The sequence below is a fragment of the Camelina sativa genome, chromosome 3 (assembly GCF_030686135.1).
Source record: "Camelina sativa cultivar CO46 ecotype springtype chromosome 3, ASM3068613v1".
In the NCBI taxonomy this organism is placed as follows: domain Eukaryota; kingdom Viridiplantae; phylum Streptophyta; class Magnoliopsida; order Brassicales; family Brassicaceae; genus Camelina; species Camelina sativa.
Genome location: NC_141882.1, coordinates 23,880,683 through 23,987,738, shown reverse-complemented (window position 1 = coordinate 23,987,738; position 107,056 = coordinate 23,880,683). Strand labels below are relative to the sequence as shown.

The window sequence follows — 107,056 nt, the reverse complement described above, 5'->3', positions numbered from 1 at the left end:
CAACTAGTACAAACACATACTTTTCCAGCTAAGCTTTCCACTTGCATTGGTCCCATCAAATCCATGTGAATCAGATCCAGAACTGACTTTGATTGAACGTCTGGAACCTTTTTGTGCTGAATCTTGACTTGTTTTCCCTGATTACAAGGTCCACACACAATATTGTCCTCACTTTTAAGCTTGGGTACCCCTCGTATTATCTCTTTATTCACAAGAGTAGTAAGATTTCTTGTATTCATATGACCAAGTCGTTGATGCCAGAGATCTATACTGCCTTGAGCACTGTAGCATTTGATTGAATGTTTCTCCCACATGTAACAATTATTTCCAGATCTCACACCATATAACTTGATATTACCTGATTCATCCAATGCTTTGCAATCGACCTTTGTGAATAAGACTGACAATCCTTCGTCACAGAGTTGACTAATACTTATCATTTTTGCACGCAATCCTTGAACTAGATAGACATTCACAAGTTGTGGAAGTTCTGTATCACATGTTGTACCTTTGCCTTGTATGAACCCATGACTTCCATCTCCAAATGTTACTGTACCTCCCTTCAATTTCTTAATATTCTGTAAATTACTTTTGGTTCCAGTCATGTGTCTTGAGCAACCGTTATCGAAGAACCAAGGTTCCGTATCTTCTTGTTCTTCAGTAACATGGCCATATTGCATCTAAATCCTGATCCAGAAGCTACACTTGACCCTGACTGATATAGGTCAGCTTTCTTCATCCAAACCTGTCTTCTAACTCCATTCCAAAAGAATCTTCCTTGGCGCTTTAAGGTACAGACCTTCTGCCAATACTTATAACAAAATCGTTTGAAGTGACCGATTTTCCCACAAAAATGACAGCTTAAAGACCCATTAGAAATACTCGTAGATGTCTCCTTCTCAGATTGATATGCTTCAGCCGACACAAATTTAGTTGTCTGTGATTTAGCTCCCTTGTTCTCATTATAGCCTAATCCTCTATGAGTATACTCAGTTCTCACATAGCTCAAAATCTTGTCAAGTTGCTTTGTGCCTGCGAACATGTGAATCTTCCTATACTGTTGATCTAATTCAGATTGTAGTTCTGCGGTTTTTTTCTTTTCATTAAGCAGCTCTTCTTCAAACTTGTCTGCTTTTTCTGATAGAACCAACTTCTCTTTCATCAAATCAAGCGAATCCTTAGCAATCCGTTTTTCATTCATCAATTCATCTTGCAAGGACATAACAAGTGCTTCTAGACGAAATTTTTCTTTCACCAACCCTTGATTTTCCTTTCCAATAGTAATAAGTGTGTTTCGCACTTCTTTGTAACTCTGAACAATGTCAAGAACTTCTTCTCCTTCTGAGTCTGAATCAGTTACCTCTTCTCCATTCTCAAATTCAGTGATTCCTACCATAGCCACTAAATTAATGAGCTCTTCTTCACTGCTGCTGTCATTGTCTGATTCATCCTCAATGCTAATCATAGATTTTTCTTTCTTAGCATTAGGGTTAGTCACACACTCTTCATGTGTATGTCCTGTACCTTTGCAAATTGTGCACTTGGCATCTCGCAACTTGATTGTCGGACACTCTCGAAGAAAATGACCATATCTCTTACATTCATGACACTGCATATCAGCCTTTTTGTCCTCACTTGTCTTTTTGAATGAGTTACCTTTCCATTGACCTTGACCTCGTTCTATTCTTCTTAAAGCTCGATCAAACCTTCTTACCAACAGGCTCACAGCATCTTCTTCTCCTTGGTCAGTTACGTCTTTGCTAACTACTAGAGCTATTCCTCTTGGTTTCTTAATTCCATTAAGTTCCATCTCTTGTGCCTGTAGCATTCCAACCACTTCACCATAACTGAGATTGTCTAAGTCTTGAGAGACAGTTAAGGCTGTCTTGTATCCCATGAATCTTGATGGAAGACATCTTAAAAACTTTTTGACTTACTTCTGATCCTTATAAGTTTTCCCAAGAGTTAAGGCTTCTTGTGCTAGAGCACTCAACTTTGAACTAAAGTCTGAAATTGATTCATGCTCCTCTATCCTTAGATTCTCAAATCTAGAGGCCAACATATATTTTCTCGAACTCTGTCCAGTCTGATTCAGTGTTGAACTTTGATCTCTTTTGTTCTTCATCGGTCCAGTCTGATCCAGGTTTGGGAATTTTCTTGCCTGATTCATCTTTGATTGTCGGTTCCTCCCACTTTTCCGGAACAGTCTTCCAAGCAAGATGATCAATACCTCTGATGATAGATTTGATCCTCGACTTCCAGAACCCATAGTTTCCGTCATCCAAGACAACCTTGTTGTTGTTGATCAGATCTCTGTAGCTCTCCATCTTGTCCACAGAATCTCACCTGTAATAATCTGAACAAGCCCCGCTCTGATACCAATTGAAAGTGCGAGAACTTTAAGATCTGAACAATTTGAATAACGATTTCTTTAAACACTTTTTGATTGATAGAAAATCTATTTTCAAGTTTGTTCTAAACAATTTTCTAATCTCTCAAAACTCTCTTAAAGAACTCTCTTGCTATCCCTAAGTTCTTAGCTCTTTTTCTTTTAGACTAAAACTTAGTAGCTAGATAAACTTTTTTTTGTTTGTGCTAAAGCTCAACCTAGCTATAGCACCCCTATTTATAGATCCAGGTATTAGCTATTTAATTAGCAAACTACCTAATCTAATCCTAATAGGAATTGGACAATTTCCTTTTTCTTTATAGTTTAGGAAATTTCCCACTTTCTTCATGTTTACATTCCAATTGTAAACATGAAGCTCTTCGACCTTCTAGAAGCTTCTCTTGCCTTCTAATCCTGTATGAGTCTTGATAATCGCCGCCATAGATCACTCGATACTCTGTTCTTGTATTAGTGTTGTGTCCTTCTGAAGTAGTTCAAACACTTGTTCAAATGTTGCATCTTCAACACACAATATATTGAGTAGTCTAGTTTTAGTTTACTGATCTCTTCACGATAGAGACTTTGGAGATAATCACTTTAAAACAGGATAAGAGGGCATAGCTCGAGAAGGTTTAGTTAAGAACAGAGCATGCATTATTGTTACCATTTTTGTGTCGGTTCTCGCCACAACCTGATTGGTATTTGTTTGGCCTAAAATGCTGGCACATCAACTAACATTAATGTTTGGCTCCACCGTTCTTTGAAAGTTTTGTAAAGTCATAACTTTCATGATCGATGAGATTTGACCACCTACAAAAAAAATTATCTTTTTGGCCTGTGTTCGGTACCAAATAAAAGTGATACGTATTTTCTACTGCACATTTTGTATTATAACTATTTCGATGGTTTCTGACCACAAAGAAGAATAATTTAAACACAGCACGAGTAATGCTTCGTGCAATGCACACACAATATAAGAGTTTTTTTTTTAAGTACAAGCGGCCCCGTCAATTCCTTTGAGTTTCACCTCTCAATGCTCTAACGCTCACACCGGATATGGACCAAACTGTCTCACGACGTTCGCCTCTCGTTTGACCGATTTCTCAGAGTTGGAAGAAAAACCTTCTTCTACTTTTGAATTATCCAAACAAGAACTTTATGTAATAAGTATAACAAGAGAATCCATAAATAAAGCTAGAAAAGTGTTTCTTATTTTGTGCCGAAGCTATTTATAAACCACAGGCTGAAACAGGTGAAATCAAAAGGCATTATTTAACAGTCGAATCAGCATATTTTTTGAAGCCCCATAACTCTTCCTCAGCCAGGCTTTGCTGTAATCAAAGAAGCAATACCAAATACTCCTCTAGAAAGATCAGAGGTTCTAACCAGGGAGCACGCAGATCCCAAAAACGCATTAGCTCTCCCTGAAAAGGAGGTGATCCAAACGCATTACCGCGTACGATGTAAAGCGTACACTAGGGTGCACCTGTTTCGCACACCACCACTGGTTTACCTCCTTGCTTCTATGGTACAATCCTCTTCCCGCTGAGCCTTCTTTCTTCTTGGTAAGTGATCTCTCCACAGAGACTAGCCCTCGGCATTCGGGTTCGAGTTTTCGGATTTTCGAGTTTTCGGGCTTTTGGGGTTTCGGGTTTAGATATATAGAACCCGTTCGGGTTTTTTATACTATCGGGTTGGGTTCAGGTTTTACCCGTTCGGGTTTGGATAATTCGGGTATACCCGAACTCAATTAAACTATGAACAAAACAGATTTTTTTTTTATCTTTTAATATATTTTAAAACAAAGACATATATATAAATATTTAACATTTTATGTTAAGACAAAGAAACTAAGACGGCATAGTGGTTTAAGATGCACTATTAAATGCTCAAGGTATAGGGTTTGAATCCTTTAAAATGTATTTTTACATTTAATTCGGATTAGTTTGGGTCTTACTTCGGGTTCGGGTATCCGAATTTCAGAAGTACTAAACAAAATCTTAAACTTGCCCAAAAATATTACATAACTAGGTTTTATCTCGTGGTACACCACGGGTCTATTATTTTGTTGATATGATATTGTAATAGTTTAGTGGTGCTTGTAGTCGATGGTGAATTGCATATATATATATATATATATATATATATATATATATATATATATATTCTGTTAACGGTTGTAGATAAGTTTTGTATAAACTCTTGATTCGCAAGTTAAGAATATACATTTTATGATTTGGTTAGTTATGCTTTAGGAATGAATGATATGACATATTCTTATTTTGATTCTCAATTGATATTATTGGATTAATAATGTACATTTAAAGCTAATAAGAACTTAGCAAATATTTAATCGATTATTAAACGGAAATTAGATATTTCCTAAGATGTATTCATCTTGAATTAGTTGCTATATTATAGGGATGTGATTACAGAATTTGTGTTATCAATTCTTTTTGTCAAACTCAGCCCTAAAAATTCGACATGTAAATTAGATCTTTCCTAAGATACAATGGACATTAATTGGCATTAATTGGATGTAAATAAGTACGTTATGGATTAAAAACCGGCCCAAAATATTCGATAATCTTAAGGAGAATCCGGATAATTGTATCGGTTATAATTTTAGTTAAAAATCTGACCCGAAGTTGGCAAAAAGCCAAAAAATGATTGCACCCTATTGTACTTTAAAAATATATTTCGAGCTCTATATGTGGATATACTTGTTTGGTTATAAATATCCTAAGAAAAATTTTAAAATTTATATCTGTTTATAAAAATTCAAATCACATCATATGCAGAAAAAAAATCTAAAATTTTATTAACTTTATGTATTAAATAGTAATTAAAATAATTAAATATAAGATTAAATAAAAGTGCAAGGAGAATTATATTTTAGTATAACATATTGATTTAAATTAGGTAGATAGTTTTTAGGAGATTAATATTATCAAATAAGGAAATGATTGTGTTTAGTTGTAAGGATTGTAGAGAATTTAGTTGAGACTTGTTTGGATACAAAGATAAGAGAGGATGTCACAAAAATGTACTTCAAAATTGTTAAGATAGATATCCCAAAAAGAGAGTGATGATTAGATTGATATCATACTCAAATCTTTACAAGATCATTTACAAGAGTTTGCATATAAATTATTTTAAAATTATGAAAACAGATTAAAAAATATTAAATGATAAAGTCGCAACTCTGTAAGATGTTTAATCATGAGACTTTTGAGTTCCACAAACAACTCGAACACTCTATCTTTTCTCTACCACAAACAGAAAAAAAAAAAAAAAAAAAAAAAAAAAACCAATATTCAATCTCTCAAAAATCCTTCATATCAATCGGAAAGATGATCTTCGCAAAAGTTTCTGATTTATGTTCGGGAAGAGCCGATTGGAGGATACAAGCAAAGGTATTGAGTAATTGGTTTTCACACAAACTTTTCGCGAAAAGGGTTGTTATTTTGGCAGATGAAGAGGTAAAAATCATAACTTTCTTTATACTTCATACACAACTTATACCGAAATTATCATTTCTTTTTCTGATTTCAAAAAAAAAAACTTATACAATTTTAAAATTGGACATGCAAGGGTGACACCATTGAAGCAACTATTGTTGAAACTTCAACAATGGAACAAATTCCAAGATTTATCAACAACGGTGAATGGTATGACATTTATAACTTTAAGGTCATCAACCCTACGCTCAAAGAGAGAAACACACCACATCTTTAGCAGATCAAATTTTGGGAGGATACGGAAATGATGAGACTTGCAGATTTGAGTCCAAAAAAATTCTTTCGTTTCAAAGACTTTGAATACATAAATAATGAAAGATCGATTGACGGCTCATCTTTTGGTTAGTTCTTTTTCATTAACGAGTTGTTGGAATCGTTTCAGAATTACTTTTAAATTATTTCTCAATATCATTTTAAAGAAAATTTTTGTTTATTGCAAAATAGATGTATTTGGCTGTGTAATTGATGTTGTGGACAAAACAAGCTGTGGGATTGCCAATGCCGAAATTGGGATGATCAATGATGATGAGGAAGAAGTAGTTTTCACTCTCTTAAATGACAGGTAATAAATTTTAGCTGATCTTATATTTCTCCCGTATGAATCTCTAAAATGCATCAACGACACTTAGTATAATTAGATAAAAATCATAATTTAGTTTTCTTAACTAATATAGGAATGAGACACTTAAGTGTTGTGCAAAAAGAGATTATGCTTCAAAGTTCATGTTTTATTGGAGATTAAACGGATACCATCTAACATATAAATCCGAGCCAGTGTTCTGTGTTTTATGATTTTGGAAATTTGGTGATAGTGAAGGTATGTTTCTTTTCTTACACTTTATAATGAATTATAATCTCTTATCAAAATTAAACGAACATATTACTACTTGTCTGATAAAATACTTATAGGTACATCATGTATTGTGAATTGTCAGTTTGAAAAGAAACATACCTTCACATTAACAGTTTGAAAAATCACAAAGCAAAGTAAGTTTAAATATAGTTTCGAATTTGTTAATGTACTAATCTATAACAAATATCCTCATACTCGGATAACTCAATGAAGACATTGACTATATGTTCAGCTGTGAATTCGCTGGCCGTTATTATATAAAGTATGTGATGAAAGATCACGATGACTCTTGAGGAACATGGGCGTAAGGCAAGCAAGATTGAAGACGTATTTTGTATGTGAAATCGATGCTACTCTTTAATGTATAACATTTAATTCTAAGGTCTGGTTATGTGTAATCTATGCAACTTTTTAATGTCTTTACTCATGTGTAATATATTTTATTTGAATTTTATGTATTGATTATCTTTTGAGTTTGAAGCATGATTAGCTAGGTTACTAATATGGAAAACATATATTTAAGAACGAAAATATGTTCAGTCTCTCTACCAAATTCTCTCATCTCTTTGTAATTGCATCCTAAATTCACTATCTATTTAGACTGGTGTTGAAATGACCCGATCCAATTTTTTTTAATAATAATAATAATAATAATAATAATAATAATAATAATAATAATAATAATAATAATAATAATAATAATAATAATAATAATAATAATAATAATAATAATAGTAATATTAATGATCTAAGCTAGTGGTCTCATACCCACTAACCACTTAAACACAAACAAACCAAACAGCGGAAAATAAACAACAATTACCAATATCCAATAAATATCCAATAATAGATCATAGCAATTATCCAATAACCAAACAACATGAAACAAGGAACCAACAACCTAGCAATGTTCTATTTTCTCAACTTTAGCAACCTAGCAAAGCCAGACAACAACCAATCGAGTTACTAGAACATCCTCCTCTTCATTGCCTTGATTCCACGATCACACTTTGCCTTTACCTGCACCACAAATACAAATTGAGATGCATGAGTATTTTATAAACACTCAGTGAGGCAATCCTCCCCTCTACTGGGCTATACACACAAACAACTGAGATACCAATGTCAAACACAATCAACAAACAACACTTACAAACCAGGGAACAAGTATCGTCTTCACTGGAAGGGAGGTGTCGACCGACACCAGCCAAGTGTCGACCGACACTACCCCACTGTAAGTGTTGTTTGTTCCTTGTTGCAGGTGAAAAAAGAGAAGGTGAATGTTGATGTATTTCTAAGTATTTTTTATAGATAATTAATAAATCAATGTTGATATGGCGAAAAAAAAAGAGAGAAAATATAATTTTATATATATAGATAACATATAATTTTTAAATTTTATACAAATCACTTAAAATATTAGATTTAATACACTTCTAGTTACAGTTTTGTAATGCTAACTGGCTCTAGGCTTCAAGCCTCCAAGTAAAACCGGACATTTTACATGAACAATTACAATTTACAAGAAATATGAAAACGTAACAAATCTTTTTTATTCAAATAATTTATATATATTTTTTTCCAACGTACTGCTACCATGACCATGAGTTGATGTACACGACTAGAATTTGATTCGGAAAACGTAGAAGAATAAAAAAGAAAATTAATCAAATATAGAACGCCAGCTAAAATTATTTTTGAAAACATAAATACATATTTTAGATAAGATTTAATATTTAATTTGTAAAAGTTCCATTCAACTTGGACGTCCAAAGCTCGAATTATAAAACCTTAAAACAGATAAACTCATATACTTAATACGTGCAAAATAAACTTTATAGTACTTGTCAAATCCCCAAGTGTAATAAGGACTAGAAAAAACAGATAAACTCAAATACTTAATACAACGTGCACACGACTTCTATAATCGAGAACGTTCGTTACCAGCATCGCTTCATTACGCCGTTGACCTAGACTCATGAATTTTTTTAAAGCCCTTAAGAAGACCAAGAAGAGGTAAGATGGTCTAAGTCTTCCCCCCTGTCCTATAAAAAGCTGATCCAAACCATAATGTATTTATTCTTCATTCACTCACCACAAAAAAGGTCTTATCAAACAAAGTTTAGGAGAAGAAAAGAGCAGTGTAAACAATGGCCGGGGAAGGAGAAGTGATTACTTTCCACTCATACGATGCCTGGAACGAGAAGGTCAAAGAGGCCAACGAATCCAAGAAACTGGTACTTTTCTCTTCTCCTCTCCCTCTCTAGGGTTTCTTCAATTTGATTAGGGTTTTTTTCTTGATTAGTGGTTAAGTGAATGACGTTCAAGACTTTGATCATGTACGTTTTTATCCCATATCTTGATTTGGTCTGAAATTGATAGATAGATAGATAGATAGATACTGGTACTATCTCTTGTCCTGTCTAGGGCTTCTCCAATTTGATTTGGTTACGTTACTTAGGTGTTTATTGGTCTAAAATTGATAGAAACTAGTAGTACAGCTTTCTCTTCTCCTCTTTTAATTAGGGTATCTTCAATTTGTCTTGATTAGTTAGCTTATAGTGAGGAATGATATTTTCTTTATGATTTGTTCTGAAATTTTGATTGAAACAGATTGTGATAGACTTCACAGCTTCATGGTGTCCACCTTGCCGTTTCATGGGGCCAGTCTTTGCGGAGATGGCTAAGAAGTTCACCAATGTTTTCTTCTTCAAGATTGATGTTGATGAGTTGCAATTGGTTGCTCAGGAATTCAAAGTTGAGGCAATGCCCACTTTTGTTTTCATGAAAGAAGGTGAAATCGTTGATCGTGTTGTCGGTGCTGCCAAAGATGAGATTCATGAGACGCTTTTGAAGCATGGTGGTCTTGTTGCTTCTGCTTGATCTTGATTTCATATTTCTAAAATCTTTGTATACTAATCACTACAACTTTTAAAGTTTATTTTATCTTTGGTGTGAAATAAAAGTGATGCATTTCTACTACACATTTGTTTATAACTATGAAGAATTTTGGTTTCTGATCACAAAGAGGGATAATTTAAACACAGCACGAGTAATGCTTTGAGTAACACACACACAATATAAAAGTTCTTTAAAGTTAGTTTACTGATCTCTTCACAACAGAGACTCTGGAAACGTCTCCACCAAGTTCTTCAAAGAGTACTAACAAGTTCCCTCGTGGCTTCAACCACGAACGCGGAACATGATACCTACAAAGAAAAAGACTCATCTTAATACGAGAAGAGAGCTTTTAGCTTCAAAAGGTTTAAGTTAAGAAAGAAGAAAGCATTATTGTTACCATCTTTGTGTTGGCTCGCCACAACCAGATTGGCATTTGTTTTGCCTGTATGTTCCAGCGTAGTGACAAGTCCCACATTTTCCTTTGGCATAAGCCATCCAGTATCTCCCTAGGCTTTGCCCGTTTATCCAAGCTTGCCCTTTTCCCATACTCTTCAGATCCAAAGCCAGTGGTTCGTTTCCTCTAGGCGCGTCAAAGTAGGCCTGTGGATGTTATAAGCAAAGATATAGTGGGTCTACTTGAACATGTCTTAGGTCAAGCCTTAGCTATAGTTCTACATATGAATTATTAGGTTTCATTGGGAGATAAAGTAGTAATAAGTTTGGTTCAGGATGAGTTAGGAGCAGCTTGGATAAGTTAGAGTTTCTTATTTACCTTGTACCATGTCAAAGGTTGTTTGTTTTGCTTAGCCAATGAGCCTTTGATCCAATCAACAGAGGACTCTTCTGTAGGAGAGATCAAGTTCATAGCTTCCCCTTGCAGACCAGCCTGTTTCATTTACCGAGAAAGATGGAAATGTTATTAGATTTTCAATTGTAAACCGAGTCAATCCATGAGAGTTTCTTCTTCTTTTTTATGAACTCTATCTATCTCACCTGATATGTCCACTTCTGCCAACTCAAGTCTTTGTTACCCTCGTCAAGGCCGTGAAGCACCACAGACCCAACGATTCCAGTGGCCCAGGTCTCAAAGTGTAGTCCAACATTCTTCAAAACCACAAAAAATGAACACTATTTATCAGTCTGCTACAAGAAACTTAAAGTCAAAAGTAGAGTACTTTCATGTTTTTAAACTGACCGGTAAACCAACTGCTACGCTCAGAAGCGCGATTCTGTTAGCTCCACCTCGAAGATTGACTGGTGCGCTGAACGAAACTTTTCTGTTTTCTCTTGTCCCAAAGGCAGATCCTACATCGTTCAAAATCACAAATTATATGATGAAACAACTCTTTCCAAAGGAGTTAGTCAGCAAAAGAATCATTCTTACCGTACAAGTGTCCATTGACAAACACATGCACAGCATGTCCTGCAGAATCCACTGTAAGAGTCGGCCATTTTCCTCCACGCAAGAATGACTCTGATGCCTTAATATCCACACTAGAAACCCCGGAAGTACAAATTCATTTTTCCAAGAACAAATCATGTTTGACATGTAAAAAAGATAGTGTTACTACTATTGAGTATTTTCAAAATGTACCTGGTTGTGTACCACAGGTAATCAGTTGTATCTCGTGTAACATTAACTTGCTCCAACAATCCACGGGCTGTGATTGTCCCACGGTCTCCATAAGTAGCAATATTTTCATCGTATCTAGCAACTGAATACAAGATGGAACCAGATGGCACCATTTGCACATGTGTTGTCTTTGCAGCAACCTGTCCAGTGACCTCATATTAGCTTCTCAATGATGTAACTAAAGGATTTTACAACAAAACAGCAACTACTCTATTACATACCGTCGCAGTGTTGTAAACAACGTTTCTGCAATCTGGAAGTATGCTGATGGACCATGCGGGAAGAGTATAGTGCCGTTTATTGAACATTACTTTAGCAGGTGCATTCATGTGATAGTTGGTTAGGAAAGCTACACAACTTCCTTTGCCGGCAGTGAACACATGAGCCTCCTCGTAGTTTCCTAGTTTAGTAACATGTGGATCAGAAGAAACTAAGGCAGCTTCACATTGCTTAATTGCAAGATGAAGTTGCTTAAGATGGCTGTACTTGGGTTCTTGGACCAACCCTGCATCATTAAAAAGCCATGTTTTGGTAAAAATGTAGAGGAGAAACAAACATTTTACAGAGCTGAGACTGTAAGAGAATTGTACCGTATTCATCAATGGGAGCATCATAGTCATAACTAGTGGTGATAAACGGACCTCCTGCTGTGCGTCCAAAGTTTGTACCTCCATGGTACTGTCACATAACACACAACAAGCATCAGGACAAAACTGAAACCGAAACAATTTCTTTCGTAGCATTTGTGCAAGGACTAATTACCATGTAGTAATTTATATACGATCCACCCTTTTGTATGAAACGGGCTACTCCAAATGCTAGATCCTCTACAGGTCGTTTTGGAATGGTTCCACCAAACTCTGAAAACCTTTTCGCCATCATAGTGGACAACAACAACAACACACATTTAACACAATCAGTAAACATATTTGTTGTGTCTCTTACAGTCTCACAAGCAAAGAAAGTATATGTTTTTACCAGCCACTCCATGCCTCTGTCCACATAGTTGGCTTATATGGCTTGTTGGGAGTAAAATAATCGCAGTAGAATCCATTGCAAGCATTTATCTACAAAACAAGAATACCACAAGAGATTAAAGAAGGAACATCAATCTTTATGAATGAGAAAAGATTAGAAGATTGGTCGGTCATACGATTGGGTCAGGTGCATCATCTTCCTTACACATCACCCATGGAACTCCAGTGTTTAAACCAACAGCCATTTTCGCAGCCCAGTTGACGTAAGAGTGACCAGCCGGCCCAAGCGCTTTAAGCTCTGGTCCAAACTCATTCTCAATCTATATACATTATAAAAGATCAAACCTTTTAACCATCTACACATTAATTCTTATAAAAACAAACAAGGTTTGAAAAATTTGTATAATAGTACCTGAGATAAGATGATGGGTCCACCTTGTGAGGCAAAGAATCTATGTTCTTTCATCATCTCGACAATCTTCTCTGTGAAACCTTGCATTGCAGCCTTAACAGTGGACACCGACACAGATAATGTTACATTAATGATATCCAAAACTGAACATTAAACAAAACATCAAACAGAAGCAAGCAACATTTATTACCTTGAAGGGTCCATTGTCTGTTCTGAAACTAATCCCATCTACATACTTCAACCAAACAGGAAACCCTCTACAAAAGTCAAACAAGAAAAAAACAAAAAAAAAAAAGCACAATTTTTCAAAATTCAAAAAGATTTGATTTTTTTTTTTTTTTTTTTTTTTTTTTGTGATTTTGGAATTGATTGAAAACGTTACCCAAAATTCCATTCTGCACAAACATAAGGACCAATTCTGAGATGAACATAAAGACCCACTTCCTGAATCGTCTTAATGAATCGTACCAAATCGTATCTCCCTTCGAAATTGTACTGCAACAACACAAACACAGGGAAGTGACAAATTCTACTCAAATTCAAATCTAAGTTTCATAAAGTTCGCAACTTTAAATTTCAAAAAGAAGAAGAAGAAGCATACAGTTCCAGGAGAAGGTTCATGACCATTCCAGAAAACATAAGTATCAATAACATCCAAGCCTCCATCTTTAGCTTTCTTTATAAGATCTTCCCACATCTACAAAACCCAAAAATTTAAAATTTAAACAAAAGAAACAAAACCCCATTTGTGTTTCTTTAATAAAGATTCGTTTTTTGGTTACCTCAGGGGTACTTCTTGGGTAATGAATTGAACCGGAGAGGAGGATTCTACGGTGGCCATTAACGATGATTGCTTTCTTATCATAAGTCACACTAGTACACTGAATCAAACCGGATCCAATCAGCATTGTTGTTAGCAAGAAAGATAGGATCTTGGACAGAACCAAGATCTTTGTTGTTCCCATTTTTGTGTGTGTTTGGAACAAATGTGAATGAATTTTGAGAGGGAAATTGAATCTTTCAAACAAAAAAAAAAAAAAAAAATGAAAGAAAGATCAGAGAGAGAGGAGGAAGCAAAGTTTAAGTAAAAGGGTCGTTGGTTTGATATTTTTGGTTTCGCTGCCTACTCTCTCAATTTATTTTGTATGTATAATTTGGTATAGTGAATTAGTTGAGATATTAAAATAAAATTAATGTATTAACTTTACATATACAAACAAAATGTTTGTTTTAATGATGAAAAACAAATATTGTCTTTATATAGATGTTGTAGATAATTTTAAAAAAAAATATTTGAATGTTTGTTGAGAATGAAGAGTTTGTTGATTTATGTGTTTTGGTTTATTTGGAAATGGAATTATGATTATGTGTTATTAAATTATCTTTTTTTTTGTGTTAGGTTGAAATGGTTAATAATTTGTTATTATTAGTTGACATTATGTGTTAGTATTTGATTTAGATATATATATATATATATATATCTTATGTTTAGTCATTAAGCTAATTCAGAGTTTTAATATTTTATTTTACTTTAGACTGAATTTAGAATATAAAATATTTAAGAAATAGATAAACTCAAGATAAAAAAAAAAAAAGAACTCTCTTTATTAGCTTTTGAAAAATAAAAAGCTTCTCTCAATCTCAATCTCAATCTCTCAAATTCTTAAACTCATAAAATTCTCTCTACAATGCCACATCTCAACATCTCTATTTATAAGCTTAGAATCTAACAATTTCTTTATTCTCATTAAAGGATAATTTTCTTTTCTCTAAGTTTTCCTAATCAATTTAGGATTGCTTGTTGTTATTCAAGCTTATCTCAACAGAATATTTAATTTCAAACACATTTTTCATAATACTGACTGGTTTAATCTTGTTTAAAGAATTTCATTAACTGATTTGTCTAGACTGATAGTTGTAACTTAATGATTACGATTAGTGTTATAATCAGATCATGACTGGAATAAATTTTATGATTGATGTATCAGTGTATGATGTTTGTAAGAGTTATAAAAAGATTTTATATACTTACTAATTGTGTTGCACAAAAAAAAAAAAAAAAAAAAAACTTACTAGTTGTGTTGTTAAATTTTTAATCATTTTTAAGGAAAGAAAACAAGGGACAAAAGTTAAAAAGGTGGGAAATGGGATCACATGGAAAGCCCAAGTCAAAAAAAGCATCAACGTCGCATCAACAATTTATTCGTTTTTAAAAAATTGGGCAGTATACAGTTTGTAAAATTACAACATTAAAGCTTTTGCGAAAGGGACAAGCGATAATAAAATCTAAACTGGTGAAAAGTTTTTCAGATTTTATACATGTACGGTAGTGAATGGGAATAGTTTTTTTTTTCTTGTTTTTTTCTTTTTCTTTTGACATACCTAATCTACCAAAGATTAATCCACCAACGCATATAATTAAGTTGGGGACCTATACTAATAACGTTATGTTTTCTGGAAAACAAATATCTATAACAACTATAGTACTACTATACCATTACCAACTATATTGGTTTAAACTAGATTCGTGAAATCAATCTTTTGGGATCACGATAATACCATACCAACTTAACGAAACGTGTTGATAAATGAATTGGTTAAACGTACTAATTGGTTAGTAGTATTAGGCAGTTTAACCTACTAATATTAATCTGGAAATACGTTTACAAAATTACCACTATATTTTATATCAACTGTTATTGATAATTAATTTTAAAAAAAAATCAATAATCAAAGGTCCATTTCTGATAACCAAAGAAGTTTTAGAAATCTTCTACTACGTTTTCTTTATAGCCAAACAACTCTCTTTTTTTTCTTTTGACATCACCAAACAACTGTTATCTATCCAAAGAAGTCTTAATATATTTGAGGTTTGGGAGTAAATTAACAGCTCGAGTATCATAATGCATCTAAATAATTGAGTTTTTGCTTTATTTAAGATCAACAGGAAGGTATTGAGGGCAATCAAACTAGATTTTTGTAGTTGTAGAGGCATTCTGGTTGAGTAGGGTTGGGAGGGGTTTTGTCGTTTTGAAAGTTCTTGGAAGAATCTCGTGTTTATGCATATGAAGAGAACATTGAGCGACATACTTTCGGAAAAATACTTTTTAATAGCGGAGATTATGGGATGACATTAAACGACATGTTTATTAACATTAAATTTGTGAAAGTTGCTATAAAGGAATAACATCACTGATTTTTTTTCTCTAATTTTTTCCGAGAAATGCATATATATTAATCTCATATGAGAAAACGTGATTTATAGTGCTCACGAGTCACAAAAAATTTTCAGATCGTTCATTAAAAAAAAAAAGCTATTTGGCTAAGTTATCTTTAAAAGTATATGGTATACCCTACCCTCTAAAAATACATAGAAAAAAAAAGTGACACACGTATAGACCAAATTAAACTGGCAATACTCACACCGACTAATTGATTTAAAGTTGATGAGATAATGAATTAGGTTTGATGTTGAAATTACATGATTATAATAGCGTAATAAGAAACCGGACATAGAAACATGTGCGATGACGACAAAAGAAGAAGAAGAAGCAACACGGTGATGGGTTTGCAGCTGGGCTCCATTTGCATGTGACTGTGATCCAGATTACCAATTCTTTGATTTTTATCCTTTGCATTATTATTTAGAGATGCACATATGAATACTTCCATAACCATAAAATAAAATAAAATTGTTCATCCGCATTCATTAGTACATCCCAAAATTTTTTGTTTTTGGGTCGTGGACGACAGTATACTTTGGTCTCAATCCATGTCCATATATACTTTGGTTTCACTCCACATCCATATCCAATAATGATTAAAACTTAGCTTCCACGAGGAATTTGAACATATGCATGTGCCCATCATCTTCTCTTTTTTTTTTTTTTTTTTTTTTTTGGACAAAAGCCCATCATCTTCTCATAACCTTCTTTTTATGAATATATTTGGACCGATGATTTGTGACTTGTGCCACCTCTTGTTTTATCTTTTAGAAAAAGTGATGTCACACTAGTTAATTTATGTAATTTCACTATTAGATTAGCTATAACGAATTTTCAGGGTTTTATTTTGTTTACGCTAATAATTTATGTTTACTTTTACTTATTAAAATAATACTCCATAAGTTTACGGCAACAAATTATATATTAGTTTGGTATCTATAAGCTATTTTATCAATTCCATGATTGCTAAATTAACATTATAGATATTTGATCTCAACAAATAGTGGAGTATGGTAACTTATGCTATTGTTATATAAAATCGTTTCAACAATGATAAACTATTATATATAGACCTAAGTATTCTATATTTCTAAACGTCTAGTTGGGAATTTTATATATATTTTAACTGAGAAAATTTGAAAACGTATTGAAAAAAACAACGTTCAAAAAGATTTAGATTGGATTCTCCAAACCTCAAAAATACTCAAATCCACTATAAATATATTATGCAGTTTCTACGGAGTCACTTAATCAGATTGACTTGGTATCAAACCAGACATTTGATTCGACATTACCAGTTTCTAGTATTTTAAGAGTGTTGTTCACTGAACAACATGTTACAACACATGAACACACGAGTTCTTGATCTCTGGAGCATACATGCTCCGATGCTCGTTAGTACAACCAAAATCTAAAATTCAAAAATCAAAAATTTATAATTATAAAATCTATTCAAAACTCATAGCTTTAATTTTTTTTTATTCGAACAATTATAGTGGATGCCAAAAAATAAGAAAATAAAAGATTGTTAACGGATGGGTAAAATAAAGGCTAAAATAAATTTGACATAGTTAAGCCTATTATTAGAAAACAAATACTACTATACTAAGAAATTGACATGTGCTCTCCTCGGAGATTTGCGATTGGATTTTAAAATGATTTAAGGATTGATTTCATGATTACGTAGCAATTTACAAAGTTAATTAAAATAAGATTAAAAAAGATGCGCACTGCAAGTCACAGTGGAGCTTTTGATTAGTTTTGTTAATAACGAGGCAGGAGGAATGAGATGCCGTTTAAGCGCCGTTTGTCACTCTTCATTGAAAATTATGATACACGCAAACGCCGCTAGATCTCCGTTCCGTTTACGTCGGTGCCTGTCTGATCCAGACGAAACGACATTACGTGTTTTGTGTTTCACAATTCCTTTTTTTTTTCTTCTAATTTTATCCAAGTTCCAACCTGTCTTATTTTTTTTTTAATGATTTAATTAAAACTGTGATTAACATTCAAATAAAATATCGTTCAGAGTTTTTTTGTTTTATTTTTCTGAAAATTAATCCAAAATGTAGAATATTAAGCGTACATCTATAACAACAAATACAATGATAGTCTGATAACTAAATGATTTCTTTGTGACGAGGAGGGAATGCGCAGACAGGATAGCTCAGGAGACAACCTCTTTTCAGAGAAATGAGATCCGATTTTATTCTAATGCACCGCATTGGCTAGAGTATCTAGTGGCAACAGAACTTGTATCACATAACATTGGTGAATAATAAAGTTGTTGTTGAGTTAAAAAAAAAAAAAAAAAATGATTTCTTTGTGTATTTTATGATTAAAAAAAAAAAGAAATACCAATACACTAGTTTCATTTTCACTTCATCGTATGAGAAAAAAGATGAATAAATAAAAATATGGAGTCTATGGTTATGGGTTTGCTTTCTTAACATATCAAATATCTTATCTTCCTACAAAAGAGAGAGACCCATATAAAGACTGAAAAACAAAATTTGATTTCTTGAACACCAAGAACCTAGACAAGAGAGTTACTAAATTTTTTTTGAAGGAACTAATTCTTACTATACTCTAAATCCACCAAAGTCAAGCTCCAAAGCTCAATTGAGATTTGGGATCATAATAGAACCATTTTACCAAATCTCATTTACTCTCATTAGCTTCATCTTCAACATGAGTCTCCTTCCCAAATTTCTTCAATGCAAACGAATATACCTCTTTCTTTCTCATTTCGTCACCATTTTCACCCTGTGATAAAGTTTGAAAACATGTCTATAATCAAATCATGTGTGTTTTGTAAGTTTTAAGCTTAGTTAAGGGAAAGTTCTCAAATCAATAACAAAGATAAGAGATTATAACAATCCAAAAATTTGATAATAGTCTCTCAAGATAAAACCATTCGATCATAAAAATACCAAGCCACCATCTATCCAATATTACAAATCTTGTGCAGAACTTGGAAGCTCGTACCTCGTACCACTCCCCAATGTAATGTTGATAGTTAAAAAAATGGATTAAATAAAATAGAAAAACCAAAGTGAATGAAAAAAAAAAGCATAAGCCTTATATTGGATGTCTCGGAGTTAGGTGACCGACATGTCTAAATAAACTTCATAAATGATCAAACAAAATATTAGTAATTTGGTAATAATGACGAGTGGAACTGGAACTTGTTTTTTTAATGGTTATATTTTATTTTTTATATAATTTAAACAATTGGTTTTTTAAAAATTCTTTAATTAGAATCAGCCGTCTACATAGTCATTCTTTGGCTTGATTCTTTCGTAATCTGAAAAAAAACCCATCAGAGTTGTTGTTGTTCATAGGATTTTTGTCATCATTAAAATGTCGTTGAAGCTTTGTGAATGTATCATCATATTCAGCTCACAATCATGGTGAGAGTGTATGGACATCTCACGATCTTGAACATTATGAAAGCTACAATTTTCCTTATCATGTTCCAATGTCCTTTCTAACATATCCAGCCTCCTTTTTGGGATAACTAAAGGAGGAAGAAGTTTTTGACCATTTTCACAATCTTGGGTTTTCAAGCTGCAAATTTTTCATGGTTTAGATAAACAGTCATCTGTAACTCATTCTTCATCCTTTGATTGATACCGAGAGGAACACTCTTCTCATGAATTATTTATGGAAGAACAAATCGGTTGTTAAATATTCTCCAAAAATATATACATCATAATATCCATTTCTAAAGTTTTAATCAAACCAAATAAAAAAAACTATCAAAATGAAAAAAAAAAAGTCCAAAGGCCTAAAAATCAACAAATAAACCCATCAATATGTGATTAAACTATATCAATGCCTCGGATTTCGTGTTCACTATACTACAAACCTTCTTTTTTTCTTTCTACATCATATCAGTCCATTTACTAAGCTACCAATTTTTCCTACAAATATTTCATTATATATGTTGTGATTATCTACATCCTTTCTAACCAAAATTTAGAGTTTTAATTCCGTTTTTAACAGATTTCTTTCCAATTTTAACATATTTCATTCCATTTCATCTTTAGTACTTAATTCTTATTGTAAAATTCTTTAATTTACTATTACAAATATCATAGATTTTTAAAAAATATTTATTAATGAATTATGCAATTACTCGAACTTAAGATATGTGGGATTCAACTACATATGCAAATCACTCGACTCAGCTTAAATCCTACTATAGTAGAGATGTATATATAAATATTAGATCCGATTTTCCGACTAGATTCTCTATTACCGTTTTTAAAACAAAAATCCTAGTATAAATAAATGTTTTTGAAAACGCTGTTAACGAATAAGTTAATTTCTACCTTCTCCAATATACGAACTTGCAATTTTTTAATTAGAAAATTACAATGTCAATGACTCAATTAAACTATGGGATCGATCCCATTAAACTATCATACTTATAAATATGTAGTAGGCCAATACCAGTCTATCAATCTCATGTTTAACTTTTACTTTTCTCCGTTTGCTAGGCATTATTAATTAAGCGGTTTTACAACTCCTTCCAACCTGTCTTATTATGTTTTTTTCTTTTTTTTTTAATTGCAAAATATATACTCTCTTTTTAGGCTTTTTGAAAATTTCACAAATAAAAACTTGATTGCATTCAATACATAAATGGGCATGTCTCTGTAAACAAAAAAAAAAACATACTCTAGGGATAACAGAAAAAAATATATGGAGTTTATGGTTATGGGTTTGCTTTCTTTAACAGATCCAAATTCTTTTCCTACAAAACAGAGAGGCCCATATGAAAACTGGGAAACAAGCTTTGATCACTTGAGATCCAAAGACCTAAACAAGTGAGTTACTTCAAAAAAATTTCAAGGAACTAACTCTTAGTATACTCTACATCCACCAAAGTCAAGCTAATGAGAATTGGGATCATAAACAGAATCCATTTAACGCAACAAAATAAATGGCAATGACGTCTCATTTACTCTCATCAGCTTCATCTTCTACATGAATCTGCTTACCAATACCAAATTTCTTCAATGCCAGCGAATATACCTCTTTCTTTCTCATTGATGTTCTTTCCGCCACCATTTTCACCGCCTGATAAAGTTTGAAAACATGTCTATAAACAAAATCCTGTGTGTTTTGTAAGTTTTAAGCTTAGTTAAAGGAAAGTTCTCAAATCAAAATGGTTTACCGTGGAAAGGCTATGTCCATCAGAGATCAGCCCTCTTAACTCTTCTTCAAGTTGAGAATCCGTTGGATTTTCAGCTTTGGTTTCTTCTTCGCCTTCAATCAAAAGCGTGATTTCTCCTTTTGGTTGGCGACTCAGAAACTCTTGCTTGGCTTCCCCTATCGAACCCCTCCAAAACTATTAATAGGAGGTATCTCTCATCAGTGAGTTATATTACAAAACGGTTTATTATGCACATATAGAGTGATAAAAGATGTTACCTCTTCATGCAGCTTTGTAATCTCCCGAGCTATTACACATTGCCTGCACCACAAAATACATTTCAGGACCAGGCATAGGACTGGCTCCTAACTCCTAACAGTAGCAGATGAAAAAATATCGCCTCATTTCCTTGGTGATCGATAATTGTATTGAGAGAGTCTTATATCATTAGGTATCAATCAACAATAAAGACTAAGGAAAAAGAGAGAAAACAAAGTGGATACGCATTGGTATCAATTCATTCAGCAGATGTTACAATAACTTTCTTGAAATATACAACAAACCTTGATTCGCCAAAATAAGGGGTTGTTTCTTCAAGAAACTGTGACAACTTATGAGGTGGAACATAAAAGATCTGTGTTCTTGTCTCATTTGATGAAACTACCAGCCTCTCCTTCCTTGTTCCAGAATGCTTCGGAAGAAATCCAACTGTAAAAACCAAGTTGTTCGAAAATTAAAAACTTTATATCAGCTTGACCAAGATGGCTGAGACTGAGAGGAATAAGATGGGAGAATTTACCGAATGTGAACTCATCTGTCTCCAAACCAGAGGCAGAAAGAGCAGAAACTACAGCACAAGCCCCAGGGATTGGTATCACATCAATATTTTCTTTCACACATATTTTTGCCTGAGAAAAGATGATAACAAATGTTTTCTCATATTTTCCATTTAAATGAAAGATCAATAGACACTAGTTTATTAATCCAGCAAGCTGACTACATATAGAGAGAAAATGAAGGACACTCACAAGTTGAGTACCAGGATCACTAATGCCAGGTGTCCCTGCATCGCTGATAAGAGCAACAATCTCACCTTGTTTCAACCGTGTCAACACTGCTTGCTCTCTTTGGGCCTCGTTGAACTTGTGATAACTAAGCTACAAGCCTAAACCTCATAAATTCAATAAACATCACATTGATAAAAACAAAAAGAGACAGACTACTTCCATATATATAGAAGAAGCAACTTACAAGCTGAGCTTTAATATTGTAATACTGAAGCAACTTCCCAGAGTGTCTCGTGTCCTCAGAGAGAATCACATCCGCAGATCTCAATACACGAATCGCACTAAACCATTGTCCCAAACAAATTGATTCAAGAATTAGAAATCTCTCATTTTACAAATAATGCAAAAGCCTTAGAAATTGAAAGAGTACCGTAAAGTGATATCTTCGAGGTTTCCGATTGGAGTTCCGACGAGGTAAAGCCCAGGTTTGAGAGGACCCTGAAAGGAAAGCAGATAGATTTATAGTCAGAAAATGGAATAACTCCAAAAAAGCCCTAATTGAATTTGATCAAGAAACAAAGAGATGAGTGAACTTACGCGTTTTGAATCATCCTTGGCTACAGAGTCGGCGAACTCCGACGAAGAACAAAATGAAATTGCGGCGGTTCTGGAGAGAACCGGTGAACGGAAGAGAAGTGAAAGAGGAGAATAGAAACGAAGGGAAGCACAAGGAAGACAAAGTCTCGCCATTCCCGCTCACAGTTTGGTGTTACCTTCTTCTTTCTCTTGTTTATCTTCCAAAAAGTTAAAAATGGTGTTTTTAGCTTCTCTGTTCTCAAAAAAAAAAAAAAAAAACATAACATTCTCTGTTCTCTTAAACCCTAACCAAACCGAACCAAAGTGAAAAGGTTTGGTTGTCAAAAAAAAAAAAAAAAAAGGTTTGGTTATGTTTAAATCCTCAAACCCACATGGTTAGCATTTTTGACAATTTTATCGGTTAATTTGGTTAAATTTAGCGGTTCTCTGGAGAACATAAATATTTTTTCTTCTAAACCATTTTTTAGTTTTGGAATTAGGCAAAAACTAACCAAAAAAATAATAATATTAACTAAGTATTCTAACCATAAACCTATAAAATTCCTCACATAAACTATAGTATATCATTTTTACGTTAATAATATTATTTTTTCTTATAAATATTCTTAATATATATAGAAACGCATAGATATATATATATATATATATTTTTTTTTTCTCAGGGTCAAAATATATATTGAGTAATAAAATAAATTTTATGGAAAAGAATATGTTGAGTACTATGATACAGTATTTGTATTCTCTGATATGAGAAAAATATTATATTTTAGTGTATCGTTTTTTTTCTTTATAAAATTACGGTAATTGTAGTTGAAATGTAGTAGATAGATAACATATTATAGATCTATCACTGAAACCTAATATTTGTCTATAATTCTACTGTCAATTTCTAATATTTGTAAACCTATTTTGTATTGTCAAATCTAATTAGAGTGTTGTTGATTAGTAATCTGATTAGCAGTAAGCAAAACCCGTCAACCTTGACAAAAAGAAATCCAAACTTTTTAGATGATAATTTTCCTAAAATCCAGTTGAATTGTTGTCTAGTCTCTTTTACTCATCACTCCATGTAGTGTATAAGAACATAATGTATACTCTTAAGAAACTCTAAAAAAACAAAATGAACACTAACTTAAGCAAAATAACTAGGCTGTTTGGGAGCTATATAGAGGCAAAGTACTTCCAAAATCGTTGGATCAAATCTTTTTTAGGTCATGAATTTAACCAGAAACATTAATGACGACAATGGGATCCACACAATTGATTCCGATCCCAAGTTCCCAACTAACATACCACCAATAATGTCGGCCTATTAACATCGCTCAAACCTTTTTATTCCTCTCCATCACTATTGTCAACATAAGCAATATAGGTCTTGAATTGGGGAAAAAAAAAAAGAAAGAGATCAAGAATGGACGAAGAACTAGTAAGAGCTATTAAGATAATAGTATTTGGAGTAATCTCATGGGGTGTGGCCTTTGTTCTCACCCGGAGAATCTTCTCAAGCTACTCCTTCAACTTCAGCAACCGTCTTCTCTCGACGGCTCACGCCACAATCGCTGTCACATTAGCAACACTCTCTGTTCAAGATTGGTCTTGCCCTGTTTGTCCCCGAGCATCTAAGCCATCTCTCAAACAGGTTCCTTCTTAACCACGTAATCAGTTCTCTCTTGACTCTTTTTTGCAAATTTAATTTGTAACCAAGCTGAGATGGAAAACCACAAGCAGATAGACGTGATGGCGTTTTCATTGTCATATATGATCTACGATCTCATATGTTGTCAGTTCGATCAAGTGATCAGCATTGATAACGCGGTTCATCATTTTGTTAGCATTTTTGGTTTTATAGCTGGACTTGCCTACCAAAAGGTATTATTAATTCTCTAATTTAATGGTTACACTAAGATATATATATATATATATATATATATATGAGATCTTGGGTTATTAAATGTTGGTACCATTTCTTGTTTCGAAGTCTGGATCTGAGATCATCGCTACACTGTGGATAGCAGAGGTATCGAGTCCTTTCTTCCACCTTAGGGAGATTCTCAAAGAGATTGGATACAGAGACACCAGCCTCAATCTAGGCGCCGATGTGAGTGTATCAATAAAAAAGTTCATAAAATCATATATATAAATTTACAAAGTATAAATCAATTTTTCTTTTGAAAGCTCTCAAGACTAAAACACGTTAATTTCGATTTGTAGTTTACTAAACAAAAAGATTGTATTCTTTTAGAAAATCAAATACATATAGATGTAACTTCTACACCATCTAGAAATATTAAGTAAACTAGTTCAAATTGTGGGGGTCATTTTTTGTTTCTTTAGTGTTCATAAGTACCTACACTAATATTTTATTGAATAGTATTTTTGTCACTTAAAACGTTTATAGTGGTCTTATTTGTTTATGGTTTAATTTCATTGAATTAGCAATTGGCATTGAACATTTCTTATAGTTACGGTCCTCCTGTAAAACCCAAACCTACTTCTCTTTAGCATTATTGTCTTTTGTTTGTTTTAGCAATATATTTTATTAAAATAAAAATTAGATTTATTTTATTTAGTATAGACCTGCTAAAAAACCTAAGCACCAAGCTGTTTTACATTAACTGATGATAGGTATGTTTTGCCACTATATTCACATTGGCGAGAATTGTGTGCGGACCATTTCTCGTTTACGTCAGTCTGTCAGCTGATAATCCCATCTTCATCAAGGTATTTTATATTTTTCCCAACTACCAACAAACAGGTTTTAATTATATTCGTCAACAATATAATACTTTTAAACAAAAAAAAAATTATTAAACAACAAAATCAATATAACTTTATATTTTTGGATCACCATATTTCGTTTTGGTCTTTGCTTTTAATACATATTTTGATATTCACCATTTTCTCCTTTTAGAAAAAATAAAAGTAAAATGTGAATTTTTTTTAAACACAACTTGTGTATTGATTTCATCGATTTCTCCCTTTTTTTTTTTCTAACACAACAATAATCTCTCAGTACGTCATAATTGTAATGTGAATATTGTTTTCTTTTCTTACAGGCAATGGGATCAGGATTACAACTCGTGAGCATATTTTGGTTCTATAAGATTTTCGGGATGATGAGATATAAACTTTTTAAGAAGCCAAAGTCAAACAAAAAGTCTACTTAGTTAGAGATATACTAAATCTGATTTAATTCAGTTATTTTTGTTTTTTTCTTTCTTAAACATTTATAGTCATTTATCTATAAATGTTATAAAAATGTATTCAAAAATAAAAAAGAAATATATATGTGTCAATAAGATCCAATTTGTATGTGTACTGTGTAGGCATTTTACCGAACCGTACAAACCAAACCAAAGTTTACATACAACTCATTTGGTTAAGCTTTTTTTTAACCAGAACTGTTTGGTTCAGTTTAGTTTGGTAAGCTTTTTCAACCCGAATGAAACTGAATCTAACCAATAAGAAATTATAGTATGTTTAGGTAAAATGTAAAATGTTCAACATGAAGTAAAATACAAGAATTATAATGAAAAAAAGGTCCAATAAGACTAGAGACTACTATAAGTCCTGTGATTCACACTATTCATCTGATTCCATCCGCTAAGACCATCTCCAAATATTTTTCCTATTTTTACCTTTACAATAGAGAAACTCTATAATATAGGTAACTTTTGCTCCAATGGATACCTCTATTTTTTCCTCTAAAAAAGAATATTCTGAAGAGATTATTTTTTTACTTTACTATTAATACTTTTTACTTATAAAAGTTGCAAACTAACCCATTTATTTTAGTATTTGTGAAACATTCATAAAATTATGATATTATTTAAATTTTTAACATTCATAAATATTATTTAAATATCACATTTATTAAAAGAAATACATTGCATCATATAAAATAATAAAAAATAGTAAATTTTCTTTTGCAAATGATAGTCTCAAATTTTAAAAATGTTTTTCTATACAAAAACTTTTAAAAATTTTCTATACGAAAACCTTTACAAATTTTAAACCAAAATATTAAAATTAGTCAAATTTAACTTTATAATCAATTATCCTATTAATATACAAATTAAATTATTATTAAAATATTTAAATTATTATTAAACTATTTAAATATATATTTTATTTATGGGTTTTGTTAGTTTCCAAGGATCCAAGTGACTGATCCAATCGCAAGATACTTCGGACTAAAACGTGGGCAGGTCGTGAATATTTAAATTATTACTAAACTATTTAAATATATATATATATATATATATTTATTTATTTTGATCGTAAATATAAAAGTGTTAAAAGTTCAAGGACTATTTTATAAATAAAAAAGTTTAATTCTATTAAAGAGAAAAAAAATAGAGTCCCTCTATACATAGAGGAAAAAATAGAGATCTCTGTTATAGAGGTAGAAATAGAGATGGGTTGGAGTAGATTTTACTCTAAAATATAAAAAGCAAATATAGAGGTGAGTTGGAGATGTCCTTAGGGAGACGTTGTTGTTATGCGGAAGTGCTGGACGGACCAGCTCCGTAATTTAATGTTCGCTCAACAGTAACACCATCTGTTCTAATGTCTTTGCGTTTTTTAGCACAAGTTCCACGAATGAAGTCACGTGCTTTAACTCTACATCCCAACGGTTCTCGTTCCAGAAGACTCCATCTTTTGATTTCCAGCATTGATCCGGATTCAAGCCTTGCGTAGTTAGGTAGCCGTCAAAGCCCTGCTCAACAAAAAGAAAAACACAAAAATGATAGTTAGTTAGAAGAGAGGCCAAGCAGGAAAATAAAAGAGTACGTTGACGGTAACCATACCGGTAATGTGTTGCTGTCCCATGCGCGTAAGGTGAGCTTCTTTAAACAAGGTGAGTTTTGTAACAGCCTTTCTATACCAGGAATAACATACTGAAAGATCACTGTCTCGAGAGTCAAATATTTGACCTTTAACATCGGAAAAGGAACACCACAAAGCTCCGCAAGAGATAAAATCTAACAACAAGCACAAAAAGATCGATATTGAATTGAGTACAACCATGCATATATATAACATAGATTTAAACATTCCTAAACCTGTAAATCAAAAAGTGGTGCAACCAGCTGCTTAATCAAAAGATACCTGAAGAAAGTTTCCGCCCAATGTAAGCTTTTCCGCGTTCTGTATCTTTTCAAGCATCTTTAGCACCATTACTTGAAGAAACTCAGCATTCACCGTTCTTTGCGCGTGGTTGAATCCAATTTCCATTTTCGCTTCGGTTAAAGAAGAGACATCAACTAAAGTACACGGTAACAGAGAGTTTCTCAATGTGAGACTATGGAGATGTGGTGCCAGGATCTGCGTTGGCCCGGGGACCCAAATGTTGCGTCTTATTTCTAATGTTGTCAGACGCAATGAGTCTCTGAGATCAAGAACCATCAGTTTATCGCAAAAATACAATGTTAAGCTTTCAAGAACTGGACAACCAGACAGAATCTTCGCAATGGATTCGTCAGACACTTTACAACAACCCAAGTACAACTTCTTCAGTGATGTCCAGAGCACAGAGTCTTTGGGAGTTAAATCAGCGAAGCATAGCTCAAAGGTGAGTTGCTTGACAGAGGAATTGATGAAGAAGAAATCAGGAATAGGTAAGTTGCCACATTGGTCGACTTCCAAGGAAAGATTCTCCACGTTGCGGGAGATGGCGAACTTGATCCACTTGTCTACGTGGAGTTTGCTGCTGGTACGTTTGTGGAAGTTTATTATCTTGGGAGCAGTGTGGTAATTACTTAGGGTTTCGTATATGGATTCATCATCACGATCACATATGTAATCAACGAAGTAGAGAGAAGGTATATCGCACCATACATGCCTCCATCGTTTTGATAGAAGAGATGTTCTGATGGCGAATTTTGTTGGAATAAAGGTGAGGATATGTTGGAGGATCACATCAGGTAAAGAGCTGATTACGTCTTCTACTGCTCCTTCTCCTCTTAAAGCGGCGGTCCAGCTCTTGCCGGCCATCTTAATTTATGAACTATTTGCGATTTTCTTAGGGTTTGTTTTTTTTAGTACAGCAAAAGGCCAAAGGGGGCTTTCTCGACGTTACTTAAATAGGTATCTTATTATTATACTTAAATAGGTAATCTTATTATTATACGTATAAAGGTTAAAGATTGGTTTTTGGGCCAGACCTGTTTAACATTCACGACGAGCGAATCTTATTCTTCTACAATATTTTCTCCCTGCACGGCTGCACCACGTTTATAGTGAACAGTTTTCACGTGTATCACAAGATCATGTTAAACGGATTTACCTACCGGCGCCATGCATGTTGAATGACGATGAATGGACTTTGGGGTTTTACAAATAATCCTTTCAAAGCAAAATAGAACTCGTGGCGCCGAAAGATTAATCAAACTGACTCTTGACTTTCTGAACCATATTTAAAGATATAGGAGGCATAAACATATAAAATTACTGTCATTACTAAAGCAAGAACTTTTGTATACTAAAAACCTCGAAACAAAAACATTCAGAAACTGAAACAGAATCATTAGCTTGTTTTTCAAAGTGAACAGCAGCAGAGTTTTTCACTGCCACCCTTAGGCTCTGTCTTCTTCTCTGAGCTTCTTCTTTTCTTACTCTTTCCCGAAATCTGCGTTGTAGTGAGAGCTCGACTCAAGTTTCTTGGCCTCGCTCAGCTTTCTCACCGCCTGTACGACCGACAAATTTGATAAGCAGAAAAGTTTGGGTACGAATAAATATGTAACAAATGCAGAGTATTTATTTTTGTATCTACCTTCATGAAGTCTTCATGGATTACATAATCGCGCTCTGCTCTGATTGCAAACATTCCAGCTTCAGTGCATATGTTACGCAGATCGGCACCATTGAAACCCTATGGATTTTGATTTAGAGCAACAATCAGTGGGATTCGTTATCTATAGCCAATGCAAAACTACACCGCAGTGAGCATATAAGAAACAGAAACAAACCTCTCCAAGTTTCACAATAGCCTCATAATCTATTTCTCCATGCTTGGCAATACCAGATGCGTGGATCTTGAGGATTTCCATTCTTGATTGTTCATTTGGCAATGGGATCTCAATCTTTCTATCTAACCTACCCGGACGGAGAAGTGCTGGATCAAGAACATCCGGCCTGTTGGTGGCCATTATCATTTTCACCTAATAATATTATTTCCCAAGTATCAGAGGATATTCCATTGAACAAAGAATATTGGGAGGCAAGTAAATTTCACAATGGTAACTAATACTCGCGATGATTTCATATTATAACCACTTGTGTGAAACCTAAGTTAGAAAGACAAAACACTTTGAACTATAGGTACCCCAACAAGTTTCACATCTCAGCTCGTGAAATAACTTAACCACACAGATTTATGCACGTGTAGTAATCTAAAACTATAGGTCATACCTTTCCAAGTTGGTCAAACCCATCAAGCTGGTTGAGTAACTCCATAAGTGTTCTTTGAATTTCACGATCAGCACTAGTTCCTTCGCTAAATCGGCGCCCACCAATAGCATCTATTTCATCCATGAAAATGATACAAGGCTAGCCCCGAAGAAGGAGAGTTAATAAAAGAAATTCATGAACTTCAATATAAAGTATATCAAGGTATAAGACAAGAGGAATAAGATGGTATTCTACCTGGTGTTCACGAGCATAGTTAAACATTTCTCGAATCAACCTAGCACTTTCTCCAATGTATTTGTCTATGATTGCACTTGATACAACCTGAACATGAAGGCAGAAAAAAAGAGAGTTTATTTAGAGCAGATAAGGCATAATAAGATTGAACACCAAACCACTTCAACAACCAAATCAAACCTTCAAGAAGTTGGCATCGATGTTGCTGGCAATAGCCCTTGCTAATAGAGTTTTTCCAGTACCCGGAGGTCCATACAGAAGGACACCCTGGAATGAGAGAAAAGCAAATTAGCCTCAATGGAATTTGAAGTGAGTTTCAATTCTTTTAGCCATAAGCATGGGATAGTTTGTGATAGCTAAAGAAAGGAGTGGAGAGAGAATTAAGTACCTTAGGAGGTTTAATCCCTACTCTGAGGAAAAGTTCAGGATTCATGAGCGGCAACTCAATAGACTCCCTAAGTTCCCTGATCTGATCACCTAAACCACCCACAGCCGAGTAACTAATGTTGCCTGGATCTTCATGCAACATGTTATAAACAACAGGATCGACCTATCATCAAAAAGGATAGCACAATGTTAAAGCCAGTACAAAACACACTCTTTTAAAAGAATAAGAAACAAGCAATTCCAAAAATCAAGCATACTTCACGGGGAAGGGCTCGCATAATCGTTAGCGTAGTCATATCCAGAACAACTCGAGTTCCTGAAGTCAGTTTTTCCTTGTCCACCTTGCTACGACAACCCACCACATAACGAGGGCCACTACTTGCCTTAACAATCACTAAAATTACACAAAGAAAACGTAGAAAAAATCCCACCTTTAGTTATTAAAAGCAAAAAGAAACACTTAGTATTCGAATCAAAAGCCATAGGTAGAGAGAGAGAGAGAGACAGGAAATTACATCGCTCATTATCAAGAGGACGTAGTACTTCTCCGATAATCTGGCCAACGCTTTGAAGAGACTTCAAATCATCCTCGGTTTTGTTGAATTCCTTTTTAGCTCCTCTTAAATTCTCCCTTGCTGCATACCCACAAGCAAAACCCAGTTTATAGAATCTCAACTGAACTATCAAAAAGTTCAATTAAGCTTTGAGATCGACTTCAAATTCACAAAATCAAGTGTAGAAACGGTGGAATCAATTCAATTCGGAACTCCAAAACCCCTAAAATCTCGTTTCAAGCAGACTAAATTCCCAAGGGTTCTAATGAGAACAAAGAGTAGGAGCGAACCCTAGATTCGATTTTGACTCAAGAGCTCAGGGAAACAAAAGAAGAGAGAGAGAGAGAGAGAATGAGGAAGATTTAGGTGGAAATCGAACCTGTGCGGACACGGGATTCGAGCTCTTTGTGATGAAGGAGCTTCTTCCGGTACTCAGTCACCGCAGCGGTACGGCGTCTAGCAGCGTCGTCTCCGTCGCTCATCTTCTTCTACAGATCTCAAAGTTCGACGACGACACAGGGCTATTTAATTTATCAATTGTTTTTTTTTTCTTTCTAATTTCTTCTTATAAAAAAGTGTTTTCTTGAGCAATGGGTTTTGTTAGATATCAAATAGGGGCTTTTGGGACCATAGACTATATGTATTTCTGGTCTAAATATTATTCTTCCGTTTTTTTTTTTTTGCCGTTAATAGAAAAGTTTTTTTAACATAATCGATCCCATAAGAGTTTTCAACTACTCATTAAGGGCATGGGAAGATATATTTTTAGAGTTGTAAAATTTTTTAATTAATATAATTTGTATTTTTGGTTGAATAAGAACTTTGGGTATTATAATTAAAATGTACCCCTCCAATGGTAGGTTCTAATATTGAGTCTCTAAATTTGAATTTTTTTTTTTTGAAAATAAAAAAATAAAGTACAATATGAAATTAAAATTATTGCATGTATCATGTTTCAGCAAATCCATATAGAGAAACAACAACAATCAAAACCAAAATCTCAAACTTCACTTATGAACTGTGTTGATGATAGATACAAAACCTTAAGCGTCTGAGTTGTCTTCATCATTCTTCAAACCATCTCTGATCTGCACATACAGAATTAGAAGAAACCATCATTAATTATGAATTAAAACAGCAACACCAATGAAAACCATGAACAAACCTTAACGCCTTTTACTTCTGTTGATGATAGTGGTGTCCACAATTTTGGACAGCTTCCAAATAGGTTGGCTGCAATGAATTAAAAAAGAAGAAGATTATTATTGGTTGAATAAACTTGAAACAGAACAAAGTAAAGAAAGGAAAAGAGGATACTGAGATTACTTACGGAGCAAGAAGAGAGAATTTTCCATCGGAGGAAAGGGAACCATATAATATCTCCATCTAGCGAAGCTAGCAGCAACAAAAACCATAATAGAATAAAATATATCAGTATCTCTATCTGATCTAAATTGTGTAACAAAGAATAAACTTTAAAAAGGGGAATAAGACTCACACTTATGGATGGAGAATTCGAAGTGGACAAGGAAGACGTATTGTATTGAGTCAAAGACCATCAATCACTAGAAGAAGTCTGATGTTGTTATCGTGAGCATTCTCATCGGCCAAGTTTTTATTATGAAACTGAATTCATACTTTAAAGTTCAAACCATATCTCTTTGAACTGCACATTGAATCAGAAGAACCATCGTTAATTTTTGAAGTCTGCAATAACAGCCTAAGTTCAAAGCCTAAATCGCAAGTGTTTAATTATTAAAATCCAAGTGAAAAGAAGCTTCATAATACCTGCTTAGTCAGACACTTCTTTTGTTAAAGCAATTGCAGATGTCTCTATGTATGCTGGCTGGTTACTAAGCCCTCCCTTGCCAATGTTTAAAGATGAAAGTCTTGCAAGAGAAAGAAAAGATAATAAGTTCCAGGTAGATTAACAAAACAAATTCATTAAGCTATGATCAGTCTGTTCTAAAGTGATGAAGACTAGAAAAAGGCATCATCATCGTCGGTAATAATGGCAAGAAAGAGAGCCTTGCATATATCATCTTCCATCTAATCCATATAGAGAAACAACAACAAACAATTGTGGTGTTGATGATAGAAATATCACAGTCTACACTTATGGATTGTGGTGTTAATGATAGAAATATCACATTCTACACTTATGGATTGTGGTGTTGATGATAGAAACAAAACCTAAGCAGTCAGAGTCTTCTTCTTCATCGTTATTCAAACTAATATGCAAATAGAGAATTAGAAGAAACCATCGTTAGTTATCAAGTCTGAATCAAAAACAGCAACATCAATGAGAAAACCAGAAAAGTGGGGAATTTGACCTTCTCCTTTGATCCAAGTTCTAGTAACGGCAATGATATTCCAATAAAATGCAAATCGAAGAACCCTAATTTGCGAACAGAACTCAACAACCCTAATCCGTTTAACTAATCACAAATTCATACTATTAAAAAGACAAACTTACCAGCCGATTCCAATTCTTCAATCTCATCCGAATCAATCGACTCCAAAATCAAATCTCAACCAATTTAATCTCGGAGTCGATTCAGTATCCTCCGAATGGCCTCCGCAGGTTCAATATCCTCATCATCGGATCTCCTCTAAACCCAATCTCCTAGCAAGAGATGATATATTCGATCCGAAAAAAAAAAAACCTACTTCTATTATTCTCTTTAGTGAACAGAAGGGTGACACGTACAGTCTCTTATTCCACAAAAGATGTTGTTAAATAAGAGGCTCTCTTATAATTTTTTGTTTTCTTTGATTTTTTTTTTTTGTTAGTATTGCACTAAAGCTGCGTTACAACCCCCGTTGGGGAAGACCTAAGACACAAACAAAACAAAACACTTCTACTACTAGTCTACTAGCCATTACCCTACTCATACTCAATTGTTATTAACTATACTTCTTTGTCACCAATAAGCTGGATCAGACCTCTCTCTGAAATTTCCGGCAGAACCCAGGGACCCATTTATAGTAATCCAAAAAGAGAATGCAACAAGTTGTAAAGAAAATGAAACCACCCGAAGCTAGAGTCCATCTGCCAAATTACTAGATACAGACTGAAGAGGAGGAATAACTTTCTAGTAACAAAAACAGCAGCTTGCGGGCTTGTCTATTATCTCTCAGTCGAGGACTTTTGAATCCAAGAATACGATCCTCCATATCTTGGATATGATTAATTAGACGGACCAGACCATCCTCACCCCATGTTAGATTTATAGCAATATGAACCAAATTAAGAACTCTGTTATACATCTAAGTCAAAACCCATGCCCCATGGCTTGGAAACCATCAAGTCACATCCAACCACCTTCTTCTATTTTTAAATTCTTTCTTGATTCAATCGAAAATTGTTTTGTAAAACAGTACAAAGTTGTCAAACAAAAACATCATGTGATTCCAACAAACCAAAAAAAAATGGTTCCTTCAAGAATCAAAATTGTAATTTTAGCTTCAAAAATTGTAGGATTACATGTGGTACATTATGTACCTTTAATGTCAAAAGATTATTGAAAAGAAGTTCTGGAAAAAGATTTACTTATAGGGAATGCGAGATCATCTTAATGATATATATTTTCTTAAATTGTAACAGTTGCCTAATCTACTCAAATTATGGCTATAACCTCAACAAATTTCATTTGCGTAAATCCCAATGGGAGTAATTACCGTGTTGGTAGCTAGCTTTGTGTTCAAAGTTTGGGCACTCACAATATTGATAATGTTAGGTTAATGTCAAATGGTATAGGCATGGATTGCAGCTTCCGACCTAAATCTATACTAGTATTTTTGCAGCAATTTTTGCTCAAAAATGTTTTTTTGGAAAGTTTTTACATTTAATACTATTTAATGCATATATTCATATCCAAATAAGTTTAGCTAACTTTCTCTACTATCCTTATAACCAAACACAACTAAAATATTTTAAATATCCATATATATATATATAATGTTCTATAATTAATATAGATGTTTAGAAGATTTATTCCAGATTAAAAAATAATATTCTCCAATCATACCTTTTTGATTTTAAAATTTAAATGTAGTGAATCATCATATAATACATAAATTTAATAAAAGATGTATTTCTCCTGCATATATTGTGATTTAAATTTTTTAAAACAAACATATATTACTCAATTAATATAAAAATTGTGTGTTCAACATACGTATATAGTAAATTATAAAATTTTAAGAAGTTTATAATTTATAACTAATATATCTAAACTTAATAAAAAATTAAAACTATAAATATTTAAACATATTAAATTTTCAAAATTACAGAACCGAGTTATATTACATGACGGGTTATATAACATTACAGGATTAAACTAATAATACTAAAAAATAAACTATCAGTAATATGATATTTCAATACGGGCTAAATCCTCATTTTAATGTTTTAACAACACCAACATAAAATATGTCAAATCAAATGATTTAATTAAGATTGTAGTAAAGAAAAATTATTGTGCGGTATACCACGGTTTATATATTAAATCACTAAAATTAATAAAAGAGTATATTAGCAAAATTAGTATTAAAATAATACATTAACAAAAAAATTTTTAAAAAAAACTTGGTCCGCACTGTACCGCGGGTCATAATCTAGTTCTATGTTATTTTACGAGTAGTATTAGAGACATCCACTCTCTTGGAAAATATCAAGATTTTTTACATGTTTGTTTGTTTCTTTAAAGATGAATCGAGCATCTTATTAACTTGAGAGGAAAAATAAAATAAGATGTATTTCTCATTCATCAAAAACTATGAAAAGTAGAATCTTTCTGACTACAAAATATAAATACTGAGGTTCAGATCAAATCTTAAAAAATCGCTAAAAATTGTACTCCCTCCGTTTATTTTTATTTGTCGTTATGGAGCTTTGCATATAAATTAAAAAAATAGATTAATGTTCTATTATACCCTTGTTTGACTATTAGAATTCTAAAGAATTTCTTTTTTTATTTATTTAATAAGGGGCAAATGAGATAATATTTTACTAAAAATGACATTGGAAAACGAGAACGACAATGAAACAAAAAATTAGGCCTAGAATAACAAGTATTTTAAAATGGAGGGAGTATAATTATTACTTAGAATTAATAGACATCTTTAATTTTTAATTAGCGTATAGATTTAAGAAGTAAGTCCCTAATGGCATGCAATTTGTGAGATTTAGGTAGAATCTTATTAAACGAGAAAAGAATGATTTTTAGTAAATAAAGAAATTTAATATTCTGAATTTATATTTTACGACTATATAGATGAACCTGAGCTTCTATTTATAATAATTAACGTTAATATATGTAGCCATCGAATTTATTATTGTTTTCATATCCACCCAAAACTCATTAAACCTCTTTCTTGATCTGAAATCGACAATCATGAGTCTCTAATAATGAGTCAAGATGTGATCACCAAAATTCTTTGACATTGTTTGGTGTAGGTACGTAATTCAATTGTAATAGAGAGCGTATAAGATTATGTGCTTTTCCATTTCAAATTAGGAAGAACCAATTTTGTATTGGACTATTTTGTATTTGACTATATTTGAAGTAAAGTATGATGAATAAATAAATTTCTCTTTTTCACATTTATGTTTGACAGGGTAAATTGCGCAAAAAAAACTTCATATATCACTTGATTTTCTACTTACATAAAGAGTTAAAGATTGAAGCTTGTAAATTGTGATGTAGAATGTTATTTTGTACCGGTGTTTTTCCCTGGTTAATGGTATGTTTGATATGGTCCTCCCAAGGAACCGGCACCTTCGAGTTGGTTGATAGAGACACCATGATTCTAAAGATAATGAAGCTTTGAGAATAAGGATGGTGGAAAGAATGGTTGCACAAGAGTTGCGGAAAGACTCTTGATATACAGGTTTGATCTTTCAGCCTCGCACCAAAAAGATCGGATCTCTCAGCCTCGCACCAAGCAGATCGGGGTTTTGACTATTGGAATCACACCAAGTAGTCGGTTTTGATTGATGGAATCACACCAAGCAATCGGTTTTGTTCACAAAGAACAGAAGAGAATCACTCTAAAAAAGAAAAAGTTTTGCTAAAAAGTTGGATGATTATTTTATTGATCTTACATGAGTTTATATAGGAAAGAAAACTTGGTAACAAAGCCAAGTACTTATTATTCTTAAAGACTAAAAACATTAAAGATAGATAGTTGAATGAAGACTAAAAACATTAAAGATAGATAGTTATTATTCTTAAAGACTAAAAACATTAAAGATAGATAGTTGAATGAAGATTCAACTTTTGGTGCATGTATTCCTTCCCAAGGTGACTCTTGAACTTATTTTCGTCACTTTTCTTGGACCACAAAATAAAGGGATTATTGTGGGCTTTCTTGGACTTGAATTACGCTCAAAGTGGGCTGGACTTGATATGTATCATCCCCAAAATAATTTTCCATGCTCTCTTTTGCCATAAGCTCTTGTATTAGCCCATTAAGTATCTCCTTGATCTTTTAACTCTCTTTGACTCCTTGATCCAATTTGCTGATGAGAAACAGCATGGGCTGTATCATTTCTTCATCTTGGGCTTAGTAGAAAACAACTCCTGGTTGCCAAAACCAATTGGACCTAAAACTCTTCAAGTGTAGAACTAGATCGAACCTTATTACCTCCTTTGGAAAATGGGGCCTTACCTTGTAGTTTGTTGGGAAAATATTGTGTTCTTGGGATTTTTGGAAACCTAAGAGATCCATTGACATCCTCCAAGTGGTTTCGTGTCGAAATTGTTGCTGAGTTGATCTGTGTGACACGATCTTTGGCTCATATGCGAAACTGGGACTAGGACAGATCCACTGACTTGAAATATCCATATCTTTCACATATGAAATGATCTTAATGTGATTCCAATTCTCAGTGATTCCATGATGGATCAAGATTCCAGAACGGTTTGTTTCATAGTTTGAATACTTCTGGATTGATCGGAATCCTCCTTTCCATGCTCGTAGGTTGAAGTCGCGTAGTCATGAATTCACCGGAGTTGTAAAATGAATAACTCTTTCATCTGAACTCTGATTGGACTGATTCCACCTCGAGATATGCTCTAGATGAGGTAAGAATGTATCCCAAATAGTGTTTTGGCTGGAATAGTTGATATGTGACTTCGTTTGTGTTGAGCAAGACTCAAGGGTCGTCTTGGATGGTCTCATGATCATATCAATGTTCACACTGTATAAAAATAAGATATTTAATTTCTATATGTCATTTTTACTAAACTATACTCCCCTATGTTTTAACCTGAACATGTCTTTGAGATGAACCAAGTACCAAGACATGTTCATCGAGGTTCTTTCTCATTCTTCTTTATGATAAGTATTGAGAGAAAGGATCTTGATGTTGAGCTGGCAGCAGAAAGGAAGAGAAGGAGAAGTTAGTTAGCAGATCATGAGGATCACTATAAATAGAAGAGAGAGTGTTTAGTAAAGATCATCCTGCGTCATCTGATTGTGAGAGTTTGTTAGAGAGCCTGCGTGCTCTGTTCATGGTGATAGGAGAGGAGCACTGTAACTCCTATCTTATCAGTTAGGGTTCATCGTTGTATTAGAGATTGAGAAGAGATAAGAGAGAAGAGATCACACCTTCAAACTTATCAAATGGTGCTTTCGTGGTCACAGATCGAAACAATCGCCATGGATCTCGTTGCAATTCCAATTTTCATAGGTGCGAGATCTGATTTGCGTCCTTGGCTTGATTGGATGGAGAATCGTTTTGTGTTGGGAGATTACACAGATTTTGAGAGATTACACTTTGCACATGGCTTCATCGAAGGCGACGCAGACGAGTTTGTTCGTGATGTTGAATCGGGAAGGCCTTACCAGAGTTGGCACGCGATGAAGGGATCATTATTGTGTGCTTTTGGTACCTATGACGATCCTGAGCAAATCGCCTCTGAATTGGAGCGAGAACGAAGTTGGGAGGAGTTCCAATGCTCGTTTCAGACGAAGCGATCGTATCAACAATGATCTTCTGCGAAACTACACATAGCAAAGACTGTTGCGGAGAAACCGATTGAAGTCTTGGAGAAGAAGAAAGAAACATATAGCGACGTGGATTTGTGTTTTGAAAGGCAATCGCTGGACGGGGAACACACTGCAATTGCAAACACGATTTTGTCATCACCGCAGGTAAACGTTTCTGATTCAGGGCTCAACATATCATTGGAACATCAGAAAGATAATTTAATTTTGAGGAAGGGGGAATCAACGTTGATGATAAGCTATGGAGATGGTTTGATCAAGCCAGCCGAAATACCTATTTTCAATGGATTTTATCCGTGTATTTGGATTTCAAAGGTTGAAAGATTCTTTCGTTTTTCTCAAAATAATGACGTGGAGAAGATACGTTTGGTGTCGTCGCACTTGGAAGGAGATGCTTTGAGTTGGTTTAAGCATGTATCTTTCACAAATTGGAAAGATTTCAAGTCACAATTGTATGTTCGGTTTGGAAACATCAATCCTCGAGGCCCTCCGATACAAACTTCTGCTTATGAAGTGGTTTTGGTAAAATATTCAATGCAAGAGTCAAATTCAGCTAAGAAAGAGAATAACTTCCCTGAAGAGAAACCTTTGACTGAGAAAGAGGAATCTGTTTGTGTGAAGAAATTGTCTCATCAACAAGCTTCAGACTTGGAAGTAGCTGGCAAAAGATTTCGGGAAAACATTAAGATGGCTTCGGTAAAAGAAAAAGAACGACTGAAATCAGAGAAGAAGAGGAGATTTTTGAAAGCTTGGAGGTTTAAATTCAAAGATAACAAGTCAGAGTCAAGAAAATTGATCAAACATCAACTCTTTTCTAGTGAAGATGGTAAGTCCATTGGTTTTTTTTTACATGCTACAGTTAGATTAGTGCAGAGGAGGAGAAGGTTTCAGAGCCTTAAAAGGCGGAAGCAAGCTGCCATGTCATTGGTGATGTCCAACTTGAGGATGATGCAAGTTTCAAAAGGGCTGAAACAGCTTATTTATGGGGATATGCAGCCATTGCAACATGCCATTGGCGGAGTAAATCAGCATTTGGTTCTAGATGAAGCCGGATCACAAGAGCATGCTATTACAAAAGTTGATTCTGTTTTGGTAAATTCAACTAGTGTTAATGTGAAGATTGTTGATAAGGCACAAGAAGATAGAGTGTGTTTAGTAGGTGACTGGAATTCTTTCTTTTCGGTTTGGCATCGTTGGCGAAACATGGACTTGTATCAAATTTGCTGGCTGAATCAGCAATCTCTACAACAAATTAAGGAGAAGACTTCAATCCAGAATGACGGAGGTACTCATGAGGAATCGATTACACAATTATCTCACCAGTTTGTGGCGCTTTCACATCTTCAGGTACCAATCTCTACTTTGGAACCTAGCCATAGAAATCGAAGTGCCTATCTAGGTGTTCTTGAGCGTTTTCCATCTGCTAGTATGAGGAAAACTAGTGCTTAGTCACTATATGGTCTTGAATGTGTCAATGGCAAGCAACATACATACCATGTGTTTGATGGATTGTGTGTGAGAAGAAAAAGATTAAATCACCAGAGGAAGCTGAGTTTGTCTCCCAAAACCTGGATGTTTAAGTTCAAAACAAGAAATCTGGAGCAAAATACGAGAATGGGACAGAGGAACAAGTCACATAAGCCAAGGTTGCGGTTCACAAGGATGTTAAGATGGGACTCAAGAAGCATGCCACATCTTCTTAGCGTGTATATGCAGCTCATGAACAAGAAACATGAAAGAGAGCATGGAAACAAAATGTTCCCTATACACCAAACTTTCCAAGCTCTAGTTGAAATGGCAGTTCTTCATACGGAGGGACAGCAACAGGTATTGGAACAGTTTGGTGACACACTTGGTGAAAAGGATAGACTAGTGTTGCACTCTAATCTTAGAGATGAGGTCTTACAATCAGTTAAATGGAGGAACGAGTGTGACCTGCAAGCTAGGACAGCACCATCGTTGGTTTTTGGATATGGGTTTGCTGTCATACAAAGAGCGATGCAATGGATTTTTAAGAAACATAAGTTTCGTAAGAGCTGGAACTTCAAGTACAAATAGCAGGAATACAAGCGAGGCAAGTCCAACAGCTTGAGGACAAGCTGCATTTCAAAGGGGGAGAAACTAAGAGTTTGAGAAAGACAGTTGTTTGTGAGCTACTAAGCAGCTTGTGGGCAAGCTGTTTAAAACGGGGGAATATTGATAAGTATTGAGAGAAAGGAGCTTGATGTTGAGCTGACAGCAGAAAGGAAGAGAAGGAGAAGTTAGTTAGCAGATCATGAGGATCACTATAAATAGAAGAGAGAGTGTTTAGTAAAAATCATCCTACGTGATCAGATTGTGAGATTTTGTTCGAGAGCCTGCGTGCTCTGTTCATGGTGATAGGAGAGGAGCATTGTAACTCTTATCTTATCAGTTAGGGTTCATCGTTGTATTAGGGATTGAGAAGAGATAAGAGAGAAGAGATCACACCTTCAAATTTATCACTTTATCGGTTGTCAAAAAATTCAGACTCCTGAACAAAGAATAAAACAAGAGAACATACACTTGTTCGTTTCTCAAACTCAATCTCTAAAGAACCAATTCCATTTCTGGTTACTCGAGTACTCTTGAGGACTAACTCAACACTCCCCTTTTGTCAAAGCGGCTTTTGGAAACAAACCTGAAGGAAGGACTGAAGTTTCGCTCGATTTTTTACCCCGGGGAAGGGTAAAGATTGAAGTTTGTGATGCAAGTCATGAGATCTTGATTTGTATTAATGATCGTCCGGTTAATGATCTCTAAACTTGACAAGCTACGAAGGAAAGCTTGGGATTATTAGTTCGAGATTGAAGGAAAAGAAGTGGAGTATGAGGAGATATGGGTTTTGGATACTAGTTTTGGGAGTTCTTAGGTAAATGTGAAAGAGATTAAAATAATGGACTCAAAACCGTGGGGTTCTTAAGCAACGACGTCGTAGCACTCGCTGATATAGTGATATGAATCAAATTTGCCTATCTCTCATAAATTACAAACAAGGACTCCAAAATTCTCTCCTTACCATATTCGACCATTATTTATTTTCCTATTCCGATTACTAGAGAGTTGAATTTAAAGGATGATCCAACGGCTCTGCTGAATATGAAAAGTCACAATGTGAGGAGGAAAATTGAGAAAGTCCACTTTCATGTTTATGAATCTTTAGTTTTTTATTCCTTAAATATTATATAAACAACTCTTAAACATACCAAATTTTTAATGAGTTCACTCCTTCAAACAACGAACGGTACATTTTCATTCATAAAGTTGTTTAACTAGATCACTAACATATTGAAAAAACATCACACGACGACTTATTTCTTCATCGACCGCCATTAATACAATAATATGCTGAAAACAAAGTTTTTGTTTTGTTTTTAATTAATCACATGACAACTCTTTCTGATCTCACCATTAAAACCAGTAAGAGGTTGAATGTTCCCCATGTTAACCATCGACCTTGCGAATTGTTGGAAGAAAAGGCTCTCGTCTTCTGCGTAAGCTTTAACTAATGCAGCAGTCTTGCCTACGTTGCCAGTGAGAAGCACTTCATCTGATGTCAATAAGCCTTTGCCCCATAGGAGGAGCTTGAAATATGTGTTGTCGAATCTAGCAGGAGAGGCTAAGTCTAGAGGTGAAATGTTGTTGTCGCCGCCAGATGGTGGACAGATCGATCTTAGACCATAGTAGTAAGACCTCTCTAGTGTCTCGTCTGGTTGGTTATTACCGTTTTGATTGTATAGCCTTTGTTTGAACGTTGTGCATCTCGCTACTCCAATCGTATGTCCTCCTACAAGATTTTGGTTTTATTCAGTTTCATGTTCGGTTTGGTTTCTATTCAGTGTAAAAATGTTATTATAACAAAAGAAGAATAATACCTGATAGGGAAACAAGGTCTTCTTCGTTCAAACCTTTGCGTTGGAACATGTTTAAGAGGTTCTGAATAGTGGAGTTTGGTGCAGGAATGTTCGTGTTTGCGCCGTTGAGGCTCGCTGTCCTCGAGTCTCTTCTCCCTAGTGGAAGCTCCCATGATGGTCCACCGCTCTGTATTGAACCACAAAAATCAGAAAAACTAAGCTATTAAAGTCGTAAGTGCACAAATAGGTTCTCTTGAAGGTCTCTTTATTTTACCAGTACAGTTGAGCCACGGGCAGCAAGAGCTAGAATGTCGGCACAGGAGACGACTTGAGGGCAAACTTGCTCTAGTTTGGCTTTGATCTCATCTATGACTTGAAACCCTCTAATGGAGTTCTTGTTTGGTCCTGCATTCTTTTCACTTCTTATGGTAGCACTATCATCCAACAGGATTGATGCATCACATCCCTGTTTACACGCAAAGTGTTTAACTGTTAAGCTAATGATACACATAAAGGGGGGGAAAAAAAGGTCATCATGACTTTTACCTGGACGAAGCAGTCGTGGAAGTGAAGTCTGAGTAAAGATGCTGCCATTCTTGGCTCTTTAGCTATGGCTTTTTCAAGTACAGTCATGACAATCTCATCAGCTTGTGGGCAAGAGAACTGGTAGAATTGTGGGTAAAGACTTGAGGAAAAAGTTCCTCCTATGGGGCGATTACTTCTCCATCCAAATCCTAGACCTGGATGAGCAACAACAATATCAAAGGAGAACATGGCAAAGAGAACAAGACCAGGAATAAGCATTGAGATAGCCATTTTTGTTACTTGAGTGTTTTTGATTTGAGATAATAGTAGAGTGGTGGGGGTTTTATACTTGAAGAGATTGGAAAAGCTAACTGCTCCCAGTTTACCAAATCCTATAATATAAATTGTAAGTTAAGGAGAGAGACATGGTCAACTTATCCTTAACATACCTCCTCTTTGTCTTTTTTTGCAGTCTTGTACCAACTCCAAGAACGAAATACATGTGCCTAACTTTCACATGTGATCCCAACAAAAACGCCTTGTACCACTGTTAGGTAAAGTCTTTCAACCATAAGCATCTGCACAATCTAACCTCCTTGTGTGTTCTATCATTCTATGAGAGTTGAACATTGAAAATGATAAGTGAACTGCTACACTGAGAAACAACTCTTTACCAAATAAAGATTTCCTTCATTTTATTATCTACAAAATAAGACATTAAGCAAGTTATATCCACTCTGCATCTGAGTCGTTTGGTTACGAAACAAGACCAGAGCAATATAATACCTACATACAGTTTGGTTCAATGCTACAGAATATTTAATTATGTTTTGACCCAAGTGTTTCATGGTCTGCTTCAGAATGGATTCTCTATTTGGTTACTAACCATATAAACTGCTTCAACAAAAAGAAAACATCAAAAGAGACGTTAAAAGTTCAGAACCGATGGTACAAATGTTGTTATAGCGACACAGTTTTGTGTCTGGTATAGAAAAAATAACACTGTTTTGTTCAAAGCTTTTAACTTAAGAAAGGAGCTACAAAACCCTAACACTTTGTTACTTTTTCAGAAAGTGCCTACTCGTTCAAAATAAGCAATGATGTTGAGAATCTGATAGCTACAAACCAAACAAATGCATTGCCAGCGATCAGAAACCCACCATCATGATTTGTATCATCATCACTCACTTTTCTTGGATCCATCGCTTCCATAAGTGGGATTCGAGGTTTCAGATGAAGCTAAACTAGAGCTGTTAGCAGATTGTGTAGAGGGAGAAGTATCTGATGATGCCTCTGTAATTCCAGCCGAGTACTTTTTGATCCTCAAAGAAATTAAAACACTTGACAATATCCCAAGCACAGGGAAAACATAACCCCAAACCTGACTTTTCTGCTTTCCGGCTACAGAAGCCACAGCCATACCAGCAAGGCTACCGACTGATGCGTTCTGCAAAATCATCGGGAGGCAGCCAATAACTGTAGGGAACAGAAAATCAGCTACAAACCGGACTTCAGTGGCTGCCAAAGCGTAGTTTATGACATAATAAGGAATGGGCGAGAACCTTGCAAGAAGAACAAACTTCCAACCATCACGCTCTACTCCTCTCGAGAGTATATTGAAGTATTTGTTTCCCTTAGCCCACCCAGTTGCTCTCGTTGAACTCTTGAAAACAAACCTGACAATACAAAAAAAAACGTATGAGAGAATGCAAAGTGTTCTTCTTCCAAGAGATAAACTTGAAAACTAACATCCTAGTTCCATTCTCCATACATTACCATCACATCCACACAGAAATGGATTATAGAATCTGAAAAGGTATGTATAAGGTTTCAACAATGGTGTACACAACACAGGAGAATCTAAACCATCTCCAAAAGCAAGCAGAGTGTGTTAGCTAAGCTATGAATTGAAGCATATAGTTTTCTAAGAAGCCATGTGAGGATCCTTGATTTGAATCCAAATCAATCAGAACAAATTCGTACACTATAGCCACACAAAAACGATCCAGAAGCTCAATTTGAATCAAACACACAGAAATGGATAAAAGACGCAGAGGAGAGGAGATGAAAGAGACCTGCCGATCCAGAAGGAGAAGGAAGCTGCGAGAACTTTGGCAGAGAAAACACAGAGAAGAGCAGGGAGGAATCCAAAGAGCATAGAAGCACCAGCTTCAAAGAAGACGGCGTGAGGGAGGCATAGAGCTAGGGTTACGGTGTGGACCGCTACATAAGTCGGAATCGCCCAAATCCCGAGCCGATCTGACCATTCCTTCAGCGTTTCCAACGCCGCTTCTTTGTTCCATCCGTATCGAGTGGTGCCTTGTCTCACGACTATTGCAATTATAGCCACCGTGGCTGCGATCACCAACCATTTCTTCATCCCGGAGCTCAGAGATCGGAAGAGAAAGAGAGCGTGAACGGACTCAATTTTGTTTTGCTGCCTGTGATTAAAAAATGGGTAAATTGCTAAATAAACCCTCAAACTTTCAATGTTTTGCAAATAAATCCTTTGATCTACAAAAGTTGCAAAGAAGACGTTAGACTATTAAAACTCACCAGGAACACCACAATACTATAGGGGAAAATGTAAAAAAAAAAAGCATCAATTTATCAAAAATAGTAAAAGTATTTGTAATTAAATAAAATATATAATTATTATTGATTTTTCAAATAATTTATGAACTGACTCTAATTTTCACAAACTTGAGAAGATGAGAAATACAAAGACTTTTTAATTTGGGAAATTTTTAAAAATACTATTTTTTCGGTGACATTTTTCAAAATATTTTTTTATGGTGTATATTTTTAAAAATACATCATTTTTAATATATAAAATGACTAAATTCTAAATCCTAAACCCCAAATATTAAACACTAGCCCCTACAAATTATACCCTAAATGTAAAATAGAGAATCTAAACTTAAAAAAATTCTAAATTAATTTAGCATATTGTAATTGTGTAAAAAAAAAGAAAAAAAAATATTCAAAAAAACTATTTTTATAAAATATATCAAAAATGTATTTCTAACAAATTATTTTTTAGTTTGCTCAATACCTATCATAAATATTGCAAAACTGAGTATAAGTTTTAGATTTTAGTATTAAAACCTAGTAGCAAAAAATAATTTTTGATATTACTTTGCATAAATAAGTAAATAATTTTGTAAGTAAGAAAATTAGTTGGTATATTTTTGTGAAATTTTTTTACATGTTGATTTTTTTTTTTTTTTTTTTTTTTTTTTTTACATGTTGATTTTTTAAAAATTGTTTTATTGAAAAGAAAAGTGAAGAGATAGATATATATGGTTGTCGGACGATTTGGCATCCTCTTCCCCACAAAGGCATAGAAGAAGAGAATGTTAGTTCTTCACACTCCCGCCGGACCTGTCTCTGCCGTCAGATTCATCACCAAAACCAATCCTTATGCTTTCTCTTCTTCCGATTCATGGCTCGTCCCCGCTCCTCACACTCGCCGGCGAAAACGCGTCGTCCTCGCTGTCTCTAACCCCGACGGAAGCGTCAAGTCCAAACCCACTACTACTACTACCTCAGCTTCTCAAATCCCTTCTTCAGGAGATGAAACAGTTTTCGTGGGTCAAGAGAACGTTCCTTTAGAGGGTGTGATTCAATTCGATAAGCCATCATCTTCCACTTCATCCTCTAAGTTCACCAAATGGGGGTAATAAAAACTCTTACTTTACTTTTGGGATTGGTTTGCTTTTTGCTTTTGTTATCTCAATTTGTGTGTAATTTTATCTTCAGACGTGTGGCGTTACTTGCTGGTGGAGATGTATTGGCTTTGCTTATCTTCTCTGCTATTGGGAGATTTAGCCATGGTTTCCCTGTTTTTTCCATTGACACTCTCCACACAGCTGACCCTTTCATTGCTGGTATTGGTTCTTTATCACCTACTCTTTTCAGTTTTGCGTTTCAGAAGCTTTGTTCCTAATAAAAATGGAAACTTTGTGCGGCAGGGTGGTTTCTGAGTGCATATTTCTTGGGAGGATATGCGGAGGAAGGGAGAGGAATGAAGGGTCGGTCTAACGCCGTGGTTGCAGCTGCGAAATCGTGGATTGTTGGAGCTCCGGTAAGGCTTACATCAACCAATGTGAAAAAGCACCAATCTAGCTAGTGATATTGTTTGACATGTACCTTTTAGGGATGTTAGCGTCTCTGTTAATTAATGAAAGGTTGTTCCTTTCATTGCAGCTTGGAATAGTCATTAGGTCAGCTTCATCGGGTCACATCCCGGCTTCTAGCTTTGTGTTGGTGACGATGGGAAGCACCGCTGTTTTACTTATTGGGTGGAGAGCACTGTTATTTAGTGTGCTTCCTACAGAGTCCAAGAAGAAAGATGATACGTATCGGAAGGGTAGCGCATTCGAACTATTTGAGGTCTGTGAATGCAATCTCTATTTCTTGACATTAACAATTATCATGTAGGTGCTTGTATGATGTGATAAAATAGTAAGACAGAAATTGCATTTGTTTAGTAAGCTGGAGCCTTTGCTTACATCTGCGTCATTATTTATCATGTCAGTTCAAAGGTGATACTAATGATGTCTGAATTCATTTATGTTGCTGCAGTTGCTTACTTCATTGATAAGACGGTGGTGAAGGAGCATCGCCGGCGGATAGAGGTTGAGATTCAACATGCACAAAATTGTAGATGTACTTTGGCACAGTCGCCAAGAGATCATAAATAGATGAGTGTTGAAAAATTTCAGGACCAACTGTAATATTGATATAGTTGCAGTGCGCAGTGGAGGAGAAAACAACGATGAGAGATGAGTACTTGTTATCTCAAGTCATTGGGTATAGCAATTCATACGATATGTTTTAAGTTGAAGATGTTGGTTAGCTAGTGTTCGAAGACCTCATTGGAGGCCAACTTTTTTTGGTTAAAACTTTTAATGTGGATGCATGGTAAATCAAGATTCCTGCTCATTTTTAAATTTTTGTAAAAGCTAAAAACTTTTAATATTTATAATATTTTAAACTTTTTGAAAATTTTAAAATTAAAATATTTAGAAATGTTTTAAAAGTGTTTATTTGCTCAAATAAAACATTAGATTAAACCAGATGAAACTTATAAATTTGGACGGTTGATAAATCAAGTTTTCCTATTCATTCTTAGATGGAAGCGTATTAGTTTTATTTATTCTGAACCATTGTCTAAATCTTTTTTACCCTATGTGAGACATTGTACATATATTTTTTATTTAACTTTTGTTCCTCAAAAAACTTAATAATATAGAAAACAAATGTTAATTAGTGAGATGACTAACCTCTATTGGTTGTTTAAAATCCTATATGGGCAGCTTAAGCTTTTATTTAGTATAGATTTCTTAGGCATCTACCATTGTCTTTACATATTCGGTTAGCTTAGAGGCTCTTTTCGAGTTGGCTAAAAGTTTTTAGCTTTAACAAAAATTTAAAAATGACCAGGAATCTTGATTTACCATGCATCCACATTATAAGTTTTATTCGGTTTATTCTGGTTCTTTATTTTAAAGAATATAAACAATAACAAAATTTTCTAACAATTTATATTACATATACAATTGATTTTGGGTTTTTTTATTTTAGTAGGAGCTATCAGTTTCAAAGGCATCCACATAGGATTTTAAACAACCAGTGGAGATTTGACACTTCAGTATTTGATATTTTGATACATATTATATTTTCTATATTATTAAGATCTTTTAGAAAAACTAAAAGTTTGATTTATAAAAATAAAGAAAAATATGTATAACGTCCCATATTGGCAACAAAAGTTTTAGACAATGGTTTAGAATCATTATATATAAGATTAATGTGCTTACAACTACGAATGAGCAGGAAATCTTGATATCAAACATCCAAATTTGAAAGTTTTATTCAGTTTAATATGATGTTTTATTTGAGCAAATAAAAACTTAGTTTCAAAATATTATAATTTTAATTTTTTTTTATTATATCATAATTTTTAAATTTTAAAAAGTTTTTAATATTATAAATATTGAAATTTTAAAAGGTTTAAAATAATTTTCATTGTTTTCTTACTCCATGACAATTTGACAATAAAGATATCAAAAGAAATATAGAGAGTAAGTAAACAATGAATGTTTAAAATACTATAAATATTTAAACTAGAACAAATTTAAGTATCATTATTGGTTTGAGAAGTTTCAATACAAGTGGATCTAAAACCGAATATATGAGTGAAAGTATCAATCAATAACCGAGTACATGTGGTGGCTATGAAGCTTATTGCTTACAAAAAAAGAATCAGTGATTTCGGTGTTAGAGTTTGCTAATGATAAATTGTGTTTACTTTAAAACAAAAAGTAAGTCGTGTAGTAATTTAAAACAAAAAGGTTTTGAATGATTATTCAGTGGAATAAAGTGAGGAAGCGGACGAGGAAGAGGAAAAATAAAAGTATAACAAAAAAGTGGACGGAAGTTATGTGGTAATTTAAAACAAAAATGTTCTCAATGATTATTCAGTGGAAAAAAAAGCGAGAAGTCAGACAAGAAAGAAAAAGAATAAGAGTATAACAAAGAAGCAGACGGTGAAAGTAACGATGACAACTACTATGCAAAATTGACAATGAAAATGACGAGAAAGAATGAAGAGTAAATGAAAAAAACACGAAGACATAAGTGGTGGTGTTCAATTGAATATGAAAAACCAAAATTGGTTCATGATTCTTTTGATCATATTTGATTTTTAAATACAATCGATTTTTATATTTTTAATTGTGTGTTTAAAATATAATTATTATCTTAATAGTAAGTTAAAGTTTTTAGAATATAATATTTCATAACATCAAAATCTAGTAAGTTTGAAAAGATTTCTCCTTAACTCTAATTTCTAACTATCTCTCAAGTTCTTAGATCACAACTTTGATCTAAGAAGCTTACAAAACCCTTTTGTCCTCTTTGAATCTTCAAGCTAATCTTTCTTTAAGATTAAGGAGGGTGTATTCAAACCATGATTTTGGAGAATTTGATGGGATTTAGGAAATTTAGAATTTTGATAGATTTTAGGGAAGTTTACATGATTTTCTGTAAAATTCATTCAAATCCCACATAAAACCATGAGATTTGGATTTTTGTATTTTTAACTAAACAAATCCTCCAGAATCCTAAAAATTATTAAAATCCTAATCCACAAAACTGTTTTGAATAACAGTAGATTTTAATGTAGATTTTTAAATCATCAGTTCAATAACAATGGATTTTAATGGATTTTAAAGTAGATTTTTAAATCATCAGTTCAATAACAGTGAATTTTAATAGACTTTTTAAAATCCATGATTGAATAACATAGAATTTGTAAATTTCACACAAATCACTTAAAATGTCAAGTTGAATACACCCCCTAAGATTCAATTGGTAGGATTTCTCAATCTATAAAGTAATGATCTTTTCTCAAGACCCAGCCCCCAATTTTTCGGTTTCTATTCATATAAAAATAATGATAGTAAACATCTTACATATTAGGAAATTAGCAAAATTAATGGTAAATATATTTATAATAATAATAATAATAATAAATTGTAGTATAAATTTAATTTTTATACATTAAAATAATGTTAATATTTTGCTATATACATATGTATATGCACTTTATATTTTTATATCAAATATTTTTCTTATATATATATATATACATATATATAAATAATTTCATTTTTTAAAATTTCATATAGGAAACTTTTATATATCCTTATTTTAATTTTAATTATATATTTTTAGTTAGATATTTAACGAAAATTTCTGGTAGAATATAATATCAAATGATTTAAATTTTATTATTTATTCTTTGTAGTATATGCTATATTCAATTTGATTCAATTTGCATATTTTGGTAAAGTTCTCTTGCGATTAAATATTAATTGATAATGACTGTTAGTTTCTTAAATTACAGGAACACAAAATATTCACGTAACTAATGTGGTTCATTTATGAAAATTTTATTTAAGTTTTAGTTTTAAATTATAGTCCAATAACCCACTATAAACGCAGAGGATATTTTACACCTGAATTCGACTTCTTAATTTCGAGTAATTTTCTGATTTTGAACCGATCCAGAAAATGTAAGTGTATTTGGGCAAGCTCAATTTGAAGATGATATTCAGGAAGCTGTACAAAATATGTCTGCACAAGCTTCTGTCTCGGCACATGCATCTGATGTATGCACAAGCCTCTGCCCTACAAAAGAACATCAGAGGCTTGTTGATTTTGTCTATATGTCTTGGTTTTGAAGATTTATGAAGATATACTTAAGACATGTTTTAGGATATTACTTGGAGGTAAAACACAAAGAAAAAAAAGCTTGAAGATATTTAGAAGATTTAATGGAAAAAAGAAATATTCGTTTAAGTAAGAATAAAGCTAAATGAAATATTTTTTTCTTGATTTTAGGAAAGTTGTTAGCCTTTTGAGTGAAATATAGAGGGTTTAGGACTTAGAAAGTTAGCCCTCTAGAACGTGAAAAAAAGAAAGGAAAAGCCTTTTGACATTTTTAGAGAGAAAATGATGAGAGTTTTGTTTCTAAGTGAGAGTTCTGGGTGTAGATCATTGTTGTTGATCTTAGCGATCTCTTACTGGATTGGAAATAGATTGGGAAAAAGCTAAGAGAAGATCTTAGGTTTGTGTAAATCCAATATTGAGCACTGACTGTAATTATGATCAAGAAGTATTTGCAATAAAGTTTGAGGAGGTAGACATTTGCTGAACCTCATTAAAAATTGTGTGTTTTTTGTCTCTTCCATTAATATAAAGATGTTATATTAAATAATCTGGAAAATATGATTCTTATTCTTTTCCGTTTTGAAATCCATCCATTGTTATTAATCCTTATTTGAAACTAATAAAAAAAAATGGAAAAAAACTATAGAAACGTGTTATAAAAGAAACAAGGTAAAAAACACATGAGATCCATTAAGGTTTTGGATGTGGATGAAACTAGAAATTAAACTCGAAGTTCCAGTTTAGGTAGGAGATGCCAGATAATATACAATGTATATAAATTGGAGGCAGATATCATGAGAATACCTATAAGACACGAAACAAAATATTACGTATTATTTTCTCGTTTAGGAAGAGAAAGCAAAAAGTATTACGTAGAAGAAAAGCCTTAAGAGACATCAGAGAATATTTTTTGTTCATCAATGGAGGAGAGGAATGTAAAGGTATAGAGAAACACAACACACTGATTTATACTTGGAAAGAGTCAAGCCAACGCTTCTCTATTCAATCTTATTAACAAAATTTATCTTTTACAAGGATACAATTTTGTCTCGGCCCTTACTCAACCTATTATACTCAATAGGATTGAACCCGACTAAGAATGAATCTAAGACTTTCTATTTTCTATCTAACACAACACTCTGTGTAGATCTAAGAGAAGAAAAAACAACTCTCTCTCTTTTTATCTATGAGAGACGAAAACCAACTCTCTCTCTTTTCTATCTAAACTCTCACAGTGTAGATCTAAGAGAAAGAAAAACAATTCTCTGCGCACTTAATCACCTCCCTGATTAACGTCACAGAGAACTGGGAACACACCTTCTAAGCCTTATTTTTCTGGCTTCGAAGTTTACAACGGTATCAATATTCTAGAGTGCTCAAATTGGCTCGTGGCCTACTCATAGAATATATATACACAACTTGAGAAACCCTAGAAGACAGATTCTCCAAGTATCAAGGGATAAGGAAACTGTTTGCTATCATCCTTATCTTTTCCTTATTTGTTGTAGAGAATATTCTTCATATCTCCAAGGATAAGGAAACTGCTTACTGCTCAAGTTTATCCTTTCCTTAATTTCCTGTGGAGAATATTCTTCATATCTCCAAGACCAATCTCGTCTCTATCTTCAATGCCACGCCATCAACTTTTCTCGACACATCATCACATCCACTCACGTCTTGCCACGTCAGCTCACACATCCACGTCAGCACCTCGAACGTCTATGATCTGATGCAGCTTCCTGATTGATACAACGCTCTGTTCGGCACAACGACTTGTTCCTCACAGCGAGTTGTTCCAGAATCTGCATTTACAAGGAAGAGCCACAAAAAGGGAAAGATAGCGTCGTCTTTAGAGAAAGGAAAGAGAAGAAGTGAAGAGATCACAATGTCTCAAAGCTGGAAGAAGAAGCGAAGAGATGATGAATACTACGATGGTACATCATCGTGGAAGAGCGACAGAAGAAAACAAAACATCTCTTGGTCGTCGTTGTCACAAAGAGAAGAAAGAAGAATTGAAGACACACGTCGGAGAGAAGATCCATCATCCATGAAAAAGGGCAAGCTTGCATCGTCGTCAGGGAGAGGAAGGAGGAGAAGAGATGAATACGATGGTGCCTCATCATGGAAGGGAAAGAAAAAAATCCCTGAAAGAATAACTGAAGACGCATGTCGGAGAAGAAGTGAAGACACAAGATATGTTTTATCATCATGGAAGACAATTGAAAAAGGAATAAAAAAGAGTAGGGAGCGAACTGATGAGATACTAAACCACGATGTGTTAGAACAAGTTATGTTGCGACTTCCAGTGAAAGCTTTGATAAGATTCCAAACCGTGTCTAAACACTGGAGACGTATGATAAGTGATAACGTCCATGTCTTTCAAGAAAAGACACATCATGCATCTGTAAACCCAAGAACCCAAAGTTGTATGTTTCTATTCTTATAGAAGCTATAGAAGCTGGTATAGGAAGATTGCTCTAAAGACGATGAGGTTGGAATGGTCTTCGACTTGTCTAGTAGAAGAAGAAGAAGTAGGATATCATATTAGAGATGATAAAAGGACACCTTCCAATAGCATTGATGGTCTTGTCTGCTTCTATTCATCCACAAGAGAGATTACAGTGATAAACCCAACTACGAGATGGTCTCACAAGCTTCCTCTTGCCAACATTCAATTAGACAACAATGACTTCTTCGAGTTCCCTTTACCAGGATTCGGAAAAGACTACATTACAGGAACATACAAAATAGTGTGGTTGCATAACGTTAACAAGCACAACAACACCTTATTATGCGAGATTTTCGATTTCAGAGTCAAGCAATGGAGGCAGGTGACTCCACCTCCTCCTGATCATTGCTTAAACCACACCAACTTACCAACTTTTGCAAACGGATGGCTTTATTGGTTCCACCTAGACACGACGAAACTGATTGCTTTTGATCTTCACATGGAGATGTTTCAAGTCATTCCAAATCCTATTATTGAGACATCATCATCATCCGTTGTTGATATACATTTCGGAAGCATAGACGATGATCGTCGTCTTGTGTGGGCTTCAGAGACGAATGGAGATGGCATGCAACACGTTTGGAGGCTCACTAACCACAACACTGGAGGGGCATTATTAAGAATGGACAAGATGTTTCCATTGACTTGAACAAGATTACCACCACTTTCTCTGATCCTCGTTATTATACTTCGCTCTTCTTCCCTGGTGCAATTTCCAAGAATGGTAACAAGGTGATGCTCTTATAAGGAAACCATAATCCCCTCCTATTTCAACCCCTAAACGCTACACATCACATCTTTTATTGTTCTCCTCTTCGTCCGAGATACAGCCTCCTTATTCCTTTTTTTCCAAGTTTAGTATCTCCCTTTATAAATATATGACATCTTTGTTTAACGTTGTCTTTTTTTTTTTCAGTGCAATTAAGTTTCAGACTTAATTTGGATTATTTTTGATCATCTGTTAGTTCCCCATGATGGTTCTTCCAAGAATATAATAAGAAGGTGTTTCATGTTTGGATCTCATCCTACTATTGTCTAGTCTATAACTCTATACTAAATAAAATTTGAAGCAATAAGTTCTTAAAGCTGTCCACCTAGGAATTAAAACAACCAATAGGAATTCCACATCTCACTAATTAACATTTTTTAAAGTTTTCAGAATTGCCTATATTAAGATTTTTTAAATGACCAATCGGGATCAGCCCTCTCAATATTTAACATTTTTGAATTTATGTAAAATTTCTATATTATAATACTTATAAATAAGTGTATGTACAACGTCCCACACGGGCTAGAAAAGTTTAGACGATGGATGAAACTATTATAAATAGGACTAATAAATGAAACTTGATTTATCAGCGTTCAAATTTAAAAGTTTTATTTGGTTTATTATAGCAAATTAAAACTTCTAAAAAGATTCAAAATATTATAATATTTTAAAAAGTTTAAAGTATTAACAATATTGAAACTTTAGATCTAGTTGTTTTAAAAATTTCAATATTATAAATACTAGGTTTTGAACCCATGCTACGCGTGAGTATATTTGATATATTTTGATGAAAACTATATATGATTGATGACGGTAGTAAAATATTCTCTTATAAAATATTTAAATTAGTATTAAGGAAAAAGTTAAATTTCAGATACACAATTTTTTGAAATATAAAAATCAGTTGTGTTATAGAATCAAATCTGATAAAAAAAATCATGAATTTAACTCGACATCCATGCGAGGCGAATTAAACTGATGACCTCACATATCCTAAACCATTTCTTTGACCACTAGAAAAAACAAAACAATTTTATCATCATGAATTTAACTCGTTTTCATATTTAATTGATCGCTACCACCTATGTTTTCGTGTTTTTATTCATTGTTTTCTTATTCTTCATATTCTTTCTTGTCATTTCTATTGCAAAATTTTGTGGTAATCGTCATCATTACTTTTACCGTCTGATTTTTCGCTATACTCTTTTTCTTCTTCATCCTAGTCAACTTCTTCACATTCTTCCATTAAAAAACCTTTTTTTAGACTACCACACAAATTGTTAATCCATCAAACTCCAAGAACAAAATCATTTATTTTATCATAAAAATAAAAAATAAGATAAAAAATAAAAAATCAATGAAAGAATTAAATTTTAAATATTATAATATATTTTTTTGAAACTTTTTAAAGTTTTAATTTGATTAAATAAAAAACTGGATCAAACCGAATGTACTTTTAAACTTGGACGCCTGATAAATCAAGCTTTCCTGCTCATTCATGAAGCATATTAATCTTATTTATACTGGTTCTGAATCATTCTCTAAAAATTTTATAGCCGATGTGGGATATTGTACATAGTTCTTTTATTTCCATAAATTTAAAATTTTCTTTTTTCTAAAAAATTCTGAAAATTGAAAAAATGTTAATGAATGATATGTCAAATCCTGATAGGTTGTTTTTCTTCTTCATCCTCGTTAACTTCTTCACATTCTTCCACTAAAACCTTTTTTTAGACTACCACACAACTTGTTAATCCATCAAACTCCAAGAATAAAATCATTTATTTTCTCATAAAAATAAAAAATAAGATAAAAAATAAAAAAATAATGAAAGAATATCAACTCATCTATAAAATCATACACAAAAATATGTTTTACAGAGCTAAGAACTTTTAAAAGGTCCAATATTTATAATATTAAAACGTTTTAAATTTTAAATATTATAATATATTTTTTTTGAAACTTTTTAAAGTTTTAATTTGATTAAATAAAAAACTTGATCAAACCGAATATACTTTTAAACTTGGACGCCTGATAAATCAAACGTTCCTGCTCATTCGTGAAGCATATTAATCTTATTTATACTGGTTCTGAATCATTCTCTAAAATTTTTATAGCTAATGTGGGATATTGTATATAGTTCTTTTATTTCCATAAATTTAAAATTTTCCTTTTTTAAAAAAATTCTGGAAATTGAAAAAATATTAATGAATGACATTTCAAATCCTGATAGATTGTTTAAAATAATTCTTAATATAGAAAATTCTGAAAATTTTTAAAAAGTTAATTTGTGAAGTGTCTAATCCCTATTGGTGGTTTAAAATCCTAGGTGGACGCCTTTAGGAGCTTATAGCTTCTACTTTTTATTAGTATAAATTAAAACTTAATAGAATGTTTAATAATACTATAAATACTTCCATAGAATGTTTGAGGCAATGCACAAATTTAACGAGAAAAGAGGCAATGATTTTGGTCGTGGAATTTGATTGGTTAACAAGTTGTGTAGTAGTTTAAAAAAGAGATTTTAAATGATTATTCAGTGGAAGAATGTGAGAAAGCTGATGAAGAAAATAAAAAAAAAATAGTAGAATGTTTAAGTATAAATTCATGATTTTTTATCAGATTTGAATTTTTTAAAAAATATAACGTTTATATATTTTATATTTTTTAAAATCATGTGTTTGAAATAAAAAATTTGTCTTAATAGTAATTTAAAGATTTTTATAAGATAATATTTTATAACTATTATTAATCATATATAATATTCACTAAAATATATTAAATGATAAGAAACTGTAATGGTTGATTAGAGTGTCAATTGGGGTGGTAGCAGGTGTAAGATATGGAGAAGTACTAAGGATGCTAAGTGTACTGCTTCCCGGCAAAAGGTAAGAGAGATTTACAGAACTAGCCAACTAGGGATTTATTTTGAGGATGGTTGGGATTCCAAACTAGAAATATCTTGCGTACGAAGGCATTGACCTTTCATGCGACTGGTAAGAACTGGGATTTGATTGGTGCCAATTTAAAAATTTGAAATATGTGAATATGATAGTTGAGAGTACACACCCTCCTATTCTCTACCAGTACCAAAGGAAGAAGAAGAGCCCAAGCCCAAGTGGTTAAGAGGAAGCAAAGTGGATCCAGTAGCTCCAAGGAGTAGTAATGGGCCTTGGAGAGAGAGAGTTATCTAAGTAAGGAATAAAGGTCACTGTCTCACTGCAATGGTCTGCAACGGCTCGTTTTTGTGGGGACAGTAGATTCCAAGTAGTACTTATGTAGTAGGTTGGGGTGTGAGTTGTTTTTATCTATCTTTTGGGTGAAACATTGTAATGGGGAGGGAAGAGACTCCATAAACATTTCTCTTGGGATTGTTACCGTTGTCTTATATCAAAGAGTACTTCTTTTATTCTCTTTTGTTCTGTTCTAAAGGTTCTCATATTCAAAACGTATCAAATTGTTATCAGAGAAAGGTCTTTCTGGGAAACCATTCACAATGCCACCAGCGAAGAAAGTAGAGGAACTTGAAAAAATTGTGGAGACTATCCAAAAGGAGATTCCGCAAATATCCGTGTTGGAGAACGACGTGCAAGAAATGAAGAAACAGCTGAGCAAACTTGACGTCCTGGAGAAATAGATGTCGAAGCTAGATGTACTGGACCGTCTAGAGAACTTTGGGTACAGAGACGAGGGTAGAAGAGGAAACCCATATATCTAGGGTAGAAATGAGCCCAAAAGAAGTGGTGTAGAAACGGTTTCCGCAGAGCACGACACCGATGAAGAGTTAGACTCGGTCGAGAAGCGAATATCCAGAAAGGAGAGAGCCACTGACTCGCCTACTCGAGTTGCCTCTGTTCGATGGAGAAGACGCCGAAGGGTGGTTGACGAGAGTGGAACAATACTTCGAGCTCAGCGAGTTTTCGGAGGAGGAGAAGCTTCGAGCAGTGAGAATGTGTTTCACCAATGACGCCTTGTCTTGGTATCGTTGGGAAAGGGACCGACATCCCTTTCTCACTTGGGAACAGATGAAAAGTCGTGTATTGGAGAACTTTGCGGTGTCTCACGATCTGACTGCCGGCGAACGCCTGCTATTGCTCCGTCAAGACGAGTCCGCCGGGAAGTACTGCAAGGACTTCATCTTTCTGGCAGCTAATGCCCCCAAAGTGTCCGAAAAGGTGTTGGAAATGGCCTTTATGATCGGCCTGAAACCGAAGGTGCGAGCAGGGGTCAAAATGTTTGAGCCCCGGAACTTGAAGAAAATGATGAGTGTGGCAAAAATGGTGGAAGAGTGGAACGACCACGGGGACATGCCGTCGTCGTCAAGTGGTGACAATACGAACAGAGCAGCCAATCGCAGTGGAGGTGAGAGACTGTCTACGCGTGTATTCTCGCACGTGAGAGGAGGGGTAAATGTGACAAACACTAAACCCCCGATTCCACCAAAGAACAAAACGACACAGTTCCATACTATTGGGGAGAAAACCAACCCTAATCAAGGGAAACCGGCGGAGACGCGCCGTGCACCATACCGTCGGTTGTCCGACACGGAGGCCAACGACCATCGCGCCAAAGGGTTATGTTTCCGGTGCGATGGAAAGTACCACGCCGGACACCGATGTCATTTGAAAGGACTTTAAGTGTTGGTCGCTACGGTGGACGACGAGGAAGGTGAAGTAGACAAGGATGAGAACGAGTTGGGAGAGGAGTTGGTCGAAGTTCCTGAATTCACAGCCCTGTCTATCTACTTGGCGGTGGGGATATCGTCTCCACGTACTATGAAACTGAGGGGAATAGTACAGGAGGAAGACATCGTGGTAATGGTGGACAGTGGAGCGACTCATAACTTCATCTCCAGCTCCATGGCAAACAGGATTGGCATTGCTACGAAAGGTACCTTAGGATACGAGGTACGAATGGGTACATGATTGCTGGTACGGGGTTCAGGAGTTTGTCATAACGTGAAGCTGCAGCTCCATGGTTACGCTGTGGTCACCAGTTTCCTACCGTTGGAACTTGGTGAAGCCAATGTCATCTTAGGAATGCAATGGCTAGAGACTTTGGGGCATACTAAGGTGAACTGGAAGGAGCAGAGGTTGGGATTCTGGGCAGGAACAGAATGGGTGACTCTGAGAGGAGACCATAGTCTGCAGAATTCAGAGGTATCCCTGAAGAGTTTGTGGAAAGCGCTCCAACAGGATGGAGAAGGGATCCTTGTCGACTGCCACAACCTACAAGCAGTGAAAGGGGAGACCAAAGAAGACACATTGGCACTATATCAACCATTATTCGAGGAGTTTTCCATGGTGTTTGCAGAACCAACGGGACTGCCTCCCTCTCGAGGCAAAGAGCATGCCATCAACTTGAAACCAAGTGCGGAACCAGTGAGTGTCAGACCATTTTGCTACCCACACGCCCAAAAAGAAGAAATCGAGAAACAAATTGCAGTGATGTTGGCAGCAAGGATCATACGAGAGAGTGGGAGTCCTTTCTCGAGTCCAGTGTTGTTGGTGAAGAAGAAGGACGGAAGTTGGAGGTTTTGCGTCGACTACCGTACCTTGAACAAAGTCACTGTGCCGGATAGCTATCCCATACCAATGATTGATCAGCTTCTAGATGAACTCCATGGGGCTCAAATATTCTCGAAGCTGGATTTACGATCGGGGTACCATCAGATTCTGGTCAAGGCAGAGGATGTACAGAAGACGACTTTCAGGTCTCGTGATGGGCATTACGAGTTCCTCGTCATGCCATTTGGTCTGACCAATGCACCAGCTACGTTACAGTCGCTCATGAATGAAGTATTTCGGCCCTTTCTGCGCAAGTTTGTGCTAGTGTTCTTTGATGACATCCTAGTTTACAGTCGCACCATTCAGGAACATCAGGGACACCTTCGTGCGGTTCTAGCAACTCTCAAGCGACACAAGCTGTATGCTAATCAAAAGAAGTGTCAATTTGGGAGTCAGCAGATTGAATATTTGGGGCATGTGATCACACCAAACGGGGTTGTGGCTGACCCAAGACAGGCTGTTGCGACAGGGTAGATTGGTGATACCAAAGGATTCAGCCATCACTGGATTAATCATGAGAGAGTTTCACGATGGTAAGTTGGGAGGACACGGTGGAGTGCTCAAAACCCAAAAGAGGATCAGAGAGTTGTTCTATTGGACGAGGATGATGACGGACATCAGGAAACATGTGTCCGCATGTCAAGTTTGTCAACGTTACAAGTACCCCACGTTGGCTCCTAGCAGACTACTACAACCGTTGCCTATTCCTGAGAGAGTGTGGGAAGACATCTCAATGGATTTTGTTGAGGGATTACCAAAATCGGGAGGAAATAATGCAGTCTTGGTGGTGTTAGATAGACTGACCAAATATGATCACTTCCTCCTCATTAAACACCCTTTCACCGCTACTGATGTGGCCAATGTGTTCGTTCAGGGAGTGTTGCGGTTACATGGTTTTCCCAGGTCCATTGTCTCAGATAGAGACAAGTTCTTTACCAGCCTCTTTTGGAAAGAATTGTTCTGTCTCGCTGGCACCAACCTCTGCTTCAGTACGGCTTATCATCCTCAATCTGATGGACAGACTGAAGTCACCAATCGGAGCCTTGAAACATACCTGAGATGTCTTGCAGGGGAGCAACCACGGACATGGGCAAAGTTTCTACCATGGGCTGAGTTATGCTACAACACTTCTTTGCACTCAGCTCTAAAGATGTCACCATTCCAAGCAACCTATGGCAGAGAGCCACCCACTTTACTCAGGTATGAAAATGGGTCAACCTCCAATGTAGACCTGGAAAAAAAATTGCAGGAATGAGATGCGGCCTTGGGGCTGATCAAAGAGCACCTGCATAAAGCTCAACAAAGGATGAAGAGGAATGCAGATGAGCATCGCAGGGAAGTCGAACTGGCTGTCGGTGATCAAGTGTACTTGAAGATGAGGCCATTCCGTCGTAAGTCGGTGGCCAGGAGACCGAATGAGAAGCTGTCAGCTCGTTTTTATGGACCGTATCGAGTGGAGGCAAGAGTGGGAGCTGTGGCGTATCGGCTCAAGCTACCACCTGCGGCCAAGATTCATCCCACCTTCCACATATCACAACTTAAAAAGGCGATAGGCGAGCAACTAGTTACGACATCAATACCAGAGCAGCTCACAGACGAAGGGGTACTGGAGGCAGAACCAGAAGCAGTATTGGACCACCGCAAAACCCCAGTTTCAGGTCAAGCTGAGATATTGATTAAGTGGAAAGGGTTACCAGACTATGAACGTTCGTGGGAATGGGTCAGCCTTGAGGACAAGGTTAATTTCAAAGAAGGGGGTAATGATACATTTGAGAGTACACACCCTCCTATTCTCTACTAGTACCAAAGGAAGAAGAAGAAGAGCCCAAGGCCAAGTGGCTAAGAGGAAGCAAAGTGGATCCAGTAGCTCCAAAGAGTAGTAATGGGCCTTGGAGAGAGAGAGAGTTATCTAAGTAAGGAATAAATGTCACTGTCTCACTGTAATGGTCTGCAACGGCTCGTTTGTGTGGGGACAGTAGATTCCAAGTAGTATTTATGTAGTAGGTTGGGGTGTGAGTTGTTTTTATCTATCTTTGGGTGAAACATTGTATCTATCTTTGGGTGAAACATTGTAAGGGGGAAGGAAGAGACTCCATAAATATTTCTCTTGGGATTGTTACCGTTGTCTTATATCAAAGAATCAAAGAGTACTTCTTTTATTCTCTTTTGTTCTGTTCTTTTCTACATTTTGTTTAAGTTCAGAACACACCTCAAAGGTTCTTATATTCAAAACGTATCAGAATACTCAGCAGTTTAACCAAGTTACTAATACAGAGGGCGTACCCAAGTAGAAATCAGTCTATTTTAGGATGTTTTTTTTCTCCCATTGACGGTAATAGTTAAAGATTTTGGTATATATCCAATTAACAGAGAAATGAAAAGAAAGTATACGTATCCTTCTTACAAAGTGTGAAGATGAATCAAGAAAGAAAGCACAATGAGATGTATAAAGGTTTCAGATGAAGCAAAAATGTAAGAAAAACTTCTTACCACTTGTCAGCGGTTAATGTCGGATTTCGCCATCCTCCCCAACCTCTCCATCCTCTAGCTCGTCATAACCACTTCGACGACCACCCTCCCTTTGTTCTTTCTTCTGTCTTTTATGCCGGTTTTCAATATCAGATTCAGGGGAGTTTGCGTGCTAGCAAGAAACCATAACCCTCTTAGTTTTGAATCTTAATTCCACTAAAAAAATTTCAAGCTTAGCTAACTCAGAATTGAAGTCTAGGGAGTACCTTTCTTGATTTTTTTCTATCATTACCATGTTTACGGGAGGATTTCTTTGACTCTTCTCTGTCATCTCTATCAGAACTGACATCTTCATCAGAATTGTGATGCCGTCTCCTATGTTTTCGGTCTCGATCTTTTCCCTTTCTTTTCTCCTCTTTGTGACCTTCGCTCGCTTCTACAGCAGTCTCACCATCTGACTCTTCCCTTTTACTCCTCTCTTTTCCCCTCTCTTTTTCACGTTCCCTTTCCTTTTCCCTTCTCTCCTTATCCTTGTCTTTCCGCTTCTCCTTCTCATCCCTTTCCTTCTCTTTTCTAACCTGAAAAGAAAAGAGACAATAACGTCTTAGAGACCCGTTTTTACATAAAAGAGAAAATAATTTCCTGGCACGACAAATCAGTACCTTTTCCTCATCACGCTTACGCTCCTTTTCCTTTGCCTTTTCTTGTAAACTCGTTATGTATTCCTCAAATAACCCTCTGCTAACACTTTCATCTCCAATCGATCTGCAGATATTCGAAATGAGACATTAAGAAGGTAGAACTACAACCTTTTGTTTTAATTACGGTGAAGCATCCAATACAAATCTATAAACTATTTACCTGTACTCTTGACTTTCTTCAATCAGTGGTCTGGTATCTTCCCAGTTTGAAGCTGCGGTTATTTCCTAAACCAATAACACTATGTTTAACGTCCCAGAGAATCCAGTCAGAAAAGAAAGTCACCACGGGTAAGATATACCTTGAGAGTGCGCAACAGATTGGTAAATTCTTCAGCCATACGGTGAAGCTTCCTGGCCTCTTTTTCTTCTTTTTCCTTCATTCTCTCAACCAAATCATCATATATAAGCTGATAAACAGGAGAAAAAATATTAGAGCATATATCAACTGAACTTTGAAAGAATATCATCATCTCTGCTGTACTAAAGACAATCTGTCAATCAAAATTTTATCCAGAGCATTAGTCAATAAATATTTATGCAAATCTCATCAAAAAAGAATCTAAAAGCAGGTGAAAAATAACTCATTGCAGGTGTTGGATGGGTTAAAGCATGCCAGGAACAACAATTTAAACAATAGGAACAGAAGTTTGAACCAGTAGCTTATATATTTATTCCAATGTACACAAATCAGATAACAGTAACTGTTGATTAATTTATCTGATGACACATGTATTTTCACAAATAAGCCCGTACCTTTAAATTTATGTCTGATACTGGTTGAGGACTGAGATCTTCTGAAATAGCAGATTTAAAATCTTCAAACAGCCAAGAGGAGACCATGGAAATCTGGTGGTAGACAAAAGGGATTAGTAAAATGGTTGGTATAGTAATAAGCAGAAATACAAGCTATCCGTTGACTTGCCTTCCTTGACTTCATAGCTTCCTTTACGCGACTCTTATCCTCACGATACTGTCAATCAAAACACAAATGGTTGGATTATCACAACACAACTATCAGATTCACGCAAATCTACCCACAGAGAAATATAATTTATCTAGTCCGAATTACCTGTTTCTCTAACTCTTCTGTGACATCTTCGAACAAGTCTTTCGGAGTTGAGCCAGACGTATTAGATGCAACAGCTTGGTATTGGGGCAACTCCTTTAACTGTATATAAAATAACTGAGTGAAAGAATCCAATATAAAATATAATTTGTCCAAAAAAGGGATCTAAACTGGTGAGACACCTCAATGCAATAATCCAACCAGTACGTCTTGGCTGTAAGGATGCCAGCAGCAACATGTTCTTCCAATAGTGTACGAAATGCATCACGGTTTTTTCTCTCGGCCCGCCTTACATGTTCCTAGCTCCACAAGAAAACGAAACCATGAGCATTGGAGTTTTAAGAGGAAAAATTAGGTTACAACCCTGAACATTGACCTTACTTTCTCTACTTTCTTCAGCTCCTCTTCTTCCTTCTCTAGTTCAAGAATGTATTCCTGGAATAAAAAACATTAGAAACAAATTCTAATGTGGCATCCTGAACTACTTGATGAAGTAACTTACCTCAAAACCAATCAGGCGATCTATCTTTTCAAGACAGAATCTTTCATCATCCTCCAGTCTATCTTGAACTTTGCGCCATTGTGTACCAGCCTTAAAAACAAGTATTATAAAAGGCATTATGGCAAGGTCTACGAGAAAAAGGTTTGCAGGAATAAGATTCACAAACAATGATGTACTTTGATAAAGTCACAGGTTTCAAGAAACTTCCGATACTCTGCCATATGTTGCCGATGCTCCTCTTGTGCCTTATTTCTTTCCTGCACATTAACGGATTCATGATGTCAATTTGAATAATGAACTTTCCCCTTCTACAAAGCAAAACATTGTATTCTCAATAGATGCTTCAAAAACCATCATGCCGGTGCACCAGATAAATTCTCAGCGACAATCTAAGCACCCACACAAATTATTGTGTATTTTAAGACATGCCTCTTGTATCATACGAAGCGAGAAAACCATTTGAACCGTAATAACCAAAAAACAAAGTTCTCTGGTCCAACACCTTCATGTGCATAGGCATGCCATGTTTTGCTTAGCAGCACAAAGTATCATACGAAACAACAAACAGCCAAATTTACACATGAAAACGAAAAGCCCCAAAAAAGTACCCAGATGATTTACCTTCCTCTCAAGTTCCACAATATAATTGTCAAAAAGATCTTCACGATCCCTTGAACGGTCAACAGCTTTAAAGCGCTCATCATTTTCAAACAAACTCATTGCTTTGCTGGTGAGGAAATAGTTTCCATTAGCAAATGTCATGCATACAATAAAGAAAAGAGACAAAGATCTTGTAATTAACTGAAAGCCATACCTCCATTTTATGGATGATGAAAGCTCTTCACACTCCTGAAGTCAAGAAATATTATTAGAACATAAAACAGGTCATCAGTCACACTAAACAAACAAAACACCGAACTTCTGACTCCTTTGGTACATACCTCTAGCATCTTGACAAATTCTTCCCGAGCTTTCTTCTGTCTTCTTCGTCTTTCCTCAGCTTCCACTTTTTTCCTTTGACCAAGATACTGGAGAATTTAATTTGACAGTCAGGTGTAAGCGTTAGAGCTACTGAAAGTCGAAATCTACCAGTGAAAACATAATTACATCACAACTAGAGAGTGCAACACATTATTTAACAAGGTAAAAAAAAATGCAATTCCACATTATAGCTAAGAACTAAGAAACTATATACCTCGTTAAAAGCTTGTTTCCGCTCACCTAGAGTCCTCAAAGCACCATACCTTTTGTCGTGAACAATCTCTTTCAATGTCTACAAGGACTCGAGGAGATGATACGGTCAGCAACGAAGAGGTAGATGCTTAGGAAGAGGATGCTGAAATATCGATCAAAGACACAAATACTAGCACATTACCTGTTCCCATGTCCAGTCAGAATGAACATTTACAGATTCCAAAAGAGACTTGAAAGCAGCTTTAGCCTCCTAGAAAAAAAATAACCAAAATAGTACAAAAATAGATGGTTGGCAAACAATTGCACTTGCACACGAAAACGTTATGCTACAGAAAAGAGATATCATGAGGAGAAAATAGGATAAAAAATTACCTGCTTAGTAGCATATACCATAGGTTCCTCAACATTTGCTTTGTCACCAGCAGGTGACAGATTTGCTTTTACATTCACCGACAATTCCTTATTGTCAGCCTAACAAAACATTCGAAATAATGAGAAAGCATACCATGATGTAAAGCTTGACCATAAATATTCATGACACCACCACATCATCACACCTATAGTAATTACTATACATAACTTTTCCAATAACTCGGACATGTTAATGTAAACTCTGTTTACATGAAGCTGAAGTAGAAACAGGTAAATGGAAAACATATGAATACACTTTTAGAATCTAGGCAAATCATTGTAGAAAAGGACAGTTAAAATCATGCCTCATTGTTTTGTGTTGTAGCTCCATTATTTGAATCATTTGCTCCCCGAGACGGTAAATTATCCGCTTTTCTGTTAAGATGGGTACAAAACCTAAATTCAGAGGCATGATAGAGTGTATAATCATCAAACAAAACTTCCCCAAGTAAAAGTAGTACATTGCAGTCGCCTCAGTATCAGTAGCTGCACCAGACGTTGGAGTAACAGGAGCAACTGAGGGAGGATGGGCGACAGGTACAGTCAAACCCGCTTGGGTAGGGCTTGAAGAATGTCCAGGAAGTGTTGAAGATGAGCTGGGAGCAACAGAGGTCGCAGTGCTAACCGCTAGATCAGATGAGGAGGCAACATTGTGGGACAGAGGAGTAGATCCAGCTTCGGAAAGGGACCTCTTTTCGCTAGCTAGTTGGGCTTGTTCCCGAGCTAACTGCATACAACAACTACACAGGTTTAACATAGGCTTTGCATTGGGGAATGTGGACGAGAGAGAAATAAATTGGTAGACCTTCAAATCTTCTGGAATTGTCCACTTAGACTCCTTTGTAACCTTGTTATAATAATATCTGTGTAAATTGAATCAACTAATCAGTTGCAACAATGGAAAATAAGCATTATACAAATACCAAATGAAATTCAAAGATGCATACTTCTTTCCATCAGCTGTTGTAAATTCCTTCCATACAGTGGATGCATCAGCCCGCTGTAGAAAGAGATTTTAGATTGCAAGAAACTATAAAAATGAATATACATGGTAGATTTTGATCAATCAATCAAGTCTGTTTCTACAGAAACCCAGAATGTCATTTAAAGGTTACGGGATCAAAGTGGAAAAAAGAAAGATGTATGCATCGTAGCAATGAATATATCAACAAGGCAGGATTTTATCAGGTCAATCAACCAAATTAAGTTCATAAACGTCAAGAAAGAAACCAAGACAGGATTTTATTAGGTCAATCAAATAACTTGTTTCAAAATACCCCCAAACTGGTTGCCGTTTGCATTCAAATATCATTCTTCTAGTATATAATTTCCAACCAAGTTAAAAAACAATGTGCATAGACAGATTTGATGCAAAATAATTTGTTATGTAAAACAGAAATAAGCAGAGGGGGGTCAAATATACTACTTAACAGTACAGCATACCATTGAAAAAAGTGGGACAAGAGTACTATTGAAGTTCTTCTATTTGTATAAAGAAAACAAGGACCGAGTCTAGAAACACATACTTTTACTATAAAACAAGAAAAAGACAATCAGAAAAATATTTAATAGAACAAACATCATAAATTAGCAATCCGATCCCAGCCTGACTATAAAGTTGTCACCTAAGAATTTACACAAAAGAAGTGAAAAACAGGGAGCATCGGTAGCCTGTTTTAATAAAGTGAAAGCTGCTTTAGATGAGCACGTAGCAGTCATTATATATCTCGACAGTTACCATTGAGTTTCCAAATCAGTGGAAAAGAATATGCTCAACATCATTTTTCTAGACAAAGTATGCATCCGTTTACATAACAGTAAAGTGGACACACCAACTATAAGACTGATAAGCTTCAACGACCAGCAAGATAAAAATCATCTTAGAAGACTGGCTACTTTATAAGTCTCACCTCAAGTGGTGTCATCAGTTCAAGAGGTTTCTCCCAGCTTGACTGTTTAGTCTGCTTGTTGTAATAATACCTAGAAAAGATAAGTATTTATCAGATCACCCGAAAAGTTTTAGACTCCATAGACTTAAAGCCATGACACACACATCTGCATGGACCTTATGGAAGGTTCAAAAAATGAGAAGCTTAGGAAAAATTTCATAAAGTAATCAATTTCGATTGGGAACTGCATGAACACAAAACTACGGTACAAAGAGTGACATGTAGGACGATAATTGGTGCCTAAACATGAAACAGTGATTCAGTAACATACTTTCTCCCATCAGCAGATGTATGCTCCTGCCAGTCAGATGCAGATTGCGGAGTCAAGCTTCCCTGGAATCAAAATCCAACATGAATATTAAGCTACAATTTGCATAAGAAATAGTGCATAAAGAAATACCAATTAGTTTGATAAGAGTACATCAACAATGCCATATCAGCTAGTTAGTAATCGACTATAAATAGGAAAAGGTTCTGATGTGTAGAGGTATAAAGTATTTTGTGGTTTGCTAGGGGCCTCTTGCGGCTTGGAAGAGTTTTTGGGTTCTCAACAACAATACCGTACGTCTTCAAACCTTATTCGAGTTTGAGTTAAGTTAAGGACCAGAGGGGGTGCACATAGTATTTAATAAATCTAAATAAGTCGATGTCTATATAAAACTTTGCTAATAAGTTGAGGAACGCTCGATTCATATACAAATACTATCTCAAAATAGTTCAGAGGAAGATTAAAATGCTATAAATGATAGAAGACAACTCAAAATAATATGATTCGACGTTTTAGTACGAGATGGTTTCATAATTAACAACATATTTAAGCATCAATACAAGTCAGCAAAACATATTTGCGATAAGTAACCGTAGCCACTTACTGGGTCTGTGGATAGTGCGACTGGTGTTTGTTGCCCAGTCTGCGGCACAGGGGAAACAAGTGATGTACTTTGATTTACAGGAACAGGCCAAGCGTTTGCTGCTGGAGGGACGCCGGCTGCATGCATCTGAGAATTTGGTTGGACCAATGATGGTGGTGGTTGTTGCTGAGGATAAGAAGATGGTACAAACTGCAGTAACAAGAATCCACTAGGAAAATGAAAACGAATCATACATAAAGGTTATCCGCACACAAATATAAGAGCAGAAGTCTCACCGTATATGAAGAAGAAAATGGAGGTCCAGATGTAACAAAGCCCGTCACTGGAGGTACATTTGGCTGTTGTTGAGTAGATCCAGAAGTGAGAATCTGGTTTGTTTGAATATAAGGAACTGATACAGCCTGTGACGATGATGTAATATGACCAGGCTGACCTGGTCTCACTGGAAAGAGCTGCTGCTGCTGCTGTATGGGCTGAGAAAACTGTGGAGGCTGACTCTCAGCATTTGGAGGTACATGTCCATAGGGATGAAAAGGCTGTGAAGCTGCAGGAACAAAATGCTGACCCTGTTGCCCAGGAACCATCGGCCGAAACTGCTGGAAAAATAGTCTCATAAGCACATCTAATAGATCACAGACTAGTGGAGAAACTAACAAACTATCACTATAAATCATACGCTAAAACAAAACGTCCACCAATTGGGAGCCAGATTATCATCCCATAGAAATTTTGTAGTTATGCAAACCCACTTATACACTTCAATCAAGGTAATGAGACACATACTTCAGCTTCTTAGCTTTCGCGACATCAAATCCAGTAAATATAAAACCTTACAAACTATTAAACAATGACAGATACAATATAGATCAAAGTCTCTAATCCGTTTGAGCTTAATCAAATAAACTTCGTCAAAGTCTCTAGTCTAAACCTTCCCCAAAATCAAATTGCTTAGAACATATCAATCGAGTTGCTTCGAATTCCATGAAAGGGAACTAAAAGAGAGAGAGAGAGAGCAACTTTGGCACTTTTCGCACCTGGGCACCAGAAGACGGGGGAGGATTATTCGACATTCTCCCACAAAATAGAGCTTCCTTTACAACTTACGGCTTAATCTGAAGAGCAAAATATCCCAACTTCGAGCTCAATATTTCAGAGGGAGGACATGTAGTCGATAGCGAAAAGAGAGGAGGAAAAACCCTAACTAGTAGACGAAAGCACATACCAGGGCCAATGATGAATCAAAGAGTATCGAGAAGGACGACGAAGTCTCACCAAACGGAGGTTTTCTTAACCCTAATCGGAACTGAGCGAGCGGGACTACTCCGAATTGCGAAAAGAAAACAAGTTTGTCGACGAACAAACGAATCCAGTCTACAGATGTTGTTGCCTTTGCTTTTTTTTAATTTAGTTACAAAACGGCATGTAGTCCTGACGTCACCGCTTAGTACTGTAATTTTTTGGTTCGGTTTTTCTTTGTGATTTCAGATTTCCGGTTTAGTAATAATGGTAAACCTGAGTTAAGATGGATGGTTTTGTTAATGTTAAAGTTTTTGGTTCAGATTCGAATTATATAAAGATCTTATTTCTGGATATAAAATTTTAAATTTGTTCCCAATAAGAGTAGCATTAGACGCATAATAATTAAACGTCATTTTTAAGTTTGGTAATTGTAACTTTAGGCCAAATTTTCAAAAATTTTACAATTTGAGCAACTCAAAACCGGTTGACAAGTTAATCATATGCGTTCTTCTCAAATTCAAAAGGCTCAAAAGTTTTAAGAAAAAAAGGAAAGCTGCAATAATATCTTAAAATGCCTACTGCAAATTCTTGAGCAACTCATAATCTTTAACACAAAACGAAACTATCGTCCTAATAATCCAACATTTTTAATGCGATTATAAACCTAAGTTGATAGTGACTTGAAGCTCGCCTTGTCGTTTACCAAGTGACTAGCCTTCTAGGACACCTGATCATTCCTCGACCATTGTCCAACTCGAAATGAGCTTTGGAAAAATCAGTGCTTGAAAAGAACGGCCGTAGATCTGCAATGTCGTATTCCTTGGCCTGAAATGTAGACATAAATAAGAGTTAGTGAAAAATATCTATTAGGAAGCGTGCTTCTGATATTAGCCTAATCATATATGACAGTTACCTTTGTCTGCAGCTCTTCTATCTTAACCTCGATAGATGGTAGTCCTGAATTTGATCCCGAAATGATTTCTTCAAATTTCAAGGCATTCTTTATGAGCTCTTTCAGAAGAACAAGCAGCAATGAGTTGAAGTCCTTTTTGTATGTAATGTATCGTTTGAAACTCTGCACAGGAGTAAATTAGTTCAGACATCAGAATCCATAGATACAAAGCTCACCGAACACCTAAATGGAAGTTCTCTAATACCTCTCTTAGAGTTCTCTGGACACCAAATTTCTGGGTTGATATGAAAGAGTCAAGCAGGACTCGAATGGCCATATTAACATCTTCTTCTGTAACATACTGCCTAAGGTGCATCCTAGCATGCGCTTCAGACATTCGGATCATAGACTCGAGGTGCCTTGTCGCAATGGAAACTCCTTGTCCATTCTGAACGAAAGATTAAAGCAGGTAAGAGATTATAACATAATACTTGAGAAAGACATAACTCAGCAGTACAATTATAATTAAGAAATGAAACCTACCATTGATTCTCGTCTTAGATTAGCATAAACAGTCTCTAACTTCTTGGCATCTAGTTCACCCAGTTTTGGGAAGACATACAACTTCGAGTATGTTAAGTATTTCTTCAGCAGGTTCTGGGGAAGAACCTGTATATAAAATAATATTTTGATCAAGACATGAAAACATGGAAACTTCAAAAGAAGCAGCTACAACTGAAAATCACAGACCTCGGGATCAGTAGAACCGCTAGATCCCTGAATGCCATCTTGGGGCTCGCTATCTTCTATCTTACCACCTTTGGGTTGTGATTTGAAGTGGCTACTGACAACAAATTCAGCAAGCATTTCATCTGTAACTGGGTCAACCACATCCTGAAGCCATATAATTGGTTTAAGTCATGTCAATAACCAAAAAAGTTAACACAATCAATGATATGATAGCAAGAACAAGACGCAGAGGTTTAGAAAAATACCTTGACAACACACAATATATCAAAACGAGAAAGGATCGGATCTGTCAACTCGACGTTCTGTGCAAATGACTTGGATGAATCGTACCTGAAATTGCAATGTCACAAACAAATTAGCAAGATCAAAATGACAAAGTTTAGATCAGTGAATTTGGGGCATTAGTTATTTACCTTCCACCAACTGGATTAGCTGCGGCAATAACAGAGCAACGAGCTTGAAGGGAAGTAACTATTCCTGCCTTTGATATACTAATACTCTGTTGTTCCATGGCTTCATGGATACTCACCCTGGTAACAAAACTTAAATGGTCAGCACCATTTTGTTCAGAAAAGTAATTATCATTAGTTGCATTTTGTTACCTGTCTTGGTCGTTCATCTTGTCAAACTCATCGATAAGACAAATTCCGCGGTCAGCAAGTACAAGTGCCCCTCCTTCAAGCGTCCACTCCCTTGTAACTGGATCCTTGTGTACCGCTGCAGTTAGACCAACAGCAGAAGCTCCCTTTCCAGTCGTGTAGACAGCTCGTTGTCCAGTTTTCTCGGCATACCTAGACGTAACATTTAAGCAGTTAATGAAAATATTCACCACATGAATTAATGAAGTCAGCTGGCCAAGATAGTTTTCTTACTTCAGAAATTGTGATTTTGCTGTTCCTGGATCACCTAGTAGAAGTACATTAATATCTCCACGCAATCTGTGTTTCCCTTTAATATTTTTCTCTTGGCCTCCAAACATAGCAAGAGCAAGAGCTGTTTTGATATCTTCGTGGCCATATATTGACGGAGCGATTGACTTAATGATCTGAAAGAGAAATTGAATTGATGTTAACAGGGATGTCTTTGAAGCAATTCAAAGGTTTTATTAGGATTTAAATCCAACTTACACGTTCAACTATACGTGGGTCCTTGGACAGCTCTTCGATTTGTGTCTTGTCTTCTTGGGTTAGCTTGTATGCAGAAAAGAGGTCTTGCTTCTTTGTAACATAATTAGCTTCCACCACAGTGGCAAAGACAGGAAATCCATTCTTTGTGTTCAAAGATAGGTCAAAATTGTTGGTATATATGCCAGTAATCTCCTGTAAATCATCTCATGCAAGATAAAATCAATCACCTACCATACACAGGTGTGCAAAGTATTCAAGAAGAGTAATGCATGAAGAACATACAATTTCTTCTCCAGGACGTGCACAATCGATAAGGTCATTCAGCAGGATAACTTCCTTATGTCTTGGGAGTCGTCCAGCAGGCACTGTTCCTGGACTCTCTTGGATTGTAAGCTTTTGATAGTTCCTGTATATTGTCTGAAACAAGAGAGCAAATTAATTTGTGGTCAATTCACATTCCAATTCAGAGCTTACATTGACTTTAATGGAAAATATTAGAGAGGACATAGAATCCTACCTGTTCAACATTAACAGTAAACGGTCCTTTTGACTGGCATTCAGAACAAGATCCGACCTTGACTTCTGAATAAGAGTTTTGAAAGAAAGGTCCCAAAACTGCTCCGCACTTGTTACAATCATATTTCACCTGCTGCAGTTGAGGAAAGACCCCAGAACGCCTTGTGACAACTCCACCAATGCGGATCATTGTGTTAAGATGAATCTGCCTGAGAATTCACAAGCAAAAAGATTAAGTTGGAGTCTTGTGAAGAATAACAAAACTCCTCTTTATCCATGAATTCAGACATAGTTATACCTTATGTTCCGAATCTGATCATTAACTGGTAGGTTGGTAACACGAACATAGATCTTTGTATGAATATTCTTGTAGTTTGGATGCAGATCAAAGATGACCTTTTCTGTAACTTCCTCCATAACTTCAAGAACAGGTTGGGGAGCATCGGCCAACCAGATGGCAATATTCGGGTGGACATGTATGAATTCTTTATAATCAATCTCCAGACTACACTTATTAGCTGAAAATAAGCCATAGATAGATAGTTCAGAGATCTAATGCTTGTAAATTAACCAGTAAAGAAGGAACTCATGTAGCTATAGCAAAAAGGAAACGAAAGTACCTGAAACCATTTCGTTAATCAAACGAACATATTCAATATCCCCATTGTCATTCTTTGGTTTCACATAAGTAAGCAAAAAGTCTTTGAACTTCTTGGCAATGAAACGTCTCACTTCATCTCTCATAACCCATTCCCTCAGAGTTCCTTGAATCCGATACATCTCAAACTCTGCTTCATCTTCATTGTCATCCTGTATATAAGAAATTACCAACCATTAGCACTACCATAACACAAACCTAGCACCACCAAGTAAGTACAAAGATACACAATCATACCTCATCCTGATAATCATCAGTTTGATCAGTCATTGAGATATCTGGCTGTGACCCTCCTGGCGAACTTGGAGGGTTTCCATCAGGATCACCATTACCTCTTGGTGGAACCGTAGTCCGAGACCTCTTCGTAGGTCTGTAATTCCAATCATCTGAATCTGTATACAAAAACAACCCAACTCAAATTTACATTACCTATATCTAAACCCAGGGTTCAATTAGGGTTCCGATTACTGTACTTAAACAAGAGATTTGGGGATATTTTTTTAATTTACCATTATCATGAAGAAGATGAGGAAGCTTGCGGTTCGCAGCTCGAGTTTCACGAGCGTCAAGTACAGCCTCAGCCGCACGACGGTCAAGCATAACCTGATCTAAATCTCTCTCATCTTCGACGGAATCATCTAATCCATTAGACTCATACTGATCATTCCCATCCATATTCCGATAGTCTTCCAAGTAATTATCGTTGTAGAGATCCTCTCCTTCTTCTTCTTCTTCCTCATCCGCTTCCTCTGGCTCATCCCTGATGACTTGGGTTTCTACGGCGGCTTCTTCGTCGGAGAAATTCTCGGAGTTTTGACTCGTACTTATAGGTAACTGATCTGTGTTGAATCCAGCGGAAGAAGGTGAAGCTGGTGACGACGGCTGGTTATCTGAAGAATCTTCTCCCGCCATTTTCTCTTACTCTCTCTCTCTCACACGCACACTTTTTCTCCGGCGACGGAATCAGTGCACAATACCACTCGTTTATTGGGTTTCCTCGTCGACTAGGCGGGAAATATTCGCGCCAAATTGACATACGTAATTGGGCCTATAGAGGGCCAATAAATCTGGGCTTTTTACTTGTATTCGGCCTAAGTAGTTACTATTTACATAATCAACGCAATATAGATGAATTGTCAGAGAGGATGATGATGATGTTGAGTAAATTAGTAAACTAATAATATTTGACCCAACCGAAGAGAGAGAGAGTTCTAGTTTTTGTCTTTTCCACACTTATTGCTTGAGATTGGCATTTTCTAGTAATAGTTGATATTTACAAAAAGTTTAAAATTTTAATATGGTTACAACTTACAAAGTATTATGTATCTTTAACAAAAAGAAACTACTTTAAAAAAAAATGACATATCTCTATTATATTATTTAAACTTTTAAACAAATATAATAACCTCATCTTAATATTATATTGTTGTAACCAGAAAATAATTACCCAACAAAATAGCTAATCAAAAAAAGACCTATTAAAATGAAATTGTATATAACATTACAATTACCATCATAACTGAAATCTTATGTAACATTACAATTACCATAATAATAGAGTTTGAAAAATCCCACCAAAATAGAGTTCTTCAACCAGATCTGTATAAGTTAAAAGCTCAAACGACTAAGATGCTCATTTCAAAGTTACGATGATATGAAATTTTCAATCTCGCTAAAAACTGATATGCAACCTTAACAATATCCTGCAGTATTTCATCAAAATCACAAAATAAGATTTTAATATCAAAATACTACAATCCGGCTCTCCACTATTCTATGAACCTGAACAGAGAATATCTTGAATACACAACTACCATATCTACCAAATCGTAAAACAGTTTAAGAATATGCTGTCAAATATGGGAGCATACATTGAGCATGAAATTAGAAAATATTCCATGTAAGATCTTTTATCTCGAATGATCTTTTCTTGATGATAAGCTTAAACACTTATCCCTTTAAGTTAAAGGTAACCTAAATGTTACTTCATTCTCTATATAAACACGCAATCAGCTATCCTATTATTTTAAGCAAAAGAGTTTCTCAAAAAGAATGGTCTTATGGCTAATGATTTACCTTTTTGATGTCAAACCTTACAAAAGAATGTGACGAGTTCAAGTTAAGGTCCTCCAACATCTGCTTCCACTAATCACCATCAAACACACATTTTTTTCACGACTATGTTTGTTTTTGTTTTACTATCATAACCATGGCGCCTAGATCCATGCTTCCATCGAGAAAGGACTTGTGAGCAAGTTTGAGAGGCAGATAACAAAAGGTGAGTGGAGGGTCATTGAAAATTTTGGACAACTCAGGTGAGAGGCTAGTTCATGGTTACTAACCATTCGTTTAAGATGGGCTTTGTGAACAACACTCATGTAACCCCATGTGTCTCCATCTCTGATGATGTGTACCTCACATTGCCCGACTTTCAAAACATCATGGTGGCCGTAGTGTTATAAGATTAATTTGTAAATGACCTACTTGATGGGGTTTATGATGCTGATGTAAGTACCATTTGCTAGCCGTAGTGTTATAAGATTAATCATAGAGATACTAATATATTGTATGTGTTGCCAATAATGCAGCTCCAAGCACATATGTGGTGAAGTTAGATGAACTTGATGATTCAGAAGGACAAGGCAACTCATCTCAAATCATTTCTGGTGATCAGGTAGTTATTTTATTATTATTATTTATAGACATATATATGAGAAATTTTATACTTTTTGGATAAAATGCAAAGTGAATTTAATTTGTTTAATGGTCAAATTCAGGATTCCATGCTTACCAATAGCAGTGAAGCATCTGCTTCTGATTTTGCTACTCTATCATCAAAGAGAGTTAGAGAAAGCAATGAATGATACTCAACCAACAAGAAGATTTTTAGGAAGTCAATCAAGTTGGAAAAAAAAAGACGACAAGCTGATGAATGTGAAGGCAATCAAATTGGAAAAAGTTGAGGAGAAGAAGGGATTGAAGATTGTGAAAGCAGAAAGTGGAAAACAAAATGAAGAGCTCCCTTATGAGGAGGACAATGGAGATAGCAAAGATTCAGATTATGTAGGATACTGAATCTAAATGACCTGAATCAAGTGGTAGAATAAGGCTTTTGTTATATTTGACTTTCAGTAGTTTTTTTTTTTTTCAAAACATTTTCTATATGTAATCAAACTCTACAACATTTTCTATATGTAACAAAACATTTTGTTATGTTTGACTTCCAAACTTTTAAGCTTTCAAAAATAATTCAAGGTTTGTATTTTAAGAGATTTCTAGGTTTTATGTTTGCTTCTCTTTAAGTTGATTTTCGGGAATTTAATATTTTCTTCTGTTCAAGTTTAACTTAATTTAAGAACAAGAACTAATTATAATGCTAAAAAACACAAGCAAGAAAACCAAAAACAAAAAAATCTAGATAAGAAGTTACCTTCTTAAAAATATTGACAAGACAATATTGAAGCCCCTTGAACAAGAACTCTTGATCTTATTGGCTGCAATATGATATCTTATGTTTTTCAAGGTCTCCATATCATAGAAGATAGATCATATGTTTAAAGCTCCTTTTGTACAGCTATGAAGTACCAACACACCAAAACCCAAACCGCATGTCATCATTACAAGAAACTAGAAAACCCCAAAAACGAATATGATTCTAATATTTACCTTCTCAGTTGCATTTATGGAGCTAATTTAATGTATATATTGCGATTATACAATAAGAAAACTACAATATACTCAATTTCTAGCAATTTAATAGAATCAGACATCGATTGATACAAGTTAATACAGTTCACATCAAATTTAACGATTTGAAAGATTTCTAATTGAAAATAAAAACGAAAATTACAGATTGAAAGCTCAATTCGTACTGAACATCTTTAAACTGATTCTTTCAAACATTACATTAGTAAGAAGATTGTCTACTAATTATGCCCAAATAATAAACTAACTTGACCTAATTACTGAACCTAAACATACCTTGATTTAGAATCCATCTTGCAATCTCTCATGATCCAACAGCGACGGGTTGATTCTCTAGCATATTTCAGGTTGGCCTTTTCGAAAAAGAAATCATATGAAGCTGATATCTCGTCGAATTGCAGAGAGAAGAACAAGAAAAAATTATTATGTTTGTTTTGCTGGAAAAATAAACAAACGAAAAAAATCTTAATCGACAAAAACATGAAGGGATGGATCTTGAACTGGACCCTTTACAATGGGCTAAACATACTGTAAAATTATTATACTTATTGGCCGGTGAAAATAATACAAAATAACCCTTATAGGTAACTACGTTACATGCTAATTACAGCGTCAATCATATGTACTAATCTTTACATTAAAAAAATAAATACTATTATAGGATTTAAAACACACCACACAATACTATATTATATAAGATGTCAAATAATTATACTAATAATTATAACCATAATAATCAACAAATCTAATAAAATTGGTTATTTCCCAGCGCTGGTCATTATCTAGTTATTTATTATATAGGAAAACACCAAAAAATATCTTAAGACCGTTTAGTATCTCAAGGTTTTTTACTTAGAAGAGAAATATACTTCATTTATATATATTTAATTTAAAAGTACATTATGATTTAAATAATTGGTAAATTCGACATGCGAGACTACGAGTTAAACAACGGTTATAGAATCAATAAACAAATAAACTTTAATTTCACATATTTCAAAAGATATTTACAATTTTCATCATCTAATACTGAAAAACATATTAAAGCGGTAACTAATAAACATTTTTCAGCACATTCGGATTTCATGTGAAACCGAAATCGATCCCCAAACACCCACTAGTCTCAATCCGCGACTGAGAAGAAACGCTCCACAAAACTGCTGATATCTCCTAAAATATTAACTCAAATTCACTTCTGTAAAATGGAGAGTGTACAAAAACCTCTTAGCTACAACCCTACCAAAAAGCAATACCTTTCAAAACGATTTGAGTAGTCGGATCTTCCTTCTCTCCAATCCTGACAGTTCTGTTTCTCTCTTTATTCTAAGGAAAAAGCTTGTTCTCCTTCTCTTTCTCCTTTACACCAAATAACCAAGAGTTATCTCTCTTCCTCTCCCTCTCTCCGAGCATCCAGCTGCGACAAACCTCTATTACTGAAGAGAAGAGAAGCGTTATCCTTGTAGAGAAGAATTAGGGACTATTTGGTTTAATTTAATTAAACCAGAAAATAGCTAAAACAATAATTAATTAAACCACCTTTTGGTTAATCAATAAATCGATCAAGTTAATAAACCAACAGTGATTAAACCAAATCCACTTCAATTCCCGATAAAAAATCTAATATTCATTTTTTTCATTTGAAACCGCAATCGATCCCGAAACACACGCTGGTCTCAATCCGCGACGGAGAAGAAACGCCCCACAAAACTGTCGATATCTCCTAGAATATAAACTCAAATTCACTTCTGTAAAACGGAGAGTGTGCGAAAATCTCTTAGCTACAACTCTAGCAAAAAGCAATACCTTTCGAAACGATTTGAGCAGTCGGATCCTCTTTCTCCCAAACCCTGACAGTTTTGTTTCTCTCTTTACTTTAAGGAAAAAGCTTTTCTCCTTCTCTTTCTCCTTTACACCAAATAACCACAAAGTCTGTCATGTCGACGTCGTACATCTTTTCACTGTAAATTAACGCAATCCTAGCGATACCTTCGCTAAGCCCCACGAGTACGTCATTGGACAAGACATGTTCTTCAATATGGTGATAATCTTGAACGGCGGAGGACTTCAGTTAGTCGAATCTTGGTTCGACTTCTTGAACAGAGGCGGTGGTTGATAATTCTGGATTTATCTGCTCTGTTTCGCGAATTACGGCGATAGATGTCCCGTTAAAAGTGTTTTCCTGCGCGACAATCACGTTTCTAACTCTATCTGCCACAACACACCGTTCTTCTCCAACAACTCTGGTGAGAAGATGATGTTCCCAATTCCATCGTATCGTACCACGAAGCTATTTCGTTCCAATAAGTTCACCTACGTCGAGATGACGTCGGTCTGACGTGACTTCGTCATTTCCATGAAAGAATCTGGTTCTTCACCTTCCGGTTTGATAAGTCGGCGTTTCCCGTGAAATTCGCTGACGTAATTCTTCGTCGTCATGATCAAGCCAAGATTCTCTCTTTTCCTTTTTTTGAATAAAAATTATTTTAATTTGAACGTTTATAGTAGATTAGCCGTTAGACTATATATATATATATATAGTTTTTTATTTTTATTAAACTATATGTTCTCTATATGAGAACTAGACTTCTTCTTTTTGATAAAAATATGAACTATACTTAAGTTGTCTAAATGGTTTTTTATTTTATTTTGGGGGGGGGGGGGAAATAGTTATGAAATAACTGTTTGTTTGAGGATTTTTTTTCTTCAAAATACGTTCTCTATATGAAACTATACTTCATTTTTTTTTGATAAAAATATGAACTATACTAAAGTAGTCTAAATGATTTTTTTTTTTTGGTTTTTTTTGGAGGAAAAATAGTTCTGAAAAATCTACAAATACTCGTTAGTTTTTAAATTGTGTTCATGGTATAAATCATTTTTTGGATACTACCAAACTGATTGAATATGTACATGTGGACGCTTTGGCGCGTAAGGCTCGTACAACTTTTTCATCCAATTGGCTCATATGAACTGATCTTTTGTTATAAAAAAAAACTGATTGAATGTAAGAGATTTGTTGAATATGGTAATAAGTCTTGTCACCATTTATTTTTTTTCGGTCGTTTCTGGTTTTAATGATGCTAATATATATATATGGATTTTTTTTGTTGATTAAGAGATTCTAAATAAATACCCATATATATATATATATATACACCAGATTTTATTATTAATGTGAACCGTCGAATGTAATTATAATTATTCAGTATTAAAAATATAAATATATTTAGATGTCAAATTTATTTTATTAAGCGATATATAACTTATCTATTTCTTTTAACATTTTTCACAATTAATTCTTTCTTTATTTTCCATTATACACTCGTCATCTCTTGCATCTTCTCTCTTTTCATATTCTATTATCTAACTCACTTTTAATATATTGATTATGAAGATATATCATAACTATATTTCATCTTTTTCATCTTTCAATACTCATTTTTTTAATCGATTGAGTATTCATTACTTACTAAAGTAGATGTAAAAAAAATCATAGAGAATATGCCTACCCTTTATTGCGCAGTTTATTTGATAGTGTTGTACTACATGTAAATTTTGCTTCATAATAATAAATCTCATAATTAGACTCGTTTCCATCCATAAACATCATATTATAACATCAAATATTACATTTTATCTTAATTGTTTGCCAAAAAAATGTTATATATATAATTTTTCTACTTTAAATATGTATAGTCTACTATCTTTCTATATAGTGTTCTTTTATTTTGATTCTCCTAAATCTACAAACTCATAATCTTTTAAATATGTGTATTTATCTAAAAATAGAATTCTTTGAAAAATTTAATTAAAAATTTACAATCTACCACTACTATTATAATTGTTTTTGTTACAAATAACTTTCTCAAATTATTTCTTAATATGTTTTCATTATTTTTTTTGGTGTGTGTGATGTTGAGAATAAGTTTTCTTTAATCTGTTTTATTTCAAGTAACCTTATATATTTCTCTTAGATATATACATTATACAATTTTTGAGCACTTGATTAATATTTCTTTTTTTTGGATATACCTTTGTTTAACAAATTTCACCATTTTTCAATTTTGACAACAATAAATAACATAGATCACTCAAACTATTTTAATTATTTATATTATTTAGAATTCTCAAGTCTCAAGTTTTTAATACATATATATTATTAATTATATTATATTATAATTAAAAATAATATTACACACCAACTTTTAATCGATAACATGAATTTAGTTTTACACCAAAAATTGAATAACCTCTTGATTTAAAAAAGCCTTTAAACTTTTGTGTTCGTTTTTTTTAAAAAAATCTTATGTTCTTTATCCTAATAATTCTAACTCTTTAAAGTAAACCAAAAACGAAATGGAAAAAAAAACATAGAACAATGAAAAATATCAAAGTAAATTATGAATAGCGATTACATCATTATAAAACTAGATTTGTTATATATTTAATAATGAAATTTGTTATAAGAATGATTAAAATATATTTTAAAAGTAAAATGTTTGATTTTTTTAAAAGTAATCGAAAAGGAATATTCTTTAATTATTCAATGGCAATTATATGTAAATGTCCATAAAAATAAGGTCGATTAATTCATTGGTGTCTCGAGCTCTGTAATGACGACACATCAACATTTTTTAAAAAATACTTCTCTATTATAATATACAGAAGATAGTTGGTTATTTATTAGTAGCAATTTACCACAAACTTTATTGGTATTTAAAATTGTTATTACTACTTTTTTATAAATGACTATAATTTTACTACGATATTTTCATTTTAACTAGGAATGTTATATTTCATGAGACGATTTCCCCTTTTTTTGAATAAAGAACAATTTCAACCTGATTTTTCTCTGAATACTATTTTACCTGCCTTGCCTCGTGTTGGTTATTGTTCTGATGATGCATTGCCAATTGTTTATTCAACATTTGATCATGGTTTTTCATCTGCATCATCATCTGATAATACTAATAATGCACCAATGCCAATAGTTCCTAAGGTGAGTCAACCTGTGAACACTGAGACTACTAGTGTTTATTTACCTAGTGGTAGATCTAAATGACAGACTAAAGCACCTATTTATTTATCTGATTACCACTGTGCATTAACATCACTTTCTCCATCACTACCATCTAATCATACTACTCCATATCCTCTATCATTCGTACTTACATATGATCATTTCAATCTATATTATTGTTCTTATATGTTATCATATTCTGTGGAGACTAAACCAAAAAAAATTAAACTAGCCATGACCTCTGATAAGTGGAAAGGAGCCTGCAACGGTGAACTGTTTGCTATGGAGCTTAACAGAACATGGACTATTGCTTCTCTACCAGTTGGAAAGAATGTTGTGGGCTGCAAATGGGTGTTAACCATCAAATATAATTATGATGGTTCTGTATAAAGATACAAAGCTCGATTGGTCGCAAAGGGGTATACTCAACAAGAAGGAGTGGATTATGATGAAAAATTTTCCCTGGTGGCTAAGCTTACGAGTGTTAAATTGATGTTGGATATAGCAACTAAAGGAGGTTGGATGTTAACGCAAATGGATGTTACCAATGTCTGCTTGCACAGTGAGCTTGATAAGGAGATTTATATGAGTCTTCCTCAAGGTTATACTCTAGGTAACATGGAATCACTCCCTCCTAATCCGATTTAAAGCAAGCTTATATGAAATAAAACAAACTTTTCCCCTTTGTTTTGGTAAATGATATCTTTTTACAGATTAAGTCTGATACAACTCTGTTTGTGAAGTACACAGAGACTAGTTCATTGTTGTGTTAGTCTATGTGGATGACATAGTTGATATATCATGGTTTTTAGGTGTTTTGAACAATGGTATAAGGAGTCTTTTAGAGTCTTTTGATGTGTTTTTAGGTTCTTTGTGAGTCTTTACAGGTTTTATAGGATTTAGCATGGATGGGAGCATAATGGAGCTAAATAGGAGGATTTGGAGCATATTCAAGCTTTGACGCTAAGCTGTGAAGTTGGGAGACGTATTCAGAAGGATGCATCGACCAATGCAATTGATGGCATCAATCAATGCAACTGATGGCATCAATCGATGCAAATCCACAAGGCAAATCGGAATTTTTTCCAAAAGTTTTGAAGCTTTACAAAGCTGCACTAAAGTTTCTCATATTTGCATCATTTGTCCTTGAACATGTTTTAGGAATATAAATAGGATTTTTAGATAATTGTTTAGATCTAAGTTTTATTTTCTGCAAAATTATGAGAGATTTTTAGAGAGGTTTTGGAGAGAAGAATCAAGACTCCGGCAGAGAAGATTCCGAACTCTTTTACTTCTTCTTTTGATTTCTTAATGCAATTTATTCAGAATATGATTTGTGTTTTACTCATTATGTTTGAGTAGATCTGCTTGTTAGGTTTAGGGTTTCTCATTAGGGATTTCATGGATTGTTAGATTGATTGATTGTTTGGATTCATTATCTTTCTTGTTCTTCACCATATGTTGTTCTTAATGCTAGATCTTTGATATCTGGATTTAGATCTTAGGATTATTGATTGATATGAGAATATAATTGATTTTCCTGATAAAAACCTTTGGGGAGCAAAATTAGTTTTTGCAAAGATATTTGAATTAGTGATTTTGTGAACTTATCTAAACTTTATTTTATTGCTGGTTTCTAACTTGAATTTTGCAAAGAGATTTGGATTCTTGGGTTTTAAAACTGAGATAATATTTGCAGTGAGAACTGATTTATTTTACAATTGTGTTTATAGTTCAAGAACCGTGCTTAATTGTTGAATTCTGCTTGCTTAATTAATTGATCTGATTTTCCATGATTTCCTGAGAGTTTTCTAGGCCTAGCCTTTAATCCATATGAATTTACAACTTTTTAATTCTGTTTTTGCATTGTTTTTAAATTAATATTTTGATTTAGCATAATTAAAAGATTATTAAATCCATTGTGTGAATCTAGAGTCTTTGTGGATTCGATCCCTAAATACTATAGTGATCTCTTAATTTGAGAGAGTAGCTCTAGGGTAAATTTGAGCATATCAATAGCTATTGCTAGTAATAATGATCGAGCCTGAATGATCTCAAATGGGTATTGAGTACTGTTTTCAAGATCAAAGATTTAGGTCCACTTAGATTCTTTAATTTCTTGGCTTGGAGATCGCCAGGACGTCTAAAGGCATTTCAGTGTGTCAACGCAAGTATACATTAGATCTGTTGGAGGATACTGGACTTTTGGCTTGCAAACCTGCTAATTTTCTAGAGTATGCAACACCATATCGAGAACTCATTGGCCGACTCCTCTACTTGACGATTACAAGGCCTGATATTACATATGTGGTACATACATTGAGTCAGTTTCTGCAGTTTCCCACCAATGAACATATGCAAGCTGTTCTACGGATTCTAAAGTATCTTAAAGGTAGTCCAGGACAAAGTTTTTTCTGTTCGGCTCATAATGATACTTTTATCAATGCTTTTGTTGATGCTAACTGGGGAACATGTCTGGATACAAGATGCTTTGTTTCTGGTTTTTGCGTCTATATTGGCACATCGTTGATTTCATAGAAGTCAAAGAAACAAAAGGTGGCTAGTCAGAGTAGTACATAAGCAGGATACAAGAGCTTAGCTGATGCTACTTGTAAAGTCATTTGGATACAACAGCTATTGAGAGACTTTCATGCACCGGTTTCAGCTATAACCAAGCTTTTCTGTGATAACAAATTCGCGAATTACATATCCACGAATCCAGTGTTTCACGAGAGAACCAAGCACATTGACATTGACTGTCACATCACTAGGAATCAGATCAAGCTTGATAACCTCAAGGCACTTCATATATCTAGTAAGAACCAGCTCGCGGATATCTCGACGAAACCTCTTCATCCGAAGCCCTTTCATTTCGTACTTACTAGGATGTCTTTTTCAAACATTTATAATCCTTCACTCGTTCAGGATTCTAAGGTGTGCGGGGATGTATCCGGAGTATGAGTATATCTGTTTCTAAAGTTTATATGGTTTATATGGTTCATCTCTAAGATTCTGTTACAAAAATCTTGTTCATCTTTAATTTTAAAAGTTACTAAAATTAGCTAGGTCTTTCCGTCTCTGTCATAAGCGTGAAAGGTTCCGTGGATTTTTCAACAATATTAATCCCTACGATGTTGAAAAGAACCTATATCGTAAATAATGAAACTCAAGCCTTTATTTTTTTGACCGTAAATAGTATTATAGTAATCAAGAGGGGAAGTCTCATTTGTCTGCTAGGAGAAGTGAAATTTTTTGTGCAGTTTCATGTATCTTATCAGAATACAATTAGTTGAGCCTCGCAAACGTATATTGTTATAGATATTTTAAAGTCAAAGGCCATTTGAGGCTATATAAAAAGGTTTTACATATCACATATATTGCATCAGATTTTAGAACGTTCAACAACAAAAGCAATTAATTGATACATTAGTTGGTTGACCGTTATCAAAAAGCTTTTCTCTGTGATTTTGAATTTGCTATACGATCGCACGATGTGTCGACTGTTATGTTGTTGTTGCTTCTGCCGCAAGAAGAAGAAGCCGCGAGATGTGAAAAAGGGTAAAAAGGGAAAGAAAGATGGAGGCCTTGTTGTTTTAGAACAGACTAAGCATAAGAAGAAGCGTCGCAATGAAGGAGTAGATATAAAAGTAGACTCATGTTGCTGTTGTGGCGGTGGTGATGGTGGGGGAGACGGTGGCGGGGACGGCGGAGGTGGAGGCTGTGGTGGTGGCGGCGGCGGTGGATGTGGTGGAGGTGGTGGTGGAGGCGCTTAATATATGAGGTTTCTGTAATCCTACATATACTTAATGATCATTTCTTGTGTCATATATATGTGTACTGTTTGAATATTTATTTATTTATTTATATGTGTAATGTGTAAGAATTATTTTAAGGTGTGATCCTTTGTTAGCCTCGAGATATATATTAAGAATAAATAATATGATGCATCCATCATATCTGTTTATTTTGATGAAAAATTAATTTCTGATTTAATTGAATTTATTCAGTTAGACTACTAGATAAGAAAAAGCTAATACACGGATTATTTTCATAACTATAATTTTAAAATATAAAAGCATGCTACATACTAAAGTATGGATTTTTTTGGAGATATAATATATATATATATATTATACTTTAAAAAAAAGATTCATAATAAGATTAATATTTTAGAAAATTGGAACAAAAATATCATACGTGATACATTAGTTACTTAGTAAATCGTAAATACACAGTTTGATCACATAATTTTCCAATGGCACCTATTATTTAACTTCCATCTTACGCCAAATCAGCTTGTTTAAGACTTCTTCTTTTTTCAATGGAAATTTAAAGTGGAAAACAAAAAAATACAGCTTGTTTAGTCGGTGATCGGGTACGTACATATTGAAAAAGTCTCGCAGTCACATTACCTATCGATAGACATCAATATCCTGCAGATATGATCTTCTTTTAGAAAATATGCATGGTTTATGATTTAGAGATAAAAACAGTATAATGTTTCAAATACTATCTGCGTAGAAAGCACACACTTTGATCTTATATATGACCAAATTTACATCATCCGTGGACTTTTTTAAATCACCCTAATCGTGGTCGTTTCCGTTTTCGATGTTTGTGATTTTGTCTATATATCAACAAACCCGTAAAGAAGTTGATTTGCCAAAAGTTATATTATTGTAACATCCGTAAACAAAAATATGTATTTTAAGGATGGGTGTCAATCGACACTAATGGTAGTGTCAATCGACACCAATAAATTTTGATTCGACTAGATTGACTTATTTGTCAAATTTAGGTCGGTTTGGTTTAAGGAAAACCATTATACCGAGTTATTTAAGAGTTTTGTCGACAGAAAGGGTTTTGGGAAGTTTTGTTTTGTCGCCGCTTAGCGAGTTTTGAGAGAAAAAGAGAGAAAATGTGTGTTCTTGTGTTTTTGAGAGGATTGGTGAGATTTCTTGGCTGTTCTTAGTAGATCTGAGGCTAGGAAGGTGATAGACGCTTGCTAGGAAGGTTGGATTTGTTGCTGTTAGTCAGAAACTTCCTGCAAAGAGGTGAGTGCATGACCATGGTTGATCTAAGCCTGAGATTTCCTTTGTCTTGCTTGTTTGGTGTTGTTTGTGTGTTTTTCTTGCTGGGTATGGTTGCTACAGGTTCCTACGGACTCATATGGCTTTGGGAATGAGTTTTAGACGGTTTGGAGATGTTACGAAGCGAGATTCAACTCTCGGCTTCGAGCGGATCACACAAAGCTTGAAATCTTTCTTTTTGTGTTTTAGGTTCTTTGTGAGTCTTTTTAGGTTTTATAAGATTATTCCTGAGAGGTTTGTTGTAAAAAAACAAAAAAGAATAAAAGATGAGATGATTTTGATAAGTTTAGAGGGGTAGGTACAATACCTATGATCCCATTATTCTAATCTTGAGTCGAATGATCACACAAAGCTTGGAAGAGAGGGTTAGGTAAATTACCGATGACGACAGTATTCGTCTACACCTTTGATAAAAGAAAAAAAAAGGATAAGAAGAAAATAATAAAAAAAAAAAGTCAAGATAAGAATAGAATAATTTTGGGAGAGAGAAAGAGTACCACAGGTTGTAAAATATTATCTTGCTTGTTATGGTATTGTACGAGAATGAGTCTATAAGGTTTTTGGAATTGATCAAATTGATGAGTCCCAACGATGAAGGCTAAAAGGAGGATGTTGTGAATTGATCAAATTGATGAGTCCCTTGGTGTCGGTCGACACCCTTTTTAGCCGAAGAAGCCTAAGTTCTGAAGATTTACAAAGTTGACCCAAAGTTTTCTATACTTACATCATTAGTCCCTCGACGTGTTGTAGGAATATAAATAGGTTTTATTAGGTCATTGTTTAGACCTAAGCTTTATTTTCCATTGCAACTTTTGAGAGAGAACACCGAGGGATTTTTGAGAGCTTTTGTAGAGAAGAATCAAGACTCATTCAGAGAAGATTCAGAACTACTTTACTTCTTCTTTATTCTCTTTCTTAATGCAATTTATTTAGAATATGATTTGTATTTCATTGATTATGTTTGAGTAGATCTGCTTGTTAGGTATAGGGTTTCTCATTAGGGATTTCTTGGATTGTTAGATTGATTGATTGCTTGGATTCATTATCTTTCTTGTTCTTCACCATAGGTTTTTCTTAATGCTAGATCTTTGATTAGTCATCTGGATTTATATCTTAGGATCATTGATTGATACGATAATATAATTGATTTTCCTGACAAAAACCTTTGGTGAGCAAAATTACTTTTTACAAATTACAAAGAGATTTGATTTAGTAATTTTGTGAACTTATCTAAACTTGATTTTATTGTTGGTTTTTAACTTGAATTTTGCAAAGAGATTTGAATATTCGGGTTTTAAAACTTAGATAATATTTGCAGTGAGAACCGATTTATTTTATAATTGTGTTTAGAGTTCAAGAATGGTGCTTAATTGTTGAATCCTGCTTGCTTAATTAATTGATCTGATTTTTCATGATTTCCTGAGAATTTCCGTAGACCTAGCGTTTATTCCTATTGATTTACAACTCTTTTATTTTCTATTTTAATTTGCAATTTAATTACAATATTTATGTTTAGCATAATTAAAAGATTATTAAATCTATTGTATGAGTCTAGAGTCTCTGTGGATTTGATCCTTAAATATTACATTGATCTCTTAATTTGAGAGAGTAGCTCTAGAGTAAATTTCAGCATATGAATTTTACGCTGTTTGGTTTGATTGTGGTTAGGAGGCTAGTGGGTATGAGACCACTAGTTTAGAGTATTTATTATTACTATTATTTATTAATTATTATAAAAAACGAATCGGATCGTTTCAGTTATAAACATAATTACATTTCGTTTCAGTTTTAACATACTACTTTTTAGATGATCACACCATTTATAAACTATTTACACAACAGAGGCATGAAGCATGCATAAACGATATAGTAAAGAATACATTAGTATATGTTTTTTTCTGCATTGTCTGGGAATATAGGCATATTATATGTGTATGTGAATAATTTATTACGTGTAAAAATTAGACATCAACATACAGCAAAACTTCTATAAATTAAGAGGGCTTTTTCAAAAATACCCCCTTTTTCATGTCTTTTTTTTAAAATACCCATTCATGTTGATCATTTTTAAACTACCCCTCTTTATCTACAAAATGACCAAATTACCCTTTCTTTGAATGACAATAAGAATGTACAGTCACCAAATATAAAAAAACTTTCCCGCGTAAATAAAAAAAATTTCCCGCCAAAAATAATTTTTTCCCGCCAAATCTTTGAAATTTATACCTTTTAAAAACCTTGTAAACGCTTTTACAAAGTTTTTAAAAGCGTTTACAAGGTGTTTAAAAACCTTTTAAAAACCGTTTTAAAAACATTTTGAAAACCTTTTAAAAACTTTTTGAAAACATTTTGAAAACCTTTTAAAACCTTTTTGAAAACATTTTGGAAAACCTTTTAACCCACAAGTCCAAGATATGAAGTCTTTGCTGATCATGATGCCACGGATTTGGCAGGTGGAGGGTCGAGTGGCGGGAGCTGACTTGGGTTCAGGGAAGTTCCAATTCGATTTTGATGAGGAAGGCGATATTGTGGAGGTTATGAAGATGGAGCCATTTCATTTTGATTCATGGATGGTTTCGTTGGTCCGATGGACCCCCGTGGTGGATCCGGCTTACCCATCTTCTTTAAAGTTTTGGATTAGAGTATCGGATGTTCCCATTCAGTTCTGGGCAGAACCCACTTTCAGGGATATTGGGTGGGCTTTGGGGGTGGTAGAAGCGGTGGATATTGATCGAGGGAGAGTGCAGGTGACCATTAATGGTCTCAAACCTCTTTGTTTTGAAACAGACATCGAGTTTTTCAATGGCGAGGTGACCTGTGTAAAGCTTCACTACGAGCGTTTGTATGGTTGGTGTAAACTTTGCTTCAGTCTATGCCATGATGAAAACAATTGTCCAGGTACTAAGTTTTCATCAACTGGTGGAGCCCGTGTTGGGTCTGTGGTTAGTAGCGGACATGGACATCTAATGAGTTACAAAGGGGAAGTGTTAGCGGATTCAAGAGGTGGAGCTGGGGAGGGTCAGATTATGGATGTTTCAGCAGGGTTGGTTGGTGATGATCAGGTTATCGTTTCTGACAGTGTTGAGGGTGGTCCACAGGCGGGTTCTCAGGTCGTAAATAAGCCTCAAGAGGAGGCACCCTTGGATTCTCCGATGGTCCCCACAGGGAAGTCCATTGTTGTTGGAGGATCTGGTGTCGTTGGTGGTGATTCCTTTCCTGATCAGGGTTTGGTATCACAGGTTTTGTCTGTTGATGCGGGGACTTAGGGTGGTGATGTGAGGTCTGTAGAGGTTCAGCGGGATCTTGTCGAGGTTGCTGGTGTGGAGGGTAGCACGGAAGGGACTGGTGGGGGGATGGAGGAGGACCCGGACACGTTTGACGAACTGGACAAGGATATCAGGGGTGATGAGGGTGATACAAGCGAGGTTGCTTTGGGGGACTCCAACTCGCAGGCTATGGAGTTGAGAGTAAGAAAGGGATGTGGTACGGTGCTCAGAGGTGTAAGTACGAAGAAGCGCAATGCGTAGTTGTTGCTCTCTCCAAGGCATAGACCTCCACATGGGCCGGTTGTAGGCAAAAGTGGACCTATTCCAAAGGCCCATGATGGGGTGAAGGGCGGGTTTGGTGGTGTCAAACCACCCAAACCAAAAAAAAATAAATGAATGTTCTAAGTTGGAATTATCAAGGGCTTGGAAATAAGGCCTCTATAGGGAATCTTAGGGATCTCTGGAATAAACACAGGCCAGACTTTTTATTTTTAATGGAAACAAAACAGTCTTTTTCTTTTTTGGAAAAATTTATAGGCCATTTTAGCTATAATAATTTAAAAACTGTGGAACCGGTTGGTTGTAGTGGTGGTTTAGCTTTATTTTATAATAAAGATGCTTTTAACATTCAATTCTAATGGAGTCCAATAGATTAATTGATATTGAAGCATGTTTCAAGGGTCAGGTTATTCATTTAACTTTTATCTATGGTGATCCGGTTCCCAAAAATCGCGATTTGGTTTGGGAAAGGTTGTTACAGATAAGTGCTACTCGGTCTACTCCTTGGTTTATTATTGGGAATTTTAATGAATTAACTGGTAATCATGAAAAACGTGGAGGGAAGTTGCGTCACCATCTTCTTTTCTTGCCTTTAATGGGATGATAAGAAATTGTGGATTTTTGGAATTTCCTTTTTTAGGGGATTGTCTGTCCTGGAGAGGGTGGCGAGATAAAAAACCTATACAGTGTAGGCTAGATCGAGCTTTAGGTAACGAGGATTGGCATGATTTATTTCTGGATACAGTGACGGAATATTTGCCAATGATCGCGTCAGATCATAAGCCGGTTGTTGCTAGTGTGGATGCGTCACCTCCGGATTTAATTTCGGAGTTACACACCCGGTTGCGGGATGCCTATCGGGATGAGGAGATACATTGGTATCAAAAGAGTAGAAATCGGTGGATGCGTGTGGGGGATAAAAATACAAAGTATTTTCAGGCACAAACTAAGCAGCGACGGGCCCGAAATCGGATTGTTGGGCTATATAACAAGAATGATATTTGGTTTACGGAGGATGCAGATATCTGCGACACGGCTGTGTCCTATTTTGAGGATTTGTTCACTAAAATAAACTCGGAAAATTTTGAGGAGGCCTTACGGGAAGTCAACACGGTTATTACAGCAGCAGACAATGAGCGGTTGATATCCCAGCCACAGAGGCACAGGTTAAGCAGGCTCTATTTATGATGCACCCAGACAAAGCACCGGATCCGGATGGGATGACTGCTTTGTTTTTCCAGAAGGCATGGACGGTTGTTAAAGCAGATCTGGTTTCAATGGTAAATCATTTTCTAGTTGAGGGTGTTTTTGATAAGAGCTTAAATTGGACGCATATTTGCCTTATCCCTAAGGTGGCCAATTCGACACGGATGGCGGAGATGCGCCCCATTAGCTTGTGTAATGTGGGATATAAGGTCCTCTCCAAAGTTTTGTGTCAACGTCTTAAGACGCTGTTACCTGGTCTAATCTCGGAAACGCAATCAGCTTTTGTTCCAGGTCGGTTGATCTCGGACAATATCTTGATTGCTCAGGAGATGTTTCATGGTTTGAGGACAAATAATTCATGTAAAGGGAAGTTTATAGCCATTAAAACGAATATGAGTAAGGCATATGATAGGGTTGAGTGGGGCTTTGTCGAGGCTTTGCTACGAAAGATGGGCTTTGCGGAACGATGGATTTCATGGCTCATGTTATGTATTTCCTCGGTTGAGTATAGAGTTCTTCTTAATGGTCAACCAAATGGATTAATAGTCCTAGAGAGGGGTTTGAGACAGGGGGATCCGCTGTCACCGTATTTGTTTATCTTATGTACGGAGGTCCTCATAGCAAATATTAGGAAGGCAAAGGCGGATAAGCGGATCACGGGTATTAAGGTGGCGAATAAATGTCGTCCAATTACTCATTTGTTGTTTGCCGATGATAGTTTGTTTTTCTGCAAGGTTGATAAGGACCAATGTGGGGTGGTTTTAGATATTTTACAGCAGTATGAGGCTGTTTCGGGACAACAAATAAATTTTGCGAAATCTTCGATCCAGTTTGGACACATAGTGGATGAGCTGGCAAAGACGGAGATGCAGAGTGTCCTAGGGATAACCAATCTGGGGGGTATGGGTTCGTATCTGGAACTCCCAGAGAGTTTGGGAGGATCGAAGACTAAGGTTTTCTCATTTGTTAGGGATCGGTTGCAAAGTCGAACGACTGGCTGGTCAGCCAAGTTACTCTCGAAAGGGGGTAAGGAGGTGATGATCAAGTCTGTCGCGACAGCGGTCCCGACCTTTGTGAGGTCTTGTTTTCGTTTACCAAAAACCATCACATCAAAACTCACTAGCGCAGTGGCAAATTTTTGGTGGAGCATAAATGGTCAGACAGGGGGTATGCATTGGATTGCTTGGGAGCGGCTGTGCTGTAGTAAACAGTCGGGTGGTTTAGGTTTTAAGAGTGTTGATGATTTCAACACGGCTTTGCTGGCTAAGCAATTATGGCGGTTGATAGAGTATCCCGACTCTTTGTTTGCCAGGGTTTTTAAAAGTAGGTATTATCGGAACTCCGACCCTATGGATCCTATACGATCATACTCCCCCTCGTATGGGTGGAGGAGTATCGTCTTTGCTCGCTCTCTGGTGAATAAAGGGCTTATTACAAGGATTGGCTCAGGGGCCTCCATTTCAATATGGAATGATCCCTGGGTTCCGGCTCAATCCCCAAGACCAGCTTTAAGTAACGATCCTTTTAATGACCCAAATCTTTGTTTATCACATTTCATTGATCGTCGCACAAACTCTTGGCGTAAGGACATGCTTGTTGCGCATTTTGATCCTGTGGATGTCCCTTGGATAGAGGCAATACCGCTAGGTAGTTCCTCAAAACCAGACTATTTAGGATGGCACTTTACAAAGACCGGAAAATATACGGTAAAATCTGGGTATGAGACAGAACGTTTGGCTGTACGGGGTACTTTCCAGGCTTTTGGGTTAGGCCCAGAGATTACTCCTCTTCTGGCCATGGTTTGGCAAGTTCAGTGTCCACCGAAATTAAAGCACTTCATGTGGCAGGTTTTGACGGGTTGTATTTCGGTCTCTGCTAACTTGAGACGTCGGGGGGTGTTGTGAGATCGGTTGTACAAGGTGCGGGGCGGATGAGGAGGACATAAATCATGCCATATTTCTGTCCACCAGCTCGTCAGGTCTGGGCTTTAGCGTATGTACCGGTAGGGTCGATCCTCTTTCTGACAGAGTCTGTATACGCTAATGTCGATCATTTTTTGGGTTCTAAAAACCCGGGTTCACAGGTAGCAGCTTTTCCGTGGTTGATGTGGTATATCTGGAAAGCCCGGAATGTCTATGTTTTTGAAGGTCAGGATGAACGCCCTGATGAGGTTGCCCGAGTGGCACAGGGAGAGTCGGTAGCCTGGCAGGAGGCTCAGGCGGAGGTCGAGGTGGGGGAATCTCCCTCCCCTCCTATAGGTCCAATTTTTGGGGCTCGAGGAACTATTCCAACTTATCCTCCGGATTTTACAGGATATAGATGTTATGTTGACGGCTCTTGGAAGGCAACTGATGTTTTTGCAGGTGCAGGATGGTTTTGTACCACGTCACATGGATCGCCGCCACTACACGGAGCTACTAATTTCCGCTGGAGTTTATCCCCGCTACATGCAAAGGTTGAAGCCTTCATTTGGGCGATGTGGTGCATGATTGGACATGATTTCCGGGATGTGGTGTTTATTACGGACTGTTCATACTTGGTGAAGATGGTGTCTTCCCCTCATTCGGATCGATAGGGAGGAGTTCTCTTCTTTTTCTTTGATTCATTTTTCGCGAACAGCAAATGTCCGAGCGGATTCTTTGGCACGATAAGCGCGTGTATCTCCGCATCATGTTTTGTTTGTAAACAATTTCCCTTCAAATTGGCTCGTTTGAGCTAATTCATTTGTTGAAAAAAAAAAACCTTTTAAAGACCTTATAAAAGCGTTTAAAAGGTGTTTAAAAAACCTTTTAAAAATCTTCAAAATCTCATTTCAAAATCTTGCAAAAATCTTATAAACACCTTGTAAACGCTTTTACATGATTTTGAAAAGAGATTTGAAAGGTTTTTAAAAGGTTTTTTAAACATCTTTTAAACGCTTTTATAAGGTCTTTAAAAGGTTTTAAAAGGTTTTCAAAATGTTTTTAAAAAGGTTTTTAAAAGGTTTTTAAACACCTTGTAAAAATGTTTACAAGGTTTTTATAAGGTTTTGAAAAGTTTTTTAAACACCTTATTTGTAAACGAATTTACAAGTTTTTTAAAAGCGTTTACAAGGTTTTTAAAAGGTATAAATTTCAAAATTTAGCAGGAAAAAAATATTTTTAGCGGGAACTTTTTTTGATTTTGGCGGGAAACTTTTTTGATTTTTGGTGACTTTACATTCTTGTTGTCATTCAAATAAACGGTAATTTTGTCATTTTGTACATAAAGAGGGGTAGTTTTAAAAATGATCAACATGAAGGGGTATTTTTAAAAAGAGACATGGAAATGGGGGTATTTTTGAAAATGCCCATAAATTAATAATGTTGGGACCATGAAATTCTAATAATGTATAGAGATTTTAATTTCTCGATAAATTAATAATAATCAATTTATAAAGAGAATTTCCTAATTTGATAAAAAAAGTCTAAAAATAAGATTTAATCGTTATAATTAATATTTTTTTATAAAATCAATTAAATGAAAATGACAAATTAATTAAATAAAAATGACAATTACTATGTTTTGAATATAGTACTCAAAGATTTTTATATATTAAAAATATTAAAAATAAACTCTAATAAAAATTAATGTGTATATATATACATATATTTAGATAACTTTATATAATTATTAATTTATATTATTGATGAGACCATATATTTACAAAGGATTTTCAAAAAAATTATTCTCTTATTATATTATCGAATTCTGTTCAAAATTACACTAGTCCCAACTTGAGACCGAATAAATTTATTAATTTATAGAGATTATTAATTTACCGAATATTAATTTATAGAGGTTCTACTGTATATAATATATTTTTATATGTGTATATTATATATATATATATAGAGGTATGCCAACTAAAATACTTATATGTTAATAAACACACCTAATTAATGAAAACCACAACTCCAGACAAGCTGTAGAATAGTTTTGTTTTCTCTTTATTTTCTTGGGAAGCAAAAGCAATCAAGAAACAATCATACACATTGGTTTTTCAGAATTTCACTCCAAATCTTTTACCTAAAAAGACTACACGACGACTGAAAGTGCACAGTTAATCAATTGTAGTATTTTAGGATCGATCCCACAGAGAGTAATAGCAAGCACAAATTTAATTAAAAGAGAAAGAACTATATGGCTAAGATTAAAGAAGAGATTGGGGTTTTGGTTTTCCTAATAACTATTGCAAATAAATAAAAGTAAATAAAAGCGGTTTAAAACTATAAGACTAAGGCGTTGGGCGTTTTGGGAGTCATCTTAGGGTTTTCATGGTTCTAAGCAATATTAAGTGCAAGATCTAACAAGTAAATACTAATTTTCAGTTTAGGTTCTCAACTACGAACCACTAATGAACTAACAAGCTATTCTCATAGAATGAAAGTCTAAAGTCTTCACACTCCGTTACTCAACTTTCGCAGGCAACGTCGCATGTCAACCAGCTAGTTAAACAAGTTCGATACATTCACCAAACTTCGCAACTCAACTTATGCAGCTTACGAGCAAGGCTTCGGTATATCACTAGTTCGGAGAAGTAGGATAACACGGTTAGAGCTCGCGTTCTCTAGATCAGTACTTGGTGATCAATCCAAACATAAGCATTAAGATAAAGATGTCCCAAAAGAACTCTAATATAAAACCGAAAATAAGATCTAACAACCTAATTGAAGCGAACCTATGAATTCCCCTTGAATCACCCCATAGAAACCAACAAAGTAAACTACTCGCTCATGATGCAAAGAAACAACATTGATATTATAAAGTATAGCATCAAAAGTGAATCAATAAACAAAAGGGGGTTCAAAGTAAACTTCTCTATTTTTCACAAAAGTAACTTGATCCCAAAGCAAAGATAGTATGAAAGAATGAGAAAGAGTAGAGATTTGGTGTCTTCGGCGATGGCTTCTAAGAGGAGGTGAGAAAGGACGAGCTTCGAAGGCGGTAGAAGATCTTAGAGTTTACATTTTACAATTAGAACGAAATTATATGTCGGTTTGGGTTCACATATTATATGTCGGTTTGGGTTCACATATGAGATGGTTAGAGTTTAGATTTTACAATTAAAACGAGATTATTTGTCGGTTTGGGTTTACAATTAAACGTTATTTAGTTCAATATAACATGTAAAATATAAATATTACAGGCTATTTTAAAAAATCACACCAAATCTTTCACTCTTTCTATCTAACACTAAAACAAAAAAGGGTGATTTTGTCTTTTTATTCCAAAAAAAACGTGGACTCTATGATATTTTCCTATAAAAAATATGTTGTTGTGGTAATTTCTTTATTTTACTTCATATTTGTACTATCTACTAATATTACCCTAGAATAAATATCCTTTTTTGTTTTTTGGTCAAAATCATAGAATAAATATCCTATCTGTCCAATTGGTTGAAAAACTGGAGGTGAGAGCCTTGAAGGTGGAAGATGAAAGGTTATGTTATTGGTCGTATAGTATGCGGTTGTGTGGCTGCAATTGTGGTGGTTCTTGTACTATGCTGTCTTCATCACCGCAAGAAGAAGAAAAAGTGGTCTCGACAGCCTCCGTCACTAAGAGACGTTGAAAACGGTAGAAGCGGCGGGGCCACAAGAGATGGAGGACTTGTTATTTTAATTGGGACTGTTGCCACTACAGCTGTTGTAGCTGCGGCTGTAACCACTGGTGGTGGAGGTGGAGGAGACGGGGATGGTAGTGGAGGTGGTGGATGTGGAGGTTGCGGCGGGTGTGGAGATTAAAGGACTGATAATAATTGTGCATGTATGGCTAGCTTTTGAAAGTGATGAAATCTGTCTTAACATTTTTGAAGTACATTTTTGTGCTATCTTTTTTTTTCTTGTATCCAAACAAGTCTTAACTAAATTCTCTACAATCTTTACAACCAAACACAATCATTTCCTTACTTGATAATATTAATTTCAAATTTCCTAAAATCTATCTATCTAATTTAAAGCAATATGTTAGATTAAAATATAATTCTCTTTTCACTTTTATTTAATCTTATATTTAATTATCTGAATTACTATTTAATACATAAGGTTAATAAAATTTTAGATTTTTTTTTAGAATATAATGTGATTTAAATTTTTATAGACAGATATATAGTTTAAAAATTGTTTCAGAATTTTTGTAACCAAACAAATATATCCGGATATAAATTATTTTTCCATTTGAATTATTTTAATATATAATGAATATTTACACTTAATCCCTATATTAGTTGAAACGAGAAACCATATTGAAGATATGGTATAATATTCAGGTTATAACAAAAGCCAATAAAATCCATATTAGTTACCAACTTACAAGCATATTTGTTAACATGGATATACACACAAATACACATTCATAACGATTTCAATCACAAATTCCGGTTTTGGTAAAATATTTTTAAATAAAGAAAAAAAATTAAGCGGTTTTAGTACTAAACATTAATCATGAAATCGTAATTCAGTAAAGATTTCCCCCATTTCTTAGCTAAAGATGGAGAAAATATAGAAAACTTAAAATTTACTACACTAACATTCCTTATCTAAATATGTTATGCTTGCTCACCAATTTTCTCTCGATTTGCAATCATACCTAACTAGCAACATCAAAGATCTCTATAAAAAGCCTGTCAATAGAAGGTAGAAAAATCATCTGAGCAATCAGCAAACACAATTTACTTATAGCAATCCATAATAAATTTTAAGATTTCAATGGCTGCCTCATTTGCTTACCTAAGAGATTCGTGTTAGCGCAAGTGATTGGTGTTAGCTGATGAAAAAGCAGATCTCTGTCAACACTTTAATTATGTTTTCCCATGTATAGATATATTATATATATACATATCATTATATGTTATGTATCAATTAACTACTAATAGCACTTCTTGCTTTATTAAAAACTTAGGGTTTTTTAGGTTTTTTTATCTTATAAATCTAAATATTCTACATATCATCCCGGTGAGATAATTTAATTTGGCACTACAACATGGGTAAATAATTTTGTGTAATGAGATCTTACTCTTTTTATAAGTAAGACTCATATACATTTAATTAAATATACTGTTAATTATTACAAAACACCAATATATATATATATATATATATATATACAATAACAATGTAATATTTATATTAAAACTCAATCTACCTCTAACAAAATTATAAAAATTAGATATAATAATAAAATGAAAAACGTAAAAATTGTCCTGTGGTGTACCACGGGATAAATCCTAGTTTAATGTACATAAATTCTAATCATCATTACTGATTAGTGAATGATAAATAGTGAATGATAATCTAATTCTAAAGGTTAACAAATGATTGTGTAAATTTGAATTTTTTTTGTTTTACATAAAATTTAACTTAGGAACATATTTTTATTTTTGGTAAAGGTTAGAAAGTTATAGTATAAATTATAAATCTTCGTTCATACACAAATACACAATATATAACGTACATGGATATCGGCGTCTTGAACAATGTATAACTAGTTTAAGAAATGTTATCAGTTGAACCTAATCTGAAACCTGATGTGTTAGAATTTTCTAGCACAAAATTGGGTTTAGATAGTTCAAAAAATCTAAATGAAGATTTGATTTTTTTGGAAAAATAAAATTAATAATGGTATTTATGGAAAGAAAAAAAATCTTATTTTAGTGGTATTTAGGAGAACTGACAATTGCCCTTCAATTAACTACAAAATATATTTTTTAAAATTAAGGGTTGATAGATTATCAAATACTGTATATAGCTGGTCTGTCCCCATTATTTCCTGAATTCTTGAATATCTGTGAACTCATGTATTAATGTATGAACTCATGTATCTGTAAACTTGTTACAAATAATATAAAATATTTGGATTGAATACATATAACTATAGTTGTTGTACAAATATGGACAGAAATTACATTTATTGAATTAATAATTTCGGTGTAGATCAGTAGATATCACCGATATAAAAGTCAAAATTTTTGAATATCCAACATTTAGTTATTTACATTAGCTAATAACGTCGTTGTATGCCAGGTGGATGCAGCTTGGAACCAGGAGACTAAACAAGCTGGATGCGGATGAATCACCACTTCTCGCTGAGGCTATGGCCATTTTCCACGCTCTACAAGATGCCTTCTCACTGGGCCTTCCACAAATCTCAGTTGCTTTAGATTGTAAACAATTAATTGAAGCCATAAACTCGGAGAATCCACCCAAAGAATTCCATAGGATTATCTTTGATATCTTTACCCTATCCTCCTCCTCTTTTCGATTTATTAGATTCTCTTTTGTACCTAGAAACTGTCATCGGGATGAAAATACCCTCGCAAAACGCGTTTTATCTAATTTTGTATATGGTCCAGTTTAACCGGTTTTAAATGAAATTCCCGATTTGCACAAAAACATTGGCCACATCTGTTAAATAGAATATACCCGTAGAAAATAATATTGAGAATGATGTTTCGAATATTTCCGCATGTCCTGATGTGTATGGGCGTAGTCACGCGCTTTCGCATTGACCAAATGTATCAATGCCAAATTTGGAGAATAATATCTTAAACTTAGTATGGTGATCTCAGGTTATATTTGACCGTATAATACCGATCCCTAACCGTTGAACAAGCTATATCCATGACGTTATACACCTAAAACAATAGATAACATATACACACACAAAAAGTAAATTAAAAAGTCGTATGTTTTGTTTCGTTTTCCCAACATTTTCTCTTTATATATTCATTTTGTATATTTGTGTTCCAAAAGGATTCTTTTCTTTCATAAAATATAACCGTTGTCATCACACAAAAAAAATGTAAAACAGAAATAAGCAAAAAGGGAATGAAACCCAGTGAAAGAAAAAGTCAAAACTCTATACTAATTTTAGAAAACTATAATAATAATCTTAAACAAATAATATGTTACATGAGAAAGAATCTTCCAAGGTTATGCAAACGAAAAACTCCAAAGCAATTGTAACTTATGAATGAATATTAAAATGAAAAAAAAAATCAAGAAGAAAATTATCAAGAAGAAACTGTCTTAATGTTTGCTAGAAAATTGCAAAAAAATATACATTTCCGTTGCAATTTCGTGTATCTTTAAGAAACTAACATTTTATATAAAATTTCGTATAACATTTTATATAAAATGACAATATTCCTGCATCTTTTTGGTATCAATTTAGTTTTTTTTTTTAATTAAGAAAAAAATTATAATAATGGATCTTTTTGTCATTGTAGTAATTATAGTATCTGGATGTGTTATATTTCCGTCGATTTGCCATGTGCTGTGTCTTCTCCCATCGGCAGCCTTTGTCTCAGCCGCGAGATTTGGAGAAAAGGTAACGCGGGAACAAAAGATGGAGGAGTTGTTGTTTTGAAAGGGAATGATGCCTCAACAGCTGTTGTGGCTGCGGCTGTAATCGCTACAGATTCTGGCGGCGGTGGCGGGGACTACAACGGTTGTTGTTGTGGAGGCGGTGATGATGGTGGAGGAGGTGGGGGTGGTTGTGGAGGTTGCGGCGGTTGTGGAGGTTAAGGGTTTTGTAGTTATGTCTTGTGGGATTTGATAATTATCTCTTTATTATATGTAAGATTTAAACTTGTGATGATTGAAATTGTATCATAATGTGCTTTAACAAAAATAAAAATAAAAATAAAACTTTATCATAAGGTGAAGAAATGAATAGGGGTGGACATTCGGGTATCTATTCGGGTTCCGGGTCGGGTATTTCGGATTTTCGGGTCTAGATAAATAAAATCCAGTAGAGTATTTTTAGATTTCGGGTCGGATTCGAGTAAACATCCATCGGGTATGGATAGTTTCCGGTAATATCTAAATCCTTAAATATATTTCAAGTTAAGATCGGATATGATAGTTTTTAATCCAAATTAAAAAAAAAAAGTCAATTCAAATTAATGTTAATAATTATCAAAAAAAAAACAAAAAATTAAATTGCTGAAAGAAAAGATAATTCTAAATATTAAAACATCTTCACAAGACGATAGTTCTGGACTTCCTAAAACATCAAATTCAAAGTTAGAATCATATAATCTATCCAAACTAACATATGAAAATGAAAACTAACTATTTTGCAATAGTGATTATAAAATTACTTAATTATCTTGCAATAGTGATTATAAAATTACTTACAAAACTTGTAAATTGAATTAATTTATTGTTTAGGATATATAACTTTGGATGATTTTGGGTATTTGTTTGGGTGTTCGGGTATATCCGATCCGATCGAGTACAGATACCTAATTTATTTAATAAAAATATACAGTCAGATATTTTTAAATTTGGATTTTGGTTCGGATCAGATATTTTAAATCCGCTTTCGGGTTAGATGTCTGGATTCAAATATTTTGTCCGGCCCTAGAAATGAGGGTGTAAATGTGAATTGCTCATTTACAAAATATTAATCTTCTAATAAACTTTATTTTTCTTTTCGTTTCATTTAAATAATGTACGTGTCTATTGCTCGTCTAATTTGCTCGAATGTGAGATATTTTATTTTTCGCAATTTGTGTCTAGAGAAAATTTATTCGCTACTTTGAAGTTTTTAAAGAAAATGTGGACTTTTTGGTGTCTAAACAAAATATCATGAACACAAATTATGAAATTGTATATATTGAACGCTAGAGTTTTTATCGTAGTAACTGCAAAAACTAAAGAATAATCATTTTGTTTGTAGTATAAATGGCTAAATTTCTAGTGATCAAGGATTTTATTTATTTTGTGTTAGCAACTTTTTATCATATCATTAATGTTTAATCATTTTGTTTCTTACAAAAATCCTTCGAAAATGATGTTGTAATTCTTTCCTCGATCGTAACATCTTTTTGGCGTAAGAAGATAAGTAACAATTTTTTGTGATAATATATATATTTTAAAAACCTTTGTACTCTCCATTGAATAATAAACCCTAATCTCTTTGTGGAGAACAAATTGTCTTGATCCTTATTGGTATGAAATCTTGCTATCGAGATATATACTGTCATTGAGTTTAAGGATGGGTACGTACACGAAAACAGGCTATTCTCGACTGTGGTAGTAGTCGTTAGTTAGTCGCTAATTTGCTCTTTACGACTCTGTTATGACTAATACATATAGTCGTAAATTATTAGTCGCTAAAAGAATTAGTAGTAAAAATAGTTGTTATTTAACGACTACGGTACGACAAAACTAAGTAGTCGTAATATTAGTCCTATCAGAGTCATAACTTGTGACGACTATGATACGACAGGGTTACGATAAACCAACAGTTATATAGGCAGTTGTAAAGGAATCGTGGTGTAGTTGTAACCTATGGAGACTCGATTACGACTGATTTAGGACTAACCATTATGTACAATATTTTCGCGTGTAGACGTAAAGTAGTCGTAAAATACTTGCTACTCATTTACGACTATTTGGCTACTATTGTGTTATGCCTCATATTATATCTGTTTAGCGGCTAATGTGTTTTGGAAAACAAATTTGTGATTGTTTTAAATTGAAATTGGAATCTGTTTTTCAAAATATTATGAAACCAATATTGTAAATACAACCAAAACCAAGAATTGAGACAATAAAGTCATATTAACCGAAGATTCATAATACAAACCAAAAAGATACAAAATGCATACCAAGTTTCTCACAAGTCATATTTAAGCAAAGAGAAACAACAAAAAATGATATTGGTATGTGGCTCAACAAAAGAGACAAGTTCATCATGAGTTACATCTAAGAAATTGGAGAGTGAGAATAGAACCTAAGAAGCATCCCTGTTTGATGTTGGAGAAGGATCCGGATTTGAACGTGGAGCTGCTGCAGGAAGTGTGGTTGAGAGTGGATCTGTGGTTGCTTCAGCTGATTGAGAGTTCAAGAAGTCCATAAAGGCAGGGTCAGTTTTGCGCAGGTACTTCTCCACTAAGGACAAGTGCTCTAGCTTGTCCTTCTGCTCAGCCACAGCTTGGAAATGAAGTGCTTCACGGGCAGCAAGCTCAGCATCACGAGCAGCAACCTCAACATCACGACAAGAATTATAAGCAGTCTGCTCTTCGATTTTACGTTGAGTTTCCTTCAGTTGCTCTTGCAATGACTGAAACATTGCAGACTCTTGTCTTTGGTTGTCCTTGCCATTGAGAAGAGGTTGAAGAGTATGCTTAAAACTTCCAACTCCATACAAATTTCCCCGTGAATCCTTCTGAGTAAACTAAGAAAAGAAAGAGAAATCACAAGATAATTCAATGTGGGTTGTGAAAAGTGATACTTTACCTGAATAAAGATGGTTGTCTAATCATATGTTGTGAGCTCTGGAGGCTGTGAAGTATCTTCTGCAAGGTCGGACAACTTCTGTAAGGTCGGACAACTTCTGCTGCAAATTCTTCTCATAAATGAGAGTGATTTGCTCCGCCTTCCGGTCAACAAAAGTATCATCTGGCTTGGTATGTGTCTTAATAAAAACCTCACCAAGACTCACAGGTCTTCCTAATTCTTTTTCCTGCAATGTTACAAGAGAGGCAAGGATTATGACATCATTTAAAGCTCCAAATGTAAAGAAAAGCAAAATTTATGGATATATAAAAGTTACTAACCATTTAGGTTTGGATTTGTTGATAAGACTTCGGCCTTGATAAGTGGATGTGAGGACCAAGACCATTATGATCAGACAAACGAGCTTTAGAGTAGGTGAGACTCCTTTGTTGTGCTTCTTCAGTATCCCAATACTCAACCATTGTTCGCCAAATAGTATCTCTGATACATTTAGGTCGCTCTCCACTCGTCTTGGCATTGCTAATCATGTCTTTCATCCGACGTTGACAGATGAGCTCGAAACACTGTTGAACTGTCCGAGTAATCAAAGGATCCCATGTGTGTGTTTTCTAGAAAGCAAAGAGAATAGAATGGTGTTAGTGGAAACTCAACAAGTAAAGCTATATGTGAAAAGTTAAAGAGAGAAAACTGTACCGCAAACTCGATGAAATATCTCTCTTGTCTCTCCCGAGGCACACATGACCAGCTGTAGTATGAACCGTCAAATTTATTTGTGAAAACTTTAGTAATCTTCCTTACCAGTCTCGATTTTTCATCACGAGTAAACCTACAAACACATGAAACAGATGTCAAAAACCGAGTATGATTCAACAGTAAAAGACATACATATATACAAGACCAACACAAAACAAAACCTATTATGAACAATCAAAACAGAACTTATTAAGAACAATCAAAGGTAGATTGAAAAGTAACTTCAACAATAAAAAGCAAAACAAAGATCAATGCTCTAAAACTAACCATCACAGACAAAAAATTAACAACCACTTGACATCAATAATAATACCAGGTCGTGTTTGGCATCGGTGTGGGGGAGAGGACGGTGGTAAACTT

General features: G+C 34.8%; 14 protein-coding genes and 2 pseudogenes across 38 annotated transcripts; 8 read left to right on the top strand and 8 right to left on the bottom strand.

Annotated features, from left to right (window-relative positions):
• Positions 1 to 8,789: 8,789 nt before the first annotated feature.
• LOC104777603 (thioredoxin H5-like) lies at positions 8,790 to 9,745 on the top strand. Its single transcript, XM_010501879.2, has 2 exons — positions 8,790 to 9,000; positions 9,377 to 9,745. The coding sequence occupies exons 1-2, from the start codon at positions 8,914 to 8,916 to the stop codon at positions 9,644 to 9,646; spliced, it is 357 nt and encodes a 118-aa protein (XP_010500181.1). The 5' UTR covers positions 8,790 to 8,913; the 3' UTR covers positions 9,647 to 9,745.
• LOC104777604 (beta-galactosidase 5) lies at positions 9,737 to 14,370 on the bottom strand. Its single transcript, XM_087506724.1, has 17 exons — positions 13,469 to 14,370; positions 13,288 to 13,383; positions 13,069 to 13,181; positions 12,877 to 12,943; positions 12,687 to 12,779; positions 12,451 to 12,594; positions 12,276 to 12,364; positions 12,060 to 12,165; positions 11,888 to 11,975; positions 11,519 to 11,802; positions 11,259 to 11,437; positions 11,049 to 11,158; positions 10,860 to 10,969; positions 10,658 to 10,768; positions 10,437 to 10,550; positions 10,062 to 10,264; positions 9,737 to 9,972 (listed from the first exon to the last, which is right to left on the bottom strand). Exons 1-17 carry the CDS (start codon positions 13,649 to 13,651, stop codon positions 9,861 to 9,863), a joined length of 2,202 nt encoding a protein of 733 aa, XP_087362850.1. The 5' UTR covers positions 13,652 to 14,370; the 3' UTR covers positions 9,737 to 9,860.
• A 6,251-nt stretch (positions 14,371 to 20,621) lies between these two features.
• Positions 20,622 to 22,973, bottom strand: LOC104777602 (uncharacterized). The gene is made up of 9 exons (XM_010501878.3): positions 22,679 to 22,973; positions 22,512 to 22,579; positions 22,326 to 22,422; positions 22,103 to 22,231; positions 21,874 to 21,982; positions 21,638 to 21,782; positions 21,353 to 21,395; positions 21,096 to 21,269; positions 20,622 to 20,998 (listed from the first exon to the last, which is right to left on the bottom strand). Exons 1-9 carry the CDS (start codon positions 22,829 to 22,831, stop codon positions 20,876 to 20,878), a joined length of 1,041 nt encoding a protein of 346 aa, XP_010500180.1. The 5' UTR covers positions 22,832 to 22,973; the 3' UTR covers positions 20,622 to 20,875.
• Positions 22,974 to 23,964: 991 nt separating this feature from the next.
• On the top strand, positions 23,965 to 25,984 carry LOC104777601 (uncharacterized). The gene is made up of 5 exons (XM_010501877.3): positions 23,965 to 24,317; positions 24,407 to 24,547; positions 24,657 to 24,776; positions 25,304 to 25,399; positions 25,735 to 25,984. The coding sequence occupies exons 1-5, from the start codon at positions 24,090 to 24,092 to the stop codon at positions 25,843 to 25,845; spliced, it is 696 nt and encodes a 231-aa protein (XP_010500179.2). The 5' UTR covers positions 23,965 to 24,089; the 3' UTR covers positions 25,846 to 25,984.
• A 1,060-nt stretch (positions 25,985 to 27,044) lies between these two features.
• On the bottom strand, positions 27,045 to 28,675 carry LOC104779142 (putative F-box/LRR-repeat protein At3g18150 pseudogene; annotated as a pseudogene).
• Positions 28,676 to 29,062: 387 nt separating this feature from the next.
• LOC104777600 (26S proteasome regulatory subunit S10B homolog B) lies at positions 29,063 to 34,192 on the bottom strand. 5 transcript variants are annotated; one of them, XM_087506722.1, is made up of 17 exons: positions 33,743 to 33,976; positions 33,600 to 33,664; positions 33,460 to 33,497; positions 33,055 to 33,155; positions 32,765 to 32,932; positions 32,597 to 32,661; positions 32,432 to 32,499; positions 31,646 to 32,354; positions 31,228 to 31,347; positions 30,970 to 31,106; positions 30,714 to 30,875; positions 30,506 to 30,592; positions 30,326 to 30,412; positions 30,092 to 30,229; positions 29,650 to 29,841; positions 29,454 to 29,552; positions 29,063 to 29,367 (listed from the first exon to the last, which is right to left on the bottom strand). In XM_087506722.1, the coding sequence occupies exons 8-17, from the start codon at positions 31,746 to 31,748 to the stop codon at positions 29,293 to 29,295; spliced, it is 1,200 nt and encodes a 399-aa protein (XP_087362848.1). In that variant the 5' UTR covers positions 31,749 to 32,354; positions 32,432 to 32,499; positions 32,597 to 32,661; positions 32,765 to 32,932; positions 33,055 to 33,155; positions 33,460 to 33,497; positions 33,600 to 33,664; positions 33,743 to 33,976; the 3' UTR covers positions 29,063 to 29,292. The 5 variants fall into 5 exon arrangements, with proteins under 5 accessions (XP_087362848.1, XP_087362849.1, XP_087362845.1 ...); XM_087506723.1 differs by having other exon boundaries at positions 33,417 to 33,497; positions 33,743 to 33,974; XM_087506719.1 differs by lacking the exon at positions 33,460 to 33,497 and having other exon boundaries at positions 33,743 to 34,068.
• Positions 34,193 to 38,410: 4,218 nt separating this feature from the next.
• Positions 38,411 to 41,847, top strand: LOC104777597 (uncharacterized). The gene has a single exon (XM_087506699.1). The coding sequence runs from the start codon at positions 39,514 to 39,516 to the stop codon at positions 40,729 to 40,731; it is 1,218 nt and encodes a 405-aa protein (XP_087362825.1). The 5' UTR covers positions 38,411 to 39,513; the 3' UTR covers positions 40,732 to 41,847.
• A 682-nt stretch (positions 41,848 to 42,529) lies between these two features.
• LOC104777596 (peroxidase 9) lies at positions 42,530 to 45,126 on the bottom strand. 5 transcript variants are annotated; one of them, XM_087506698.1, is made up of 6 exons: positions 44,474 to 45,126; positions 44,129 to 44,381; positions 43,701 to 43,894; positions 43,429 to 43,620; positions 43,176 to 43,341; positions 42,530 to 43,087 (listed from the first exon to the last, which is right to left on the bottom strand). In XM_087506698.1, the coding sequence occupies exons 3-6, from the start codon at positions 43,785 to 43,787 to the stop codon at positions 42,675 to 42,677; spliced, it is 858 nt and encodes a 285-aa protein (XP_087362824.1). In that variant the 5' UTR covers positions 43,788 to 43,894; positions 44,129 to 44,381; positions 44,474 to 45,126; the 3' UTR covers positions 42,530 to 42,674. The 5 variants fall into 5 exon arrangements, with proteins under 5 accessions (XP_087362824.1, XP_087362823.1, XP_087362822.1 ...); XM_087506697.1 differs by having other exon boundaries at positions 44,466 to 44,573; XM_087506696.1 differs by having other exon boundaries at positions 44,470 to 44,573.
• Positions 44,587 to 46,195, bottom strand: LOC104777595 (uncharacterized). 2 transcript variants are annotated; one of them, XM_087506701.1, is made up of 3 exons: positions 45,755 to 46,146; positions 45,242 to 45,355; positions 44,587 to 45,155 (listed from the first exon to the last, which is right to left on the bottom strand). In XM_087506701.1, the coding sequence occupies exons 1-3, from the start codon at positions 46,057 to 46,059 to the stop codon at positions 45,110 to 45,112; spliced, it is 465 nt and encodes a 154-aa protein (XP_087362827.1). In that variant the 5' UTR covers positions 46,060 to 46,146; the 3' UTR covers positions 44,587 to 45,109. The 2 variants fall into 2 exon arrangements, with proteins under 2 accessions (XP_087362827.1, XP_010500173.2); XM_010501871.3 differs by having other exon boundaries at positions 44,587 to 45,355; positions 45,755 to 46,195.
• A 755-nt stretch (positions 46,196 to 46,950) lies between these two features.
• Positions 46,951 to 48,689, top strand: LOC104777594 (uncharacterized). Its single transcript, XM_010501868.3, has 5 exons — positions 46,951 to 47,358; positions 47,442 to 47,569; positions 47,654 to 47,766; positions 47,889 to 48,074; positions 48,267 to 48,689. Exons 1-5 carry the CDS (start codon positions 47,036 to 47,038, stop codon positions 48,294 to 48,296), a joined length of 780 nt encoding a protein of 259 aa, XP_010500170.1. The 5' UTR covers positions 46,951 to 47,035; the 3' UTR covers positions 48,297 to 48,689.
• A 4,219-nt stretch (positions 48,690 to 52,908) lies between these two features.
• On the top strand, positions 52,909 to 55,198 carry LOC104779140 (putative F-box protein At2g02030; annotated as a pseudogene). Its single transcript, XR_015594376.1, has one exon. The product of XR_015594376.1 is annotated as a putative F-box protein At2g02030 (transcript).
• A 7,869-nt stretch (positions 55,199 to 63,067) lies between these two features.
• On the bottom strand, positions 63,068 to 71,341 carry LOC104777593 (pre-mRNA-processing protein 40A). 15 transcript variants are annotated; one of them, XM_087506716.1, is made up of 29 exons: positions 71,152 to 71,341; positions 70,964 to 71,041; positions 70,363 to 70,522; positions 70,205 to 70,267; positions 69,930 to 70,118; positions 69,329 to 69,390; positions 69,019 to 69,088; positions 68,056 to 68,108; positions 67,914 to 67,971; positions 67,570 to 67,835; positions 67,414 to 67,483; positions 67,070 to 67,168; positions 66,879 to 66,947; positions 66,699 to 66,776; positions 66,445 to 66,531; positions 66,318 to 66,352; positions 66,125 to 66,230; positions 65,680 to 65,760; positions 65,504 to 65,593; positions 65,383 to 65,436; positions 65,184 to 65,300; positions 65,005 to 65,103; positions 64,858 to 64,905; positions 64,689 to 64,781; positions 64,235 to 64,342; positions 64,096 to 64,160; positions 63,897 to 63,999; positions 63,501 to 63,812; positions 63,068 to 63,406 (listed from the first exon to the last, which is right to left on the bottom strand). In XM_087506716.1, the coding sequence occupies exons 5-29, from the start codon at positions 70,053 to 70,055 to the stop codon at positions 63,269 to 63,271; spliced, it is 2,487 nt and encodes an 828-aa protein (XP_087362842.1). In that variant the 5' UTR covers positions 70,056 to 70,118; positions 70,205 to 70,267; positions 70,363 to 70,522; positions 70,964 to 71,041; positions 71,152 to 71,341; the 3' UTR covers positions 63,068 to 63,268. The 15 variants fall into 15 exon arrangements, with proteins under 15 accessions (XP_087362842.1, XP_087362844.1, XP_087362840.1 ...); XM_087506718.1 differs by having other exon boundaries at positions 63,527 to 63,812; XM_087506714.1 differs by having other exon boundaries at positions 67,414 to 67,504; positions 70,363 to 70,525; positions 71,152 to 71,304.
• Positions 71,342 to 71,701: 360 nt separating this feature from the next.
• LOC104777590 (DNA replication licensing factor MCM2) lies at positions 71,702 to 76,113 on the bottom strand. Its single transcript, XM_010501865.3, has 16 exons — positions 75,621 to 76,113; positions 75,349 to 75,503; positions 75,074 to 75,263; positions 74,752 to 74,971; positions 74,455 to 74,662; positions 74,220 to 74,354; positions 73,938 to 74,129; positions 73,683 to 73,855; positions 73,413 to 73,601; positions 73,224 to 73,340; positions 73,056 to 73,140; positions 72,811 to 72,954; positions 72,604 to 72,729; positions 72,326 to 72,508; positions 72,082 to 72,243; positions 71,702 to 71,993 (listed from the first exon to the last, which is right to left on the bottom strand). The coding sequence occupies exons 1-16, from the start codon at positions 76,021 to 76,023 to the stop codon at positions 71,868 to 71,870; spliced, it is 2,808 nt and encodes a 935-aa protein (XP_010500167.2). The 5' UTR covers positions 76,024 to 76,113; the 3' UTR covers positions 71,702 to 71,867.
• Positions 76,114 to 87,087: 10,974 nt separating this feature from the next.
• LOC147947616 (uncharacterized) lies at positions 87,088 to 87,814 on the top strand. Its single transcript, XM_087496020.1, has one exon. The coding sequence runs from the start codon at positions 87,328 to 87,330 to the stop codon at positions 87,607 to 87,609; it is 282 nt and encodes a 93-aa protein (XP_087352146.1). The 5' UTR covers positions 87,088 to 87,327; the 3' UTR covers positions 87,610 to 87,814.
• A 7,811-nt stretch (positions 87,815 to 95,625) lies between these two features.
• On the top strand, positions 95,626 to 96,252 carry LOC147947615 (uncharacterized). The gene has a single exon (XM_087507366.1). The coding sequence runs from the start codon at positions 95,626 to 95,628 to the stop codon at positions 96,250 to 96,252; it is 627 nt and encodes a 208-aa protein (XP_087363492.1).
• Positions 96,253 to 102,899: 6,647 nt separating this feature from the next.
• On the top strand, positions 102,900 to 103,353 carry LOC104779136 (uncharacterized). The gene is given in 4 exon segments (XM_019240543.2): positions 102,900 to 102,958; positions 102,960 to 103,017; positions 103,019 to 103,096; positions 103,158 to 103,353. Coding segments are annotated over 4 exon segments (288 nt in total). The 3' UTR covers positions 103,251 to 103,353.
• The last annotated feature ends 3,703 nt before the right edge of the window (positions 103,354 to 107,056 follow it).

Excerpts from the sequence above, each read along its gene's own strand:
- LOC104777604 (XM_087506724.1), bottom strand. The coding sequence starts at position 13,651 with ATGGGAACAACAAAGATCTTGGTTCTGTCCAAGATCCTATCTTTCTTG. Across the intron at positions 11,159-11,258 it reads TACCTGTGGTACACAACCAG|TGTGGATATTAAGGCATCAG; the intron begins GTACATTTTGAA and ends CGGGGTTTCTAG. Across the intron at positions 10,970-11,048 it reads TGTCAATGGACACTTGTACG|GATCTGCCTTTGGGACAAGA; the intron begins GTAAGAATGATT and ends TGAACGATGTAG.
- LOC147947616 (XM_087496020.1), top strand. The coding sequence starts at position 87,328 with ATGTGTCGACTGTTATGTTGTTGTTGCTTCTGCCGCAAGAAGAAGAAG.
- LOC104777590 (XM_010501865.3), bottom strand. The coding sequence starts at position 76,023 with ATGGCGGGAGAAGATTCTTCAGATAACCAGCCGTCGTCACCAGCTTCA. Across the intron at positions 73,602-73,682 it reads GCAAAATCACAATTTCTGAA|GTATGCCGAGAAAACTGGAC; the intron begins GTAAGAAAACTA and ends TGTTACGTCTAG. Across the intron at positions 72,509-72,603 it reads ATCTAAGACGAGAATCAATG|AATGGACAAGGAGTTTCCAT; the intron begins GTAGGTTTCATT and ends TCTTTCGTTCAG.
- LOC104777596 (XM_010501872.3), bottom strand. The coding sequence starts at position 43,970 with ATGGCTATCTCAATGCTTATTCCTGGTCTTGTTCTCTTTGCCATGTTC. Across the intron at positions 43,621-43,700 it reads TCCACGACTGCTTCGTCCAG|GGATGTGATGCATCAATCCT; the intron begins GTAAAAGTCATG and ends GCGTGTAAACAG. Across the intron at positions 43,342-43,428 it reads CCCGTGGCTCAACTGTACTG|AGCGGTGGACCATCATGGGA; the intron begins GTAAAATAAAGA and ends GGTTCAATACAG.
- LOC104777602 (XM_010501878.3), bottom strand. The coding sequence starts at position 22,831 with ATGGCGAGACTTTGTCTTCCTTGTGCTTCCCTTCGTTTCTATTCTCCT. Across the intron at positions 21,396-21,637 it reads CCTTATTTTGGCGAATCAAG|GCAATGTGTAATAGCTCGGG; the intron begins GTTTGTTGTATA and ends TTTGTGGTGCAG. Across the intron at positions 21,270-21,352 it reads TTACAAAGCTGCATGAAGAG|TTTTGGAGGGGTTCGATAGG; the intron begins GTAACATCTTTT and ends TCCTATTAATAG.
- LOC104777603 (XM_010501879.2), top strand. The coding sequence starts at position 8,914 with ATGGCCGGGGAAGGAGAAGTGATTACTTTCCACTCATACGATGCCTGG. Across the intron at positions 9,001-9,376 it reads CCAACGAATCCAAGAAACTG|ATTGTGATAGACTTCACAGC; the intron begins GTACTTTTCTCT and ends TGATTGAAACAG.
- LOC104777601 (XM_010501877.3), top strand. The coding sequence starts at position 24,090 with ATGGACGAAGAACTAGTAAGAGCTATTAAGATAATAGTATTTGGAGTA. Across the intron at positions 24,318-24,406 it reads CTAAGCCATCTCTCAAACAG|ATAGACGTGATGGCGTTTTC; the intron begins GTTCCTTCTTAA and ends AACCACAAGCAG. Across the intron at positions 24,548-24,656 it reads CTGGACTTGCCTACCAAAAG|TCTGGATCTGAGATCATCGC; the intron begins GTATTATTAATT and ends CTTGTTTCGAAG.
- LOC104777597 (XM_087506699.1), top strand. The coding sequence starts at position 39,514 with ATGATAAGCTATGGAGATGGTTTGATCAAGCCAGCCGAAATACCTATT.
- LOC104777594 (XM_010501868.3), top strand. The coding sequence starts at position 47,036 with ATGTTAGTTCTTCACACTCCCGCCGGACCTGTCTCTGCCGTCAGATTC. Across the intron at positions 47,570-47,653 it reads AGCTGACCCTTTCATTGCTG|GGTGGTTTCTGAGTGCATAT; the intron begins GTATTGGTTCTT and ends TTTGTGCGGCAG. Across the intron at positions 48,075-48,266 it reads GCGCATTCGAACTATTTGAG|TTGCTTACTTCATTGATAAG; the intron begins GTCTGTGAATGC and ends ATGTTGCTGCAG.
- LOC104777595 (XM_010501871.3), bottom strand. The coding sequence starts at position 46,059 with ATGAAGAAATGGTTGGTGATCGCAGCCACGGTGGCTATAATTGCAATA. Across the intron at positions 45,356-45,754 it reads TTCTCCTTCTGGATCGGCAG|GTTTGTTTTCAAGAGTTCAA; the intron begins GTCTCTTTCATC and ends TTGTATTGTCAG.
- LOC147947615 (XM_087507366.1), top strand. The coding sequence starts at position 95,626 with ATGCCATATTTCTGTCCACCAGCTCGTCAGGTCTGGGCTTTAGCGTAT.
- LOC104777593 (XM_087506702.1), bottom strand. The coding sequence starts at position 70,999 with ATGTCGAATAATCCTCCCCCGTCTTCTGGTGCCCAG. Across the intron at positions 64,161-64,234 it reads ATCTGTTGCGCACTCTCAAG|GAAATAACCGCAGCTTCAAA; the intron begins GTATATCTTACC and ends TTATTGGTTTAG. Across the intron at positions 63,813-63,896 it reads GTAAGCGTGATGAGGAAAAG|GTTAGAAAAGAGAAGGAAAG; the intron begins GTACTGATTTGT and ends TTTTCTTTTCAG.
- LOC104777600 (XM_010501876.3), bottom strand. The coding sequence starts at position 31,748 with ATGAGCGACGGAGACGACGCTGCTAGACGCCGTACCGCTGCGGTGACT. Across the intron at positions 31,107-31,227 it reads TCCTCTTGATAATGAGCGAT|TGATTGTTAAGGCAAGTAGT; the intron begins GTAATTTCCTGT and ends GTGTAATTTTAG. Across the intron at positions 30,413-30,505 it reads TCGATGCCAACTTCTTGAAG|GTTGTATCAAGTGCAATCAT; the intron begins GTTTGATTTGGT and ends CTTCATGTTCAG.